Source organism: Peromyscus californicus, unplaced genomic scaffold, assembly GCF_007827085.1.
Source record: "Peromyscus californicus insignis strain IS unplaced genomic scaffold, ASM782708v3 Scaffold_4__1_contigs__length_199733344, whole genome shotgun sequence".
Taxonomy (NCBI): domain Eukaryota; kingdom Metazoa; phylum Chordata; class Mammalia; order Rodentia; family Cricetidae; genus Peromyscus; species Peromyscus californicus.
This window is the reverse complement of record NW_026294562.1, coordinates 183,000,252-183,144,430: the sequence shown is the minus strand read 5'-3', so window position 1 is coordinate 183,144,430 and position 144,179 is coordinate 183,000,252. Positions and strand designations below refer to the sequence as shown.

Genomic DNA, 144,179 nt, shown 5'->3' with positions numbered 1-144,179 from the left:
TATATGTGTGGTGATATATTGTGTACCCTAGTAAAATTTGCCTGAAGATCAGAGAACAGAACAAGCCACTAGATTAAACATAGAAGCCAGGCAGTGATGGCATACACCTTCAATCCCAGCACTTGAGAGTCACAGGCCTTTAATCCTAGCACTAGGAAGGAAGTGATATGGCTGGGCATAGAAAGTATATAAGGCATGAGGATATTGGAACTAAAGTTTTTTCATCTGAAAAGTCCCTTTTGGATGAGGACTCAGAGACAGTCAGAGGATTCATGAAGTTGGTGAGGTGAGATGTGGCAGTAGCTTGTTCCTTTGTCTCTCTGATTTATCAGCATTTATCCCAATATCTGGCTCTGGGTTTTTATTATAAGACCATTTTAGAATTCGAGCAACATGTATGTGGGTTGTCTGTGTGTGTGTGTGTGTGTGTGTGTGTGTGTGTGTGTGTGTGTGTGTAGACACATGTGCAAGGGTAGCCATGTAGTGGTCACTGGACAACTTGATGAAAAATACCTTGTAGGCACAGTCTTTAGTGGCTCTGGGGGATGAGCCACTAAAGGGTTTTCTGATGGTAGGGTCTACAAAGAGAGATGGGACCCAGCTAACCACTTGAAGGAATCAGTTCCCCCCTTAAACCATATGAGTCAAACTTTCCAACTGAAGTCCTCAGGTTTCAAACCTTCAGGTTGTTCTGAGATTTTCCTGTGACATTCAATGGCTCCTCAGTGTCTTAAATGATATTTCATTTCAGTGAAAGTCACCTGTCCACAGCCCAACTCAATGACACTGACTCTCAAAGCAAGTATCTGCTCCTATCTAGTTTTATTGGAGATGTGGTCTTACATGGTTTGCCCATGACTCCACTTTGTCAGCATCAGTCTAGATCAGTGTCGCCATGGTGCTTCTCCTGCACAGAAATGACCAGAGAGTGTGGCACTTCACACCTCAAGTGAGAACCAATTCACACCTTAAGTGAGAACCGAATCACACCCACTGAAACCATCCTGATGTGCGGTCACATTTGTAAGCATTATCTTGTAGACGTTATTTGTAATTCTCTTCACATTTCTTAAGTGAACTCTCATCTCTGGTTGAGGCCTGACAGGGAGGTTTTGTCTGCAAGATCCCACCATTTCTCCCTTACTTTTGATCTTTAGGGATCAACAGGATCTTTGTTCTGTGTTCTTCAGCTCCTGAGAACCACAGTCCCTGGGACAAACACACAAGACAGCTTCACTGTGATTATAAAATATTCGGTAATCATGGGTTGAATATGCTTTTGTACTATGAAGGTATTTTGGCTCACTATGTAATCTCAGCACTAGGGAGGCTGAGGCAAGAGGGTTGTCATAAAATCTATGGTGTAGCTCCAGGGCAAGCTGCCATAAGGAAGACCCAGTCTCACAGCTATTCTCCACAGATATTGAACACATTTTATCTCCACACAGATGTGGCAAATGGTTTATAGGTATTGTGACATAGTTTTCAGTTGGTAGACCTAAAATTTACTGCAGGAAAGTGAGGCAAATACTTGTTATAGAAAGAGATCATAGAAATGTCATCATGTTTACCCCTTACTATCTGCTATGGGCCTTCAGGGCAGCAGGCTCTGGATGGCAGGGGCATGTGAGGGAGGCCAGGGGTGGGGTCCGCTGTCCAGCCTCCCCAACCAACACTTCCACAGGGCTGCCTTTCACAGTCTCCCAGATACTACAATCCTGACTACAAAGCCTTAAAGACCCATTGAAACTCCCTTTTCGATTATTCTACTAACTCTTCTCTTTTATTTCAGAATCAATAGGATGCCCATCAGGGAAGGTTAAAAATTCATAGGGAAATATCCCTCTTAGGAGAAGGTTTCATTTGAAAGCCGAGTCATTAAAAGTTGGTCTGTTTGTCTGTTAGTGCATTCTGCTATGTTCATAAATGTCACTGAAATATGTTATGGAGACAAAGGTGGGTTAAACGTTTTATCTGTCACCCTTATTGCCTTTCAAGCAACACGGGACTAACTACTTTTGGCAGGACCTCAAAAAAGTACCTCTGAGACCTCTGGCCACTAGATTCGGGTTCACAAAAGTTTATATATCCTTTTGATATAGATATCATTAAAGATATTTTTTGCTGCTGTTCTGTCTTACTAAAAGTGTTTTGAGAGTTGGGGTCTCGCGCTCTCCTTCCCTAGATTCAAGCATGGTTTAAAGCCTCTCTCTGTCTTGTGTCAGACTGAGACTCCCGACGTAAAGACCAAAAATGGGGGCTGGAGAGATGGCTCAGCAGTTAGGAGCACTAGCTGTTCTTCAATTCCGAACACTGACATGGTGGCTCACAACCATCTGTAATGAGATCTGGTGCCCTCTTCTGGCCTGCAGGCATACATGGAGAAAACCATATAAATTATAATAAAAGACCATTTTATACATAATAAATAAATAAAATATATCTTTAAAAAAGAGCCAAAAATGGAACCGTCAAGAAATTAAACTTGGTTTGTATAAATATTCCACACCTCCAAATTTAAAACTTCATTTTATTAGATTTAGTTAAAAATCTATTAAATCTGTAAAAAGGGTATAAAGTTTGAACCTTAAGTTTTAAAGATCTAAGCAAACGTCTTAGAGTCTAAGAACGTATATTAAGACATATAAATTCAAGCTATAAAAGTCTGAAGATGTGAAAACTAAAATTGTGATAAAAGGGCAACTTAAGTATTTAAATATTTAAATATATAAATACAAGTTGTTAATTGCAAGTTATTAAGTTATATGAATACAAACTACAGAGGCCTAAAGACATCAATCCTGGATTGTGAGAATCTAAAAAAAACGCTGTTTATAAGGTACTTAGATGGATACAATGTATAAAGACATAAAAATGGCCTAAGGTGTAGAAAAATATTTCTGATTTCTCTTGCTGTGCTATTATTGTACTAAGACTCTAAAGTCCAGAGTTTTAACATTGTCAGCCGAGTTCTGATAAGCTGGTAGAGCACTGACTGTTTATTGTTAGTCAAAAGCTCAAGATTTTCAGTTTCCTTTAAGTGTTCTCTAAATATAGATTTAAAAGTACTTCTCATTGGACACAAAACTTCTCTGTCCAATCTATATTGGATTCTCTGGACATAGGAAAAAATGTTCATGCTTTTTCACCCAAAGCCATAGGCCCTGCTATGACCCCAAGTTGTAAATCTCTTCCAGCTGTTTTACTACGGCCCACTCACTGCCTTTTCTACAGTGTGGATTTCAATACAATGGCAATGCTGAGCCATTGAAAACGTTTATCTCTGTTGGCAAACTAAAATTCATATAACCTTCAAGAAATCAAAGTCATAAGGCTTGGACCCACCTGTCAACACATCAAACAAAAAGGGTTCTAAATGTAAGATTTTATCTTAAGCTCCTGAATTTTAATTTCTTACCAGCCTGTATCTCAACAGATTTCCATGTGGCTGACAATCACCACTCAAATACCACCTACAAATAACAAGCTACTAAGCTCTGGACTCTGACAAGCTGTGTTCAGTTCAGCTGAGAGCAGCTATGGAAGGCATCCTCCCTGTCCCTATAACAGCTGCTAGGTTGAGACAATAGAAAACTCCCTGACATAAGAGACAAAGTAGCTACCTGTAATGCCCATTGACATACAAAAACTTAATGTATCAATAGGTTGATTCATTAATTAAAATAGTTCTTAAATGAGAGTGCCTGCCCAGAAAACAGGAAACTTCCTGGAATTCTGGGAATTGTAGTTCTTCAAAGTTATCCCTGTCCATAGACCAGGTAATATCCTGGAATTCTGGGAACTGTAGTTCTTAAAAGATAGTGCCTTCCCAGAGATCAGGTAATTTCTTGGAATTCTACAAGTACTACATCTTAAAAGGTAACACCTGTCTTCGAGACTGTATCTGTTCCCTGAGACAGAGCCCGATAGCTCCTTATTGGACTAAGAGACAGAACCTGCCAGCACCTGATTGGACTAAGAGGTGAGTCTTTATCCTCATACATGAACACCTTAGCCTGCAGACTTTGGGCCCAGAGGCACAATCCTGTACCCCAACACCACCACCCATTGCAGTCCCAGTTTCAGGCCAGTTTGCAGATAGGTCAGACTACCACCATCACCCACCAGACCCTGTAATCCAAAAGCCTCACCTCCCCCAAATCCCACCCACCATCCAAGACTGCAACTGTTCCCTGAGACAGAGCCTGCCACACCAGATTGGACTAAGAGGTCCAATCTCTATCCTCATACCTGATCATCCCAGGCCCTAGGTTTTCGGCCCAAGGGGCACAACCTTGGGCCCCTAAACCACCACCCATTGCAGTCCAAGTTTCAGGCCAGTCAGCTGGCAGACCTACTGCAGACAGGTCGGACTACCACCATCCCCCACTGTGAAGGCCTAGACTTAACTTTACAGGCTCAGGAATATGCCATGATAACTGGAACGGATACAGAGCAGTATCCTCCTGCAGACATCCTGTCTGCTGTTTATAGAGCAAAGCCTAACAGGATCCAGATACTCCTGCATACAACCTGTCTGCTATTTATACAGGAAAGGAAAGCTTAACAAGATCCTGTCTGTGGTTTATGGCCCTTGGAGATATCAAGATAATCCTGCTGAGCAGTCCAGATAATCCTGTTCAGGGTGTTGTGGTTTCGCACTCAAAGTCTAGACCAATAGTTTCAAAAAATCACCTTGCCCTTTCTACCCAATCCCAAGTTGCCAATTCTCGGCTTGAAAGAAATTAAAGACTTCCTAGAGATCAATGAAAATAAATGTGCTGAAGTATGACCTGATGTTTCTCTGGATTTCCTCATTGTCTGTTGTCATGTCTCCATTTTCATTTCTGATTTTATTAATTTGGATTCTCTCTCTCTCTCTCTCTCTCTCTCTCTCTCTCTTGGGTTAATTTGGATAAGGGCTTATCTATCTTGTTGATTTTCTCAAAGAACCAACTCTTTGTTTCATTGATTCTTTGTATTGTTCTCTTTGTTTCTATTTTATTGATTTCAGCCCTCAATTTGATTATTTCCTGGCATCTGTTTCTCCTGGGTGACTTTGCTTCTTCTTTTTCTAGAGCTTTCAGGTGTGCTGTTAAGTCACTAGTGTGAGATTTCTCCATCTTCTTTATGTGGGCATTTAGTGCTATGAATTTTCCTCTTAGCACTGCTTTCATAGTGTCCTCTAAGTTTGGGTATGTTGTACATTCGTTTTCATTGAATTCTAGGAAATCTTTAATTTCTTTATTTCTTCCTTGACCCATTGGTGATTCAATTTGGCATTATTTAGTTTCCATGAGATTGTATGTTTCCTGTAATTTTTGTTGTTGTTGAAATCTAAATGTAAGCCATGGTGGTCTGATAAGATACAGGAGGTTATTTCAGTTATTTTTTTGTATCTGTATTCTTTATTCTGTATGTTTAGTGGTTTGATTATTATGTGGCAAGGGGACTTTTTTGGATCCAGTGTATTTGGTGTTCTGTAACCTTCTTGTATTTTTTATAGGCATTTCCCTCTTTAGGTTGTGTAGCTAGAGTTTTCCTGCCTGGCCCACGGTCAGGGCAAATCTCTCTCACCTGCCAGTCCCACAGCCGCTCAGACCCAACCAAGTAAACACAGAGACTTATATTGGTTACAAACTGTATGGCCGTGGCAGGCTTCTTGTTAACTGTTCTTATATCTTAAATTAAAACATTTCTATAAATCTATACCTTGCCACGTGGCTCGTGGCTTACAGGCATCTTCACATGCTGTTTATCATCGTGGCGGCTGGCAGTGTCTCTGACTCAGCCTTCCACTTCCCAGCTTTATTCTCCTCCTTGTCCCGCCTATACTTCCTACCTAGCCACTGGCCAATCAGTGATTTATTTATTGACCAATCAGCAACACACTTGACATACAGACCATCCCATAGCAAAGTTTTCTTCTATAATTTTGTTGAATATGTTTTCTGTGCCTTTGAGTTGGTATTCTTCTCCTTCTTCTATCCCTATTATTCTTAGGTTTGCTCCTTCATGGTGTCCCCAATTTCCTGGACATTTTGGGTCATAACTTTGTTGGCTATAGTGTTTTCTTTAACTGATGAATCTATTTCCTCTACTGTATCTTCAACACCAGATATCCTCTATTTAATCTCTTGCATTCTGTTGGTTATACTCTCATCTTTAGTTCATTTACTCAGATTTTCCACTTCCAGCATTCCCTCAGTTTGTGTCTTCTTTATTGTCTCCATTTCAGTTTTGAAATCTTGAGCTGTTTCCCTCACTTGTTTAATTGCTTTCTCTTGGCTTTCAAGGGGTTTACTGATTGCTTCCCAATTTTTGTTCTTTCAATGTCTGTGATGGATTGTGTTGGGATTTTAATGGCGATTGCATTTAATCCGTATATTGTTTTTGGTAGGATGGCCATTTTTATTATGTTAATCCTACCAATTCATGACCATGTGAGATATTTCCATCTTCTGATATCTTCTCCAATTTCTTTCTTCAAACACTTGAAGTTCTCCTCATACAGGTTTTTCACTTGCTTGGTTAGAACTGCAATAAGATATTTTATATTACTTGTGGCTGTTGTGAAGGGTGTTGTTTCCTTGCTTTTCTCTCAACCCATTTGTCATTTACATGTAGGAGGGCTACTGATTTTTGAAGTTAGTCTTGTATCCAGATAAGGTGTTTATCTGCCAGAAGAGTTCCCTTGTAGAACTTTTGAGGTTGCTTATGTATATAAGGATATATAAGTATAAATTGAGGTTCATATTTGTAATCAGAAAACTGGTCATTTTTTGAATATTTTCTCTTCTATCACTTTGATGATCTGAATAAATTTTGTCTAAAGCTGATTGGTTCTTGTTTTGCTACTTACTTTTCTTACATGATTTTATGAATTATAAATTTGTATTCTTATCCATTTAAGATATAGTAACTTTACTTAATGCTTATAGTGTTTTAACTGCCTGTATGTCTGGCTCCACATTTGTGCAATGCCAAAAAAGCCATGAGAGGGCATTCATTTTAGAGAACTGATGTTACAGATGGATGTTAAGGACCATGTGGATGCTGGATTTGAACATGAGTCCTCTGAACATCCGTCTCTCTAACCTCCAATTTGTATTTCTTAACACTTTTTATCATTGTGGTAAAATGTTGCATTCAAAAGATAAAAAAAAATGTGTTCCAATGTTCAATGTTCATATGTTTTTATGCCATACTGTGTTACAATTGGTGTCATGTTGACCAAGAAAGATACAGTTGTATCACTAATACACTTCCATCATGAGGTGAGGGAAAGTACATGAAGTCCAAAATAATAGTCTGAGTTGTCTATGCAGTGTTCTCCAGGACAAGCTCCTGTACTGTGATACCATACTCTCTCCTTTCATAGAGCGGTAAGACTCAAATCTTTCATTATGCTCAGACCTTGAGAAGTGTCACATAGAGGCAGGCCTTCTATGTGAGGGAGAATCAAGCTGGGTCGATATAGTGAATTCCAGGCCAGCCAGGACTATACAGTGAGGCCTCAAAAATGAATCTACTGTGCAAAACCTGAAAGAATATTTAAGAATGATATGATACATTCATAGGATTCTCAATATGCCACACATTCTTTTTGTGTGGTCTGAGTAGCAGCAAGTGGGAAATGAAGAAAAAGATCTACTGAATCCACATCTAAAGCATTATATGGTTCTACTTCCTCTCTAGGCTACATAGCCATTTCTATATCATTTGCTTTATTTTTCTATTGCTGTGATAAAAACGCCATGACCAATGCTATTGATAAAGAAAGAGTTAATTTGGCTCATGGTCTTAGAGGATTAGAGTGTGTAATGGCAGAGTAAAGGAGCAGCTGAGAACTCACATCTTGATCCACACCAAAATGTCAAAGTGATTCACACTTGGAATGGCGGAAGTCTTTTCCAACCACAAAGCCTACCTCAAATGACACAGTTCCACCAACATGTCGGGACCTCCTATACATTCCCTAACAATTCCACCTACTGTTGACCAAACTTTCAAGGAGATGAGCCTATGGCAGACATTCTCATTCAAACCAAAATGTACATAAAATGAATTTTCTTGAATCATGAGGAGATTGGGGAATTCTCAGATGTTGAGATTTCATAGGACCTCTCAGCTAAATAGTCTCAGCCATAGGGGTCAAATGAAAGCTATTTAAGTGCCGAATGGATGGATGCTCTAGTGATCCCATCACCAGATTCGAAGGCTTTGACTAAAACACTTCAAAATATCTTCTGTATTTACTTCTTCTCCCTCCCTGCCTAGGATGTGTCAAGGTCCTGACTTTACCTCACCTCACATCTCTTTCCATCTCCAGTCAAGGGCGTCCTTCCTCCTGACACCTGTGGCACAAGCAACTCCTGATGTCCTTCTGTCATTTATTTAACATGTCCATCTGGAGGGGTTCCCCAACTCTTTTACCAAATGTTCTCCATCAGCTTGAAGAAGACAGATACCCTCTGCCTCCAATGACATTTCTACTATGGCTCATACACCTTTGTAGAAACATAAAATATTCTCCCCAGAGGGAAAATATGAGAATGGGAGAGCACATATTGGTTATGCCATATTCAGTAGAAAGACACTAGAGAAAAATCAGCATTTAATATCCTGGCTACAAGCCAGGAATATCTTTGGGCCACCTGGAAACATTCTCCTCTCCAGATGTCACAGATGCCAAAAATGGTTGGGATTTCTGACCTAGGATCTATTTACAAATGATTTCATGTTTACTTCTTCAGTGGGAAAATATTAGAGTGACATAGAAGTTAATTAAAGGAAAAATCATTGTATCCAAGACAGTGGAATGTCTGTCCTGACTGTAGATTCAACATTCAGGTCACATGGGTCAGTCACCTTGTCAGGAGATTATGCCACAAAGAGGAAGGATCACCTCTAGGAAGGTGGGCTCACCATAAGGCATGCTAAAGAGAGGGTCAGAGAAATTATCCCTGTGCTGAAATACTCTACTTTTCCTCCCCAGATTCCCTATCTCTAGCAAGGCTCTTGCTGAGCATACCATGGTGCTCTGAATTATTCTTTCGGTCTCTGCTCTAAGCATGTTTACCCCACTGCTTAGCATTCTTTAGCCTATCACTATCACCAACATGGGGCTGTCTGCCACTGTGTGAACAATTCCAAGCTGGCTTAACTCAAGGTCATAGCTCTTTTCAATTCCCCTCCTTTGAGAAACTGCTGAGATTTACAGGCAATTTATAGATTGCCTATTCTGGTACGTTTTTCTTTTCAACTCGAATAAAATCATCTTTCAGCTTCCATTTGATTGCTTCTTAAAGGCTTTTATTAATGAAATTAAGAACCACAGAAATAAAATCCTAATTGCTTTTTTATACTGTGGTGCCAATAAAGAGATCACCTAAAATTCTGGTGATAATGGCATACATACAGTCTCATATCTCTCCCTACCCCAAGGGGAACAATACAAGAAGAACTGAGGATAGAAAAAAATAAAAAAAGAATGACAGACAGTCATCACATAAATTCACAATTATCTTAGCATATTTGTCCAGGCCCTTCTGGCTTTTAGAGTCTCCACTGAGAAAAAGGAGTAAATCTGGTAAGTCTGCCATTATATATTACTTGGTCTTTTTTTAAACCCAATCCCCAACTTGATCTTTTTACCTTGCAGCTTTTAACATTCTTTCTTTGTTCTGAACATTTAGTGTTTTGATGATCATGTACCAAAGGGACTTCCTTTTTTGGTTTAGTCCATTTGGTGTTCTGTATGCTCCCTGTACCTTGATATGCATGTTCTTCTTTAGGTTTGGGATATTTTCTTCTATGATTCTATTAAAAATATTTTCTGTGCCTTTGACCTGTGTTTCTTCCCCTTCTTCTATTCCTGTTATTTTTATATCTGGTCTTTTTGTAGTGTCCCAGATTTCCTGCAAACCTACTTCTATCTAAGACAATAAAACCTATGGCCTTATATTGGAGACTAAACAGTCATGTTATATAGGCCAATAACCTGGCCAAGGTATTATGCACCAAAAGCAAAGAAACAACTCTAGAAAGGTGGGCTGACCTTAAGCCATGCTGAAAAAGATATTTGGAAAAAATTTCACTTTGATGAAATGTTGTACTTTTCCTTCCCATATTCCCACACCCTAGGACAACTGTTACAGAGCACAGCTATGATGCTCTGAATTACCCTTCTTTCTTTCTCTGCTCTAAGCATGATTGACACAATGGTTTTTATTCTTTAGTATTTCTTCAAGTTCCACTCCCCAAAATGGGGCTGTCTGCCACTGTGTGACTCATCTCTTTTCTGGCTTACCTCAAGTTCATGGCTCTTTCCCAACACTTCTGAGGCCACATATGGGAAAATACAAGACTCCTAATGACATGTTGATGATCTTCCTGAAGGACTTCATGCCAGCATGATTTTGCAAGTATGAAACAGTACTGTACAATGAACCCCTCTGGAAATACATTCAACAAATCCCTTGATCTACCCTGGAGTGCACCTCTCCACCTCTGATGACAACACAGATTCAAAACTTAGATGCTCCCAAAGGAAACATTGGAAACTTTTTCTAACTTCTGACAGCTATTCCTTAGCATCCAACAAAGTCATAAACATCATTATAATTAACAAGCAGAAGGTAATAATTGTGATTTTCCTTGAGGACTAATTTTTTTCCTTCATTGGAAGTATCCCAAAGTCTCTACAAACACTGTCAAGACATCACAGATAACAAAGTAATGCACTCTCTGAGGGATCTTAGTCTAGATGAACAGTCCTTTTATGAGCACTGGTAATCTGTGTTCATTCAGTCATCTACACAATGCTCCACCGAGTTATTGAAGAGGTAAGCATTTTCTTGGATCTGTCTCAGGGACAAGAAGATCTTAAAATGGAGAAGTGAGAGCTGGGTTTCTTTAGTAAAGATTAAGAACTGGCTTTCATCTCTGTGCGCATCTCTAAAATTGCTGTGGCTGGACAGGTGGGATTCTTGTAACTGTAGATGTCTGCTTAACATTCTCTTCTCCCTACTGCAACTCTTCTGAAGTCAATATTAATGGTTAGAATACTTGCTTTTTTGTCTCTTCTTTACCTAATAATGTCAATGATTTCTTCATCCAAAGGAAATGTCTATTTCACAGCTTAGCACTTATCTGAAAATGACATTTAATGTGACATCTCTATATAGTATGGCTGATTTTTAGCTGATGGATGGAGACTGACTGTTCCTCTGGAAAACAGTGTATGAAGTAAGTTGCAGACTAAACAAGAGCTTTCAAAGACATGTTTCAAGGACATGAGTTTCAGTGCAAATGGCTTAAGTGTGATAGTGTATCAGCATATTTTGAGTGTGGCTAAGGGAAACTGGAGCTGACTCACCAGCATCTCCAGCATCTCCAGCTTCTGCTTCTTCATAAAAAAGTTAAGATACAGAAAATTAGGAATAAATGAAATTCTTTGGGCCCTGGGGATTTTTCTGTACATATGTGTATATTGAGTTCTTTATATTTTGGAAAACAGCCCACTGTCAGATGTGGGGTTGGTGAAGATCTTTTTCTATTCTGTAGAATGCTGTTTTGTTCTAATGACAGTGTCCTTTGCCTTACAGAAGCTTTTCAGTTTCGTGAGATTCCATTTATTAATTGTAGATCTTGGTGTCTGATTTATTGATGCTATATTCAGGAAATGGTCTCCTGTGCCAATGCATTCAAGGCTATTCCATACTTTCTTTTCTATCAGGTTCAGTGTAACTTGGTTTATGTTAAGGTCTTTGATCCACTGTCCCTGGGGCATGAACTAGCTATCTGGAGCCACCTGTGGTGGGATGCCTTGCTCCGACTTGATGCTTTGCGGGAGGGCCTTGGTCCTGAATCAACTGAATGTACCACCAGCCTTTTGGAGGAGTGGATGGGGGTGAGTTGTGGGGCTCCTTTGGGGGTAGCATGAGGAAAGTTAAGAGGGAATCTTTAGTTAGTATGTAAAATGAACAAAAAATTCTTCAACTAAAAAACTGATCATTAACTTACTTCAACTTGATTTTTGTATAGGGTGATAGATATGGATCTATTTGCAATCTTCTACATACTGACATTCATTTAAATGAGCACCATTTGTTGAAGATGCTTTCTTTTTGTCCATTGTATAATTTTGGCTTCTTTGTCAAAAATCAGGTGTCCATAGGTGCATGTATTTACATGATGAGTCTTTGGTTTCATTGATTGAACTTTTTATTTTTATGTGAATATCATGTGATTTTTATTGCTATATTCCTGTAGTAGAGCTTGAAATCAGGCATGATGATACCTCATTAAGTTCTTTTATTGTACACTATTGTTCTAACTTTCCTGCGTTTTTTGGTTTTCCATATGTAGTCGAGTATTGTTTGTTTGAGGTCTGTGAGGACTTGTGTAGGAATTTTAATGGAGACTCCATTGAATCTGTAGATAGCTTTTGGTATGATGGCCCTTCTTACTATGTTAATCTTACCAATCCATGAGCATGTGAGATATTTCTATCTTCTGATATCTTCTCCAATTTCTTTCTTCAAAACTTGAAGTTCTTGTCATATAGGTCTTTCACTTGCTTGGTTAGAGTTAAACCAAGTTATTTTATTATTTGTGACTATTTTGAAGGGTGTTGTTTCCTTGATTTCTTTCTTGGCATGTTTATTATTTTTATATAGGAGGGCTTCTGATTTATTTGAATTTATCTTGTATCCAGTCATTTCACTAAAGGTATTTATCTGCTAAAGGAGTTCTGTGATAGAACTTTTAGGACATATATGTGTAAATGGAGGTTCTGTATATAAGGACATATATGTGTAAATGGAGGTTCATATTTGTGATCAGAAAACTGGTTACTTTTTTGAAGTATTTTGTATTCTATCACTTTGATGATCTGTATAAAATTTTCTCAAAAGCTGACTGGTTCTTTTTTTGCTACTTACTTTACTTACATGATTTTATGAATTATAAATTTATATTCTTATTCTTTTAAAGATATAGTAATTTTACTTTATGCATCTAGTGTTTTAACTGCCTGTATATCTGGCACCACATTTGTGCAGTGCCACAAAAGCCATGAGAGGGCATTCAACTTGGGGAACTGATGTTACAGATGGATATCAACCACCAAATGTGTGCTGGATTTGAACATGAGTCTTGTGCAGATCCCTCTCTCCAACCTCCAGTTTGTAATTACTAACACATTCGGTCCCCAGGGCCCAAAGCATTTCATTTATTCATAATTTTCTGTATCTTAACTATTTTTATGAGGAAGCAGAAGCTGGAAATGTTGGAGATGCTGGTGAGTCAGCTCAAGCTTTTTTTCGCCACACTCAAAATATGTTGATACTCTATCACAGTCAAACCATTTGCACAGACAGATTCTTTTGAAACTCATGTCCTTGAAACATGTCTTTTAAAGCTCTTGTTTAGTTTGCAATCTGCTTCATACATTGTTTCCCAGAGGAACAGTCAGTCTCTATCCATCAACTAAAAAGCAGTCATCCTATATATGACATTACATGTCATTTTCAGATAAGTGCTAAGCTGTGAAACAGACATTTCCTTGGGATGAAGAAATCATTGTGCTAAGATGGAAGATGCTGTATTTAAAGGATGCAAAAATGTGTTCCTATGTTTGTTGTTCATATATTCATATGCCCTACTGTGTTATCGTGGGTGCCATGTTGACCAAGAAAAATACAGCTGTATCACCAATACACTTCCATCATAAGGTGAGGGAAAGTACATGAAGTACAAAATAATAGTCTGAGTTGTCTATGCCGTGTTTTCCAGGATAAGTTCTGGTACAGTGATACAATAGTGTCTCCCTTCATAGAAGATGTAAAGACTCAAATCATTCATTATGCTCAGACCATTGAGAAGTGTTTTCAAGACAGCAGTGTTCTTCCTGGTCATCACTCCAGTCTGCACAGAAGTCCTCTCCATGTCCTCTCAGAGTAAAGCTCTAAAAACCACTGAGGAATGGGCTCTCCAGATGTTTGTGCTTTTTGAAGTTGGGATTGGGACTGTGGCCAACATTTTTCTGTTTGTCCATAATTTCTCTCCCATCTTTACTGGCTCTCGACTGAGGCCCACACAGGTCATTGTCACCAACTTGGCTGTGACCAATGCCTTCCTTCTCCTCGTCACTGCATTTCCAAGCAACATCATGGTTTTTGTTCCCAGGAGTCCTCCAAGTAACCTCCGATGCAAAATTGTGTTCTTCATTCGCCTGGTGGCTCGAAGCACAAACATGTGCTCCACCTGTGCCCTGAGCATCCATCAGTTTGTTACTCTTGTTCCTGGTCACTGGGGTAGGCTTATGCTCCGAGGAAGAACCCCTGATGTCCTGAGTTATTCTTGTTACAGTTGTTGGTTGTTCAGTATCTTAAATAATATCTACATTCCAATCAAAGTCACTGGTCCACAGAGCACAGGCAATGACACTCACAATCAAAGCATGTTTCTCTGTTCCACGTCTGGTTTCAGTGTAGGCATCATCTTCTTGCATTTGGCCCATGATGCCACATTCATCAGCATCATGGTCTGGACCAGTGTCTCCATGGTGATTCTCCTCTATAGGCATCATCAGCGAACACAGCACATCATCACTCCCAATCAGAACCGCAGAGGCCATGCTGAGTCCAGAGCAGCCCAAACCGTCCTGATGGTGGTGGTCATATTTGTTGCCCTGTACCTCCTAAATTTTATTTGTATCATCTTTCACACTATTTTAACAGACTGGGGTCTCTTGTTGAGGCACGTAGGTGAAGCTTTGACTGCAGGCTTCCCCACACTTTCTCCCATCCTGTTGATCTTTAGGGATCCTAAGGATCCTTGTTCTGTGCTCTTCAACTGCTGAAAACCACAGTCAAAAGGCCTAACACATTCAACTGTTTACCAACATCCATAAAAACTCTATAGTAAATAATGGTTTGAAATATCCGTCTTTACAAAAGGGGCATTGTGACTCACTATAGGCATCCCAGCACTGGGGAAGTTAAGCCAGGAGAATTGCAGTGTAATTAATATATCTCAGAGCTATAAAATGAGATACTGGACAACCTCTGATCCAGAGCCGCAATCTCATAACTCTCTTACCACCTCCAACCATAAAGAAAGTAGAACATAGAAAAGAATGAACAGAAGAAAAAAATAAACTAATTCAAGGAAGGACTGATAGAAAGAGGAGCCAGGTATCACTTAACTTGACACTTACCTTATGTAGTCACTATGTTAGTCTTGATGTATTAGAAGATCCCACGTACCTCAATAGATCCATGTACTTGATAACCTTCCCGTTTCCAGTGGGACTGTGTACACATGACTAGTTTGTCATGTGAGGAGTTTATACCAATATCTTCTCATGTAAACAAGGCTAATAACCTTACGTATTGGCGTATTGTTGTCAATGGACAGATGCAAATTTCACAGTTGAAAACAGAGATTTGTGCTTGTCATAGACACATATAAGATAGCAGAACAATAAATATATGTCCTCCTACTCTTTGTGTCTTTTTTTCCATGTATTTATCTTAAATGTCGGCATGTTGGATAGGGAGAGTATGGTGCATTAAAAGGTTGCTTCTCACACATCCAGGCAAACATTCTTTCATTTTCCCTAAAGAAATGTGCTATGAGTATAAATATCAATAAATATGTGGAAGATTCATTTCTAGGATTCAGCCCATGAGTTTTTACATTTCATCACTGAAAATCAAAGCGAAGACCCTGGTTTCCTATTAAGTCTTACAGGACTTCATCTTACCCTGATTATTCTCTTTCTCCTGATAGTATATTCTATGGTTGATTTCATCACACTTTACCCTTTTAATATCATATTTTTCAGTTATTGGTGAGTCTTTTGGGAATTGAGGGTGACCCACAGAATAATCATATTATAATTAGATCAACTGTGGACCCCTTCATTAGATATTGAAGAATGATTTGATAAATCTATCTCACCTCTAGTATGCCATACTCTGCTGTAGGATTCTCTCAGCAGCAGCAACAATGATCAGACAAGAAAGAGTATAGCTCTATCCTACAATAAGGATTGTTCATAGTTGTCTCCCACCCATCTCTCTCTCTCTCTCTCTCTCTCTCTCTCTCTCTCTCTCTGTGTGTGTGTGTGTGTGTGTGTGTGTGTGTGTGTGTGTGTGTGTGTGTAATTTTCTTTTGATGAGGCATGAGAAATCTTAAACATTCTCACGTGTTGTGTCTAGCCTGTCATTCTGGATTCAACTCTATTTCTTCTGTCCAGCATACACCATGAGTTACTTCTATAATCACCTGGAAAAAGTCTTCATGTACAGTCTGCAATTTTACAAAGGATCTAAAGCCTTTGAGTAGACAGTCATGTTTTGTGTGAGCTCACTGAGGTTCTGGCTCTGGAGATGGTGCTTTCCCCTCACACTTCAGACATAATAAGCACAGTGGTTTTAATATGTCCTTCAAAATCCCCTCCCTGAGTAGGATGGCATTTAACTCTGTGACAAGCATCAATGTGAACAGCAAAACAGGCCAAAGGAAATGCGTTGTGTCCTTAAGAACAGTTGAAGGGCATACTGTTTCCAGCAGAGGGGGCTATTGTTCACCTCAAGATATAATGATGTCTGCAATAGAAACAGCTAATGGGCTGCTCATCCATCTAGAGGATTGAGTGGACCATCTGACCAAAAATCCTCAGCCATTAACTTAAGACGACATTTTATCAGGGCTTTCCTTTCCTTTTTTCTGTTGGGTGTTTCTTTTCTTTTCTTTTCTTTACGTGTACGCTTGTTTATATTTTGCTTTCTTCACTTAGTTCAAGACTTCTTTTATATTTTAATTGAAAATAAATTTTTACATGCAATATATTATGATCATGTTTTCCCCTCTCCCAACTCCTCCCCACCTACTGAAATTCACCCCCTTTCTCTCTCACATTAGAAAACACACATCAAAACACAAAAACAACAATATCAAAACAAAAATAGAATCAAACAAAAGGAGAAAAATTACCAAAACCACAAGGAACACAGATGCAGAGGCACACACTTTGCACACACAGAAATCTCTTGAGAACCAAATGAGAAACCTGTAGTTGGAAGTTTTCCTGTGTCCCGGCTGGCCAGGGGTCAGGACAAACTTCTCCCACTTATGTCCCCCAAATAAACACACAGAGGCTTATATTAATTATAACTGCTTGGCCATTAGCTTAGGCCTATTACTGACTAGCTCTTACACTTAAATTAACCTATAATTCTTATTTACGTTAAGTCATATGGCTTCGTGCCTTTTCTCAGTTCTGCCTTGTCATCTTGCTTCCTTTGTGTCTAACTGGCGACTCCTGACTCAGCCTTTTGCTTCCCAGAATTCTCCTCGTCTGCTTACCCCACCTATACTTCCTGTCTGGCTACTGGCCAATTAGTATTTTATTTATCAAGGTGTTGCAAATTTCAATTGATGTTATTTTGCTGTATTTCTGCTTCTTCTCTCCATGTGCTATTTGTACATTCAATGGAAACTGCAAGCATGCTTATGAGAGAATATTTCCTGGATGGAACAAGGCAGAAAATATTGCTAGCTGACTTTTGTTTTCATTAAGGACTGATGGGGAACATGGAAAGCTTAGCAATCTCACATTATGTGTAGTAGTAACATTAGTTTATTGCATTATGCTATGCATGCTGTTTGGATTAAATATTTTTTTAAATTAACTTGCTAATTGTATCAAGTGTTCATCCTGTGAAGGAAAGATAGGAAATGAAAAGGCAACAGGATGTAGGAAAAAGATAATGATGTAAAGGTGTTAGAAAGGAAATATTTTAGCAAAGAAGGATTTATGCATAAAGATTAAGATGGCAAATTGTTTCCCCAGCACCAGTTAGAAAGCTGGAAACCCTTGCCAAGTCTAAGTACAGTGTGAACTGAATGTGAAAGATGAGATGTCGATATGGCACCTGTGATCTTAACTTTCTAAACTCAAAATTTGACACACTGAAGTCATTGGAGTTCTCTGAAAGTAATGATTCATCCATGGTAAGTTTTTTGAGTTCTGCTTTAAAGGAACAAAATTTCCAATCAGTCAGTGTGTATTAAAAGGTGTTAGCTTCTCCCCCAACTCTATCTATATAAATACTACCCAGGAGTGAATGATATCAGACTTGGCTGGAGATATGGCTGAGCAGTTAAGAGAGTTGTTTTTGTTACAGAAGACCAAGGTTCAGTTCAAAGGACCTATGTGATGGCTCACATCCATCTGTGGTTCCAGTTCCAGAGATTCAATGTCCTCTTTTTGACACACAGGGTATTAGGCATGCAGTGGTGCACAGACATACATTCAAGCAAACATTTATACATATCAAATAAAAATAATATGAAAAATACCAGACTGATACAAGTGCCCTCCTGGGTTCTCAAAAAGGATATTGGCAAGCCTATACTGCTGTGGACAGTGAGATTAAGAAGGGGTGATCCTCCAAGGTCAACTAGCTCCTGGAGGAATATGGAGAATCTCATAAAATATCCTGTATCCTTGTTAAGTCACCCACCCCCTAATTCAGGGAGGCCATGGAGACTCTACTAGGTAGACTCTAACCAGTTTCCAGTCTACAAAGTTGACATTCAAGATAGAGAAGACTTTCCCTCCATGATCCCAAGCAAAGCCATGATCCAGCAAGGCCTTTGACACGTTCTCACCTAGATGGATTATCTTGTAGAAGAAAGGCTAAAAGAACTAGAGGTTCCTGCAAGACCAATTGATCCTGAGGAAAGTATCTTCAAGTAGTCTCAATCTTTAAGAAGTAAAGGGTTAACTTTAACCCTGATGTAGCTTAAACACCCAAGATGAAACTCTAACAAAAGCCTAAGCTATTTTTTCTTTAAACTCAAATAATTTAAACACAAATAATTTGATCTCATGGGTGATGTTGTTACCAGCAGAAAGCCTGCATGTGAACAACCAGCTTAAAATTCCAGTATGGACAGGGAAGGGAGAAGGGATGTCCCAACACAAGTTGAAGGTGGTGGGTGGATGGTAAGGATGTAGAGTCATTTTCTTTGTGATATAAGAGCTGGCCATCTCCCCATGCATGAAGCAAAACCCATAAACCTGTGGGCAGCAGTATTGGACTTATGGGGTAATTAAAATAAAAAATGACTTGAATTAAGAGATTAAATGCATTGGAAGGAGCAGAGAAATGCTGGGGAAGCTGTGGGGGTGTGTATGATGTAGGTTCAATAAAGTTTTCAACAAATACAAAACAAATCTCTTCCATTGCTCTCCAACTGTTTTGAGAAAGGGTCTTGCTGTGCCAGCAGTGGGCTGGGATTATAATTCTTGTTAATGAGAGGCTGGCTTCAGTGTGATGGCCTTTTATACTGCTTTTCCCATGCTAGTGTTACAGTCACATACCCTGCCTGATTCTCTATCTTTCTTAATATTACTAATTCTCTGTGAATTTCATTCAGTGTTTTTGATCATATTCAGCTTCCTCATCAAACTCTGCCCACATCCATCTCTGCCCTACCAATACAATTATAATTTTTCTTCTGTTCCCATCAACTCCATTTTATGTGGCATTCTTCTTCTGGACAGGACCTTCCCACAGTGTGTCTGACCTACTGGGTTCACATTATTAAAGAACCGAATCTCCCCCAGCAATTAGCAATTACAATACCTCCTTAGCTAGTGGTGGCACTTTGTGCCAGACATTGCCTCTTTATGCTGGGATATTATCCATGTCTACATTTTCACTTGCTTGGACAAGTACCATGACTAAAATAAACTCGGAAGGAAAGAGTTTACTTGGCTTTGGTTTACAGTCCATCATCAGGAAGCCAATGCAGGACCTCAGGGCAAGAACCTAGAGGCAGTGACAGAACAAGAGACCATGGAAGAAGGCTGTCTATGGATTTGTTCACCATGCCTTGCTCAGCCTGCCTTCCTATCTCACCTAGAGCACTTGCACAGGTATGGTACTACCCCTGGGGTCTAGTGTCTGCCATACCAATTATTGTTGAAGAAAATGCCCCCACAGATTTGCCTACAAGTGACCTGATTGAGGCCTTTTTTTCAACTGAGGTTCCTCTTCCCAGATAACTAGTTTCTGTCATGGTGATAAAAAAACTAACCAGGATGGTTGGGCTTCAGCTTGCGTGGCTCTTCCACATTCTGTCGTAATGAGTACTTGTGAGTACTGCCCTGTGTACTGCCCTGATATATCCCCTGTGGTTATTATCCATCAGCAATGGCTCTTAAAAATATCCCCATATTTCCTGATTCTTGAACCTTGGTAGAAGAGGTGTGATATGTACATCCAAGTCAGGTCTGAGCACTCCTGTCTCCTATTTTCTTCCCACAGACTAGTGTATAATTCCTGTCTTGGTTGATATATACTGCAGGAATCTTCTCTGATGATGACTGAGAGATACATTGATGTGTGAGTTTTAGCAATAGATCAATAAGAAATGTTTTAACACTATGTTCATTTAGCAGAATGTTAATATAAGTTTCTCTCTTGGGACCTATCTACCCACAGGTTCTTAGTCCTGTTAATAGTGCCAGGTATGGGTTCTATTGCATGGACTAGGACTGAGATCTAATTAGAAAGTGGTTGGTTACTCTCCAGACATTCATGCCACTATTGCACCAATGGGCATAGATCACAAGGTTAGTCATTGCTGTGGCTAGTAGGGTTCATAACTGGGTGGGGTTTCTGATTTCTTTTCTACTCCAGTACCATGCATAGTACCTTCCAACCCTATGAAAGTTAGATTGCTCAATGTGACTTGTTTATCCTGCTTTCTTGTAGCATCCCAGACATCTGTCTGGTATAAGAAACTTGCAGGTGAGCACTAGCTCCATTTCTCCATGTTCTGTGAGTCCATCTTCAAGCATCAAGTTTTGGAGACTTGCCCAAAGTATTGACAATAGTCTTCAGTGCTTGAAGGTCTATGGGAGTCAACTGGCAAACATTTGAAAATGAGGTGACCAATTCCTGGAACTGGGGGTTCTTGTTAACATGAGGTATCTAGTTGGAGTATTGCCCCCCTAATATAGTGTAACTCCCCAGACTCTGTGACAAGCAGAAATGTGAACAACAAAACAGACTAAGGTCAAAGGCATTGCATCCTTAAGAACAGCCAAGGGGTAAAGGTAGTTGTTGTTTAATCTCAAGATGTGAAGATGTCTCTAATGGAAACAGCTGATGTGATGCTAATTTATCCAGAGCATAGAGGGCACCATCTGTCTAAACACCCTCAGGCCTCACCTTAAAAGGACAACTTTAGCAGGGCTTTTTTTCTTTTTTTTTTGTTGTTGTTGGATGCTGAAAACATCAGTTGGATGATTTTTGCTGTCTTGCTGCTGCTTCTCTTCATCTGCCATTTATACTCAATGGAAACCATAAGTATGCCTATGGGGGATCATTTCCTGGACTGTACAAGGCAGAAAATAGTGTTGCCTGTCTTGTGTTTTCTGTGGGGTCTGCTGGGGAAAATATAAATCTCATAATTAAATAATATGTGTATTGGTAATCACATCATACTATGTATGTAGTTTGTATTCAACTTCCCGTTTGAACTGAATTTGTTAATGTTACTGTGTCTCTTGATATAAAGTAAGAAATACAAACAAAAGGAAATAAGGAATAGGAAAAAGGAAATCTTGAAAAGGTGTGAGAATGGAAATATTTTTTAATCAAAGAAGGATTTAAGTCCATTTTGGCTGGATGTTTTTCCAGAGTGCGAAGGAAAGCTGGCAACCCTTACCATGTTATTAAGGTCTGGGTATGTAAGAGGAATGTTAGAAATGAGATGTAGTCTCTCTCTCTCTCTCTCTCTCTCTCTCTCTCTCTCTCTCTCTCTCTCTCTCTCTCTCTCCCCCTCTGTCTGACCCATGCTTGGGAATCAAGATATAAGCTCTCAGCTCTCCCTACCGCCACTGTCTTTGATCCACTCTCATGGACTCGAACCGTCTGGAAACACGAGGGCAGTTATCCCCCTCCTTTTGTTAGGTTCTTTGGTCATTGTGTTTTGTCACAGCAATAGAGACCCTACCCAAGAAACATAATTTTGAATCTTTCTATTACACTGTGTGTATGTTGCACACATGTGCACATGTGTCATGGCTTGCATGCGGAGGATGTTAGAACAAATAAAGGGAGCCAGTTCTCCCCTTCAATCTCGTGAGTCCAAGTAATGATCTTAGGCTTCAGACCATATGGTTAGTTCTATTTTCAGACTTTAAGTTATTCCCCTATGTGTTTCCCTTGATTCTGATTGTGGCAGCTGAAGGACACTCTCCTTGACTAGGGAAAGCACTGCCTTTGACCTCACAAACCAGGTCAACAGAGTGGATGTTGCTTTGTCAGTAATTCACATGGCCTTTGAGCAGGGTAAATTAAGATAGATTGTGCTGGAATGCCAAGATATGTGTCTGTGATGTCACAGTGTCTGGTTAGACACTCTACAGGTCACAGCAGAAGTGCTGAGATGGGGAAATGGGTCAATGGTCTCTTTCTGCTGGATCACTTAGAGTCACAGTGAGTCTGGCAGTGGTATGGACATTGGAGATAACATAGGGAACTATGTCACCCATCTCTGACTTCAGTCTGCATGTCTCAGCAATAGTGTGAGATGGCATAAGTGGAATGTGTTACCCAGTGCTGGACACTGAGCTATAACTCTGACCAAACAGGCAGATGTGGCCATGGGTGCCTAAAGTGGCAAAACTATCTCTGAGGGTAATCTAGCACTCTCTTGATTGCATGAGATATTGATCCACAGGAGAGAATTCAAGTCCAATAATACCACACTTTGGTTTCCATCCTTAAACTCCTTTTATTAATAAAACTAAGAATCCCAAGAAAGGATTCACAATTTCCATTTTGTACTCTACCAAAGATAAAGAGATTATTCCAAATTCCAGTAACAATGTAATATATTCACAGATGAATACATAAATAAGTATATGTACTTTTAATAATAAAATGTTACTGAAAGTACACTGTAGGTTTCTGATCCTCTCCATCTTCATCTGTGGCTCCCATTGGCTTTTGGTGCACATACACTCATGATATGAGATAAAAGAGCTCCCCAAACCAAGCAAATCCCTCCAGGACACAGCTATTGAAGTTATAGATAGCCAGACCTGCTGGATTGCATGAAGGGACTGGTACTATGAAACAATAACTACTGGATCTCCATTACTTGGGGCACCAGCAGGATATCCAAGAGTTTTGGTGAGTGTACTGACTGGTTTTGTGTGTCAACTTAACACAAGCTGGAGTCATTAGAGAAAGGAGCCTCAGTTGAGGAAAGGCCTTGATAAGATCCAGCTGTGAGACATTTTCTCATTTAGTCATCAATGAGGGAGGGCCCAGCCCATGGTGGGTGGTATCATCCCTAGGCTGTTGGTTCTGGGTTCTATAAGAAAGTAGGCTGAGAAAGCCATGAAAGCAAGACAATAAGCAGCTCGCCCCCCTCCCATGGCTTCTGCATCAACTCCCATCTCCTGGATCCTGCCTTGAGTTCCTGTCTGATTTCCTTCAGTGATGAACAGCAATGCTGAAGTGTAAGCCAAATAAACTCTTTCCTCCCCAACTTGCCTTTTGGTCATGGTGTTTCATCACAGCAATAGAAACCCTGACTAAGACAGTGAAGGTCCAGGGATGAAGGTGTGCCAGAGTCCTTGAATCAGACCAATGACTCAATGCAATGAATATTTTGTGGGTAGGGCTGATTGGACAAAAGGGTATACTGCATGATGCATTACAGCTCCCAATGCCACCAGGAGGAAATGATGGAAAGACAGAGGAATAAGGTAGGTTTTTTGTTTGTTTTGTTTTTAATTAATTTGGGGGTATTCTTTTGGGGAAGAATGGTGCAGGGGTGAGGAGTAGATGTGGATGGCTGGGGTGTGTGGGAGAATAAGGTGCATGATGTGAAAGTCCCAAAGAATCAATAAAGAATTATGTTTTAAAAAGAAAGAAAATAAAACATATACAACCAATTGAATAAAAAAAGGACCAAAGTTCAGAGTCTCCCCTGAGACTCAAGGCAATCTCTTAACTGTAACCCACTGTAAAGTCAAAATAAAAAAGCAGATCACATACTTCCCACATACAATGCAAGGATATACATTACCAGTTCAAAGGGGAAGAAAGGGAGCATAGTGAGGAAATACTGGACTAAAGCAAGACTGAAAACCAGCTGAATAATCTCCAAACTGCATCTCCATGTCTGATATCAAAGCACTTTTTGGATCTCCAACTCCATTTGACTTGTTGATTGCAACACTTCACTTTGGGGCTGGTTCCATGTTTATTATTCGGCTTTATTTGGCAGGTATCCCATGATTCTGGCATCTTCAATATCTTGAATTCTCCAAGGTGATCCAGGCTTCACCTTCATACCTTCAGACATTGGCCTTGGAGGGCCTCCATACAGAGACACCCCAGACATCTTGGCCTCAGAGCCTTTCATTAGTCCTGGAGGTAGATTCTGTAACCCCTTACTTGTATCCTTGACTCTAAAGTCAAAACCACATGGCAGAAGCTGCCAAATTCTTCTGCTTGCTGGAGCTGAAACTTGCCCCCCTCCTTCAAATACAGTTCACAAGCTTTCTGTTTTCAGTTCACTGCCTAAACTTAGCTGTACTAGAACTTGCTCTGTAGACCTGGCTGGCCTTGAACTCAGATATCTGCCTGCCTCTGCCTCCTGAGTGCTGGGATTAAGGTGAGTGCCATCAAACCCAGCTCTAATCTTTTCTTTAATTCCTTTTCACAAGGTGGAAGCTTACCTGGGTGAAATCATGCCCTGAGGTCACTACTCCCTTGATTCCATTTAGCACCACAGTTTTCCTTGTACTCTTTATCTCTTTGAGCACCAGAATTGACTCCATTACAGTTCCTGGTGCTCCTTTCCTCCCTAAACCACACAGATTATACTTTTCCTTTCTCAGCTTGCTCATTTTCATTATATGTCTGCATAAGCATGGTCACTAATAACCAAGCAATACAGTCAATTTTAGGCTGCCTTAAATTCTCTGCCAAAGTTTTTAATCCATAACTCTTCAATTTAGCCTCACATAGACTTTTTTTGGACAATGGCAGAGAGCAGCCACATTCTCTGCTAAAATATAGAATAGTGTCTTGATCACATACTAGTATTCTTCTCCTCTGAAACCTCTTAAGCCAGGTTCCCATGGTTCAAATCATCATTAACTCAACAGTAATCCATGCTTCTACTAGTATGGCCTATTAAGGCACATTTAAAGCACTCAGCTACTTTCCTAATCCAAAGCCCCAAAGTCCACATTCCTCAAAACAAAAGCATAGTGTAGCTAGAGTTTTCCTGCCTGGCCCACAGTCAGGACAAATCTCTGTCACCCGCCAGTCCCACAGCCGCTCAGACCCAACCAAGTAAACACAGAGACTTATATTGCTTACAAACTGTATGGCCGTGGCAGGCTTCTTGCTAACTGTTCTTATATCTTAAATTAATCCATTTCTATAAATCTATACCTTGCCATGTGGTTCGTGGCTTACCGGCATCTTCACATGCTGCTTGTCATTGTGGCAGCTGGCAGTGTCTCCCCCCACCTTCCTGTTCTCTCAATTCTCCTCTCTGTTAGTCCCGCCTATACTTTGTGCCTGGCTACTGGCCAATCAGTGTTTTATTTATTGACCAACCAGAGCAACACATTTGACATACAGACCATCCCACAGCACTTCCCCTTCTCTTTTTTTTTAAAGGAAGGTTTTAACTTTTACACATCTCCAAAACCAACTTGGTATATTTGGGAATTTGGGCATAGCTTCTCTTATGACTTCCTGCTGGAGTGGGGCAATGTATCTTATGGGGACACAAAGAAAATTTTAGGATTATGGAGTAGTCCGTGAGGGTGTATTGTCTGAGCCAGTTGCCTTGAAATGGTTCTGGATGTTGAATCATCTGGGCCTTGATGTCATCGGAGACCTTTCAGGGAGTCTTGGCTGGTCAAACTTGATGTATCTTAATCTGGAACAAATCCATAGCCTCTTGCTTTCTGTAGAAACAAAAGCAGAGCCTCCTTTCCAAAGCAACATATCCTTACGTCCAAATTTTGAAGTCAAGGTACCTTTAAAATATACATATTGGTTTAACTCAACATCTTTTACGATCAAATGTTTTTCTGCAGTTAAAAATCCCAAAGACAACACAATCCAGATTCTCTGTGTAATATTCATCTTTATGTGGCTTATTTTTTATATTAATTTTACTGTCTCTGTAAAGACTTTATTTTTAAAAACTATGTATTTGTTTATATAACTGTATATATCACCCAGTCCCTGGATACCACGTTCTGTCTTAGGATTTCAATTGTTGTGAAGGGACACAATGACCACAGCAACACTCATTAAAGGAAAGCATTTAATTGGGTTTGATTACAGCTCAGAGGTTTAGTCCCTTGTCAACATGGCAGGGAGCATGGTAGCATGCAGGAAGACATGGAACTGGAGAAGGAGTTGAGAGTTCTACATCTGGATCCTCAGGTAGCAAGCAAAGAGAGAGACACGGGGCCTGGCTTGAGCAATTAGAACCCCAAAGCCCACCCCCAGTGACACACTATCTCCAACAAGGCCACACCTCCCAATAATGCCACTTCCTATGAACACCCATAGGTGCCATTTTCATTCAAACCCCCACAGCGGCATAGAGTTGAGTTTTGAAAAGCACTTGCTTATGTATGGCCTCTGTTTGCCAATCTCCCTTTCTATCCAGATGGAGGAAGGTTTCTTGTATTTGTCATTGAAAGTTACCAAGGAAAGCTGGCATCACTAAAATGAAGACCTGATACAGATGGGGGGATTTATCTTCTGGCATTTTTTTTTATTATTTACACTAGGAGAGAAAAGGGAACAAACATGATCAATGATACAGTCAGAAAAGGGCAGCAGATATTAAAGTACATGTACATAGCAATAGCCACTTCAGCCTGTGTATGGGTAAGGGGAGACAATGTAAATTGCAGGAATCCCAGGCAGATTTAATTTTCCATGATCTAACAGTAGATTCTATAGAAAATACCTTAAAACGAATTCATGGAGGGCTAGAGAGGTAGCTCCATGGCCAAGAGCATATATTAATCTTCCAGAGAACTTGAGTTTGTTTCCCAACACCAGTATCAGGTGACTCACAGCTGTCTGTAACTCCTGCTCCAAGGAATCAAACTCCATCTTCTGGCCTTCTTAGGAAATGCACTCATGTGTACACATCCATGCTCAGTCACACACATACACATGCAGAAAAGCTTGAGACATACACAACAAACTGATGAACTAGGTTCTTCATGACCTAAATTTTATCTATGAACTCTGGGGGTTTGATTATAAGCTTTGAAGACTGGCAAAGGTCATGTAGCAAGAAGTGTTAGAACCTGGTTAACACAGAAGCACCTATATCCCACATAACAATCACTCAGTGTTGATACCACCAATCTCCACCCCAGGACCCAAAGTACAGTATACAAAAGATGTGTCAGTTTCTTGGCAAATATTTGGAGCCATAAAATATCGACTCCATTTGAAAAAAATAGTTCCCCATCATGAAGAACAGTAGATCATTCAAGTACTTTACAGAGAGAGAGACCATTTGAATCACACACACACACACACACACACACACACACACACACACACACATACACACACATACACACACACATACACACACACATGCACACACATACACACACACACACACACACACACGCGCACACACACACACACACACACACGTATATAGCAGAGAAAAACTGTGGAGTGTCGAGTTTGTATCTGTTGCTCAAAATCTAGTAGGTCTTATAATAATAAACCTGGAGCCAGATATTGAGGTAAATGCTGAAAGATCAGAGAGACAAAGGGACAAGCCATTGCCACTCACCTTTCCAACTCCAAGAATTCTCTGTTTGAAAACCTCTGACTTCTCAGCCAAAAAAGTTCTCAAGCCAAAAGGCCTCTAGCCAAAAAAGGCTTCAGCCAAAGAGGGGCTTCTGCTGAAAAGGTTTCAGCTGAAAAGGCTGAGTTCCTGTCTCATCACGACTTATGTACCTTTCTCTGTCCAGCCATATTACTTCCTTCCTAGTGCTGGGTTTAAAGGCCCATGACTCCCAAGTGCTGGGATTAAAGGTGTGTGCCATCACTGCTTGGCTCTGTTTCTCTCCCATGCAGAGTCAATCTCATGTAGTTCAGGGTGGATTTGAACTCACAGAGATTCAGAAAGATCTCTGCCTCCCAAGTGCTAGGATTAAAGGTGTGTGCCACCACTGCCTGGCATCTATGTTTAATCTAGTGGCTTGTTCTGTTCTCTGATCTTCAGGCAAATTTTATTAGGGTACAACAAAATATCACCACAGTATCATATGAATCATTTGGGTTTTCAGTGTTAATTTAAGCACAGGGCATGAAAACAGTTGTATATGAGACTTAACATATCCTTTCATAGGGCCTCTCACTTAGCCATCTGCTCCAGAACATCCATAAAGATCCATGGACAAGGCCAGTAGACAAGATATCAGAGACATTATCACTCCTTCTTTGTCTTTCCATATTATCTTTTCCCAGTTCTTTCAAAATCATGGTTAAATGGTGATGGCACCAGGAGTTTCTGTCTTCGAGAGTTGGGGGATTAAACAAATAACTCTGGCAGCTTAAAACCACTAATATTCACTGTGCTTCTCATGTCACAGATGCAGTGATAAAAGTATCTACTAGGTTAATCTATCCAGAAAAAGACAGCTGACTAAAAGCATATAGCAACCTGGTTAGAATTGAAGGACTCCACACTGTGTCAGTCAAATCAACACCGAACAGATTCACGGGGTAGCTCCATTTACTTAATATGATCAGTTGGAGAGATGAAGGACAGATTCCTGCATCCATGTACGAGGCTGTTTGAATTTGCTGGCATGGTTATGACTGGAATATAGGAGCATAGAGGAGAGCTTTATGTAGTGGGTTATATTTCTATACAGTGATGGTAATGGGATATACAAGTTAACAGGTAGTAGTGGAACATGATATAGAATACACTGATTTGATTGAAGTAAATTAAACAAATTACACTTTGTTTATTTATTGTGTGTGGTCATGTGTGTACTCACATGTGTGGAGGCAGGAGTATAGCTTGCCGGTGTTAGCTCTTCCCTTCCACCATGTAAGTCCTGGGATTGAACTCAGGTTGTCAGTCTTGACGGCAAGCGCCTTAACTCACTGAGCTGTCTTGTTTGCTTTTATTATGGTCACCATCATGATCAATACAAGATACTGCAGTTTTGTCAATTTTAATATTGGTACAGGACTGTGGGAAGGTATACTAAGCCTCCACATTAATTTTTGTAATTAACTGTGAGTCTGTACCTCAACACAAAATATACAGACTGTTGTTTCCTATTCTATTACTTCAAACTCCTTCACTCTAACAGCTTTTTACTAGGATTTTTTTTTCCAAGTTTGGAAATGAGGTCAAATGGGTGAAATAAATTCCTCAGTTTGGGCCTGGAGAGATGGCTCAGCAGTTAAGAGTCCTTGGCAATCTTGCAGGGGACCAGAGATTGATGCCAAAGTACTGTATATGGGGGATTATATCTGCTTGTAATTTACAGCCCTAGGGGTCCGATATCCCCTTCTGTCCTTTGTGGGCTGTTGGAGCCAGTTGGGGAGTTGACTCGGGTAGTTGAGGGAAAAACAGAGGCAGAATAATAGACAGAAAAAGAAAATCAGTGCCAGGAGGGCTTCTGGTCAATACCAAGCACACCCTGAGTTTATTTCACAGCCAGCTTATACACAAAATAAAAGACTAAAGTAGAACAAAGCACAGCACAGACAGTCTAGCCTGTCCTTGAATCAAGGAACAGGCAGTTTCGTTATCTCAAACACGTGCCACTTGCTAACATCAGCAGCCTGCCTAGAATTGAGCATTTGCTAAATAATTAATTCTTTCTCACAAGATAAGCAGGACTTTCTTGCAGCCACTGTACTTTCCATAGGATCCTGATTAGAGCTTTCTCACAGCTTCTGAAGAGACTAGAGCAAGCAAGCTTTGAACTCTTTGGGGTCAGAATGGACTTCAGATTCAAACTGAGTACTGTGAGAAACTGTCACTGTGGGCTCCCACAATACCCCCTTTTATATTTTTTTAAGACTCCACCAAGTCTCTCAGATGACTGTGCCTGTCCTAGGTTGTTCCTTACTGCACTCTAGTCTTACCTGTCATGGGAGCATGAATTCCATCATTCATGTCCTGTCTTAGGTTGAAAGGAGGCAAAGAAAACTTACCCATCTTTGGCTACCAGCCTCTGGTATCGTAAGTTAGAGGAGTGTGTGGAGTATTACTCTGTGAGGTTCTGAGCCCAATTTACATAGTGAGTTCACAATCAGCTTGAAAACTATAGGCAAACAGATTATGCCTAGTAGAACACATGCTCCAATAACTACAATGCTACTTAAGAGTGGAGTAAATAATGACAATAGTGGAATAGCCATTTTAATTGTTCCAAAATTTCTTTAGCTGATATAGCCATATCAAAATCCAATTTAGCCTTTTTTCATTTCTGTTATCTCTTGATGTAATTTAGTCAAATCTAAAGATTCACTAGAATCATGCCAAATTCTTTTAACATGTGCCTTAACTCTTTCCCATCCAACAGTACTCTCATTATATAAAGAAGATGTAACACAAATCCATGCATAATTGCATGACATTTTAAATGTACCCTAGTTTTCAGGCTTTGGAGCTCATCTCCCCATAATTGAACCACCTCATACAAGGCATCCAATTTATGTTCTATTTTCACACCTATATCTTCCTGTGTTTCCAATGTCATAAAAAACTTCTTAGATAATTGATTAACAAACCCCGCTGTCTGAATGGACTGAGACAAAGCCACTGAAGCAACTGTAGTAGTTGCAAGCATGGTAACAAGAGCTGCAATTCCTGCTATAATTAATCCAACAACATGCTCTTATCTACCTAAAGCTTTCTTGATCTCTTCAATCACTTGCAACCCTTTATCATCAAATCATGGATCATTTCCACACACCGGCAACATTACAAAACAAGGTTGTTTTAGCACTATTACATGGGTATGATTGTTCACTTGAGAAATACAATTAGTCAAAATGCAATTAAACACAGAACCATTCATAAAAATATTTACCTCTTCAACTAAAAGAACATAGGGCAATTTAACACAAGCTAAAATAGTCCCAATCAAACAGACAGATTTTGAAGAACTAGAATTCCTGCCATTGTCCCCATGGCAGCAGCAAGTTTCCAAACATAAGTTTGTGGAAATCCCATGCTGGAATACCAAATTCTAGCTGACAGTCCTTGGTCCCAAGATTCAGCTATAGACACAGGATAAGAGTCACTATAATCATCTTGATTTCCAGACCAGTCAAGAATATATTGTTATGCCCCTGTGATGTTGTACTTTAAAGGAACAATATCAGTACACCCTCTCTATAACAAAGTTCTGGCAGACACTTGCAATTCTTTTGTGTGTGGAGGAAATCATTGAAGAGGTAAAGTATTACTTACCCAATTACCTTTGGTAAGCAACAACTTTGTATCATTGGTACACTGTTTATCATGTCCCTTTATTTGTTTTGAAAACACTCCAAGACATCCCTCCAAAGTAATATTTTTTGCAAAACATACAGGAATTCCTTTACCATATCTAAAAAAATAAGAAAAATTGCTAGTAATTGGTAATTCTTAAGAGGCAGATAAATTTAATAGCCAGGGATCATTGACTGCAACCACAATCTCCTTTCCTTCTCAAATCACAGGATGTAACACAGGTGGATGAGGATCATAGGCCCACTAAGTCTCACTCTGGCACCTCTGGATGGCCATTAGCAACATCAGGACAACATTCCACTGTTCCACACATTAGGCAGCCAACGAGCTTCATTTTCTTCCTGAAAAAAAAAAAAAACCTCACAAATGTGCCCTCATTCCCATATTAAAACAGGAATGGGACCCTTCCATAAACCAGTAGATGGATCTTTCCATTTGACTTGAGCAAATTTTGTGGTGGTGCCTTCATGCCAAAGTAAATCAACTGTAATTTTTTTCAGCAGCATCCACATTTAAAAAGTTTAAAACAAATAAGGCATGATTCAGTGCATTATATGGTGACTGAGGGTATAACTCCCCCTTTTTTAATTTTTGAAGTTGCATCGTGAGACTGCCATGGGCTCACTCAACAATACCTTGTCTTTGAGGATTACAAGGAATACCTGTTTTATGCTCAATTTATTGCCATTGAGAACAAAATTGATTTTAAAAAAAAGCTTTACTAATATATCCAGATCCTTTATCAATTTTAATAAATTTTGGTATCCCCATACAGGAGAAACATTTCAGGCAATGAGGAATTACATGTTTGGTGGCTTCACCAGAATGAGCACTGGCCATCAAAAATCCTGAATAAGTACCAATTGTCAAGTACATATATTTACATAGGCTGTTTTTCCATCAGATGAGCCATCAGTAAAAACTAAGTCAACTTCCTTTATTAGAGTTTGCATTACTACTTTAGGAAAAATAAAAGAACGCATCTGAACAAATTGTAATAATTGATCAGCAGGAAATGATTGTCAATTTGATCTCAAAATTAAGATTCATTAATCAACTTGCTGTTTAGTAAGTGGAACATTTATTACATTTGTTTCCTTTCCAAACTACCTTCTAGATTCAAGCCTATTCCAATTTACTGTGGCTGGTGCTTATGGTGGCTATCACCTGACAAAACTGTTAAGGTCCATCATTGCAATTGGACTCTCTATGGAACGCTAGCTCTGTCATACATTTATTGTCTCAGCTGTTTTCTATGATCCTTTCATATCTTTAAAACCATTATCATCTGGGTGACTCTTAAATGACAAAGTTTAGCTGCCAGAGCATGGTGTATTTTTGTGTATAAAAGCATTGAGGTGCAGCTTTAATATTTTATAAAATAAACATTGTTTTTAAATCCTTTTATAAACCTTGTTTTTATGACATGAATTATCATATAGAAATCTATCCCAATTCAAAGTACTTGAGGCTTGTTGCCTCCTTTGTGGCTGCATTCCTGCTGAGCTACTCCTGGCCTGGCTCCAGATAGTAGCACCTAACCCTAATCCATCCTTTGTTTAACTAATACCTTTTGTTTCTCTTACTGCCCTATGTGAATCTTGTCTGAGAGTCTCCCAAGGATCAAAGGCATATGCAAAACTTGGTTCAGGAAACCCAGAAAACCATGGTACCTGAGAAATCAAGGAATTTGCATTTGGCATTGTATCTTTGGGAGTTCCTTTCAGGTTGCTTTGAACATATGGAAATTAACTGACTAAACTGTAAATAGAGAGAAAATAAAAATGCCCTTGGCAAAGGGAAAGTGCCTTAGTCCTTAAAGACTGGACACCCTGCAGCTGAGAAAAGCTAAATTCATTCTTAAGATGCCTCTGAGTCTTCTTCCCACAGATTCGAGAGAACCCACACACCATGGTGCAACACTCCTTAGTCTAAAAGGAGATACAGTGAACAGAGCACTTATTAGGATTAAGAGAGGTATTCTTTAACCTTACTTAAAGATTGCTGCCACTCACATGGCTGCCCACTTCATGATGAGGTCACCAGCCAAGATGGAGGAGGGCTGTGTGGTTGCTGTTTAAAATTAAACAATAGTTACATGCACACACACACATAGTTGGATCCAACTTTTATACATACCCATACAGAGTTAAAGCTAGCTTATATGCACATATATAGAGTTAAATCTAAGTCACATACATGTCCACATACCTACACATGTATATATTTCCATTTGAATAATAAACATTTTGTGATGAAGAATCATTAGCTATTTTTTAAATGGAAGAAAACCAACCAGAATCAACTTAATATGGTTAAATCCCGAATATATCTTACAGTTTTCCTTCAAATTCAGCATAGTTCATATCAGGTATAACATTTCAAACAAGAACAGAATAAATATGAATATATATATACATATATATATCACATATATATCACAACAAAAAACTTTTATTTGCATCAATATATAAAAACCTGTATCAGTGTGAAACACTTGAGATTAGTAAATTTTCTACTCTTAACCAATAATAATTTGTAATCAATTCTCTTAAAAGCTGACAAGTATTTGTAACCCACTGAACTCAAGTGACCAAAATCCATATTTTTTTTCTTTTCCTGAGGAAGCAAAAGCATAAGTTTTCCCAAACATAATGTATCTTTGGCTTCTATTCTAAAGTCAAAGCTTTTCAAACTATGCAGGCTGGTAATTCAACATACTTCTCTTCAAGCAGTATCAGGCTAGAGAAGGGTTAAGGTGGGAAGCTGCTGGCCAGCAGAAGAGACCTTGATGTTATCACAGTGAAGAAGAACTTGACTTAGGAAGTAAGAGAGGAGGAGCGGTAGGTACAGAGTGTGTCCTTGGTTGCCAGTGTTCCTGGCACTTCACCTGTAGCTCCCATCTCTGTCCTTTCTGCACCAAGAGCATGCACCCCCCACCCTCTGTGAGAGCCATTCAGCTGGCTGCAGGCCTCTCCTGCAGGCCAAGACCAGCCTTGCCCGTGCTGTGGGCCTGAAAGTAAGAGAGTTGCAGAGGGAGGTGGCCCCTGCTGTGCCTCTCTCTTCTTCTCTTCCAGGAAAATGAGGGAGGTTAGGAGACAGAAACAAATAACAATAACACAGACAACCAGGTACCAGTACATCAGCACTGAGAGGACAGCCCCACTCGTGGCTAGTGAGCTCATCTCAGTTCAGTCAGGGAGACCCAGTCCCCTTAAACACATGGAACAGAACAGTAGCGTAGTAACCGTCAGAACACAGACCAAGGCAGAGAGTGCTCGCATTGACATTTGCTGGCTGGCTGTGAACAGATCTGAAAGTGACACACCTAACTAACAACTTGCAGTCATGACCCACTCAATCTCTCCAGAGGAACCACTCGTAGTCAGGAGGGGAGGAGAGAGGGAGAATCTTCATCATGGTACTTAGCAGCCTTTTCCTCTAATTCCGCCTCACCACCAGGATCTAACTGGTCATTATCATCAGATAACTTTGTAAAAGCATCCACCACATAGAGTGGTCCCTCTGGCAGAACACAAGATTTAGTTTCAGTTTTACTTGATTTGGTGAATGCTCTCTGCCTTTCAGGATGGAAGTCTAAACTATCCTGAATAAGTGTCCAGAGACTAAAGTAGAACAAAGCACAGCACAGTCTAGCCTGTCCTTGAATCAAGGAACAGGCAGTTTCATTATCTCAAACACGTGCCACTTGCTAACATCAGCAGCCTGCCTAGAATTGGGCATTTGCTAGATAATTAATTCTTTTTCACAAGCTAAGCAGGTCGTTCTCACAGCCCCTGTACTTTTCCCAGGAGCCTGAGCAGAGCTTTCTCACAGCTTCTGAAGAGACGAGAACAAGCAAGCTTTGAACCCTTTTTGGTTAGAATGGACTTCAGATTCAAACTGAGTCCCTGTGGGAAACTATGGGTCTCCACAGTGGGTACCGCCTACAAATACCCATAAAGTAAAAATTCACTGCAGTTAGTAGCACAAGTAAGATTTTGAATTTCATCATACTGACAGTTGTAACCACACCAGGTCAATTAACTTCAGGGCTCTGCTGACTTTGGTCATTCACAGGCAGTAGAAAATTTTAGATGGATGCTTGATTTTAATATTCTGAGAAAATAATCTTGTGACTGTTGAGGCCACTGATAGATGCAGAGTGACAGCTTAACCTCCTCACTGCTCTGACACCTCCTGTCTCTTTATGATTGGCAGGTGTCTTTGATAGCTGGAAGAACCATTTCGCCATGGCCCAGAGTGAAGCCCTTGACAAGGTCTATCAGGAGAAGACGTTGAGTTTAGATCCAGGTCTCTTCCCCTGGTCCTGAGACTTTAAACCTCTTAAGGTTCCTGAGCATGAGCTGCTTTTGCCTTTTTCCTCTTTACTCCTTCTGTGACAAGCAGTTTGCCTCACTCAATAGAGCAAAAAGTGATATTTTTCCAGTGCTCAACTCTCACCTGAGTCCAAGGCCAAGACAGCAAGGCATATACCTCATAACTAAAATGGAATGACATGCAATATATATAGCATTAATAGAAATTTCACCTTTGGAATCTTTAGTGATAACAATACATTCTATTTTGTTCAAAGGGGTACATACAGAGGGATTCTTTACTCATCTCCTGTCTAATGTGTTGAGTTAGAAGGAGCAGACCTTATAACCCATTAAGTTGATGTTTAAGGAACATGGGTTTAGTCAGTTTTAGACCAACCTTCAGCAGAGCACAATTATATGCAAGACAACCGAAGGTCGTAGATAACTCAGCCACTGAGTCCAACAGATCCTGACCAGAAATCATTTCACATCGACAAAATGATTATAACTTAACTCTTAACATTAAAATCAGTGAGCACCATGCCTGACTAAAAAAAAGATGTTCAGTTCATATTTGTGGAATAGAATATTTTTAATGGTATTACTCAAGCTGTCTTCTGGGTTTGGTATTTTTAATGACTGGTTTTCAATGGTTGAAGAGCACAGAACAAGGATCCTTAGGATCTCTCAAGATCAACAGGAAGGGAGAAATAGTGGGGTAGCTAACAGCCAAAACTTCACCTATGTGCCTCAACCAAAGACGAGAGTCCATTAAAAATGTCTGACAGACGATAGAAATAAAATTTAGGAGGTACAGGGCAACAAATGTGACCACCACCATCAAGATGGTGTGGGCTGCTCTGGTCTCAGCATGGCCTCTGTGGTTCTGATTGGGAGTGAGGATGTGCTGTGTTCGCTGGCGATGTCTATGGAGGAGAATCACCATGGAGACACTGGTCCAGGCCATGATGCTGATGAATGTAGCATCATGGGCAAAACGCAAGAAGACAATGCCTACACTGAAACCAGATGTGGAACAGAGCAACTTGCTTTTAGAAATAGTGTCATTGCTTGTGTTCTGTGGGCCAGTGACTTTCATTGGAATGTAGACATTATTTAAGATGCCGAGCAACCAACAACTGTAACAAGAATAACTCACCAAATTTGGGACCCTTCCTCTAAGCATGACCCAACCCCAGTTACCAGGAAGAAGGGTGACACACTGATAGGTACTCAGGACACAGGTGGAGCACAAGTTTATGCTTCGAGACACCAGGCGAATGAAGTGTTCGAGTTTACACTTGAGGTCGGTCAGAGGACTCCTCGGAGCAAAAACCATCACATCGTTTGGAAACCCAGCGACGAGAAGAATCAAGGTGTTGGCCACAGCCATGTGACTGAGAATCGCCTCTGTGGGCTTCAGCCGAATGCCAGTCAAGACTGGAGAGAAATTACGGACAAGCAGAAAGATGTTGGCCACAGTCCCAGCCCCAACCTGGCACAGCAAGACGATCTGAAGAGCCACTTCCTCAGTGGTTTTCAAGGCTGTCTTATGAGCAGACATGGAGGGCGTGGTCACTGGACGATGGAGTGGTGATCGGGTGGGCCAGTGCTGTCCTCAAGGCTTTGCTCTATTCTCCAAGCTTACCAATTGACTTGGGGTGGTTTGTTCTCCTGAGAAGGAAGACACTACTATATCATACTACAGGAGCTTTGCCTAGAAGACAAAGCATGGACATTAACTCAGAATAAAATTTTGTGCTGATTGAATTCCTCCTGCCTGGAAATGAAACTTGTGTGGATCCTGCAAGTCTATCATTATTGGTCAAAACACAATGACACACATTTCAACATTCTATGGGCTTTGTATATGAATACAGGAAAGTGGCTGGTGTGAGCACACAGTTCCTCATCACTATTCAATACAACTTCCTTACGTTATAGTAATGTGTTAAAAATAAAGGTTTATAGGCTACCAATAAAGTTGTATAGCTAAATTAAGTAGTGAGAAATCAACCTGTTGGCTTTTGAGAAAAATTTATACTACTCATTCACATAACAGAATGCCAATTATTTCTGACAAAGCCACTATTGTTCTGATCACACAGGTTTATCTGTGTATCCTCTATACAAAAAAAAATCCCCATTTGCCAATGAGTCACATTTATTCACAATTTTAACTATCTTAGTTGTCATTCTAAGCAGTCAGGTCCCAGAAACTGTACCATCTCCAGCTCCCCTCAGTTACATTTAAAATCATTACACAATCACAATTATACCCTTTGCAAGCCAATGCCTGGTCTGCGTCTCACTGGGTTGTATGTTTTCCATAGGAACACTTAGCCTCCAGGCATCAGCTAAAACCCACCATCCCACATACAGATGTCACACCGAGTGCTGTTTTCAGGTGAATGCTAATCCGTGCAACAGACATTTCTTTGAGATGAAAACAAAACATTGGCCTATGTTAATTAAACTGCAGACTTCCGCAAGAAACAATGAGTCATGTTGGCTTCAGAAGAGAATGAACAGTGAAAAAGGAAGAAGGGAATTTTAAGAAGTCTATGGTTGAAAGAACCCCACCTTCTGAGCCACAGCAAGGATGAGGATGCTCACAGGATGAAGGCCAGCTCCTGAGCACAGTTCCTGTTGAAGCATACCTCAGAGGGCCTCGCCCACTGAAGACCTCCTCTGTGTAGCTCTTGGCCTGAGAAAGAACGCAAGGAACTTAACTGTTCCTTATTTTCCAGGCAAAGCCGTGAAGGGGACCCAGAAGAGTCTAGGTTTCCAGTGCTCATAAAATAACAGCGTACCTGGATGTGACATCCCTCAGAGAGCTCATTACTGTGTCATCTGTGGTATCTGTGAGATTGTCTGCATGGAAACTTTGGGATACCTCCAATGAAGGAAAACTCATTTATCCCCAGAGCAAATCTCCTTTTTTACCTTCTGGTGATTAATGATGATGTCTAGGAGTTTATTAGATCTTAATGTGTAGATGGGCAGAAATTAGAAAAAGTTTTTCATGTTTACTTTGGGAGAATCTAAGTTCTGAATTGATCTTGTAGTCAGGTGTGAATTGCTGTACTCAAGGGTAGTTCAAGGAATTCGTTATGTGTATTTCCAGGGAGTACTTTCCTCCATATTATTTCACTCTTGCAAGATCATGCTGACACCAAGTCTTTCCAGAAAGTCATCAACATGTTGTTTGGAGTCTGTTATTCTTCAGGAAGTTATTTCATTCCATATTTTCCCACATGTGTCCTAGGACATTTAAGTCTGACAGATTTATTAACTGAAGTCATTGTTTTCCTCCCGAGTCCTGGGGTTACTCCAATTGTTTTCATGTAGCTCATGACTTGTTTTCTGAGACACTCATGAATCCTGGCTGGAGACCTAATAGACTGCGTTAGTATCTGGACAATCTGCTGTGGAAAGAAGCAATCCTGGACATACAGGCAAAAAAATATGGATTGAGGAATCACTAAGAAGTAAATGTATCCAACTACATTCATTGTTGCTCTAGGTTTAATAGAAAACTAGAGACTTAGTTTTGATTTTCAAGTGGTGTAAAGTAAAAACTCCTGTGATAAATCCAAGAATTGAATCTTCTAAACCTTTATTAATATTCAGACCTGCAGCAAGATTGTCTCAGGCACAGTCAAGGAACATTTACTTGGATGTGTAAGAAGCAAACTATCATTGCACATATTTTTCCTAGGGAACACACCAGCATTTAGGAGATATATATATATATATATATATATATATATATATATATATATATATATATATATGTGTGTGTGTGTGTGTGTGTGTGTGTGTGTGTGTGTGTGTATGTGTGTGTGTGTGTGTGTGTGTGTGTGTGTGTGTGTGTGTGTGTGTATGACACAAAAGGGAGAATAATATGTCCTTTATTGCTCTGGTATCTTATGCTGGTCTAGGAAAAGCACATATACCTCTGTTTTCAACTGTAAAATTTGTGTTGGCCAATTGACAATTACACATGGGATATTAGCCTCACAAATTCATATCTAGATATGTGGGGATTTTTTGAATACCAGCAAATATATTATAGAATTTTTCCTTGTCTTGTGGGAAATCCTGTTCATTTGAATATGAACATTCATAATAAAAGATGCTATGAATCCATTGGTATTGTTGTTTTACAGCTGAATGCACTTAGGTTCAAAGAAATGAAGACACCTGAGCACATTCACATAGCTAAGAAATGACAGAGACTAGATTCTGTGTCTCCACAATGCTACACTACTGTTACTGCATCAGTTAGTATTTGCTTTAAAATATTTTCTGTTATCTTTTTTTAATGTTTTTAAATTCTTCTTTTATATATTACATCCCAAATGCAGTTTATTCTCCAGGGAGGGAGGGGAAACTAGATGTGTGTTTTTCATGTGGAATAACCTTAAAAGTCAGGAATTTAATAAGGATCGTGGGACAATGAAGGGATAGGAGATAGAATATAGTGATATAAAGGATTAAAGAAGAGTAATGGTACATGAAGAGTTAAATCTGGGCATGTGTAGGAGGGAAACATAGAGGAGGGAATATAGATATGGATAACTAACCCTAAGTGTCTTTTGAAAAACAGTACAGAAACATACTAGTATAGGAGCATCCTATAATCTGTACACATGCATATTTCAGAAGAGTTTTTTTTTGTTGTTGTTGTTTTTTTTTTTTTGGTTTTTCGAGACAGGGTTTCTCTGTGTAGCTTTGCGCCTCTCCTGGAACTCACTTGGTAGCCCAGGCTGGCCTCGAACTCACAGAGATCCGCCTGGCTCTGCCTCCCGAGTGCTGGGATTAAAGGCGTTCAGAAGAGTTTTAATGAAGTTACACTACACTAGGTAGACAGTAGCCCAAATAGAAATCTCATGCTGAATAATGTAAATCCCAATGCCAGGATTGGTTTATTTTTTTTCAGTTGCTTGCTAATCAACTCCCATAGGCCCCCAAGTATAATAGGCCATTACCAATACTGCTGGCATCTCTCCAAAACTTGGTGGTTGAAGACATCACATACTGGACTCAAAGAACATGGAGAAATCAAACTGGCACTTACCTTGAAGATTTGTATACCTCCCATGTGTCCATAGATGGTATGAGAAAGGAGGCTGACAAAGTCATGTGGCACATCCAGATTTCATAGTCTTGGAAGGTGATATACAAAGTCCTTGAGGAGAAAGAAAAGCTGCCAGAAATCCCATTCTATTGTGAACCTTGCAAGCTACAACGAAGTCTGGCATAATGAGACTTGCGCAACAGTGGCATGAATGCCATGGGAGAAACCAACCACTTTCCCTATTCGATCTGAGTCCCAGTCAATGAGCTAGAACTCATAAGTGACACTGTTTACAAGACTAAGAACATGTGGGTTGATGGTTAAAAGAACTCAACACTCATGTTCTGCTTAATGGACAGAGCAATGAAACATTTCCTAATGACTTATTGCTAGACCTGTAGATCAATATGTATCTCAGCCCTCATCAAAGAAGCTTCTTGGAGTAGATGTCAATTAACACCGGGGTTGTCAACTGGTTAGTATGCAGAGAATATGAAACTGGCTTGCTCAGTCAGATGTACATATCATTCCATTTCCCACCAAGGCTTCAAAGTCTTCATGAAGTAAGGAGTGAGCAGAATTTTAGGGCCAGAGGTAGCTGATAACGTCAAGGGAATGGTGTTTTCTGGACACAACAGGGGCAGTTACAGATATTAACCCACAGGGATTGTAACAGAATGGACAATTAGTTTTAGTCAACAGGACAGAAGAATCTAGAGTTTTCTGGAAAGACAACCTCAACTGGGAAAATGCCTTTATCAGATTGTCTGTAGTCAAGTCTGTGGGGCATTTTCTTGACAATAATAACTTGGTAAGGTGTTGGGAGCCATGAGACCTAGTTTCAGACCAGTATAAGAGTGCTTGTCCAATGGGTCTCCAGATGAGGCAAAAGTCCACAGAGACAGTCTCACTTGGCAAGGACCAGTGGACTTTGGGACAGCACAGGATACTGCTGGGCCCATGCAGCCTGCACGCTCTCTTCTCCCTTGTAATATTGATGATTCTCTTGGAGGTTTTAGTGTCACTTTGTCAATCATGTACGGGACAGATGTGATCATTCCTGGAAATCCCATTTTTCTAAAATATTTTCCCCTAAAATTCTTTGGGAGCTAATACTTCTCAGGTTTCTTGTCTGGGGATGTCAGCTGTCACTCAGACCCCAGCTGTTCTGATTCAATGCTGATAGGATAGGAGGCAGATCCTCCCTATTTCTTTAAACATGTTTTGAACAGGATTGTTGTTCTTGAAAATGTGTGCCTATGTCAATCACCTTTAGTTTTGTAAAGACAGGATGTACTTGGCTTGATATGAGCCAAGCTAACAAAATGATAAGTGTTGTTTTTGGTTTAAAGATGATTTGATGCAAAGTTGGGAAAAATATATTTGACATATTTTTTTTTGCTGGAAGTTAACAATGGAGGATGGGAAAAACTTGTTTGCTAGTGTGAAAAAACACGCTTGTTTTTGATGTACAAATAAAGATGACTGGAGCTATTTGGGGACGGCCACTTGTATGAAACTCATTTGGCAGTTGGAGAATTCCTTTCTTTCTGCTGATACCCATTCCCTGTCTCAGGACCTGAACCAGGCTGCAGCTGGAATGTGGCAGTAAGGCATTCCAACTTTCTTTCCCACTCTAGAGAAATGTCCAGCCATCTTAACTTTTACAAAGAAGTCCTTTTTTGTTAAAACTATTTCCATTCTTATACTTATTTAACATATTTATTTTCCCACTTCTTGTTTCTTTTTCATTTTCTTTCCTTTCTTCATATATTTAGACTCAGTAACATTAATAAAATTAAAGAAAATGTAGCATAATGTGTGTGTGTATGTGTGTGTGTGTGTGTGTGTGTGTGTGTGTGTGTGTGTGTGTGTGTGTGTTAGAGTCAGTGTCATTGAGTTGGGCTGTGGACAGGTGACTTTCATTGGAATGAATATCATTTAAGACACTGAGGAACCATCAAGTGTCAGAGCAAAAACTCAGAACAACCACAAGGTCTGAAACCTGAGGATTTCAATTAGATCATTTGACTTATATGGTTTAAGGGGGGAACTGATTCCCTTTAAGTGTTTATCTGGGCCCCATCTCTGTGTCTCGAGACCCCACCCACTAAACCTGCCAAACTGCAGCTCCTCCAAGGGAGCTACTCAGGACATCACCTACAGGATATTTTTCATCAAGTTGCAAATGAACACAAACACACATACACACACAGTCAATAAATAAAGTACTAAAGATTTGAAAGGTGGAGAGAGAGTCTGAAGAATATTTCTTTAGGTGGTAAGACTGGTTGAAGATAACGGAGGAAAAATTAGACTGTAGGACACAATCATCAAAGTTAACCAACAGTGTGGACATCAGACATATTTGTCTTCTAAAATCTCCAGAAAATATACTAATGATCATTTGAAACCAGTTCTCACAAAATGTGTGTGAGGCTGGGAAATGTATCATAACTTCAACAGCAGCTGCAAAGGAGGATGTGGTGTCTAAAGCAATCCTGGGGGGATTGACTCAGTTTGAGAAGGTCTCCCTCACAGATCGTGAGAGGAAGAAGAAGAGAGTGGGAACCACAGATGAAGACAGAGAAGCAAATGAATCTGCAGGATGCTTTCAGTAATATTGATTTTTAAAATTACATTAACGTGTGTATTCAAGTGTTTATACATACCTTTATACTGGGGTTTGTGTGGTTTCTTTATCATCACAAGTTTCTAAAAGGGAATTGGAGGTTCTTATTGGAGTTCTTAATGTTGTTTAAAAAAGGATTTAAAAATGCATCAAAAAGATGAAGGATGAGCTGATTAGAGTTGAAAGGAAAGGGCACACTGTACATCTCAGAGGCTTCTCACAGGAGGGTAATGAACATGTCATGGAGAAGAGCCATGAACTCCAGTTAAGCCAGCATGGATTTCAGCCACAAAATGGAAGACAAGTGCCTGGTGAGGTGTGGGGTGTGGGAAAAGACTAAAGAATGCCAATCTTAGGGCAAGATTGCTTAGAGCACAGATAGAAAAGTAATTCAGAACAGCTTGGCTATGCTCTTGTAAAAAGCCTGTGCTAGACATGGGAATCTGGAAAAGTAGAGGATTTCATCATAAGGATAATTTGGGGTGGGATTGTTTTGAGAAAGGGTTTCTCTGTGTAGTTTTGTTGCCTGTTCTGGAACTCACTCTGTAGACCAGACTGGGCTCAAACTCAGAGAGATCCACCTGGCTCTGCATCCTGAGTGCTAGGATTAAAGGTGTGCACCACCACCCCGACAGGTGATAATTTTTCTAACCTCTCTTTAGCATGGCTTAAGGTAAGCCCAACTTCCTAGGGTGGCCCTTCCTTCTTGAGGCAGAATACCTCAAGAAGGTGATGGACCCAGGTAACTGGAACGCTGAGTCAACAATCAGGCCAGAGATTCTACTCACTAGCCCAGACCAGGTTTACCTTAATGGACTTCACTGTTACTCGAAAATCCTCCCCTCTGAGGTGGAAACTCAAGATCATTGAGGAACCAGATCAGGAATCAGAGATCTCAGCCATTTCTGGCATCTCTGATACCTGGAGAGGGTGATGGTGCTCAGAGGTCCACAGACACTCCTGGTTTTTGCCAAGAAAGAAACTGGTTATTTTCCTTTTCCATCTCATTAGTCTAAACTGCACAGTCAATATGTGTCCCCCTGTTCTTATCTTCTCCATATGAAAAGATGTGAATTGGTTCTCATTTGAGGTGTGAATTGCCACACTGTCTGGCAGATTAGATTTAGATATCAGAGGTTTGAATGAGATTGACCCCTGTAGACTCATGTGTTTGAATTCTTGTTCCTCAGGTAGTGGAACCCTTTGAGAAGGTAGAAGAGATGTGGTCTTGTTGGAAGAGGTGTGCAACTGCATTGGGATTTGAGAAGCACCATGGTGACACTGGTCTACACCATGATGTATACAAAGAAGAGTCATGGGCAAACCATGAAAGACCATGCCTACTCTGAAATTAACTCCCCAACTTCAATATGTTCTTTGGGAGAAGACTCCTATTGTTCCTTATAACTGATGTGGGACATTGGTTATGAGAGAAGGGGGATCCCTCAGAGAGAACTGTCTAATAAATCACAGAAGGACACTGAGGTTCCATTTGGTTACAGGGAGAGGGAGGGAAAAGATCCTTGACTGGAGCCTGGGAGAAGGATGTGAGAGTGAAGTAAAAGCAGGAGTTATTGGAGTGGAGCATCCTAGGCAGGGAACTAGGGGAAACCAACATCACAGGTGTGGTGGTATTTTACTTGTACTGAAATGTGATTTTAATTGTATGTTAATAAATAAAGTTGCCTGGGGGTCAGAGCTATTAGAGCCATAGCAAGTGCGTGGCGGCGGTGGCGGCGGCGGCGCACGCCTTTAAGGACCTGGAGGGCAGTACATACAGGCAGTGACGAGGCAGTCACGTGTTTGGGTTTACAACCAATGAGAAGGCAGAACAGCTAGACTATATAAAGACATACACATAGGAAGTAGGTCCCTTTCGGAGAGCTCTCTTGACTGAAGAGGATCGCTGAAGCAGGAAGGGTGAGGCTCTTAGCTCTGACCTCTTGGCTTTCTTCTCTGAATTGGCTCTGTGTTTTTTATTTAATAAGATGGTTGGTTACATCTACACACAGGTTTTCAGCATCCTCATCAAAGCCTTTGTATTTGTGATGGGATCACAAGACCATCCATTATTCCCCTCAATCATTTTCCTTTCACCTTAGTGGCTGGACTCATCATCTGAGAATTGCTCAATTTCTTCATGTTGTAGAAAGATTAGATTTAGATATTGGAGGTTTGAATGAGATTGACCCCTGTAGACTCATGTGTTTGAATTCTTGTTCCTCAGGTAGTGGAACCCTTTGAGAAGGTAGAAAAGATGTGGCCTTGTTGGAAGGGGTGTGCCACTGCATTGGGATTTGAGGATTCACAAGACTCACAACATTTGGAACACAGAGCTCTACATGGATGCTTCCATCAAACATTCTTCTCGGGGCTCAGGAAACACTACAGAAGAGGCAGAAAGAGTGTAAGAGTCAGAGGGGACAGAGGACACCAGGAGAACAAGGCACACTGAATTAACTGAGCAAGGTGCATGTGAGCTCACAGAGACAGAAGCAGCAAGAACAGTGCCTGCAGGAGTCTGCATCAAGTCAGAGGGGACAGAGGACACCAGGAGAACAAGGCACACTGAATTAACTGAGCAAGGTGCATGTGAGCTCATAGAGACTGAAGAAGCAAGCACAGGGCCTGCAGGAGTCTGTGCCATATCCTCTGCACATACATTACTGCCTTTAGCTTAGTATTTCTGTGGGACTCCTGAGTGTGGGAATGAGTGGGTTTCTGATTCCTGTGCCTGATCTTGGGGCTCTTTTCTTTCTGTGGGGATGCCCTATCCAGTCACAATATGATTGGTTTTGTTTTCTCTTATATATTATGTTTTGCCACAATTGGTTTTCATCTTTAAAAAGACCATTTTTTTCTTATAAGAGACAGAAAGAGTGCATGGGGGGCTGGGGACTGGGTTAAAAAGAAGGAGAGGAAACTGTCATCAGAATATATTGTTTACGAATAGAATCTACTTTCAACCAAAGGAAACAAATGAAGACAATTATATTTTGTTTTGTATGTATGAATGTTTACGTGGATATTTGTATGTGTACCACACGCATCCTGATAACCTGAGTGGTCAGAAGAGGGTATTGAATCCCCTGGAACCTGAACCACAGATATTGTGAACTGATCCAGGCTCCTCTATAAGGGGAACAAGAACTCTTAACTGCTCAGTCATCTCTCCAAGGCTGGTATTAATAACCACTGGGTAATATTTAGACAGAGCTGGAAAGTAAAATCTAATAGAGCCTAATCATTTACATACATACCGAATGGACAAATATTTTGTTCTTTTAAGGCAGTACTTGAAAAACTTACCAAGGAAAGTCCAATACTTGGAGAGAATCCCATTTTTACTCAATGTATTGAACTTTGACCTTACAAAGATACAATCACAGATGACATATCAACATCCCACCTTTCACTTCCATTCATAACTTACTCAGACCTTCATAACTTGGTCAGGCTTGCACACTGTCTTCCTGATGCTGGGAAATCATCAGCCATATTAACCTTTATACACATTTTTTGCTACAAATATTTTCATTTTCATACCTTTTCAACAATATCCTTTCCTGTGTCCTGTTTCCTTTTTGTTTTTTTTTCTTTCATTGTATGATGAAACAGAGCAAAATAGTGAATTAAGTTAAAAAGAAAGTTGGCTCCAAACTTGATGTGCAACATCATAGCAATACATTAATATCTCCAGTATTCCTAGTGTTCAGATATGAAGCATTGTATATTCCCCTGCAAACACCATATACAACAGGTCACTCAACAATATTTTCTGCATTGTACAGTCCAGGAAATGTTCTCACATCTGCATGCTTGTGGTCTCCTTTCAGAAAAAATAGCAGACAGATCAAAGCAAAATATCAGCCAACTGAAGTTGACCATATCTAACAGAAAAACAAGGAAAAGCCCTGATAAAATGTCATCTTGAGGCAATGGCTGAATAGTTTTAAATAGATGTCCCCCTCTATCCTGTAGGTGGATGAGAAGCCCATTAACTGTTTCTATTGTAGACATCATTATATCTAGAGATAGACAATAGCCCTCTCTTCTTGAAACAGTTTTCCACCCAGTTGTTATGAAGGGCATGATGTCTTTCCCCTTGGCCTGTTTTGCTGTTTACATTGGTGTTTGTCACAGAATCAGAGCCCATCCTCACTCTGGGAGGGAATGTTAGAGGACTGTTGAAACCAAGTGTTTGTGCCTCAGCTGAGTAGACCTAACCCCATCTCCAGAGCCTGCTTCTCAGTGAGCTCACTGAGCACCTGAGAGTATACACACAAAAGACTTTAGATCTTCTGTAATATTGCAGACTGATGATGATGACTCTTTCTAGATGACCAGTGATTATAGAAGGAACCAGCTGTGTGTGATGTACATGTGTATTATTCTGGACAGAAGATTTACATTCTGAGAATGGCAGACTGGACCCTGCTGTGGGATGTTCTGTATGGCAAATGTGTTGCTGATTAGTCAATAAATAAAACACTGATTGGCCATTGGCTAGGCAGGAAGTGTAGGCGGGACAAGGAGGAGAATAAAGCTGGGAAGTGGAAGGCTGAGTCAGAGAGACACTGCCAGCCGCCACGATGACTAGCAACATGTGAAGATGCCGGTAAGCCACGAGCCATGTGGCAAGGTATAGATTTATAGAAATGGATTAATTTAAGCTGTAAGAACAGTTAGCAAGAAGCCTGCCATGGCCATACAGTTTGTAACCAATATAAGTCTCTGTGTTTACTTGGTCGGGTCTGAGCAGCTGTGGGACTGGCAGGTGAGAGAGATTTGTCCTGACTGTGGGCCAGGCAGGAAAACTCTAGCTACAGGACCCTATACGCCTGAGAATATCTAATTTCCTCATGCTTCATCAAAAGTAAGTTTACAAACACACACACACACACACACACACACACACACCCCTATATATAATCACTATGTAGCCAACAAATGAATTGACACCCTGCAGTGCATATTACCTTCAGATTTGGACTTTGGTACGGAAATGTGCTCTTCCTTGTCTGTTCATGGTTGCTGCTGCTGAGAGAATCCTACAGCAGTGTATGGCATATTGGAGGGGAGATAGATTTATCGTATCATCTTATATATTCTGTGAAGTGCTCCACAGTTATCCTAAACAGAAGATGAGTATTTTGTGGCCTAACCTCTATTCCTAAGCAAATAATCACCATTATTAAAAACCAAAATATTAGAAATTATAAACTGTGCCTATTATGGGCAACAGAGTATACCATCAGGACAAAAGTAAAAGAAACAGGGAAAAAACAAATGAGTCTATTAGGAAACTAGGAGTTTTGTTTTGAATTTCAATGATGAAAGCAAAATCTCATGGGATGAATCCTAGAAATGAAGCTTCTAGAGTTTTAGGATATTTGTCCATCCAGCAAAATTTCTTTAGGGAGAGACAAAGAATGTTGACCTGGATATGTGAGTAGCAATCTATCATTGCACAATATTTTCCCTATCCAACATGCCAGCATTTAAGATAAACATAAGTGCAAAAGGACACAAAAAGGAGCAGGGAATATTTATCTTGTTTGGGTGACTTATGTGGGTCTAGACTCTAGGGCAAGCACACATCTCCATTTTCAACTGTAAAATTCATGTCTGCCAATTAAAAATTATATGCCAATACATATGGATTATTAGCCTAATCTATATGAGATAACATTTCCATAAACTGTCCAAACAACAAATATAAACATCTTTGGACAAATGACTGGTAAAGAAAAATGAGCAAGAATATGAATATAGAGGCTGGAGAGATGGCTTAGAGGTTAAGAGCACTGATTGCTCTTTCAGAAGTCCGGAGTTCAATTCCCAGCAATCACATGGTGGCTCACAACCATCTATAATGAGGTCTGGTGCCCTCTTCTGGTGAGCAGACATACATGCAAATGGGATACTGCACACACAAGTAAAGAAATTTTTTTAAAAAAAGATGTGGATATATAGGATGCAGTATGGATAACATGTGATCTAATACAGTATATGAAGATATTGATTTCCTAAGGCTGTTGTGAATTATTTATATGATGACAGAGTTTTTTTTCATTTTACTTTCTCTCATTTATTTGTTATCTTCTTTCTTAGGGTGCATATAGGGAGCTGTGAGACTGGGTCTCCTTATCACAAGTTGGCCTGATCTCACTGTACAGCCTGACATGCCATTGATTACATTGCAATCCTCCTGGCTCAGTCTCTCCAGTGCTGGGATAAGTTCAGTGAGTCAACATGTCTGGTTTATGAGGAAGAATTTTCAAACAACTTTTACTTTATAGAGTGTATACAGTTGTTAGTAAAGCTGTCTTCTATGTTTGTCATGTTGACTGTGGTTTTCAGCATTTGAAGAGCATAGACCAGGGATCCTTAGGATCCCTAAAGATCAAAAGGAAGGGAGAAATAATGGGGAAGCCTGCAGTCAAAACTTCACCTATGTGCCTCAACCAGATGCAAGAGTCCATTAAAAAAGTGTGAAAGATTACACAAATAAAATTTAGGAGGTACAAGCCAACAAATGTGACCACCACCATCAGGAGGGTGTGGGCTGCTCTGGTCTCAGCATGGCCTCTGTGGTTCTGATTGGGAATGAGGATGTGCTGTGTTCGCTGGTGATGTCTATAGAGGAGAATCACCATGGAGACACTGGTCCAGACCATGATGCTGATGAATGTGGCATCATGGGCAAAACGTAAGATGGCCATGCCTACAGTGAATCCAGATGTGGAGCAGACCCACTTGCTTATATTGTTAGTGTCATTGCCTGTGCTCTGTGGACCACTGACTTTGATTGGAATGTAGACATTATTTAAGACACTGAACAACCAACAACAGTAACAGGAATACCTCAGGACATTAGGGGCTCTTCCTCAGAGCATCAGCCTACCCCAGTGACCAGGAACAAGAGTGACAAATTGATGGATGCTCAAGACACAGATGGAGCACATGTTTGTGCTTCGAGCCACCATGCGAATGAAGAACTCAATTTTGCATTTCAGGTTAGTTGGAGGACTCCTTGGAACAAAAACTTATCATCATGTTTGGAAATGCAGTAATGAGGAGAAGGAAGACATTGGCCACAGCCAAGTTGGTGACAATGACCTGTGTGTACCTCAGTGGAGAGCCAGTAAAGATGGGAGAGAAACTGTGGAAAAACAGAAGAGTGTTGGCCAGAGTCCCAATCCCAACCTGGGAAAGCAGGAGCATCTGGAGAGCCAATTCCTCAGTGGTTTTGAGAGCTTTACTCTGAGAGGACATGGACATGACTTCTGTGCAGACTGTAGTGATGACCAGGAGGAACACTGCTGTCTTCAATACACTTCTCAATATTTGAGCATAATGAATGATTTGAGTCTATACTTCTTCTATATAGGGAGACACTATTGTATCACAGACCAGAAGCTTGTCCAGGAGATCACTGCATAGACAACTCAGACTATTATTTTGTACTTCATGTACTTTCCCTCACCTCATGATAGAAAGGTATTAGTGATACAACTGTATCATTCTTGGTCAACATGACATCTATTGTAACACAGTATGGCATAAAAACACATGAACTCTGAACACTGGAACACATTTTTTTATCTTTCAAATGAAACATCTTCCCTCAATGATAAAATTTGTTAAGAAATGTAAATTGGAGGTTGGAGAGACAGATGTTCAGAAGATTCATGCTCAAATCCAGCACCAACATGATCATTCACATCTATCTGTAACATCAGTTCTCCAAATTGAATGTTCTCTCATGGCTTTTGTGGCACTGCACAAATATGGTGCCAGACATACAGGCAACTAAAACTCTATATACATAAAGTAAAATTACTATATCTTAAAAAGGATAAATTTATAAATTTATAATTCATAAAATCATGCAAGTAAATTAAGTAGCAAAAAACAATCAGCTTTTGAGATGATTTTATACAGATCATCAATGTGATAGAATACAAAATATTTCAATAAAGTAACCAGTTCTCTGATCTCAAATATGAATCTCAATTTATATAAATATATCCTTATAAACATAAGCAACTGCAAAATTTCTATGAGGAAACTCCTTCAGAGGGCAAATACCTTATATGAGGAGATTGGATACAAGACTAACTCAAAAAATCAGTAGCCCTCCTATATACAAATGACAAATGAGAAAGAAATCAAGGAAACAACACCCTTCACAATAGCCACAAATAATATAAAATGTCTTGGTGTAGCTCTAACCAAGCAAGTGAAAGACCTATATGACAAGAACTTCAAGTGTTTGAAGAAAGAAATTGGAGAAGATATCAGAAGATAGAAAGATCTCACATGCTCATGGATTGGTAGGATTAACATAGTAAAAGGCCTTCCTACCAAAACCAATCTGCAGATTCAATGCAATCTCCATTAAAATTCCAACACAAATACTCAACTGCATATGGAAAAACCAGAAAATCCAAGATATCTAAAAGAATCCTGTACAATGAAAGAACTTCAATAGGTATAAAGATTCCAGAGCTGAAGGTGTACTACAGAATAATAGTAATAAAAACCACATGTTACTGGATAAAAACAGAAAGATATGGAATCAAAGACCCATACAGAAGTCCATACACTTGTAGACACCTAACATTTGACAAAGAAGTCAAATTACACAGTGGAAAAATGAAACATCTTCAAAACTGATGCTGATCCAACTGGATGTAGGCATGTAGAAGATTGCAAATAGATCCATATCTATCACCCTGTACAAAACTCAAGTCCAAGTGGATCAAAGACCTCAACATAAATCCAGCCACACTGAATCTGATAGAAGAGAAAGTTGGGAACAGCCTTGAACAGATTGGCACAGGAGACCACTTCCAGAATATAATACCAATAGTGCAGACACTAAGATAAGCAATTAATAAATGGGACCCCATGAAACTGAAAAGCTTCTGTAAGGCAAAGGACTCTGAAACTAGTACAAAACATCAGCCTTCAGAATGGGAAAGATCCTCACCAACCCCACAACTCACAGATAGCTGATTTCTAAAATATATAAAGAACTCAATTTCCACATATATATGGAAAAATCCCCTGGGACAAAAGTATTTCATTTATTCATAATTTTGTGTGTCTTACCTATTTTAATGATGAAGCAGAAACTGGAGATGCAGCTGGGCCATCGTCAGCTTCCCTCAGGCACACTCAAAATGTGGTGATACACCATCACAGTTAAACCTTTTGCAAAGACCAATTCTTTTGAAACTCTTGTCTTTGAATCATGGCTTTGAAAGCTCTTATTTAATCTGCAGCTGACTTCATATAATATTTTCCAGAGGAACAGTCAGTCTCCATCCATCAGCTAAAAACCAGCCATCAAAACTTGATCTAGATATCAAGTTCAAAGTCATTTTCAACTAAGTGTTAAGCTGTGAAACAGACATTTCCTTGGGATGAAGAAATCATTAACATCATTAGGTAAAAAAGATAAAAAAAGCAACTATCCTAACCATTAATGTTGACTTCAGAAGGGTTATAGTAGGGAAAAGTGAATGATAAGCAAAAATCTACAGTTGCAAGAATCCCACCCGTCCAGCCACAGCAAGGATAGAGATGGTCACAGAGATGAAGGCCAGCTCCTGAACACTTACTAAAGAAAAAAGGATCTTATTTATTCTCCATTTTAAGATCTTCTCTTCTCTGAGACAGTTCCAAGAAATGCTTACCTCTCCAGTATTTTCCGTGGTTCATTGTGCAGATGACTGAATGAACAAAGGGTACCAGTGCTCATAAAAAGGATTGTTTACTAGACTAACATCCTCAGAGAGTGCATTACTTTGTCATCTGTGATGTCAGTGAAAGTGTTTGCATGGAGACTACCTCCAATGAAGGAAAAAACCATTGGTCCTCAGGGCAAATCACAGTTTTTACCTTGTTAATGATGATGTTTTTTACTTTGTTGGATGTTAAGGAAGAGCTGTCAGAAGTTAGAAAAAGTTTCCCATGTATCCTTTGAGAGCATCTAAGTTTTGAATTCGTGTTGTCATCAGGTGTGGAGAGGTGCACTCCAGTGTAGATCAAGGGATTTGTTGAATGTATTCCCAGTGGAGTATATGGTACAGTACAGATTCACACGTTCAAAAACTGCTGGGATGAAGTCCTTCAAGAAGACCATTAAAATTTAATCAGGTGAACCAACAAGTGTTGGGAAAGAGCCATGAACTTGAGGTAAGCCAGAACAGAGATGAGTCACACAGTGGCAGACAGCCCCATAGTGGGGAGTGGGGCTTGAAGAAATACTAAAGAATAAAAACCATTATGGCAATCATGCTTAGAGCAGAGAAAGAAGGAAGGGTAATTCAGAGCAGTATGGCTGTGTTCTGTAAGAGCCTTGCTGGGATGTGGGAATATAGGAAAGAAAAGTAAAATAATCTATCAAAGTTAAATTTTTTTTACAAATCTCTTCTTCAGCAAGGCTAAAGGCACACCCATCTTTTAGGGGTGGTCTTTCCTCTTGGGGCATAATCTCCTGGCCAGGTGATTGGCCCATGTGATGTGAATATTGAATCTCTAGTCAATCCAGACATTCTATTGTGTTGGATACAATAAGTTTTTCTTTAATTAACTTCTCTGTCACTCTAATTTTTTGTACAACAATTATTCCTGGTCAATATTCCAGGAATTATGAAACATCTAACTAGACCAAAGATACAAAGTAAAAGACAATGACTTGTGTGGGGGTCCTCTCCCTCTGGACCTGTTGGCCACCAGATCGAGAAGGGAAAGGGGCAGATGGGGAAACAGAAATCTTTGGTGACCCATGAGCAGGAATGCAGATAGCTCTTTAGGATACAGATTTCAGTGAATAAGTTCAATTTTATTCCAGAGTATAAGGAATGTATAGAATTGGGAGCTTAGGGACAAACCCTAATTTGCATTAAATGGCACACCCCTATCACAAGGCTTAGTATGTGGCAGTAGGGTCCTATAGCAGAGCTCCTAGTACAAGTCTTCTTAGTGGGGATCTGTGCCAAGGACTATTTTAAAGATGAATCAGGCATTTGGTTTCAGAGACAGCTTTTGGATTAGGTCTGTTTTCCAGGCCTCAGGACATTCTACAAATAAGGTTAGGTAGAAAGCAAGAAGTTCTGCTAGAGGGAGGTGGTTCCATTTTGCCCAACTTATAGAAAAAGCTGCTAGGCTTATGGCAGTCTGCGACCTTGACCAGTCAGCTATGACTTCCAACATCTTCCTGTTTTTTAGTTATTAATGAAGAGGCATTGGCGTCCAACGTGGTGGCAAGAGTTTCCACCTAAAAACTGCTAAAAACTGAAAAAAAAAAAGATTCTAAAACGGAGCTAAAAACAGCTTCCTAATTGTCTCTCTCAAATGAGCGGCAGCTGCCCGTTTGAGCTACTGGTGGGTTCCTAGCGTGCGTGCATGCTCGACCTACAGTATGGTGGGAATGAGGCCTCTGCAAGTGGCACATTAAGCTGTGTGGTGGATTTAGCCTTTGCTAGTACAAAACAAAACAAAAAAAAACCAGGTTTCTGGGCTACATGCTGCTTTGATAGAAGCATAGACCCACTATTTCTGAGAGTTGATGGCTCCCAGAGCTGGCGGAAAACGTATCACCACCATGTTGGGAAGCTGAAGTGGGTGGAGCCAGCAGCGCCAGTGCCGTTTCAGGCTTAGAAGGCTGCAGTTCAAAGCAATAGGTTCAAGCTAATATAAAAAAATAAACCACGTAAAGATGGCTACCACACAGAGAATCTGGATTATGTTCTCTTTGATATTCGTAACTAAAGAAAAACATTTGATTACAAAAGCTATTGAGTTATGCCAAAATGTATATTTTAAAGCTACCTTGACTTCAAAATTTGGATGTAAGGATATGTTGCTTTGGAAAGGAGGCTCTGCTTTTGTTTCCACAGAAAGCCAGAGGCTATGGATTTGTTCCAGATTAAGACACATCAGGTTTGACCAGCCAAGACCACCTGAAAGGTCTCCGATGACACCATGGCCCAGATGATCCAACATCCAGAACTGTTTCAAGGCAACTGGCTCAGACGATACACCCTCATGGACTACTCCATAATCCTAAAATATTCTTTGTGTCCCCATAAGATACAGCGCCCCCCTCCAGCAGGAAGTAGTAAGAGAAGCTATGCCCAAATTCCCAAATATACCAAGCTGACTTTGGAGATATGTAAAGGTTAAAACCTTCCTTTTTAAGAAAAGAAAAGGGGAAGTGCTGTGGGATGGTCTGTATGTCAAATGTGTTGCTGATTGGTCAATGAATAAATCACTGATTGGTCAGTGGCCAGGCAGGAAGTATAGGCGGGACTAACAGAGAGGAGAATTGAGAGAACAGGAAGCTCGGGAGGGAGACACTGCCAGCCGCCATCAGGACAAGGAAGATGTAAAGTACTGGTAAGCCACAAGCCACGTGGCAAGGTATAGATTAATGGAAATGGATTAATTTAAGCTGTAAGAACAGTTAGCAAGAAGCCTGCCACGGCCATACAGTTTGTAACCAATATAAGTCTCTGTGTTTATTTGGTTGGGTCTGAATGGCTGTGGGACTGGCGGGTGTCAGAGATTTGTCTTGACTGTGGGCCAGGCAGGAAAACTCTAGCTACAAGGCATCACTGTAAACCTTGAGGAATCTGTCGCCTGTGTCAGAAGAGTCCAGGGTCTGGTAGTGAAACATGACCTGACTGTGGTGATTTTAGCAATGGTACCAAAGTCAATAAATAAGGCAGGGGGCAAGCATCCAAATAAAACAGTATAATCAGAGGACTGACAGAGGGTGGGAGCCAAGAAAATAAGGGGGTATGGAACTAGCATATTTGCTCTATGGCTGGAATTTTTAGAGCAGGTCTTTGTGGAGTATTTTGAGGGTGGTATCATTAATTTTAACAACATCCAATTTGTTTACATAGAAGCCACATTCTTCCCCGAATACCAAGCAAGTCTCCCCATGTTCAGCAGTTATTATGTCTAGTGTTTTTCTATTATTACCCCGGCAGGACGGTTCATCTGTCTTTGGCATGACTGGAGGCTCTCAGTTGTAGATGTCATTGGCTGATTAAGTCTGTGTCTGAAGTCTCCTGCCAGAGGATGTGTCTGGGTGATGGCAGTTGTTGTAGCCCCGGAAGATCCAAGGGAGATGACAAGTCCTATTTCTACCAGTACAGGAAGGACTGTCTCTCATCTTTGGTTAACAGCAGTGTTTCTTCCTCCTCCTCAGATAGATATTCCTGTGGAATAACCACAACAGGGCCACAATACCGTGACTTGGGTGTGTCTATTCAGAATGTCTTACTGAATCTATATTATACACACCCTATGGCTCTACCAGCATTTCTCTGTTCCTTCCAATACATTTTATCTCTTTATTCAAGTCTTCTTTTATTTTAATTACTCCAAAAGTCCAATAGTGCTACCCAGAGGTTTATGGATTTGGGGTCATGCACTATGGCATGGGGACACTGCCAGGTCTTATCTCACAAAGAAAAATGACTCTACATCCCCACCATCTTCTTAAACTTGTGTTGGGACATCCCTTCTCCCTTGTCTGTCCATGCTGGAATTTTGAGCTGGTTGGTCACTCTTGGGGGTTTTTCCGCTGGTAACAACAGTACCTGTGAGTTGACGATTCTGTAAGACACTCCCATAGATAGTGTTGCCTCTATTGCCCCAGTGGTCACATCTTGAGAGGTCATCAAAATTATAGCAAGCAGAGTCCAGTACTTGGTGAGACAATCCATAAGGACTTCTTCAAACTTATGTTCTTCAGACAGCCTGGGGTAGTAACTAGAAGAGAGTGAAGTCAGCATCTGGAATATGGTTCTTGATCTTCTTCAGAAATCCACATTTCTTGGAGCCTCCCAGGAACTCTCACTGATTCAGTGGCAGGTCATAGGTCTGTGACCCATTTTCCTATGTTATCACTCCCCTCCAAAGTCCTGCTGCAATCTCTCAGGGTATCTATAGGTTGTCATATGACCGATACATAAATTTCCACTTTAGTGTTTACTGTCTAGTTTACCAAGATAAGAGGCCATGTGAATTACTGTTCTTAGTACCAACCAATCTGTGACCTTTACCGTGAGGTCAAAGACTGTGAACTCCCTAGCCAAGTGGAATTTCCTCAGCTATCACAATTCACTCAGTGGAGATTCATAGGGGAAATTTCTTTAAAAGATGAAAATAGAACTACTGTGTGGTCTGAAAACTGACAGCCTAAGTTATATTCTCAGATTTACTTTGTACAAGCAGAAATTGACCACACAAGTTGTCCGCTGACATTCACACCTATACCATTTCACATGTGCACATGTGTACATACAATAATCCATGTCACATAAAATTTCAAAACCCTGTGTCTAAGGGTATCAGTGCTGTGACAAGACACCATGACCAAGGATCCCAATTAAAGGGAGTGGCTAACTGAGCTAATGAATTCAGAGTGTTTGAGACCATGATGGTAGAATAGAGGAATGATGGCAGGAAAAGCTGAGAGTTCACATCTTGATACTCAAGAAGTGGGAAGAAAATGAACTTGGGATGGTGAGAGGCATTTAAAGTTTAAAGAAACTTTATACTTTAACCTTGGCCCCGGTGATAAACCTCCACCAAAAAGAACACACATCTTAATCCTTTCCAAATCGCAACCACCTGGAAAGCTAGTATTAAAATGGAGGAGCCTTATGGTGCACCTTATCCAAACCACAACAGCATGGAAGTGAGACAGTGAGAAAGTACATCTGTTCCCTGAGACAGAGCCTGCCAGCACCCAACTGGACTAAGAGGCCCACTAGCGCCATTTGGACTAAGAGCTGCTCCCTGAGACAAAGAGTCCATCAGCGTCTACTAGACCAAGAGCTCCCACTGGATCAAGAGTATCAATCAGACCAAGTGAGACTCCCCTCAGACACAGACACCGCTTGCACCAAGTGGAGAAAGAGATGTGTAGACACCAGTGCAAAAATACAGTCAACAACATAAAAACCAATATGGCTCCATCAGAACCTACAACAGCAAGACCTGAACCTCCCAACACAGAAGAAACAGAAGATATCTATTGGTGAAATTATTTAGGCAACTCCACGTAGTTAAAAGGGAGGTTTATTTTGTGGGGTAACTCACAAGTGGAGGGATAGGTAACAGGGTCTGGGAAAGGTGTAGCGCAGTCTGGCGGTGTTCTCTGGAGAACTCTGCTTGGACTACCTCCAGTGTCCAGGGACAAGGAACCAAGAAGGCTGGCACATCTGGATCTCAGGTCTTCAGGGTCCTCTCTCAGCCCCGTCTTGTAGGTGTGACAGTTACTGAAGCCTCAATGGGGGTTGAAATTTCTAGATCAAAGCTGGAATGGCTACAAACTACAGATATCTACCATAAAAATGACTTAAGAAGATATTAGAGATCTTAAAAGAGGAAATGAAAAATTCCCTTAAAGAAATTCAGGAAAAGTCAAACAAAAAATGGGAAGCAATCAGTAAACCCCTTGAAAACCAAGAGAAAGCAATTAAACAAGTGAGGGAAATAGCTCAAGATCTCAAAACTGAAATGGAGACAATAAAGAAGACACAAACTGAGGGAATGCTGGAAGTGGAAAATCTGAGTAAATGAACAGAAACTAAAGATGCAAGTATAACCAACAGAATGCAAGAGATTAAATAGCGGATCTCTGGTGTTGAAGATACAGTAGAGGAAATAGATTCATGAGTTAAAGAAAACACTATAGCCAACAAAGTCATGACCCATAATGTCCAGGAAATTGGGGACACCATGAAGGAGCAAACCTAAGAATAATAGGGATAGAAGAAGGAGAAGAATACCAACTCAGAAAATATATTCAACAAAATTATAGAAGAAAACTTTTCCAACCTAAAGAAGGAAATGCCTATAAAAATACAAGGTTACAGAACACCAAATAGACTGGATTCAAAAAAGTCCCCTCACCACATAATAATCAAACCACTAAACATACAGAATAAAGAAAAAATATTAAGAGCTGCAAAGGAAAAAGCTAAGTAACATATAAAGGCAGACCCATAAGAATAACACCTGACTTCTCAATGGAGACTCTAAAAGCCAGAAGGTTCTGGACAGACGTCATACAGATACTAACAGACCATGGATGCCAACCTAGACTATTATACCTAGCAAAACACTCTATCAACATAGACAAAGTAAACAAAGTATTCCATGATAAAACCAGATTTAAACAATATCTCTCCACAAATCCAGCCCTACAGAAATCACTTGAAGGAAAAATCCAACCTAAGGAAGTTAGGTACACCCATGAAGACACAGGCAATAGATAGTCCCACACCAACAAATACACAAAGAAGGGAAACATATAACACTACCACCAAAAAAAAAATAGGAATTAACAATCACTGGTCATTAATATTCATCAATATCAATGGTCTCAAATCACCTATAAAAAGACACAGGCTAACAGAATGGATACAAAAACAAGATTCATCCTGTATCTGCTGCATACAAGAAACACACCTCAACTTCAAAGACAGACACTACCTCAGAATAAAAGGCTGGGAATAGACTTTCCAATCGCATGGATTTAAGAAGCAAGTTGATGTAGCTATCCTAATATCTAATAAAATAGACTTCAAACTAAAATCAATCGAAACAGATCGGGAAGGACATTAGATATTATCACAGTGAAAATCTGACAAGATGAAGTCTCAATTCTGAATATTTATGCCCCAAATAAAAGGGCACCTACATTTGTGAAAGAAACATTACTAAAGCTTAAATAGCACATCAAACTCCATACACTAGTAGTGGGAGACTTCAACACCCAACTCTCACCAATGGACAGGTGTGCCAGACAGAAACTTAACAGAGAAATAAGGGAACTAACAGACATTATGACTACAAAGGACTTACTAGATATCTACAGAATATTCCACCCTAACACAAAAGAATATACCTTCTTTTCAGCACCCTATGGAACCTTCTCCAAAATCGACCACATGCATGGTCACAAAGCAAATGTCAACAGATACAAAAAAAAAACCTAAAATAACCTCCTGTATCATGTCGGATCACCATGGCTTAAAGTTAGATTTCAACAACAACAAAAATTACATGAAGCCTACAATCTCATGGAAACTAAATAATGCCAAATTAAATCACCAATGGGTCAAGGAAGAAATAAAGAAATTAAAGATTTCCTAGAATTCAATGAAAATGAATGTACAACATACCCAAACTTATGGGACACCATGAAAGCAGTGCTAAGAGGAAAATTCATAGCTCTAAATGCCCACATAAAGAAGTTGGAGAAATCTCACACTAGTGATTTAACAGCACAACTGAAAGCTCTAGAAAAAGAAGAAGCAAACTCACCCAGGAGAAACAGGGGCCAGGAAATAATCAAATTGAGGGCTGAAATCAATAAAATAGAAACAAAGAGAACAATACAAAGAATCAATGAAACAAAGAGTTGGTTCTTTGAGAAAATCAACAAGATAGATAAGCCCTTATCCAAATTAACCCAAGAGAGAGAAGAGAGAGAGAGAGAGAGAGAGAGAGAGAGAGAGAGAGAGAGAGAGAGAGAGAGAATCCAAATTAATAAAATCAGAAATGAAAATGGAGACATAACAACAGACAATGAGGAAATCCAGAGAATCATCAGGTCATACTTCAGCACATTTATTTTCATTGATCTCTAGGAAGTCTTTAATTTCTTTCAAGCCGAGAATTGGCAGCTTGGGATTGGGTAGAAAGGGCAAGGTGATTTTTTGAAACTATTGGTCTAGACTTTGAGTGCGAAACCACAACCCCCTGAACAGGATTATCTGGACTGCTCAGCAGGATTATCTTGATATCTCCAAGGGCCATAAACCACAGACAGGATCTTGTTAAGCTTTCCTTTCCTGTATAAATAGCAGACAGGTTGTATGCAGGAGTATCTGGATCCTGTTAGGCTTTGCTGTATAAACAGCAAACAGGATGTCTGCAGGAGGATACTGCTCTGTATCCGTTCCAGTTATCATGGCATATTCCTGAGCCTGTAAAGTTAAGTCTAGGCCTTCCCAGTGGGGGATGGTGGTAGTCTGACCTTTCTGCAGACTGGCCTGAAACTGGGACTGCAATGGGTGGTGGTGTTGGGGTACAGGGTTGTGCCTCTGGGCCCAAAGTCTGGGGGCTAAGGTGTTCAGGTATGAGGATAAAGACTCACCTCTTAGTCCAATCAGGTACTGGCAGGCTCTGTCGCTTAGTCCAATAAGGAGCTATCGGGCTCTGTCTCAGGGAACAGTTACAGTCTCGAAGACAGGTGTTACCTTTTAAGATGTAGTACTTGTAGAATTCCAAGAAATTACCTGATCTCTGGGAAGGCACTATCTTTTAAGAACTACAGTTCCCAGAATTCCAGGATATTACCTGGTCTATGGACAGGGATAATTTTGAAGAACTATAATTCCCAGAATTCCAGGAAGTTTCCTGTTTTCTGGGCAGGCACTCTCATTTAAGAACTATTTTAATTAATGAATCAACCTATTGATACATTAAGTTTTTTTATGTCAATGGGCATTACAGGTAGCTACTTTGTCTCTTATGTCAGGGAGGTTTCTATTGTCTCAACCTAGCAGCTGTTAGAGGGACAGGGAGGATGCCTTCCATAGCTGCTCTCAGCTGAACTGAACACAGCTTGTCAGAGTCCAGAGCTTAGTAGTTTGTTATTTGTAGGTGGTATTTGAGTGGTGATTGTCAGCCACATGGAAATCTGTTGAGATACAGGCTGGTAAGAAATTAAAATTCAGGAGCTTAAGGTAAAATCTTACATTTAGAACCCTTATTGCTTGATGTGTTGACAGGTAGGTCCAAGCCTTACGACTTTGATTTCTTGAAGGTTATATGAATTTTAGTTTGCCAACAGCGATAAACGTTTTCGATGGCTCAGCATTGCCATTGTATTGAAATCCACACTGTAGAAAAGGCAGTGAGTGGGCCGTAGTAAAACAGCTGGAAGAGATTTACAACTTGGGGTCATAGCAGGGGCTATGGCTTTGGGTGAAAAAGCATGAACATTTTTTCCTATGTCCAGAGAATCCAATATAGATTGGACAGAGAAGTCTTGAATCCAATGAGAAGTACTTTTAAATCTATATTTAGAGAACGCTTAAAGGAAACTGAAAATCTTGAGCTTTTGACTAACAATAAATAGTCAGTGCTCTACCAGCTTATCAGAACTTGGCTGACAATGTTAAAACTCTGGACTTTAGAGTCTTAGTACAATAATAGCATAGCAAGAGAAATCGGAAACATTTTTATACACCTTAGGCCATTTTTATGTCTTTATACATTGTATCCATCTAAGTACCTTATAAATAGCAGTTTTTTTTTGTTTTTTTTTTAGATTCTCACAATCCAGGATTGATGTCTTTAGGCCTCTGTAGTTTGTATTCATATAACTTAATAACTTGCAATTAACAACTTGTATTTACATATTTAAATATTTAAATACTTAAGTTGCCCTTTTATCACAATTTTAGTTTTCACATCTTCAGACTTTTATAGCTTGAATTTATATGTCTTAATATACCTTCTTAGACTCTAAGACATTTGCTTAGATCTTTAAAACTTAAGGTTCAAACTTTATACCCTTTTTACAGATTTAATAGATTTTTAACCAAATCTAATAAAATGAAGTTTTAAAATTGGAGGTGTGGAATATTTATGTAAACCAAGTTTAATGTCTTGACAGTTCCATTTTTTGGTCTTTTTTAAAGATATATTTTATTTATTTATTATGTATAAAGTGGTCTTTTATTATAATTTATACGGTTTTCTCCATGTACACCTGCAGGCCAGAAGAGGGCACCAGATCTCATTACAGATGGTTGTGAGCCACCATGTAGGTATTGGGAATTGAACTCATGCTCTCGGGAAGAACAGCTAGTGCTCCTAACTGCTGAGCCATCTCTCCAGTCCCCATTTTTGGTCTTTACATCTGGAGTCTTAGTCTGACACAAGACAGAGAGAGGCTTTAAACCATGCTTGAATCTAGGGAAGGAGAACGTGAGACCCCAACTCTAGAAACACTTTTAGTAAGACAGAACAGCAGTATAAAATATCTTTAATGATATCTATATCAAAAGGATATATAAACTTTTGTGAACCCGATTCTAGTGGACAGGGTCTCAGAGGTATTTTTTGAGGTCCACCCAAAAGTAGTTAGCCCCGTGGTGACTTGAAAGGCAATAAGGGTGACAGATAAAATGTTTAACCCATCTTTGTCTCCATAACATATTTCAGTGACATTTATGAACATATCAGAATGCACTAACAGACAAATAGACCAACTTTTAATGACTCGGCTTTCAAATGAAACCTTCTCCTAAGAGGGATATTTCCCTATGAATTTTTAACCTTCCCTGATGGGCATCCTATTGATTCTGAAATAAAAGAGAAGAGTTAGTAGAATAATAGAAAAGGGAGTTTCAATGGGTCTTTAAGGCTTTGTAGTCAGGATTGTAGTATCTGGGAGACTGTGAAAGGCAGCACTGTGGAAGTGTTGGTTGGGGAGGCTGGACAGCGGACCCCACCCCTGGCCTCCCTCACATGCCCCTGCCATCCAGAGCCTGCTGCCCTGAAGGCCCATAGCAGCTAGCAAGGGGTAAAACTTGATAACATTTCAATATCTGTCTATAACAAATATTTACCTCACTTTCCTGTAGTAAAATTTAGGTCTACTTGTTGAAAACTATGTCACAATACCTATAAATCATCTCCCACATTTATATGGAGATAAAATGTGTTCAAACCCAGTGGAGAATAGCTGTGAGACTGAGTCTCCCTTAAGACAGCTTGACCTGGAGCTACACAATAGATTTTATGGCCATCCTCTTGCCTCAGCCTCCCTAGTGCTGAGATTACATAGTGAGCTAAAATGACTTCACAGTCCAAAACATTTTCAACCCATGATTACCGAATATTTTATGATCACAGTGAAGCTGTCTTGTGTGTTTGTTACTTGGACTGTGGTTCTCAGGAGCTGAAGAGCACAGAACAAGGATCCTCTTGATCCCTAAAGATCAAAAGTAAGGGAGAAATGGTGGGGATCTTGCAGACAAAACCTCCCTGTCAGGCCTCAACCAGAGATGAGAGTTCACTTAAGAAACGTGAAGAGAATTACAAATACCGTCTGCAAGATAAAGCTTACAAATGTGACCGAACATCAGGATGGTTTCAGTGGGTGTGATTTGGTTCTCACTTGATGTGTGAATGTGCCACACTCTCTGGCCACTTCTGTGCAGGACAAGCATCATGGGGACACTGGTCTAGACTGATGCTGACAAAGGGGAGTCACGGACAAACCATGAAAGACTACGTCTCCGCTGAAACTAGAGTGGAGCTGATGCTTGCTTTTAGAGTCAATGTCATTGAGTTGGGCTGTGGATGAGTGACTTTCCTTGGAATGAAATATTATTTAAGACACTGAGGAGCCATTGAGTTTCACAGGAAAATCTCAGAACAACCTGAAGGTTTAAAACCTCAAGACTTTGGTTGGACAATTTGAATTATATGGTTTAAGGGGTGGGGGGACTGATTCCTTCAGGTGTTTTGTTTGGCACCACTAGTCTAGTCTCCCTCTGTAGACCCTGCCCTCAGAAATCCCTCCAAACCGTGCCTCATCCCCAGTAGCCACTAAAGACAGTGCCTACAAGGTATTTTTCATCAAGTTGTCCAGTGAACACTACGTGGCTACCCTTGCACATGTGTCTGCACACACACACACACACACACACACACACACACACACACACACACACACACACACACAGAATCCCATGTACATGTTGCTCTAATTCTAAAATGGTCTTATAATAAAAACCCAGAGCCAGATATTGGGATAAATGCTGATAGATCAGAGAGACAAAGGAACAAGCTACTGCCACATCTCACCTTACCAACTTCATGAATCCTCTGAGTGTCTCTGAGTCCTCAGCCAAAAGGGACTTTTCAGATTAAAAGACTTTAGTTCCTATTTCCTCATGCCTTATATACTTTCTATGCCCAGCCATATCACTTCCTTCCTAGTGCTGGGATTAAAGGCCTGTGACTCTCAAGTGCTGGGATTGAAGGTGTGTGCCATCACTGCCTGGCTTCTATGTTTAATCCAGTGGCTTGTTCTGTTCTCTGATCTTCAGGCAAATTTTACTAGGGTACACAATATATCAGCACACATGCACACACAGTCAATAAATAAAGTACTAAAGATTTGAAAGGCATGAGCAGTAGAGAGTCTGAAGAATATTTCTTTAGGTGGTAAGACTGGTTGATGATAATGAAGGAAAAATTAGACTGTAGGACACAATCATCAAAGTTGACCAAGATGGTGGCCATCAGGCATGTTTGTCTTCTAAAATCTCCAAAGGATATACTAATGATTATTTGAAAACAGTTTTCACAAATAGTGTAGGATGCTGGGACATCTGAACCATAACTTCAATAGCAGCTCCAAAGCAGGATGTGTTGTCTACAGTAATCTTGGGGGGATTGAATCAGTTTGGTGACGTCTCCCTCACACATCATGAGAGGACATGCAACAGCAGAGAGTGGGAACCACAGATGAAGAGGGAGAAGCAAAGGAGTCTGCAGGATGCTTTCAGTAATATTTTATTCTTAAAATTACATTTACTTATTTAATGTGTATATTTGGGTGGTTTCTTTAACATCCCTAGTTTATAAAAGGGAATTGGAGGTTCCTTTTGGAGTTCTTAGTTTTGTTAACAAAAAGATTTAAAAATACATCAAATAGAGGCTGAAGGATGAGTTGATTCAAGTTGAAAAGTAAAGTCACGCTGTAAATCTCAGAGGCTTCTCACAGGAGGGCAATAGACATGTCATGGAGAAGAGCCATGAACTCCAGTTAAGCCAGCATGGAATTCAGTCACACAATGGAAGACAGCCGCCTAGTCGGGGTTGAGTGGGTGGGGAAAGACAATCTCAGGGCAAGATTGCTTAGAGCAGAGATAGGGAGAAAAGTGATTCAGAAGAGCTTGGCTGTGCTCTTATAAAAGCCTGTGCTGGGCAGGGAATCTGGAAAAGTGGAGGATTTCATCAGGGGGATAATTTTTCCAACTTCTCTTCAGTATGGCTTAAGGTGAGCCCAACTTTGTAAGGTGGCCCTTACTTCTTGAGTCAGAATACCTCAGGAAGGTGATGGACCCGTGTAATTTTAATGTTGAATTAGGCCAGAGATTCTATTTGCTAGCCTTGACCAGGTATACTCTTAATAGACTTCACTGTTACTAGAATATCTTCCCCTCTGAAGGGGAAACCCAAAATCAATGAGGAAACAGACATCTCAGCCATTTCTGGCATCTCTGATATCTGAAGAGGGTGATGGTGCTCAGAGGTCCACAGACACTCCTGGTTTCAGCCAAGAAAGAAACTGGTTATTTTCCTTTTCCATCTCATTAGTCTAAACTGCATAGTCAATATGTGTCCCCCTGTTCTTATCTTACTGCTCTGAATAGGTATGAATTGGTTCTCATTTGAGTTGTGAATTGCCACACTGTCTGGCAGTGTCTGTGCTGGAGAAGCACTATGGTGACACTGGTCTACACCATGACATCTACAAAGAGGAGTCATGGGCAAACCGTGAAAGACCATGCCTATTCTGAAGTTAGCGCCCCAACTTCAATATGTTCTTGGGGAGAAGGCTCCTATTGTTCCTTATAACTGATGTGGGACATTGGTTATGAGAGAAGCGGAACCTCTCAGAGAGAACTGTCTAATAAATCACAGAAAGACACTCAAGTGTCATTTGTGTTACAGGGAGAGGGAGGGAAAAGGTCCTTGACTGGAGCCTGGGAGGAGGATGTGAGAGTGAAGTAAAAGCAGGAGTTATTGGAGTGGAACATCCTAGGCAGGGAACTAGGGGAAACCAACATCACAGGTTTTCAGCATCCTCATCAAAGCCTTTGTATTTGTGATGGGATCACAAGACCATCCATTACCCTCCTCAATCATTTTCCTTTCACCTCAGTGGCTGGACTCATCATCTGAGAATTGCTTGATTTTTTCATGTTGCAGAAAGATTAGATTTAGATATTGGAGGTTTAAATGAGATCATCCCGTGTAGACTCATGTGTTTGAATTCTTATTCCCCAGTTAGTGGAACCCTTTGAGAAGGTAGAAGAGGTGTGGCCTCGTTGGAAGGGGTGTGCCACTGCATTGGGATTTGAGGATTCACAAGGCTCACAACATTTGGAACACAGAGCTCTACATGAGATATCCCCATCAAAACCCTCCTCTCGGAGCTCAGGAAACAATACAGAAGAGGAGGCAGAAAAGTGTAAGAGTCAGAGGGGACAGAGGACACCAGGAGAACAAGGCACACTGAATTAACTGAGCAAGGTGCATGTGAGCTCACAGAGACAGAAGCAGCAAGCACAGGGCCTGCAGGAGTCTGCACCATGTCCTCTGCACATACATTTCTGCCTTCAGCTTAGTATTTCTATGGGACTCCTGAGTATGGGAATGAGTGGGTCTCTGATTCCTGTGCCTGATCTTGGCTATCTTTTCTCTCTTTGGGGATGCCTTAAACAGTCACAATATGATTGGTTTTGATTTCTCTTAGTATATTATGTTTTGTCACAATTGGTTGTCATCTCTAAAAAGACCATTATTTTCTTGTGAAAGACAGAAACAGTGTATCCAGAGGGGGGGTACTGGGTTAAATAAAAAGAGGGGAAACTGACATCAGAATATATTGTATGAGAACAGAGTCTATTTTCAATAAAAGGAAACAAATGAAAGCAGTTATATTTTATTTTGTATGTATGAATATTTACTTAGATATTTGTGTGTACCACATGCATCCCGTACTCTGAGTGGTCAGAAGAGGGCATTGAATCCCCTGGAACCTGAACCACAGATGTCTGTGAGCCCCATGTAGGTGCTGTGGACCAACTTTGGGTCCTCTACAAGAAGAACAAGCACTATTAACCCCTCAGTCATCTCTCCAAGGCTGGTATTAATAACCACTAGGTAATATTTAGACAGAGCTGGAAAATAAAACCTAATAAAGCCCAATCCATTCAAATACATACCAAATGGACAAATATTTTGTTCTTTTTTTTTTTTTTTTGGTTTTTCGAGACAGGGTTTCTCTGTGTAGCTTTGCGCCTGTCCTGGAACTCACTTGGTAGCCCAGGCTGGCCTCGAACTCACAGAGATCCGCCTGGCTCTGCCTCCCGAGTGCTGGGATTAAAGGCGTGCGCCACCACCGCCCGGCAATATTTTGTTCTTTTAAGGCAGTACTTGAAAGACTTACCAAGGAAAGACCAATACTTGGAGAGAATCCCATTTTAATTCAATGTATTGAACTTTGACCTTACAAAGATATGATCCCAGATGACATATCAACATCTCACCTTTCACTTCCATTCATAACTTACTCAAATATTCATAACTTGGTCAGGCTTGTCCACTGTCTTCCTGATGCTGGGAAATCATCAGCCATATTAACCTTATACACATTTTTTGCTACAAATATTTTCATTTTCACACCTTTTCAACAATATCTTTTCCTGTGTCCTGTTTCCTTTTTGTTTTTTTCCTTTCATCATATGATGAAAAAAGCAAAATAGTGAATTAAGTTAAAAGGAAAGTTGGCTCCAAACTATATGTGTAATATCATAGCAATAAATTAATATCTCCAGTATACACAGTGTTCAGATATGAAGCAAACACCATATACAACAGGTCCCTCAACAATATTTTCTGCATTGTACAATCCAGGAAATGTTCTCACATCTGCATGCTTGTGGTCTCCTTTGAGGAATAATAGCAGATAGATCAAAGCAAAATATCAACCAATTGAAGTTGACAACATCCAACAGAAAAACAATGAAAAGCTCTGATAAAAACGTCATCTTGAGGCAATGGCTGAGGTGTTTTATATAGATGTTCCCCTCTATCCTTAGGTGGATGAGCAGCCCCCATTAACCCTTTCTCTTGTAGACATTATTATATCTAGAGACAGACAATAGACCCCTCTCCTTGAAATACTTTTCCCCTCAGTTGTTATGAAGGGCATGATGCCATTCTTCTTGGCCTGTTTTGCTGTTCACATTGGTGCTTGTCCCAGAGTCAGAGCTTTTCCTGACTCAGGGAGGGATGTTATAGGACTGTTGAAACCAAGTGTTTGTGCCTCAACTTAGTAGACCAAACCCCATCTCCTGAGCCTGCTTCTCAGTGAGCTCACAGAGCACCTGGCAGTGCACACACAAAAGTCTTTAGATCCTCCATGAAGTGGAAGGCTTCAAATGATGACTCTTTCTAGATGACCAGTGACTATATAAGGAACCAGCTGTGTGTGCTGTACATGTGTATTATTCTGGACAGAAGATTTACATTCTGAGAATGATAGGTTAAAACCTACACACCTGAGAATATCTAATTTCCTCATGCTTCATCTAAAGTAAGTTTACACACACACACACACACACACACACACACACACACACACACACACACACACACACCCCTATATATAATCACTATGTAGACAACAAATGAATCAACACCCCACAGTGCATATTACCCTCAGATTTGGACTTTGGTATGGAGATGTACTCTTCCTTGTCTGTTCATTGTTGCTGCTACTGAGTGAATCCTAGAGCAGTATGTGGCATATTGGAGGGGAGATAGATTTATCGTATCATCTTATATATTCTGTGATGCATTTCACAATTGTTCTAACCAGATATGATTATTTTGTGGTTCACCCTTTATTCCTAAATAAATACCCACCATTAACTAAAAACTGTAATATTAAAAATTATAATCTCTGCCCATATCGGGCAAGAGAGTATACCATAGGAGACAGGCAAAATAAAGAGAAAAAAAAGCAAATGAGTCTATCCAGCAATGAAGAGCTTTGTTTTAATTTTCAATGATGAAAAGTAAAATCTCATGTGATGAATGCCAGAAATGAAGCTTCTAGGGTTTTATGGATATTTGTCCATCTAGAAAATTTCCTTTAGTGAGAGATAAAGATTGTTTACCTGGATATGTGAGTAACAGTCTATCTTTGCACATTTTTCCTACCCAACATGCCAGCATTTAAGATAAACATATGTGCAATAAAGACACAAAAAAGATGCATGGCATATTAATATTGTTTGGGTGCCTCATATGGGTCTAAGTCCTAGACTCTAGGACAAGCACACATTGCTATTTTCAACTGTAAAATTCATGTCTGCCAATTAAAAATTATATGCCAATACATATGGGTTATTAGCATCATCTATATGAGATAACATTTCTATAAACTTTTCAAACAGCAAATATAAATATGATTTGACATACGGCTGGGAAAGGAAAATGAACAAGAATATGGATATAGGGGTTGGAGAGATGGTTTAGAGGTTAAGAGCACTAACTGAAATTTCAGAGGTCCTGAGTTCAATTCCCAGCAACTACATGGTGGCTCACAATAATCTATAATGAGGTCTGGTGCCTTGTTCTGGTGAGCAGACATACATGCAAATGCAATACTGTGCACATAATAAGTAAAGAATTTTTTTAAAAAAGAAAGAAGATATGGATGCACAGTATGCATACAATATGAGTTCTAATACAATATATGAACACATTAATATCCTAGGACTGTTGTGAATATTTATAGGATGACTGGTGTACTTTTTCATTCTGCTCTCTCTCATTTATTAACTTATTTTCTTTCTCGCTTAGGGTGCAGATACAGTATTGTGAGATTGGGTTTCCTTATCACAAGTTGGTCTGGCTCTCACTCTACAGCCTGATATGCCATTGACTACATTGCAATCCTCCTGTCTCAGTCTCCACAGTGCTGGGACAAGTTTAGTGAGTCAACATGTTTGGTTCATGAGGAAAGATTTTCAAACAAATTTTACCTAATAGAGTGTGCTAGTAAAGCTGTCTTCTACATTTGTCATGTTGACTGTGGTTTTCAGCATTTGAAGAGCACAGAACAAGGATCCTTAGGATCCCTAAAGATCAATAGGAAGGGAGAAATAGTGGGGAAGCCTGCAATGAAAACTTCATTTACACACCTCAACCAGAGACGAGAGTCCACAAAAGAACCATGAAACAAACTGCAAATACAGTCTAGAACATAAAGGCTTACAAAGGTGACCACCAGCATCAGGATGGTATGGGCTGCTCTGGTCTCAGCATGGCCTCTGTGGTTCTGATTGACAGTGAGGATGTGCTGTGTTCGCTGGTGATGTCTATGGAGGAGAAGCACCGTGGAGACACTGGTCCAGACCATGATGCTGATGAATGTGGCATCATGGGCAAAACGCAAGATGACCATGCCTACAGTGAATCCAGATGTGGTACAGACCCACTTGCTTATATTGTTAGTGTCATTGCCTGTGCTCTGTGGACCAGTGACTTTCATTGGAATGTAGACATTATTTAAGACACTGAACAACCAACAACTGTAACAAGAATAACTCACGACATTAGGGGTTCTTCCTCGAGGCATCAGCCTACCCCAATGACCAGGAACAAGAGTGAGAAACTGATGGATGCTTAGGAAACAGGTGGTGCACATGTTTGTGCTTCGAACCACCAGGCGAATGAAGAACTCAATTTTGCATTTCAGGTTAGTTGGAGGATTCCTTGGAACAAAAACCATCACCTTGTTTGGAAATGCAGTGACAATGAGAATGAACACATTGGCCACAGCCAAGTTGGTGACAATGACCTGTGTGGGCCTCAGTCGAGAGCCAATAAAGATGGGAGAGAAATTGTGGAAAAACAGAAAAATGTTGACCAGAATCCCAAAACTAACCTGGAAAAGCAGGAGAGTCTGGAGAGCCAATTCCTCGGTGGTTTTTAGTTCTTTACTCTGAGAGGACATGGAGACGACTTTTGTGCAGAATGGAGTGATGACCAGGAGGAGCACTGCTCTCTTCAAAACACTTCTCAATCGTCTGAGCAGAATGAATGATTTGAGTTTTTACTTCTTCTATGGAGGGAGACACTACTGAATCTATGCATGGGAGCTTATCCTGGAAAACACTGCATAGACAACTCAGACTATTATTTTGTACTTCATGTACTTTCCCTCACCTCATGATGGAAAGGTATTAGTGATACAGCTGTATCTTTCTTGGTCAACATCACACCCATTGTAAAACATTATGGCACATAAACATATGAACAGTGAACAGAGAAACACATTTTTTTTAATCTTTCAAAAGAAACATCTTCCCTCAATGATAAAATGTGTTAAGAAATACCAATTGGAGGTTGGAGAGATGGCTCTTCACAAGACTCATGTTCAAATCCAGCACCCACATGGATGTTAATATCCATCTGTAACATCAGTTCCCCAAATTGAATGCCTTTCAATGGTTTTTATGGCACTTCACAAATGTGGTCCCAGACATACAGGCAGTTAAAACACTGGATGTGTAAAGTAAAATTACTACATCTTTAAAATGACAAGAATACAAATTTATAATTCAGAAAACCATGTAAGTAAATTAAGTTGCAAAAAAAGAACCCATCAGCTTTTGAGAAAATTGTATACAGATCATCAAAGTGATAGAATACAAAATATTTCAAAAAAGTAACCAGTTTTCTTATCACAAATATGAACCTCAATTTATACATGTATATCCTTATATACATAAGCAACCACAAAAGTTTTACAAGGGAACACCTTTGGCAAATAAACACCTTACGTGAAGTGACTGGATACAAACTAACTCAAAAAAATCAGTAGCCCTCCTATACACAAATGATAATTGGGTTGAGAAAGAAATCAAGAAAACCACACCCTTCAAAATAGACACAAATAATATAACATATCTTGGTGTAACTCTAACCAAGCAAGTGAAAGACGTGTATGACAAGAACTTCAAGTGTTTGAAGAAGAGTATTGGAGTAGATATCAGAAGATGGAAATATCTAACATGCTCATGCATTGGTAGAATTAACTTAGTAAATATGGCCCTCAAACCAAAAGCAATATACAGATTCAATGTAGTCTCCATTAAAATTCTAACAGAGTCCTTTACAAACCTTGAAAGAACAATACTCAACCACATATGGAAAACCAAAAAACCAGGATAACTAAAAGAATCATGTACAATAAAAGAACTTCCAGAGGTATCACCATCCCAGATTTCAAGCTGTACTACTTAACAATAGTAATAAAACCTATATGTTATTGGAAAAAACAGAAAGGCTGATCAATGAAATCGAAGACCCATACATAATTCCACACACTTAAGGACATCTGATTTTTGACAAAGAAGCAAAAATTATACAATGGAAAAAAGGAAGTATCTTCAACAAATGCTTATCTAACTGGATGTCCACATGTAGAAGATTGCAAATAGATCCAAATCTATCACCATGTACAAAACTCAAGTCCAAGTGGTTCAAAGACCTCAACATAAATCCAGCTACACTGAACCTGATAGAAGAGAAAGTGGGGAGTAGCCTTGAACAATTGACACAGGAGACCACTGCTGTGGATGATTGACTTATAAATAAAAAAACACTTATTGGCCAGTAGCCAGGCAGGAAGTATAGACAGGACTAGCGGAGAGGAAAATTGAGAGATCAGGAAGGCGGAGTGGAGGAGATGCCAGCCTGCTGTCCAGGGAACATCATGTAAAGGCAGCAGGTAAAGCCATGGAACACGTGGTAACATATAGATGAACAGAAAAGGGCTGAGTAAAAGAGTAAGAGCTAGACAATGGTAGGCCTGAGCTAATGGCTGGGCTGTTTAAATAATATAAGCATCTGTATGACTGCTGGGGCTTGGCAAGACCCAGAGAGAAAAACTGTAGCTACGGACCATTTCATGAATATAACACCAATTGTGCAGGTACTAAGACTGACAATTAATAAACGGAACCTCATGAAACTGAAAAGGTTCTCTAAGGCAAAGGACACAGTCAATAGGACAAAACAGCAGCCTACAGAATGGGAAAGTTCTTTGCAAATCTCACATATCACAGAGGGCTGATTTTCAAAATATATGGAGAACTCAATTTACACACATGTATGGAAAAATCCCCAGGTACCAAAGTAGTTCATATATTCATAATTTTGTGTATCTTACCTATTTTAATGAGGAAGCAGAATCTAAAGATGCACCTGAGCCATGACCAGCTTCCCTTATGCACAATCAAGATGTGGTGATACACCATTACAGTTAAATCATTTGCACAGACCAATTATTTTGAAACTTTTGTCTTTGAAAGCTCTTATTTAGTTTGCAGCTTACCTCGTATATTGTTTTCCAGAGTAAGAGTCAGTCTCCATTCATCAGTTAAAAATCAGCCATTCCATTCATAGATGTCAAGTTCAATGTCATTTTCAACTAAGTGTTAAGCTGTGAAATGGAAGAAGAAATCATTGATATCATTAGGTAAAGAAGAGATGAAAAATGCAACAATCCTAACCATTAATGTTGACTTCAGAAGAGCTGCAGTAGGGAGAAGAGAATGTTCAGCAGAAATCTACAGTTGCAGGAATCCCACCTTCCTAACCACAGGAAGGATAGAGATGCTCACAGAGATGAAGGCCAGCTCCTGAACACTTACTGAAGAAACAAAGATCTTATTTATTCTCCATTTTAAGATCTTCTCATCCCTGAGACAGGTACAAGGAAAGGCTTACTTCTCCAATATTTTCCATGGAACATAGTGCAGGTGCCTGAATGAACACAGATTACCAGTGCTCATAAAAGGACTGTTTACTAGACTAACATCCCTCAGAGAGTGCATTACTTTGTCATGTGAAGTGTCAGTGACAGTATTTGAATGGAGACTATCTACAATGAAGGAAAAAGAAACACTGGTCCTCAGGGCAAATCACAATTTTTACCTTGTTAATGATAATGCTTATGACTTTGTTGGATTCTAAGGAGTAGCTCTCAGAAGTTAGAAAATGTTTTCCATGTTTCCTTTGGGAGCATCTAAGTTTTCAATCAGGTATGGAGAGTGCACTCCAGTGTAGATCAAGGGATTTGTTGAACATATCTCCAATGGGGCATATGGTACAGCACAGTTTCACACTTTGAAAATCACGCCATCATGAAGTCCTTCAAGAAGACCATCAAAATTGAATCAGGAGTCTGGTATTTTTCCATCTGTGAACCAACAAGTGTTGGGAAAGAGCCATGAACTTGAGATAAGCCAGAACAGAGAAAAGTCACATAGTGGCAGACAGCCCCATGGTGGGGAGTGGGGCTTGAAGTAATACTAAAGAATAAAAACCATTGTGGCAATCATACTTAGAGCAGAGAAAGAAGGAAGGGTAATTCAGAGCAGCATGGCTCTGTTCTGTAAGAACCTTGCTAGGGTGTGGGAATACAGGAAGGAAAAGTACAATATTTCATCAAAGTAAAATTTTTTTTGCAAATCTCTTCTTCAGCACAGCTTAAGGTGAGCCCATCTTTAAGGGTGGTCATTCCTCTTGGGGCATAATCTCCTGGCAAGGTGATTGGCCCATGTGATATGAATGTTGAATCTCCAGTCAGGCCAGATTCCACTGTGTTGGATACAATGAGTTTTTCTTTAATTAACTTCTATGTCACTCTAATTTTTTGTACAACAATTATCCCTGGTCTATATTCCAGGAATTATGAAATATCTAACTAGATTGAAGATACAAAGTAAATGACAATGACATTTGTGGGGGTCCTCTCCCTCTGGGCCTGTTGGCCACCAGATCGAGAGGGGAAAGAGGCAGATGGCACAACCCCAGCAGGACAATTCATCTGTCTTTGGAGTGACTGGAGGCTCTCAGTTGTAGATGTCATTGTCTGATCAAGTCTGTGTCTGAAGTCTCCAGCCAGACGATGAGTCTGGTTGATGGCAGTTGCTATAGCCTCGGAAGATCCAAGGTAGATGACAAGTCTTATTCTTGAGAGTATAGGAAGGAATATCTCTCGTATTTGGTTAACAGCTGTGTTCCTTCCTCATCCTCAGATAGATATTCCTGTGGAATAACCACAATAGGGGTGCAAAACCCTCTCGGGTGGTGTCTATTTGGGATATTTTACAGAAACTACGTCATACATACCATAAGGCTTTGTCTGCATTTCTATGTTCCTGCCAATACATTTCATCTCTTTACTCGAGTCTTCTTTTACTGTAATTACTCCAAAAGTCCAATAATGCTGCCCACATATTTATGGATTTTGGGTCATGCACTATGGCATGCGGATACTGTGAGGTCTTATCTCACAGAGAAAAGTGACTCTATGTTCCCACCATCTATCCACCCACCACCTTCAACTTGTGTTGGGACATCCCTTCTCCCTTGCCTGTCCATGCTGGAATTTTAAGCTGGTTGCTCACTCAAGGGCTTTCCACCAGTATCAATAATACCTGTGAGTGGATGATTCTGTAAGACACCCCCATAGATAGTGTTGCCTCTATTGTCCCAGTGGTCACATCTTGAAGGGTCGTCAAAATTATAGCAAAAAGGGTCTGGCACTTGGTAAGACAATCCATAAGGACTTCTTCAAGCTGATGTTCAGACATTCTGCGGTAGTAACTGGAACAGAATGAAGTCATGCATCTGGGACATGGTTCTTGATCTTCATAAATCCATATTTCTTTGAGCCTCCCAGGAACTCTCACTGATTCAGTGGAATGTCATAGGTATGTGACCCATTTTCCTATGTTACCACTCCCTCCAAAGTCCTGCTGCAATCTGTCAGGGTATCTATGGGTTGTCATATGACAGACACATGTACTTCCACTCTAGTGTTTACTGTCTAGTTTACCAAGATCAGAGGCCATGTGAATTACTGTTCTTAGTACCAACCAATCTGTGACCTTTACCATGAGGTCAAAGACTGTGCACTCCCTAGCCAAGTGAAATTTCCTCAGCTATCACAATTCATATCAGTGGAGATCCATAGGGGAAATTTCTTTAAAAGGTGAAAAAAGAACTACTGTGTGGTCTGAAAACTAACAGCCTAAGTTATATCCTCAGATTTACATTGTACAAGGAGAAATTGACCACTCAAGTTGTCTTCTGACATTCACACCTACATCTGACGTGTACATACAATAGTCCATGTGGGGCTTTAGTGATAGGCTAAAGAATGCCAGGCAGTGGGGTAAACATGCTTAGAGCAGAGATAGAAAGAATAATTCAGAGCACCGTGGTGTGCACAGCAAGAGCCTTGCTAGAGGGAGGGAATCTGGGGAGGAAAAGTAGAGTATTTCAGCACAGGGATAATTTATCTGACCCTCTCTTTAGCATGCCTTAAGGTGATCCCACCTTCCTAGGGGTGGTCCTTCCTCTTTGGGGCATAATCTCCTGACAAGGTGATTGACCCATGTGACCTGAATGTTGAATCTACAGTCAGGACAGACATTCCACTGTCTTAGGTAAATATTTTCCTTTATTTAACTTCTGTGTCACTCTAATACTTTCCCACTGAAGAAGTAAACATGAAATCATTTAGAAACAGATCCTACATCAGAAATCCAAACCATTTTTGGCATCTATGACATCTGGAGAGGAGAATGTTTCCTGGTGTCCCAAAGACATTCCTGGCTTCTAGCCAGGATATGAAATGTTGTTTTTTCTTTAGTGTCTTTTTACTGAAAATGGCATAACCAACATGTCCCTTCCCTCATCCCCATCTTTCCCTCTGGAGAGTATATTTCATGTTTCTACGAAGGTGTATGAGCCATAGTAGATATGCCATTGGGGGCAGAATGTATCTGTCTTCTTAAAGCTGAATATTTGGTAAGAGAGTTGGGGAACCCCTCCAGATGGACATGTTGAATAAATTGCAGAAGGACATCAGTAGTTGAAATTTTACCACAGGTGTCAGGAGGAAGGACATGCTTGACTGGAGATGGAAAGAGATGTGAGGTGAGGTAAAGTCAGGACCTTGACACATCCTAGGCAGGGAGGGAGGAGAAGTAAATACAGAAGATATTTTGAAGTGTTTTAGTCAAAGCCTTCGAATCTGGTGATGGGATCACTAGAGCATCCATCCAGTCAGCTCTTAAATAGTTTTCATTTGACCCCTATGTCTGAATATTTAGCTGAGAGGTCCTATGACCTCTCAACATCTGAGAATTCCCCAATTTCCTCATGATTCAAGAAAATTCATTTTATGTACATTTTGGTTTGAATGAGAATGTCTGCCATAGGCTCATCTCCTTGAAAGTTTGGTCCACAGTAGGTGAAATTGTTAGGGAATGTATAGGAGGTCCCGACATGTTGGTGGAGCTGTGTCATTTGAGGTACGTTTGTGGTTTCAACAGACTTCTGCCATTCCAAGTGTGAATCACTTTGACATTGTGGTGTGGATGAAGATGTGAGTTCTCAGCTGCTCCTTTACTCTGCCATCACACACTCCAGTCCTTTAAGACCATGAGCCAAATTAACTCTTTATTTATAAATAGCATTGATCATGGCATTTTTACCACAGCAATAGAAAAGCAATGAAAATGACATATAAATGACCATGTAGCCTAGAGAGGAAGTAGAACCATATAACGCTTTAGATGTGGATTCAGAAGATCTTTTTCTTCAATTCGCACTTGCTGCTACTCAGACCACACAAAAAGATGTGTGGCATATTGAGAATCCTATGAATGTATCATATCATTCTTAAATATTCTTTCAGGTTTTGCACAGTAGATTCATTTTTGAGGCTTCACTGTATATTCCGGGCTGGCCTGGAATTCACTGTATCGACCCAGCTGGATTTTCCCTCACATAGAAGGTCTGCCTCCGCCTTCTGAATGCTGTGATTAAAGCCTTTGCCACTGCACCCATCTGTTCCATAGTTATTTTAACTACAATGTCAGTCTTGGTCAGATCACAGTAAATAGCTAATAAGCTCCCTATTAATTCAAACTAAAATCTTAAAAGTCTAACAAAATACAATCAGGAAAAACACAGACTAAGTAGGAAAGAGAAATAAGTCAAATAGAGAACTAGGGCCACAGTTTTATTTTAATGCTGAAAACTAAAATTTCTCATGAAAAGTCAAAGAAACGAAACTTCTATACTTTATTAGTATTCACACCTGCATTAGAAATTACTTTAGTCAAAGTTCAAATTTTTTTAGGTTCTTGTGGGGAAACACATAGTTGCATTTTCTGGTTAATGGATGTTGTGGGAGGGCCCAGTTGAGTGTGTGGTGCCACCCCTTGCATCAAGGGTGCTGTAAGAAAGCAGGCTGCACAGTTGATGGAGAGCAGGTCAGAGAGATCCTCTTGAGTGCTGGAACTGATTTAGGTTAAGTCCACCACATCTGGCCCATTACATGTAGTTTTCAGCTCAGTAGAAACCAATGAAATAAAAGGTTCTATGAGATAAAATGCAAGCATCAGTATGTTCTGGTTAAACTCTAAAGACTTCTAAGAAGCAGAAATCCTAATTTTTGATGTTGGATCCAGAAGTCTTGGTCAAGTGCAGAGGGATGTGTGAATTCTATTTTTTAAAAAAGCCCACAATGACAAGAATTCCACCTGCTCAGCCAAGCAAGATGGAGAGTCTCCTGATGGGTGAAGGATTTTCCCTGAACTCAGTCACTGCAGAAACACAGCTCTGACCTCCCCTGTCAAGAGAGACCCTTGTGTCTATTTTCTTGAAAAATAATTCAACAAAGTATCACCTTTCACATACAATCTACAGAGCTCTGTGCAGGAAGTTTTCCATACAGGTGAGTCCAGGATGCCAGTGTTCATAAAGGGCAGGTATCTGGCCTTGGTATCCCTCAGAAAGACCATTACAATGTCACCTTTTAGGGACAGCATCTGCATGGTTAGAGTTTGGGTTGCCTCGAAGGAGGAACAGGTTTCTCCCCATAGCAATCACCACAAACATCTTCTGGTGGTTACTAAGGAACAGCTGGGCAGAAGTTATAAAAGGTTTGCATGTTTCATTTTTAATAATGTATGTTTGCAATTGATGTTGATATTAGTTACAGAAATGTGTGCTTGGGGATGGATCAAGGGATATATTTATGGTATTACCTGTGGGGTGGTGTACATTGCACAGTGTAAGTGAATTGGTTGCAACAACTCTTGGTTTGGTCCTAGATTTTGGCACCAAAACATGAGTTTTTCAACTCTGGGGAAACATGTCCTGACTACCTGGGGAGTCAGGCAATATGTTGAGCTGCTTAGGAAAGCTCTGATGGCTGGAACTCTAAGGAGACAGTTTGGCCCTGGAGGGCGAAGTGTCCCAGACACCTTGAGCTGCTCAGAACAACAGCTCTACCCTGAAGGTATCTCAGACACCTGGAGCTGTTTAGCACAGCCCTGACATCTGGAACTGCAAAGAAGCAGCCCAACCCTGGAAGGGAAATTTTTCTGACTTCTCTGGAAAGTCAGACCTGGAACTGCTTCTGCAGGGAAGGGTATCCTGACTTTTCGGGAAAATCAAGGTATACCTGGTGTGATGGGGGATGGTCTCCCCACAGGATATAGCAATCCTGCTCCTCTCCTGGAGAGCCACTACAGCTGAGCTTTGCTCAACCCCTGCTTAAGGAGGCTTCCTAGCAGAGTTCTGCTTCCCCGGCCTAAGATGTTGCTTCTTTTGCTTTACTCATCAAAAGGGGAAACCACTGCAGAAATGTAGTAATCTCCTCTGGCTCTGGAGAAAAGAGTTACTTTTCAGCTCTCTCTTCTCTGTCCCGTGAGGGACGTTGCAGCAAGGATCTTCTCTATGACAGTGAATGAAGATCTTCACACCTAAAACTCTTCTGAGAAAGAAAATATTTGAGTAGGAGGAGTCCGAGAGAGTAGCTGCCTCTATCAGGGTGGAGAGAACAACCTTTTTTCTAACTGACCAGGTAGGGCAGTTTACACGGGAAGTACTGGGCATGGAGTCAACCAGGGTTTGACTTGGGGCCCAGGGTTCTGCTGTCCTGTTCTGTGATTGGTTGGTTTCACAAGCCTGTTGGCCAAGGGCAGAGATGGCTATGATCTGAATGAGCCAAACTGTGTTTCTTTCTGCCCTGATCTGAGCCATCTCTCCCTAGTTCTGGTTCAGGGTTGGGTTCTTTAGCCAGCCCCTTTTCCCCACACACAGTACTGTTTCAATCCTCCAATACCATGCTGCATCAAGTCATTTCATAAGGACCATCATTGTGTGAGCTTGAATCTAGTATATGCTATGAAGATCCAACATTCTTCTACATGTGGCCTGGGACGGTTTACTCTGTCAGTATAGACCCACAGGAACACATGTTTCCTCCAGCAGATTCTGTGAGCTATTTCAGTGTTCACTTGTCTGTATGTGGATCCCAGGCTTGTTTTCTGAGATACCCATGGATCCTCTGACACTACAGAGGCCTAATATATTGTCACTGTGCAGAGAATCTGCTGTATAAGTAAGTAATCCTGGGGAAACTGGCAAGGATATGGATTGGGCAATCATAACAAATATAGAGAACAGGGTATGGGTGTGTGTGTATGTGTGTGTGTGTGTGTGTGTGTGTGTGTGTGTGTGTGTGTGTGTGTGCAGTTCTAGCATGTGAAAAGCAAGGGAAAGAGGAATCACATCCTAAGGCTCGCCTTTCCTTTATAATTTCAAATTCAATTCCAGTGATACTGGACATGGCGCCTGATCCCCTTGGCCATATCTAGATTCTGGATATACCTCAGGGACTGTCAACTGACTCAGTGTGAAGTCAGAGAACCGTATTACATCACTCACCTCCACAGTTCTGCTGGGACCCTTGAGGACACAGGCCAGGCACATGGTCACAGATCCATGACTCTCCACACCAAAACTGGCCTCCCAGGTCTAAATGGAATCCATGGATCTCATATCTGAGGTCAGAAGCAGTACTAAATGTTAATTCTAGCACTGTGCAATCTGCTGACACTTTTGTGAGTCTGGAGCTGTGCCCTTAAAAGCAAATCTGGGGTCACGTTAGATACCTCATCCAGGAAGCAGTCTAAATCTGTGGGGGTTTTTCAAGCAGCTGAAAATAGATCTACCACATGACCCTGCTACATCATTCTTGGGCATAGGCCCAAAACCCTATATCCTGTTACAGAGACATTTACACCCATGCTTATCCCCACTCTGTTCACAATATCTAGGAAGTGGAACCAGCCTACTTGTCATGATGAGCGGATAATGGAAATGTGGTGCATTTACACAGAGGAATCATAGTCACTGAAAAAGAGAACATGGAATTATGAAACTTCCAGGGAAATGAAGGAAACTAGAGAATATTATGTTAAGTTATGTAAGCAAGGCTCAGGATAAATGGAGCTTCCTTGCTTTCATATGCATATCCTAGCTTCTAATTTTTATGTGAGTTTATTTTTGTGTGGTGAGTATGCCTCACTGCCAGGAAACTAGAAAGGAGCCCAGCAAAGGAGGGATTGGGAGAGTAAAAGGAAAATGGTGGGAAGGATAATAAAAAGTGTGACAGTGTGATATTAAAGTGCAAAGGGGGATCACTGGGAGGGGAAAGTGAAGCAGGGATGAAGGGCAGGGAGGTGGGGAGATGTGGGTGGGTCAACCAAGACTGTTTGAAAATGCCATAAGGAAGTGGCTGCTTTGTACAATAGCTTCAAAAGCCAAGAGTTGAACAAACTTGTCAGAATCACTATTCATCATGCAAACACAGTTTTCAGAATGAGAACCATCTAACTCCAACCAGAATGGCCCTTAGCAAAAGAATAGAGAAGAGTACCACAGAGCACAGGCTGCTCTTGCAGTGGACCTGGGTTTGACGCCCAGTACCTATGTTAGGAAGCTGGCTCTCAAAGAACTGTTGCCCTCCTCTGGCCACAGTGGGCACTACACTCACATGTACACATAAAATATATTAATAATAGTAGTCATTGGATCAGATATATAGAATACACACAGGTGTATTAACAGATACATACTGATGGGGAAACAGGGTTTGTAAAGCAGTATATTGTAGGAGCAGGAGAATAGAAAATTCAGTGTAGAAGAGAGTTACAGAAGAGGCACTGTCCATGGGAGGCTGTTTGGTATCAAGTGGGAGGTGCTAGAAAATTGATAAGGGGATTTCTGAGAAGGCTCCGTGGGTTGAGACACTTGCTGTGGATGATCTGAGTTCAATCCCTGGGACCCACATAGTGGACAGAGAGAACTGACTCCTGAAAGTTGTCCTCTGACCTCCACACATGGGCCATGCCGTGTGCGCACATTCATACACACACAGACACACACACACACAGCAAATAAAATGTAATAAGAAAAGCTTAAACATTCTTTTATAAAGTTTTTTTATTGTTTTTTTTTTTTTTTTGATTTTTCGAGACAGGGTTTCTCTGTGTAGCTTTGCGCCTTTTCCTGGAACTCACTTGGTAGTCCAGGCTGGCCTCAAACTCACAGAGATCCGCCTGGCTCTGCCTCCCGAGTGCTGGGATTAAAGGTGTTTATTGTTTTTATTTCATATGCGTTTACATGCAGTGTCCTGAGAGGCCAGAAGAGGGCATCAGATGCCCTGGGACTGGAGTTACAGATGATTGTGAACCACTATGAGTTTGCTGGGAATCAAACCAGGGTATTGTGCAAGACCTGCAAGTGCTCTTAACCACTGAGCCATCTCTCCAGCCCCAAAAGACAGTTGAGAGACAGTAGCTGGGCAATATATACACTGATGTAACTGGCACTGGTAAGTCAATCAATGAGACCAAATCAGCACATCATACCATGGAGGTTCAAAATCTAATTATGAGTAACCATATTAATTTGTGGAAGAAAATAGAGAAGAATAATTAAATTTCAGAGTAGGAAAGATCATCATAAATGATAAGATTATTCCAATCTATCACATTACATTTTAAAACAATTCTACCCTCTAGATACCACAGACAATATATAGAAAAACCCAATTTTTGGAAAGATTTAGGTACCACATATTAGGCAAATAATTTTTATTTATATACACCACTCATATACAGTCAAGCTCATAAATGTTTTTATATATCTATAAATTATATGTAATTATTTTATGTTTTATAAATTAAATTTAAGTATACTCAATTTAAATATACCTAAATTTATTTTGTCTTTTACTGAATCTAATATTATGTGTGTTTATTCATATATTATGTATATACTTTATGTACATTTATTTATATATTTATGTATATACTGATGTACAGTCAAGTTAAATCTCCATATTTAGGAGACAGAAACACATGCTAACTCCCCCCATTGTTATAACCATCATCATCCTTTCCATTCCTGTCATGAGGAAGGATTTTCAAACAACTTTTACTTAATAGAGTGTGTACGGCTGCCAGTAAAGCTGTCTTCTACGTTTGTCATGTTGACTGTGGTTTGCAGCAGTTGGAGAACACAGAACAGAAATCCTTAGGATCCCTAAAGATCAACAGGAAGGGGGAAATAGTGGGGAATCCTGCAGTCAAAGCTTTACCTACATGCCTCAACCAGATACGAGAGTCTACAAAAGAAACCTAAAACAAACTGCAAATACAGTCTAGAACATAAAATCTTACAAAGTTGACCACCAGCATGAGGATGGTGTGGGCTTCTCTGGTCTCAGCATGGCCTCTAAGATCCTGATTGGAAGTGGGGATGTGCTGTGTTCAATGGTGATGTCTATGGAGGAGAAGCACCATGGAGACACTGGTCCAGACCATGATGCTGATGAATGTGGCATCATGGGAAAAACGCAAGATGACAATGCCTACACTGAATCCAGATGTGGAGCAGACCCACTTGCTTATATTGTTAGTGTCATTGCCTGTGCTCTGTGGACCACTGACTTTGATTGGAATGTAGATGTTATTTAAGATACTGAACAACCAACAACTGTAACAAGAATAACTCAGGATATTAGGGGCTCTTCCTCGGAGCCTCAGCCTACCCCAGTGACCAGGAACAAGAGTGACAAACTGATGGATGCTCAGGACACAGGTGGAGCACATGTTTGTGCTTTGAGCAACCAGACGAATGAAGAACACAATTTTGCATTGCAGGTTAGTTGGAGGATTCCTAGGAGCAAAAACTATCACATTGCTTAGAAACGCAGTGACGAGAATGAACACATTGGCCACAGCCAAGTTGGTGACAATGACCTGTGTGGACCTCAATCGAGAGCCAGTAAAGATGGGAGAGAAATTGTGGACAAACAGAAGAATGTTGGCCACAGTCCCAATCCCAACTTGGAAAAGCAGGAGCATCTGGAGAGCCAATTCCTCAGTGGTTTTTGGAGCTTTATCTGAGAAGTCATGGAGAGGTCTTCTGTGCAGAATGGAGTGATGACCAGGAGGAACACTGCTCTCTTCAAAACACTTCTCAATGTCTGAGCATAATGAATGATTTGAGTCTTTACTCCTATGATACGATTGTATCACAGTATAGGAGCTTGGTCTGGAGATCACTGCACAGACAACTCAGACTATTATTTTGTACTTCATGAACTTTCCCTCACCTCATGATGGAAGTGTATTAGTGATACAGCTGTATCTTTCTTGGTCAACATGACACCCATTGTAACACAGTATGGCATAAAAACATGTGAACACTGAACACTGGAACAATTTTTTTATCTTTTGAAAGCAACATTTCCCCTCAATGATAAAAAGTGTTAAGAAATACACATTGGAGGTTGGAGAGACAGCTGTTCAGAAGATTCATGTTCAAATCCAGCACCCACATGGTCATTCACATCCATCTGTAACATCAGTTCCCCAAAATGAATGCCCTCTCATGGCATTTCTGGCACTGCACAAATGTGGTGCCAGACATACAGGCAGTTAAAACACTATAAGCATAAAGTAAAATTACTATATCTTAAAAAGGATAAGAATACAATTTATAATTCATAAAATCATGTAAGAAAAGTAAGTAGCAAAACAAGAACCAATCAACTTTTGAGGAAATTTTATACAGATCATTAAAGTGATAGAAAATAATTTAAAAAGTAACCAGCTTTCTGATCACAAATATGAACCTCAGTTTATACATATACAATCTTATATACATAAACAACCACAAAGGTTCTACAAGGCAACTCCTTCAGCAGATAAATATCTTCTGAGAAGTGAATGGCTACAAGACTAACTCAAAAAATCAGTAGCCCTCCTATATACAAATGATAAATGGGTAGAGAAAGAAATCAAGGAAACAACACCCTTCACAAGAGCCACAAAAAATATAAAGTATCTTTGTGTAACTCTAACCAAGCAAGTGAAAGACCTGTATGAGTATAACCTCAAGTGTTTGATGAAAGATATTGCTGAAGATATCAGAAGATGGAAAGATCTCACATGCTCATGGATTGGTAGGATTAACATAGTAAAAATGACCCTCCTACCAAAAGCAATATACAAATTCAATGCAATCGCCATTAAAATCCCAACACATTCCATCACAGATCTCAAAAGAACAATACTCAACTACATACAGAAAAGCATAAAAACCCAGGATAGCTAAAGAATCATGTACAATAAAAGAACTTCCAGATGTATCACCATCCCAGATTTCAATCTGTATCAAGGAACAATAGTAATAAAAACCACATGGTATTGGCATAAAAACCAGAAAGTTTGACCAATGGAATCAAGGACCCATATATAAATCCATATACCTATGGACACCTGATTTTGACACAAAGCCAAAATTATACAATGAAAAATACAGAGCGTCTTCAACAAATAGTGCTGGTATAACTGGATGTTGGCATGTAGAAGATTGTAAATAGATCCATATCTATAGCCACGTACAAAACTCAAGTCCAAGTAGATCAAGGACTTTAATATAAACCCAGCTACACTGAAATTGAACAGCCTTGAACGAATTGGTCCAGGAGACCACTTCCTGAACAGAGCACCAATAGTGCAGGCTCTAAGATGAATAATTAATAAATGGAACATCATGAAACTGAAAAGCTCCTGTAAGGTAAGGGCACTGTCAATAGGACAAAACAACATCCTTCAGAATGAGAAAGGTCTTCTCCAACCCCACATCTCACAGAGGAATGATTTTCAAAATATTTATAGAACTTAATTTACAAATATATATGGGGAAAAATCCCCAAGTACCAAAGCATTTCATTTATTCATAATTTCCTTTATCCTAACTATTTTTTAATAGAAGAATGAGTTTATTTAGGGGCTATGGTTTCAGAAGGGTTTAGAGGGCATCCTCATAGCAGGGAGGGTTGTAGCAGGCTTTCTTGGATCACCAGCCCCCAAATCATGACATAGAGATTTATTATTAGTGATCAATGTTCAGCCTTATCTTATGCTTGCCACACTAGCCCTTATAACTTACTTTAACCTGTTTCTCTTCATCTACATTTTGCCTCATGACTTTTTACCTTTCTTTCATGCTGAATGTCCTAATCCCTGTCTGTCTGTCTGGTGACTGCCTGACTGGCCCCAGGTGTCTCCCTCACTCTCCTCCTCATTCTCTCTTCTTTCCCCTCCTTCTCTCATCCTACTTTGTCTCTCTTCCTGCCAGTTACGCCTATCCCACCTCTGCCTAGATACTGGCCATTCTGTTTTTTATTAGACCAATCAGCTGTCTTAGGCAGGCAAGCAACACATCTTTACACCATTAAATAAATGCAGCATAAACAAATGTATCACATCTTTACATCATTAAACAAATGCAACATAAATAAATGTAATACAGCTTTACACAGTTAAGTTACACAACAGGACAGCAGCAGGCAAGCATGGTCATGGAGTAGCTGAGAGGTCACATCTTGATAAATAACTTTCAGGCAAAGAAAGCTAATTGGGAGTGATGTGGGCTTTTGAAACCTCAAAACTCACCCCTTGTGACGCACTTCCTTCAGCAAAGCCATAGCTCTTAATCTTTCCTGAAGAGTTCCATCTACTGGGGAGCAAAATTTTAATCTATGGGGACATCCCTCATTCAAACCACCTCATATTATATATATATATATATATATATATATATATATATATATATATATATATATATATATATATATATGTTACTAATGTATTAAAGGAAAAATCTGTAACTATGCAGATAAAACAGTAAAGCACATTAATGTATTTCAAAGCACTTAACTATTTTCTTGTGTACTTCCATAGCATACATAGCTTATTGATACATTTATTTGATTAGATGAGAGATTCAGTGTTACACAGTTGTAAATTCCCAATGTATGGAGTAGATATAAATTTCAGCATTTAAGTATAGATAGTATAGATAGGAAAACAAACTGATTTTTCTATAAATGGGATGCATGATTATGGAGTTCAGAACTCCTGAACTGGGAACTCTCTTTCCTTGTTTTTCACGTGTCGGGCCTGGTTTTTCATGCCTGTAGTTACTCACAAGGGAAGCAGAGACAAAAGGGTTACAAATTAAAGGCCATACTCATTTATCTATTAAGTCCAAGAACAATCTGAGTAATTAAAAGAGTATGTTTAAAACATTTTTAAGTTATATCTAATTAGAGTGGACACTTTTCATATGGGAGCGCTGCTTAGTGGACAGATCCTCATTGCTTTCCTCATTTTCAGTGTCAGTTTTAGCATTCATGTCTGGACAACCCACCACTTCCTCAGTATAAGAACTTAAAGACTCCTAGTAAAAAGAATGCTTTCAGGTTTGTTTTTTTTTATTTTGCAATACAATTCAGTTCTACATATCAGCCACGGATTCCCTTGTTCTCCCCCCTCCCGTCCCCCTCACCTTCCCCCCAGCCCCCCCCATTCCCATCTCCTCCAGGGCAAAGCCTTCCCCACAGACTGAGATCAACCTGGTAGACTCAGTCCAGTTATATCCTAACTATTTTAATGTTGAAGCAGACACTGGAGATGTAACTGAGCCATCATCAGCTTCCCTCAGCCACACTCAATCAAAATGTGTTAATACATCATCACAGTTACACTTCTTGCACAGGAAAATTCTTTTAAAACTCATGTCTTTGAATCAGGTCTTTGAAAACTTTTGTTGAGTCCACAACTTATTTTGTATATCGTTTTCCAGAAGAACTGTCAGTCTCCACCCATCAGCTAAAAATCAGCCATCCCATATAGAGATGTCACGTTAAATGTCGTTTTCAACTAAGTGCTAATCTGTGAAATAGACATTTCCTTGGCATGAAGAAATCACTGACATCATTAGGTAAATGAGAGACAAAAGAGCAACTATCCGAACCATTAAGAGTTTCAGTAGGGAGAAGAGAATGTTAGGGAAATATCTACAGTTGTGAGAATCCCACCTGTCCAGCCACAGCAAGGATGGAGATGCTCACAAGGATGTTGGCCAGCTCCTGATTGCTTAATGGGTAAACAGAGCTCTGACTTCTCCATTTGAAAATCTTCTCTATATCTATTTCCCCAAGACAGGTATAAGGAAAGGCTTACATCTTCAATATTTTCCGTGGAGCATTGTGCAGATGACTGAGTGAACACAGAGTACCAGTTCATAAAAGTATAGCTCATAATAAAGACTATTTTTCTAGACTTACAAACCTCAGAGAATGTATTACTTTGTCATCTGTGGTGTCAGTGACAGTGTTTGCATGGAGATTTTGGGAAACCTCCAATGAAGGAAAAAATATTGGTCCTGAGGGCAAATCACAATTTTACCTTGCTAATGATAATGTTTTTTGACTTTGTTGGATGCTAAGGAATAGCTGTCAGAAGTTAGAAAAAGTTTCCAATGTTTCCTTTGGGAGCATCTAAGTTTTCAATTTGTGTTGTCATCAGGTGTGGAAAGGTGCACTCCAGGGTAGATCAAGGGTTTTGTTGAATGTATTTCTGATGGGGCATATTATACAGTACTGTTTCACACTTTCAAAATCATACTGGCATGAAGTCCTTCAGGAAGATCATCAACATGTCATCAGCAGTCTGGTATTTTTCCTTCTGTGAACCAACAAGTGTTGGGAAAGAGCCATGAACTTGAGATAAGCCAGAACAGAGATGAGTCACACAGTGGCAGACAGCCTCACGGTGGGGAGTGGGACTTCAAGAAATACTGAAGAATAAAAATCATTATGGCAATCATGCTTAGATCAGAGAAAAAAAGGAAAGGCAATTCAGAGCAGCATGGCTGTAATCTGTAAGAGCCTTGTTAGGGTGTGGGAATATGGGAAGGAAAATACAATATTTCATCAAAGTGAAATTTTTCTTACAAACCTCTTCTTCAGCATGGCTTACGGTGAGCCAACCTTCCTAGGAGTGGTCCTTCCTTCTTAGGGCATATAATCTGCTGGCCAGGTGTTTGACACATGTGATGTGAATGTTGACTCTCCAGTCAGGCCAGACATTCCACTGTCTTGAATAGAATGAGTTTTCCTTTAATGAACTTCTATGTCACTCTAATATTTATTGTACAATGATTATCTTTAGTCAATATTCCAGGAATTAGGAAAGGTATGACTAGACCAAAGATACAAAGTAAAAGACAATGACATTCATGGGAGTCCATCCCCTCTAAGCCTGTTGGCTACCAGATTGGGGGGGAGAAGCAGATGGGGAGACCGAGCTTTAGTGGCCCATGAGCATGAACAGAGACACCCCTGTGAGACAGATTTTGGCGAATCAGCTATTTTTTGTTACAGAGTATAAGAAATGTCCAAGATTGGAGAGTTTGGGGACAAAACCTAGTTTTCATTAAGTGGCACACTTCTATCACAAGTCTTAGCATGTGGCAGTAGGGTTCTGCAGAGCCCTATAGCAGAGCCTATAGCATACATCTTCTAGCAGGAATCTGTGCCAAGGGTCAAGCTAAAGATGAATCAGCCATCTGGTTTTAGAGATAGCTTTTAGATCAGGTCAGTCCTCCAGGCCCAGGGACATTCTCCAGGTAAGGGTAAGTAGAGAGCAGCAAGCTCTCCAAGAGGGAGAGAGCTCCATTTTACCAAGTTTATGGGAAAAGCTGCTATACTTATGGCAGACTGGGACATCGACTAGCCAGCAATGGCTTCCAGCATCTCTCTCCCTTTATATTTTTTAATGGAGAGGTGTCATTATAAACCTTGAGGAACCTTTCATCTGTGTTAGAAAGGTCCAGGGTCTGGTTGTGAATCATGACCTGATTGTTGGTCATTTTAGCAATGGTGGTGATCTGTCAGCAGAGGAAATGAATAACGCTGGGGGTAAGCATCCAAATAAAACAGCATAATCAGAGATCTGATAGAAGGTAGGAGCTGAGAAAATGAGGGGGTATGGAACCAGCTAACTTGCTCCAAGGATGGAAATTTGAGAGCAGGTCTAGTGGAGTATTTTGAGGGTGGTAACATTAGTTTTAACATCTGATTTGTTTACATAGAAGCCACAATCTTCCCCCAATACCAAGCAAGTCTCCCCACGTTCCGCAGTTATTATGTCTAGTGTTCTTCTATTATGGAGCACAATCCTGGCAGGACAGTTCATCTGTCTTAAGAGTGACTGGAGGCTCTCAGCTGTAGATGTCTTTGTATGATCAAGTCTGTGTCTGAATCTCCAGTCAGAGGATGTGTCTGAATGATGGCAGTTGTTGTTGCCCCATAAGATCCAAGGGAGATGACAAGTCCTGTTTCTACCAGCAAAGGAAGGACTGTCTCTCATCTTTGATTAACAACAGTGTTGCTTCTTCCTGCTCATATAGATAGACCTATGGAACAACCACAACAGGGGTAGAAAACCCTGGCAGGGGGTGTCTATGCAGGGGCTTATCATTCGCTGATACCAAAGAAGAGAAAGAGCAATGCATGTCCGCCTGGAAGGAATGATGTTAGTGAGACATTGGTCCTGGGATAAAGAAGAGTGTATTTACCAGCACAGCTGTCAGCAGACGTCTATTTCTGAATGCATAAAAGAAGCAGTTAGAGGCATTGGGGTGGGTAGTGAAAGGGAAAAGTTAACAACATATTGAAGAGATGTGACCAGAGTGGCCTGGGCATTTCTTCTTAGTTGTGTCTCCTGTTGAAGATATATTCATGGGTTAATATGGACTGGGAGACCCACACCAGCTGTTGAGAAATAAGAATATCAGCAGAGGGATGTGCAACAAAACCGGTGGGATATAGTTTTCCCTCGACTCCTGTTCTTTGCATTTCATTCAAGGGGTCATCATAGTAATGGTGAGATGGTTATTTAGATTGTAAAACAGGACCAGCATCCTTGGTTGCTATCATTCATGGATCCAATTTCATGATGTTTTGTCCTCATAGGTTTCCTGAAGGGGGAAAAAATCAGTGGTGAGTATTGAGTTGAGAATTAGGGTGTTGAGCAGAGGCAGTTCATGCCTGTGGTAGAACAAAGACTGTCATTAAAATAGCAGAGAAGGAGGGTTTGAGGGGGCATATGGCATGGGCAGTCGCCACCAGATCAGGAGATTTTGTTGCTCTGGAATGGGTGGAATTTATCCATCTCCTCTGTTCCTGACCAGTCATTGAGTGGCAAGCCATCTTTTTGGTTGGCAGGGTGATGTTGGACATTTCTGGCTGGGACCTGAATAGGACTTGGCTGATTCTTTCTGTGGAAAAAAAAGACAAGCAAAGGAACCTCCTCCCGCTATGAGGAGGGGGTCAGGTTCCTTCCATATTCCATAGATGGGATAATGCCATCTTATCAAGATTGGAGTGTGTTTGTAGATTTTGTAGAAGTAGACTATTTTTAGAGTGGCTATTGTCATTGCCGATTGCATTGTTAGAGGTATAGATGGTCTTTTTTGTCTTTATGTTGACCATTGTTAGTTTTTCAAAATTTTAAATTTAGGACAGAGTATGTAAGACATACCCTGTAACAGGTAAAGACTGAGGAACAGTGGAAAGTCCTGGCAGCCAGGTCCAGGTGTGATGTGGTAAATAGGCACCTCAACCTCTTGTCCTAGGTTTGAAATAGATATATATTAGGGACAGAAAGTAAAGTTAAAAATTAGCTTTTATTAAATTTAAATATTGAATAAAATGGAATCTAGTTAGAGCTGCCATTTGGAAACTTGTTAGTTGATACCTTCAATACATATGTTTTCAGATTTCTGTGAACAAATCCCATTGTTACCGTAACCTTTTACATATAAGGCTATGTTGTGACACTTTAAGAAGCACAATACCCAGAGTCCTGGTCCTTGGGCAGGTGTTACCTTTTAAGAACTAGAACTTGCAGAATTCTAGGAAATTACCTCATCTCTGGGAAGGCACTATCTTCTAAGAACAACAATTCCCAGAAATTCCAGGATATTGCTTGGTCTCTGGACAGGGATTATCTTTGAAGAACTGCAATTCCCAGAATTCCAGGAAGTTTCCTGCTTTCTGGGCAGGCACTCTCTTTTAAGAACTATTTTAATTAAGAAATCAACCTATTGATGAATTTAGTTTATTTTTGTATGTCAATTGGCAATACAGGTAACTACATTGTCTCTTATGTCAGGAAGTTTCCTTTTGTCTCAACCTATCTAGCAGCTATTATAGGGACAGGGAGAATGCCTTCCATAGCTGCTCTCAACTGAACTGAGGCATAGCTTGTCAGAGTCCAGAGCTTAGTAGCGTGTTATTTATAGGTGATTTTTGAATGGCAATTGTCAGCCACGTGGAAATCTGTTGAGGTATAGGATGGTAAGAAATTAAAATTCAGGAGCTTAAGATAAAATCTTATATTTGGAACCCTTTTTGTTTGATGAGTTGACAGATGGGTCCAAGCTTTGATTTCTTGACGCTTATATGAATTTTATTTTACCAAAGGAGATAAACATTTTCCATGTCTCAGCATTATCATTGTATTGAATCACACAGTAGAAAAGGAAGTTAGTGGGCGTCAGTAAAAATGATGCAAGAGATTTACATCTTGGTGTGATAGCAAGGGCTATGGCTTTGGCGAAAAGCATGAACATTGTTTCCTATGTCCAGAGAATTCAAAATAGATTGGACAGAGAAGTCTTGAGTCCAATGAGAAGTACTTTTAAATCTATATTTAGAGAACACTTAAAGGAAACTGAAAATCTTGAGCTTTTGATAAACAATAAATAGTCAGTACTCTACCAGCTTATCAGAACTCTGCTGACAATGTTAAAACTCTGGACTTTAGAGTTTCAGTATAATAATAGCATAGTAAGGGAGAGAAATTGGAACCATTTTTATACACCTTAGGCCATTTTTATGCCTTTATAAATTGTATCCAAGTATCTTAAAAACATCTTTTTTTAACATCCTCACAATCCAGGTCTTAATGTCTTTAGGCATTGTTGTTTGTATTCACATACATTAATAACTTGCAAATAACAACTTATATCTATATATTTAAATACTTAAGTTACCCTTTTATCACAAGTTAAACTTTCACATCTTCAGACATTTATAGCTTGCATTTATACATCTTAATACACCTTCTTAGACCCTAAGACATTTGCTTAGATCTTTAAAACTTAAGGTTCAAATTTTAAACCCTATTTATACATTTAATAGATTTTTAACCAAATCTAAAAAAATGAACTTATAAATTTGGAGGTGTTGAATATTTATATAAACCTAGTTTAATTTTTTGACTGTGCCATTTTTAGTCTTTTTTAAATATATATTTTATTTATATTTATTATATAAAATAAATATATTTTTATATTTATTATAGATAAAGTGGTCTTTTATTGTAATTTATACAGTATTCTGCCTGCAGGCCAAAAAAGGGCACTAGATCACATTGCAGATGGTTGTGAGCCACCATGTAGGTCTTGGGAATTGAACTCAGGTTCTTGGGAAGAAGAGCTAGTGCTCCTAACTGCTGAGCCATCTCTCCAGTGCCCATTTTTAGTCTTTATGTTAGGAGGCTCAGTCTGACACAAGACAGAGAGAGGCTTTAAACCATGGTTGAATCTAGGAAGGGGAAAGCGAGACCCCAACTCTAGAAAGAGCCTTTTAATAAGATGGAACAGAGGCAAAAATTACCGTTATTGATATCTATATCAAAAGAATATATAAACTTTTGTGAACCCGAATCTAGTGGCCAGAGATCTCAGAGGTGTTTTTTTGAGGTCCGACCAAAAGTAGTTAGCCCTATGATGACTTGAAAGGCAATAAGGGTGACAGAAATAAAATACTTAACCCACCTTTGTCTCCATAACATATTTCAATGACATTTATGAACATAGCAGAATGAACTAACAGACAAACAGACCAACGTTTAACGACACAGCTTTCAAATGAAACCTTCTCCTGAGAGGGATATTTCCCTATGAATTTTTAACCTTCCCTGATGGGCATCCTATTGATTCTGAAATAAAAGAGAAGAGTTAGTAGAATAATAGAAAAGGGAGTTTCAATGGGTCTTTAAGGCTTTTTAGTCAGGATTGTAGTATCTGGGAGACTGTGAAAGGCAGCGCTGTGGAAGTGTTGGTTGGGGGAGACTGGACAGCGGACCCCAACCCTGGCCTCCCTCACATGCTCCTGCCATCCAGAGCCTGCTGCCCTGAAGGCCCCTAGCAGATAGCAAGGGGTAAAATATGATGACATTTTGATGATATCTTTCTATAGCAAGTATTTATCTCACTTTCCTGTAGTGAACTTTAGGTCAACTCATTGAAAACTATGTCACAACACCTATAAATCATCTGCCACATCTATCTGGAGATAAAATGTGTTCATAACCTGTGGAGAATTGCTGTGAGACTGAATCTTCCTTATAACAGCTTGACCTGGAGCTAAACCATAGATTTTATGGCCATCCTCTTGCCTCAGCCTCCCTACTGCTGAGATTACATAGTGAGCCAAAATGACTTCACAATCCAAAACATTTTCAACCCATGATTACCAAATATTTTATGATCACAGTGAAGCTGACCTACTCTGGTGATGGGATGGCCAAACACCCTAATTATTGTGCTAGAAACCTCATCCAACTACTGAGGGATCTGGATGCAGAGATCCATGACTAGGCCCTGGGTGGATCTTTGGGAGTCCAATTAGCGAGGATGAGGAGGGTTTATATGAGCGAGAATTGTTGAGACCAAGGTTGGATAAAGCACAGGGACAAATAGCCAAACAAACGGAAACACATGAACTATGAACCAATGGCTGAGGGGTCCCCACTGGATCAGGCCCTCCAAATGGGTGAGACAGTTGATTGGCTTGATCTGTTTGGGAGGCATCCAGGCAGTGGGACCGGGTCCTGTGCTCATTGCATGAGTTGGCTGTTTGAAACCTGGGGCCTATGCAGGATTGTTTGGCTCGGCCTGGGAGGAGGGGACTAGACCTGCCTGGACTGAGTCTACCAGGTTGACCTCAGTCTGTGGGGAAGGCTTTGCCCTGGAGGAGATGGGAATGGAGGGGTTGGGGGGAAGGTGAGGGGGACAGGACGGGGGAGAAAAAGGAAATCCGTGGCTGATATGTAGAACTGAATTGTATTGCAAAATAAATTTAAAAAATTCATTTCTAAAAAAAAAAAAACATTTTCAACCCATGATTACCGAATATTTTATGATCACAGTGAAGCTGTCTTGTGTGTTTGTCCCAGGGACTGTGGTTCTCAGGGGGTGAAGAGCACAGAACAAGGATCCTCTTGATCCCTAAAGATCAAAAGTAAGGGAGAAATGGTGGGGATCTTGCAGACAAAACCTCCCTGTCAGGCCTCAACCAGAGATGAGAGTTCACTTAAGAAATGTGAAGAGAATTACAAATACCGTCTGCAAGATAACGCTTACAAATGTGACCGCACATCAGGATAGTTTCAGTCAGTGTGATTTGGTTCTCACTTAAGGTGTGAATTTGTTCTGACTTGAGGTGTGAATATGCTGCACTCTCTGGCCATTTCTGTGCAGGAGAAGCATCCTGGTGACACTGGTCTGGACTGATGCTGACAAAGTAGCGTCATGGGCAAACCATGTAAGATTACGTCCCCACTGAAACTAGAGGGGAGCAGACACTTGCTTTAGAGTCAGTATTATTGAGTTAGGCTGTACACAGGTGATGTTCATTGGCGTGAAGATGTCATTTAAGATACCGAGGAACCATTGAGTGTCACAGGAAAAATTCAGAACAACCATAAGTTCTGAAACCTGAGGACCTCATGTTACATCATTTGACTTATATGATTTAAGGGGGGAACTGATTCCTTCAAGCTGCCCAGTGACCCCTACATGGGTGTCCTGGCACTTATGTCTGTACACACAGACACACACACACACACACAAACACAAACACACAAACACACACAGAAACACATACAGAAACACACAAATATACACTCAATCAATAAATAAAATACTAAAGATTTGAAAGACATGAGCTGGAGAGACAGTCTGAAGAATATTTCTTTAGGTTGTAAGACTGTTTAAAGACAATGAAGGAAAAATTAGACTGTAGGACATAATCAGCAAAGTTGACCAAGATGGTGGATATCAGGCTTATTTTTCTTCTAAAATCTCCAGGGAATATAATAATAATCATTTGAAAACAGTCCTCACAACATGTGTGTGGGGATGGGACATCTGAACCATAATTTCAATAGCAATTCCAAAGCAGGATGTGCTGTCTACATTAATCCTGGGGGGACTGACTCAGTTTGTGGAGGTCTCCCTCACAGATCATCAGAGGACATGTAGCAGAAGAGAGTGGGAACCACAGATGAAGACAGAGAAGCAAAGCAATCTGCAGGATGCTTTCAGTAACATTTTATCTTTAAAATTTCATGTACTTATTTAACGTGTGTATTCAAGTGTTTATACATAACATTATACTGGAATTTTGGGTCGGGATTTTTTTAATCATCACCAGTTTACAAAAGGGAATTTGAGATTCCTTTTTGGGGTTCTTAGTGTCATTATCAAAGGAATTTCAAAATGAATCAAATAGAAGCAGAAGGATGAGTTAGGTTGAAATATAAAATCATGCCGTAATTCTCAGAGGCTTCTCACAAGAGGGAAATGAATATGTCATGGAAAGAAACCATGAACTCCAGTTAAGCCAGCATGGAATTCAGCCACACAATGGAAGACATCCGCCTGGTGGGGTGTGGCATGTGGGAAAAGACTAAAGAATGCCAATCTTAGGGCAAGATTGCTTAGAGCAGAAAAGTGACTAAGAACAGCTTGGCTATTCTCTTGTGCTAGGCATGGGAATCTGGAAAAGTAGAGTATTTCATCATGGGGATAATTTTTCTAACCTGTCTTTAGCATGGCTTAAAGTGAGTCCAACATCCTAAGGTGACCCTTCCTTCTTGAGGCATAATACCTCAGCAAGGTGATAGAACCATGTAACTTGAATGGGGAGTCTACCATCAGGCCAGAGATTCTACTCATTAGCCTAGACCAGGTTTACCCTTAATGGACTTCACTGTTACACAAATATCCTCTCTTCTGAAGTGCAAACCCAAAATCATTGAGGAACCAGATCAGGGATCAGAGATCTCAGCCATTTCTGGCATCTCTGATATCTGGAAAGAGTGATGGTGCTCAGAGGTCCACAGACACTCCTGGTTTTAACCAAGAAAGAAACTGGTTATTTTCCTTTGCTGGGTCATTAGTATGAACTGCAGAGTCAATAGGTGTCCCCTTTTCTTATCTTCCTCCTCTGAATAGGTAACCTCAACTTCAATATGTTTGTGAGGAGAAGGCTCCTATTGTTCCTTATAACTGAAGTGGGACATTGGGTATGAGAGAAAGGGAACCCCCAGAAAGATCTGTCTAATAAATCACAGAAGGACACTGAAGTTCCATTTGTGTTACAGGTAGAGGGGGGGAAAGATCCTTGACTGGAGCCTGGGAGGAGATATAAGAATGAAGTAAAAGCAGGAGTTATTAGAGTGGAACGTCCTAGGCAAGGAACTAGGAGAAGCAAATGTCAGAGTTTTTCAGCATCCTCATCAAAGTCTTTGTATTTGTGATGAGATCACAAGACCATCCATTACACTGCTCAATCAATTTCCTTTGACCTCAGTAGCTGGACTCAACATGTGAGAATTGCTCGATTTCTTCATGTTGTAGAAAGATTAGATTTAGATATTGGAGGTTTGAAGGAGATTGGCCCCTGTAGAGTCATATGTTTGAATTCTTGTTCCCAAGTTAGTGGAACACTTTGAGAAGGTAGAAGAGGTGTGGACTCATTAGAAGAGGTGTGTCACTCTGTTGGGATTTGAGGATTCACAAGACTCACAACATTTGGAATGCAAAGCTCTACATGGGATGTCTCCATCAAATTCCTCCTCTTGGAACTCAGGGAAGACTATAGAATAGGAGGCAGAAAGAATGTAAGAGTCAGAGGGGATGGAGGAAACCAGGAGATCAAGGCACACTGATTTAACTGAGCAAGGTGCATACAAGCTCATAGAGACTGAAGAAGCAAGCACAGGGCCTGCAGGAGTCTGCCCCATATCCTCTGAATATACATTACTGCCTATAGCTTAGTATTTCTGTGGGACTCCTGAGTGTGGGAATGAGTGAGGCTCTGATTCCTGTGCCTGTACTTGGGGATCTTTTCTTTCTGTGGGGATGCCTTGTCCAGTCACAATATGATGATTTTTTTTGTTTTCTCCTAGTATATTATGTTTTGTCACATTTGGTTGTTATCTCTAAGAATACCATTGTTTTCTATGAGAGACAGAAAGAGTGCATGCAGAGGAGGGGCTGGGTTAAATAGAAGGAGGGGAAACTGTCATCAGAATATATTGTATGAGAACAAAGTCCACTTTCAATCAAAGGAAACAAATGAAAACAATTAAGTTTTATTTTGTATGTATGAATGTTTGCATGAAAAATGTATATGCACTACACATGCCTGGTACCCTGAGTGGTCAGAAGAGAAGAGAGCATTGGATCCCCTGAAACCTGAACCACAGATGGCTGTCAGCCATATGTAGGTGCTGTGAAGCGATCTTGGGTCCTTTGTAAAACAAACAAGCACTCTTAACTGCTCAGTCACCTCTCCTAGGATAGTATTAATAACCACTGAGTAAAATTTAGACAGAAATGGAAAATAAAGCCTAGTAAACTCTAATACATTTAAATACATACCGAATGGACAAATATTTTGTTCTTTTAAGGCAGTACTTGTAAAACTTACCAAGGAGAGACCAATGCTTGGAGAGAATCCCATTTTAATTCAATGTATTGAACTTAGAACTTACCAAGATATGATCACAGATGACATGTCGATATCTCACCTTTCACTTCTATTTATATCTTACTCAGACCTTCATAACTTGGTCAGGCTTGCACACTTTCTTCTGATGCTCAGGAATTATCCAGCCATATTAATCTTAATACACATTTTTTGTGCTACAAGTATTTTCATTCTCACACCTTTTCAACAATATCTTTTCCTGTTTCCTGTTTCCTTTTTTCCCTTTCACCTTATGATAAAACAGAGCAAAATAGTAAAATAAATTAAAAAGAATGTTGACTCCAAACTACATGTGTATGATAATAGCAATAAATTAGTATCTCCAGTATACATAGTGTTAAATTATGAAGCTCTGTATATTCCTCTGCAGACACCATATACAGCAGGTCACTCAACAATATTTTCTGCATTGTACAGTAGAGAAAATGTTCTCATGTACACATGCATGTGGTCTCCATTGATGATAAACAGTAGATGGGTCAAGACAAAATATCAACCAATTGAAGTTGACAACATCGAACAGAAAAACAAGGAAAAGCCCTGATAAAATGTCATCTTGAAGCAATGGCTAAGGAGCTTTAGACATATGTCCCCTCTATCCTGTAGGTGGATGAGCAGCCCATTAACTGTTTCTATTGTAGACATCATTATAGCTAGAGATGGACAATAGCCCCCTCTCCTTGAAACATGTTTCCCCTCAGTTGTAATGAAGTGCATGACGTCTTTCCTCTTGGCCTGTTTTACTGTTCACATTGGTGCTTTTCACAGAATCAGAGCCCATCCTGACTCAGGGAAGGGATATAGAGGACTGTTGAAACCAAGTGTTTGTGCCTCAACTGAGTAGACAAAACCCCATCTCCAGAGCCTGCTTCTCAGTGAGCTCACAGAGCTGCTGGCAGTGCACACACAAAAGACTTTAGATCCCCTTTAATATTGCAGACTGAAAATGATGACTCTTTGTAGATGACCAGTGATTATAGAAGGAACCAGCTGTATGTGCTGGACACATGTGTTCTGGACAGAAGTTTCATGTCCTGAGAATGACAGGCTGGATCCTATGCATCTGAAAATCTCCTAATTTCCTCATGCATTATCAAAAGTAAATTTACACACACACACGCACACACACACACACACACACACACACACACACACACTATATATATATATATATATATATATATATATATAATCACTGTGCAGCCAACAGATGAGTCAATACCATACACTGAATATTACCTTCATATTTGGACCTTGGTATGGAGATGTACTCTTCCTTGTCTGTCCATGGTTGCTGGTACTGATAGAATCCTACAGCAGTGTATAGCATATTGCAGGTGAGATAGATTTACTATATTATTCTTGTAAGTTCTGTGAAGGGTTCCACAGTTATTCTAACAAGAAAATGAGTATTTTATGGCTCACCCCCAATCCTAAACAAATATCCACCATTAAATAAAAACCAAAATATTAAAAATTATATACTGTACCCATAACAGGCAACAGATTATACCATCAGGAGAAAGGCAAAAGAAACACGAAAAAACAAATGAGTCTATTAGGAAACTAGGAGCTTAGTTTTGAATTTCAATGATGATAAGGAAAATCTCACGCAGTGAATCACAGAAATGAAGCTTCTGCTACTTTATGGATATTTGTCCATCCAGCAAAATTTCTATAGAGAGAGACAAAGAATGTTGACCTGGACATGTGAGTAGCAATCTATCATTGCACAATGTTTTCCCTATCCACATGCCAGCCTTTGAGATAATCATGTGTGCAAAAAAGACACAAAGAGGAGCAGAGCATGTTAATACTGCTTGGGGGCTTTCTGTGGGTCTAGGCTCTAGGAGAAGACACATCTCCATTTTCAACTGTAAAGTGCATGTCTGCCAATTAAAAATTGCATGCCAATACATATGGGTTATTAGCCTCATCTATGTGAGATAACATTTCCACAAACTGTTCAAACAACAAATATAAAGATGTTTAGACATTTGACTGGTAAGGGAAAATGAACAAGAATAAGAATATAGAGGCTCATGAAATGGCTTAGAGGTAAAGAGCACTGACTGTTCTTTCAGAGATCCTAATTTCAATTCCCAGACACCACACAATGGCTCACAATTATCTATAATGAGATCTGGTGCTCTCTTCTTGCATGCAGGCATACATCATGTGGAACACTTTCTGCAACATAAATAAAGATAATTTTTAGGCCAGCTCTCATTGGACCAAGAGGTGAGTGACTATTCTCAAACCCAGAAGGTTCTGCCCCTAGGCTCTGGGACACAGCCAGTCCCCGGCAAACCCCACCTAACACTGCCTCAGTTGCTGGCCAGCAGGGAAAACACTTGCAGGAAGGCCCCCACTCAAACCCCCCCATTGGACCCTGCAATCCACAAGTTCCACACCCTGCCCCAATACCCATCTGCCTGTGACCCCAGTAATTTCCTGAGGTTTGGAAACCAAACTGCCAGCTCTCATTGGACCAAGAGTAACTTCCTGAGACAGGGAATCTACCAGTCCTCATTAGACCATGAGTGGCTTTCTAAGACATATAATCTGCGCCCTGTCATTGGACCAAGAAAGGCTTCCTGAGACACAGAATCTGTTAACTCTGACTGGACCAAGAGCCCCTATACAACCAAGAGTGGCTCCGTGAGTCACAGAATCAACTAGCTTGGGTTGGGCCAATAGCAGCTTCCTGAGATACAGAATCTACCAGCTCCAATTAGACCAAGAGTCAAGATTGGACCGAGAGGGGCCCACTGAAAAAATGAACACAACAAGCCCAGACTGTACCAATAGCAGCTCATTCAGACACAGGCACCTCTTGCACCTAGTAGAAGAGGAGGTAGGCAGAAGTCAAGGCAAAAATACGTATAACAATATAAAGCAATGTGTCATCACCAAACCTAGCCCTCCTGCAACAGCAAGACCTGAACATCAAAATGTAGAAGAGGCAGAAGAAAGTGACCATAAAAACAGCTTCATTAAGAATGAAGAGGCCTTTCAAGAAAAAATGATAAATTCAATTAAAGAAATTGAGGAAAAGGCAAACAAAAAATTGGAAGAATTCAATAAAGAAATTGAGGAAAAGATAAATAAAAATTTGCAAGGTATCAATAAATCGCTTAAAGAAAGACAAGAAAACCAGGAAAAAGCAATTAAATATATGAGGGAAACAGTTCAAGACTAGAAAACTGAAAGAGAAACAATAAAGAAGACACAAACAGGAAATGCTGGAAATAGAAAATCTGAGTAAACAAACAGGAAACACAGACGCAAGCATAACCAACAGAATTCAAGAAATGGAAGAGAGAATCTCTGGTGTAGAGGATACAATAGAGGAAATATTTTGTTAGTCAAAGAAAATAGCAAGCCAAAAAAGTCATAACACAAAATGTCCAGGAAATCTGGGACACCATGAAAAGGCTAAACCTAAGAATAATAGGGATAGAGGAAAGAAAAGAATACCAACTCAAAGGCACAGAAAATACCTTCAACAAGATCATAGAAGAAAACCTTTCCAACTTAAAGTAGTAAATACCTATGAAGATGCAAGAAGCCTATAGAATACCAAAAGAGACTAGACCCCCCCCTGAAAAAAGTGCCCTGATCACATAATAATTAAACAACTAAACCTACATAATAAAGAAAGAATATTAACAGCAGCAAAAGAAAAAGGCCAAGTGACTTATAAATGGAGACATCAGAATAACACCCGGCTTCTCAATGGAGACTTTGAAAGCCAGAAGGACCTGGACAGTAATGCAGACACTAAGAGACCATGGGTGCCAGCCTAGACTTATATAACCAGCAAAACTTTCAATCACCATAGATGAAATGAACAAGACTTTCCAAGACAAAACCAGATTTAAACAACACCTATCCACAAATCTAGCCCTACAGAAAGCACTAGAAGAAAAAATCCAACATAAAGAAGTCAGATACACCCAGGAAAACACAGGCAATAGATAATCCCACAGTAGTAAACCCCAAAGAAAAGAAGTATACACATACTACCACCAAAAGATAACAGGAATTAACAATCACTGGTCACTAATATCTCTTAATATCAATGGACTTAATTCACCTATTAAAAAACACAGGCTTACAGAATGGATACAAAAGCAGGACCCATCTTTCTGCTGAATACAAGAAACATACCTCAAATTCAAAGATAGACACTTCCTCAGATTAAAAGGCTGGGAAAAGTCTTTCCAATCAAATGGTCTTAAGAAGCAAGCTGGTGTAGCCATCCTAATAACCAGCAAAACAGACTTCAAACTAAAATCAATCAAAAGAGATCAAGAAGGGCATTACATACTCATCAAAGGAATGATCCACGAAGATGAAGTTTCAATTCTGAACATTTATGCCACAAACACAAGGGTAAAAGAAACATTACTAAAGCTCAAATCACACACACAAACCCCACACATTAATAGTGGGAGACTTCAAAACCCCACTCTCACCACTGGACAGATCTGCAAAATCAAAACTTAACAGAGAAATAAGGGACTTAACTGATGTTATGACTCAAATGGAAATAGAAACAGGCATTAAATGTCTCCCAACCAAGAGAAGCCTAGGACCTGTTGGTTTCAATGCAGAATTCTACAAGCTCTTCAAAGAAGAGTTTTTTTTAATTTATTTTAATTTATTTTGCAATACAATTCAGTTCTACATATCAGCCACGGATTCCCTTGTTCTCCCCCCTCCCGTCCCCCTCACCTCCCCCCCCCATTCCCATCTCCTCCAGGGCAAAGCCTTCCCCACAGACTGAGGTCAACCTGGTAGACTCAGTCCAGGTAGGTCTAGTCCCCTCCTCTCAGGCCGAGCCAAACAATCCCGCATAGGCCCCAGGTTTCAAACAGCCAACTCATGCAATGAGCACAGGACCCGGTCCCACTGCCTGGATGCCTCCCAAACAGATCAAACCAATCAACTGTCTCACCCATTTGGAGGGCCTGATCCAGTGGGGACCCCTCAGCCATTGGTTCATAGTTCATATGTTTCCATTCATTTGGCTATTTGTCCCTGTGCTTTATCCAACCTTGGTCTCAACAATTCTCGCTCATATAAACCCTCCTCATTCTCGCTAATTGGACTCCCAGAGATCCACCCAGGGCCTAGTCATGGATCTCTGCATCCAGATCCATCAGTAGTTGGATGAGGTTTCTAGCACAACAATTAGGGTGTTTGGCCATCCCATCACCAGAGTAGGTCAGTTCGGGCTGTCTCTCGACCATTGCCAGCAGTCTGTTGTGTGGGTATCTTTGTGGATTTCTGTGGGCCTCTCTAGCACTTTGCTTCTTCCTATTCTCATGTGGTCTTCATTTACCATGGTCTCCTATTCCTTGTTCTCCCTCTCTGTTGTTGATCCAGCTGGGATCTCCCGCTCCCCCAAGCTCTCTTTCCCTCAACCCTCGCCTTTCATTACCCCCAATCATGACCAGGCTGTTCATGTAGATCTCATTCCATTTCTCTGTCATTAGGCGATCCCTGTGTCTTTCTTGGGGTCCTGTTTTCCAGGTAGCCTCCCTGGTGATGTGAGTAGCAGACAAGTCATCCTTGTTTCATGTCTAGTATCCTGCTATGAGTGAGTACATACCATGTTTGTCTTTCTGAGTCTGCGTTACCTCACTCAGGATGATTTTTTCTAGATCCATCCATTTGTCTGCAAACCTCATGATGCCAAAGAAGAGTTAATACCAATACTCTTCAAATTGTTCCACACATTAGAAACAAAAGGAACATTACCAAACTCCTTTTATGAGGCTACATTTACTCTGCTACCCAAGCCAAACAAAGATGCAACAAAGAAAGAGAATTACAGACCAATCTCTCTCATGAACATTGATGCAAAAATACTCAATAAAATATTGGCAAACAGACTCCAAGAACACATCAAAACAATTATCCACCATCATCAAGTGGGTTTCATCCAAGAAATGCAAAGTTGGTTCAACACACGAAATTCTGACAATGTAATACACCATATAAACAAACTGAAAGAAAAAACCACATGATCATTTCATTAGATGCTGAAAAGACCTTTGACAAAATCAAACACCCCTTCATGATGAAGATCTCAGAGAGATCAGGAATACAAGGAACATACCTAAACATAATAAAGGCAATTACAGCAAGCCAACATCCACAACCAAATTAAATGGAAAGAAACTCAAAGCAATTCCACTAAAATCAGAAACAAGACACGGCTGTCCACTCTCCCCATATTTATTCAATATTGTACTCGAAGTTCTACCTAAAGCAACAGGACAAGGAAAGGAGATCAAAGGGATAGAAATTGGAAAGGAAGAAGTGAAATTTTCACTATTTGCAGACGACATGATAGTATACATAAGTGACCCCAAAAAGTCGATCAAGGATCTCTTACACCTGATAAACACATTCAGTAATGTGGCAGGATACAAGATTAACTCAAAAAATCAGAAGTCCTCCTATATACAAATGACAAACAGGCTGAGAAAGAAATCAGAGATACATCACCCTTTACAACAGTCACAAATAATATAAAATACCTTGGAATAACTCTAACTAAGCAAGTGAAGGACCTGTATGAAAAGAACTTTAAGTTCCTGAAGAAAGAAATTAAAGAATATCTCAGAAAATGGAAAGATATCCCATGCTCATGGATAGGTAGGATTAACATAGTAAAAATGGCAATCTTACTAAAAGCAATCTACAGATTCAAAGCAATCCCCATCAAAATCCCAACACAATTCTTCACAAACCAGCAAAGAACAATACTCAACTTCTATGGAAAAACAAAAAACCCAGGACAGCTAAAAGAATCCTGCACAATAAAGCAACCTGTGAAGACAACACAATCCCTGACTTCAATCTCTACTATAGAGCTACAGTAATAAAAACAGCTTGGTACTGGCATAAACACCAATGGAATTGAACCCAAGAACCTGATATTAATCCACACATGTATGAAACTTCATTTTTGACAAAGAAGCCAAAATTTACAAAGAAGGGAAAAAAATCTTCAAAATGGTGCTGGCATAACTGGATGTCAACATGTAGAAGATTGCAAATAGATCCATATCTATCACCATGCACAAAGCTTAAGTCCAAGTGGATCAAAGACCTCAACATAAATCCAGTTACTTTGAACCTGATAGAAGAGAAAGTAGAAACTAGACTTGAACGCATTGGTACTGGAGAACACTTCTTAAATATAACACCAGTAGCACAGACACTGAGAGCAACAATTAATATATGGGACCTCCTGAAACTGAGACGCTTTTCTAGGTCAAAGGACATGGTCATTAAGAAAAAATGACAGCCTACAGAATGGGAAAAGATCTTCACCAACTCCACATCTGACAGAGGACTGATCTCCAAAACATATAAAGAACTCAAGAAACTAGACATCAAAATCCTGAACAATCTAATTAAAAAATGGGGTACAGATTTAAACAGAATTCTCAACAAAAGACTCTCATATAGCTGAAAGACATTTAAGGAATTGTTCAACATCCTTAGTAATCAGGAAATGCAAATTAAAACAACTCTGAGATACCATCTTAGACTTGTCAGAATGGCTAAGTTCAAAAACAACAAAGACAGCTTATGTTGGAGAGGATGGGGAGCAAGGAGAAAACTCCTACACTACACTCTTGGTGGGAATGCAAACTTCTACAGACATTTTGGAAATCACTATGATGGGTTCTCAGGAAATTGGGAATCCATCTTCCTCAAGACCCAGCTATGCCACTGTTGGGCATAAAACCAAGGAACGTTCAATCATACCACAGGGATACATGCTCAACTATGTTCATAGCAGCACTGTTTGTAATAGCCAGAACCTGGAAACAACCTAGATGCCCCTCAACTGAAGAATGGATGAAGAAAATGTGGTACATATACACAATGGAGTACCACTGACATCATGAGGTCTGCAGGCAAACGGATGGAACTAGAAGAAAATCATCCTGAGTGAGGTAACCAGATTCAGAAAGACAAACATGGTATGTACTCACTCATCAGTGGATACTAGATGTAAAGCAAAGGATAACCAGACTGCAACCCACAGCTCCAGGGAGACTAGCTAGTAAGGAGGACCTTCGGAAAGACACAGGGATCATCATCCAGTGATGGAGAAAATGATGAAATCTACATGAACAAACTGGAGGTAAGGAAGGTAATGGAGGGCAAGGGAAGAGGGAATAAGAGCTTAGGGGAGTGGGAGGTTCCTGCTGGATCAGGAACAGAGTGGGAGAACAAGGAAAGTGACACCGTGATAAATGAAGATATCATGGGAATAGGAAGAAGCAGAGTGCTAGGGAGGTCCCAGGAATCCACAAAGATGACTCCAACATAGACTACTGGATATGGTCATGAGAGTGTTGGATCTGACCTACTCTGGTGATCAAATGGCTGAATACCCTAACTGACATCACAGAACCCTCATCCAGTGACTGTTGCAGGGAGACGCAGAGATTCACAGCCAGGTCCAAGGCAAAGCTCCAGGAGTCCAATCGACAAGAAAGAGAGAGGAGGGATTCTATGAGCAAGAATATTGAGACCACTATTGGAAAAAGTACAGTGACAACTAGTCAAGCTAGTGGAGACGCATGAACTGTGGACCAACAGCTGAGAAGCCCCCATGGTACTAGACAAGGTCCTCTGGATATGCAAGACAGTTGTTTAGCTTGAACTGTTTGGGGGGCCCCAGGCAGTGAGACTGGGATCTGTCCCTACTGCATGAGATGGCTTTTTAGAGCCTAGTGCCTATGGTGAGATGCTTTGCACAGCCTTGGTGCAGAGAGGAGGGGCTTGGACCTGCCTTGGCTGAGTGTGACAAGCTCTGCTTACTCCCCATGGGAAACCTTGCCTTGGAGAAGCGGGGGAACGGGAGTGGGAGGAGGAGAGTGCTAGGGAGTGGAAGGAGGAAGGACAGGGGAATCTGTGATTGACAAGTAGAATGAATAGAAAAATATCTTAATAAAAAAAGAAATATTTTTGAAAAGAAAAAGGATATGGATATATAGGATGCTGTATGAATTGAATGTGCTCTAATACAATATATGAACACATTGATTTCCTAAGGATGGGGTGAATAATTATAGGATGACTGGTGTTTTTCTTTTCATTCTGCTTTCTCTCATTTGTTTATTTCTCTTCTTTCTTTCTTTCTTAGGGTGCAGATACAGAGTTGTGAGTCTGGGTCTCCTTGTCACAATTTGGCCTGGATCTCACTCTGCAGGCTGGCATGCCATTGGTTACATTGCAATCCTCCTGGCTCAGTCTCCCCAGTGCTGGGATAAGTTCAGTGAATCAACATGTCTGGTTTATGAGGAAGGATTTTCAAACAACTTTTACTTAATAGAGTGTATATGGTTGTTAGTAAAGCTGTCTTCTATGTTTGTCATGGTGACTGTGGTTTTCAGCAGTTGAAGAGCACAGGCCAGGGATCCTTGGGATCCCTAAAGATCAACAGGAAGGGGGAAATAGTGGGGAAGCCTGCCGTCAAAGCTTCACCTACATGCCTCAACCAGATGCGAGAGTCCATTAAAAAAGTGTGTAAGATTACACAAATAAAATTTAGGAGGTACAAACCAACAAATGTGACCACCACCATGAGGATGGTGTGGGCTGCTCTGCTCTCAGGATGACCTCTGTGGTTCTGATTGGCAGCGAGGATGTGCTGTGTTCGCTGGTGATGTCTATGGAGAAGAATCACAATGGAGACATTGGTCCACACCATGATGCTGATGAATATGGCATCATGGGAAAAGCGCAAGATGACAATGCCTGCACTGAATCCAGATGTGGAGCAGACCCACTTGCTTTGATTGTGAGTGTCATTGTCTGTGCTCTGTGGACCACTGATTTTCATTGGAATGTAGACATTATTTAAGACACTAAACCACCAACAACTATAACAAGAATAACTCAGGGCATTAGGAGCAAATCCTCGAGGCATCAGCCTACCCCAATGACCAGGAACAAGAGTGACAAACTGATGGATGCTCAGGACACAGGTGGAGCACATGTTTGTGCTTCGAGCCACCATGCGAATGAAGTACCCAATTTTGCATTGCAGGTTAGTTTGAGGATTCCTTGGAACAAAAACCATCACGTTGTCTGGAAATGCAGTGACAAGGAGAATGAACACATTGGCCACAGCCAAGTTGGTGACAATGACCTGTGTGGGCCTCTGTCGAGAGCCAGTAAAGATGGGAGAGAAATTGTGGAAAAACAGAAGAATGTTGGCAAGTGTCCCACACCCAATCTCGAAAAGCAGGAGTGTCTGGAGAGTCAATTCCTCAGTGGCTTTCAGAGTTTTATTCTGAGAGGACATGGAGACAACCTCTGTCCAGGCTGGAGTGATGACCAGGAGGAACACTGCTGTCTTCAAAACACTTCTCAATTTCTGAGCATTAGAATGATTTATGTCTTACTTCTTCTATGAAGGGAGACACTATGGTATCACAGTATAGGAGCTTGTCCTGGAGAACACTGCATAGACAACTCAGACTATTATTTTGTACGCCATGTACTTTCCCTCACCTCATGATGCAAGTGTATTAGTGATACAACTGTATCATTCTTGGTCCACACGCCACCCATTGTCACACATTATGGCATATAAACATATGAACAGTGAACATGGGAACACATTATTTTGTCTTTCAAATGCAACATCTTCCCTCAATGATAAAATGTCTTAAGAAATACAAATTGGAGGTTGGAGAGATGGCTCTTCACATGACTCTTGTTCTAATCCAGCACTCACATGGTCGTTCACATCACCTGTCACATCAGTTGCCCAAGTTGAACGCCCTCTCATGGTTTTTGTGGCACTGCACAAATGTGGTGCCAGACATACAGGCAGTTAAAACACTAGATGCATAAAGTAAAATTACTGTATCTTTAAAATGACAAGAATTTAAACTTGTAATTCACAAAATCATGTAGGTAAAGTAAGTGGCCAAAAAAGAACCTATCAGCTTTTGTAAAAATTTTATATAAATCATCAAAGTGATAGAATTCAAAATATTTTTAAAAAGTAACCAGTTTTCTGATCACAAATATGAACCTCAATTTATACATATACATATACATATCCTTATGTACATAAGCAACCACAAAAGTTCTATGAGGTAACTCCTTCGGCAGATAAACATCTTATGTGAAGTGACTGCATACAGGACTAACTCAAAAAAATAAGTAGCCCTCCTATATACAAATGATAACTGGGTTGAGAAAGAAATCAAAAAAACAATACCCTTCAAAATAGCCACAAAGAATATAAAATATCTTGGTGTAACTCTAAACAAGCAAGTGAAAGACCTATTGGACAAGAACATCAAGTGTTTGAAGAAGAATATTGAAGAAGATATCAGAAGGTGGAAATATCTAACATGCTCATATATTTGTAAAATTAACATAGTAAAAATGTCCATCCTACCAAAAGCAATGTAAAGATTCAATGCAATCTCCATTAAAATCCAAACACAATCCTTTACAGACCTCGAAAGAACAATACTCAACTACATATGAAAAATAAAAAAACTCAGATAGCTAAAAGAATCATGTACAAAAGAACTTCTAGAGGTATCACCATCCCAGATTTCAAGCTGTGCTAATAAACAATAGTAATAAAGCCCACATGTTATTGACATAAAAAAAGAAAAGTTGATCAATGGAATCAAAGACCCATGCATAAAACAATACATGTATGGACACCTGATTTTTGACAAGGAAGCAAAAATTATACAATGGAAAATAGGAAGTATCTTCAAAAAATGGGGCTGATCTAACTGAATATCATCTGCATGTAGAAGATTACACATAGATCCATATCCATCACCATGTACAAAACTCAAGTCCACGTGGATCAAAGAACTCAACATAAATCCAGCTACACTGCACCTGATAGAAGAGAAAGTGGGGAACAGCCTTGAACAATTGGCACAGGAGACCATTTCCTGAATAGAACACCAATAGTGCAGACACTAAGATCAACAACTAATAAATGGGACCCCATGAAACTGAAAAGCTTCTGTGAGGCAAAGGACACTGTCAATAGGACAAAACATCAGCCTTCAGAATGGGAAAGATCATCTCCAATGACACATCTCACAGAGGGCTGATTTCCAAAATATAAAAAGAACTCAATTTACACATACATATGGAAAAATCACCAGGTACCAAAGTATTACATTTATTCGTAATTTTGTGTATCTTCCCTCTTTTAATGAGGAAGCAGAAACTGGAGAGAAACTAAGCCATCATCAGCTTCCCTCAGCCACACTCAAAATGTGGTGATACACGATCACAGTTAAACCATTTGCCCAGACAAATTCTTTGGAAACTCCTGTCTTTGAATCATGTCTTTGAAAGCTCTTATTTAATCTGCAGCTTACTTCATATATTGTTTTCCAGAGGAACAGTCAGTCTCCATCCATCAGTTAAAATTAACCATCCCATATATGGATGCCAATTCAATGTTACTTTCAATTGAGTGTTAAGCTGTGAAACAGACTTTTCCTTGGGATGAAGAAATCATTGACATCATTAGGTAAAAAAGAGACAAACTATCCTAACCATTAATGTTGACTTCAAAAAGTTGCAATAAGGAGAAGAGAATGTTAAGCAGACATCTACAGGTGCAATAATCCCACCTGTCCAGGCACAGCAAGGATAGAGGTGCTCACAGAGATGAAGACTACCTCCTAAAAACTTACTGAAGAAATAAAGCTCTTACTTATTCTCCATTTTAAGACCTTCTCTTCCCTGAGACAGGTACAAGGAAAAACTTACCTCTCCAATATTTTCCATGGAACATAGTGCATGTGCCTGAATGAACACAGATTACCAGTGCTCATAAAAGGACTGTTTATTAGACTAACTTCCCTCAGAGAGTGCATTATCTTGTCACGTGTGGTGTCAATGACAGTGTTTGCATGGAGACTTTGGGATACCTTTAATGAAGGAAAAAAAAAACCATTGGTCCTCAGGACAAATCACAATTTTTACCTTGTTAATGATAATGTTTTTTACTTTGTTGGATGTTAAGGAATAGCTGTCAGAAGTTAGAAAAAGTTTCCCATGTATCCTTTGGGAGCATCTAAGTTTTCAAATTGTGCTGTCATCAGGGGTGCAGAGGAGCACTTCAGCGTAGGTGAATGGATTTGTTTAGTGTATTTCCAAGGGGGCTTATTGTACAGTAGTTACACACTTTCAAAATCATACTGGCATGAAATCCTTGAGGAAGACCATCAACATGTCATCAGGAGTCTGGTATTTTTCCATCTGTGAACCAAGTATTGGGAAAGAGCCATGAACTCGAGGTAAGCCAGAACAGAGATGAGTCACACAGTGGCAGACAGGCCCATGGTGGGGAGTGGGGCTTGAAGAAATACTGAAGAATAAAAACCATTGTGGCGTTCATGCTTAGATCAGAGAATGAGGGAAGGGTAATTCAGAGCAGCATGGCTGTGTTCTGTATGAGCCTTGCTAGGGTGTTGGAATATGGGAAGAAAAATTACAATAGTTCATCAAAGTGAATTTTTTTTTAAAAAAAAATCTCTACTTCAATACGGCTTCAGGTGATCCCATCTTTTAGGAATGGTTCTTCCTCTTGGGGCATAATCTCCTGGCCAGGTGATTGGCCCATGTGATGTGAAGGTTGAATCTCCATTTAGGCCAGACATTCTGCTGTGTTGGATACAATGAATTTTTCTTTAATTAACTTCTATGTCACTCTAATATTTTGTACAACAATTATCCCTGGTCAATATTCCAGGAATTATGAAACATCTAACTAGACCAAAGATAAAAAGTAAAAGACAATGACTTGTGTGGGGGTCCTCTCCCTCTGGGCCTGTTGGCCAACAGATCAAGAGGGGAAAGGAGCAGATGGGGAAACAGAAATCTTTGGTGACCCATGAGCAGGAATGCAGATAGCTCTTTAGGATACAGATTTCAGTGAATAAGTTCAATTTTATTCCAGAGTATAAGGAATGTAGCAGGGAGCTTAGGAACAAACCCTACTTTGCATTAAGTGGCACGCCCTATCACAAGGCTTAGTATGTGGCAGTAGGGTCCTATAGCAGAGCTCCTAGTACAAGTCTTCTTAGTGGGGATCTGTGCCAAGGACTATGTTAAAGAAGAACCAGGCATTTGGTTTCAGAGGCAGCTTTTGGATTAGGTCAGTTTTCCAGGCCTGGGGACATTCTCCAGATAAAGCTAGGTAGAGAGCAGGAAGTTCTGCTAGAGGGAGGTGGTTCTATTTTGCTCAGCTTGTAGATAAAGGTGCTAGGCTCATGGCAGGCTGTGACCTTGACCAGTCAACTACGATTTCCAACATCTTCCTGGTTTTAGTTATTAATGAAGAGGCATCACTGTAAACCTTGGGGAACCTGTCTCCTGTGTCAGAAGAATCCAGGGTCTGGTAGTTTACCATGACCTGATTGTTGGTAATTTTAGCAATGGTGGTGATCTGTCACCAGACTCAATAAATAAAGCAGGGGGCAAGCATCCAAATAAAACAGTATAATCAGAGGACTGATAGAGGGTGGGAGCCAAGAAAATGAGCAGGAATGGAACCAGCTAATTTGCTCTATGGCTGGAATTTTTAGAGCAGGTCTAGTAGAGTATTTTGAGGGTGTTGTCATTAGTTTTAACAACATCTGATTTTTTAACATAGAAGCCACATTCTTCCCCAAATACCAAGCAACTCTCCCCATGTTCAGCAGTTTTATGTCTAGTGTTCTTCTATAATTACCCCGGCAGGATGGTTCATCTGTCTTTGGAGTGACTGGAAGCTCTCAGTTGTAGATGTCGTTGTCTGATCAAGTCTGTGTCTGAAGTCTCCAGGCAGAGGATGTGTCTGGGTGATGGCAGTTGTTGTAGCCCCAGAAGATCCAAGGGAGATGATAAGTTCTATTCCTACCAGCACAGGAAGAAATATCTCTCCTTTTTTCGTTAACAGCTGTGTTCCTTCTTCCTCCTCAGATAGATATTCCTGTGGAATAACCACAAAAGGGGTACAAAACCCTGTCAGGGGGTGTCTATTCAGGATGTTTTACTGAAAATACATCAAACACATCATAAGACTTTGCCAGCAATTCTATGTTCCTTCCAATACATGTCATCTCTTTATTCAAGTCTTCTTTTGTTGTAATTACTCCCAAACTCCAATAGTGCTGCCCACAGGTTTATGGATTTTGGGTCATGCACTATGGCATGGAGACACTGCCAGGTCTTATCTCACAAAGAAAAGTGACTCTACATCCCCACCATCCAACCACCCACCACCTTCAACATGTGTTGGGACATCCCATCTCCCTTACCTGTCCATGCTGGAATTTTAAGCTGGTTGGTCACTCGAGGGCTTTCTGCTGGTAACAACAGTACCTGTGAGTTGACGATTCTGTAAGACACCCCCATAGATAGTGTTGCCTCTATTGCCCCAGTGGACACATCTTGACAGGCTGTTCAAAATTATAGCAAGCAGGGTCAGGCACTTGGTGAGACAATCCATAAAGACTTCTTCAAACTGATGTTCTTCAGACATCTTGGAGTAGTAACTGGAACAGAGTGAAGTCACACATCTGGGACAGGATCTCCTTCATACATTGATTTTCTTGGAGCCTCCCAGTGACTCTCACTGTTTCAGTGGAAGGTCATAGGTCTGTGACCCATTTTCCTATGTTATCACTCCCCTCCAAAGTCCTGCTGCAATCTCTCAGGGTATCTATAGATTGTCATATGACCGATACATAAATTTCCACTTTAGTGTTTACTGTCTAGTTTACCAAGATCAGAGGCTATGTGAATTACTGTTTGTAGTACCAACCAATCTATGACCTTTACTGTGAGGTTAAAGACTGTGCACTCCCTAGCCAAGTGGAATTTCTTCAGCTATCACAATTCACATCAGTGGAGATCCATAGGGGAAATTTCTTTAAAACGTGAAAATAGAACTACTGTGTGGTCTGAAAACTGACAGCCTAAGTTATATTCTCAGATTTACATTGTACAAGGAGACATTGACCACTCAAGTTGTCCTCTGACATTCACAACATGTGCACATGTGTACCTACAATAATCCATGTCATATAAAATTTCAAATCCCTGTGTCTAAGGGTCTCAGTTCTGTGACAAGACACCATGACCAAGGATCCCAATTAAAGGAAGTGGCTAACTGGACTAATATATTCAGAGTGTTTGGGACCATGATGGTAGAATAGAGGAATGATGGCAGGAAAAGCTGCGAGTTTACATCTTGATACTCAAGAAGTGGGAAGAAAGTGAACTTGGGATGGTGAGAGGCATTTAAAGTTTAAAGAAACTTTATACTTTAACCTTGGCGCCGGTGATAAACCAAAAAGGACACACATCTTAATCCTTTCCAAACCGCAACCACTTGGAAAGCTAGTATTAAAATGGAGGAGACTTATATGGAACACCTTATCCAAAGCACAACAGCATGAAAGTGAGATAGTGAGAGTCCACAAAGATGCTCTGCAGGCAGAGAGAGTGGTTGATGACAAAGGAGGAAAATTAGACTCTAGGAAACCATCACCAGAAGATTCAAGATGGTGGTTGTCAGGCATGCACTGACTTCTAGAAGCTCCAGGGAAAAAACTGGGGACCACTGGTGAACAGATCTCAGAATATGTGCTAGATTGTGTGTGTGTGTGTGTGTGTGTGTGTGTGTGTGTGTGTGTGTGTGTGTGTGTGTAACATTTCAGTAGCAAAGCATATTGGGAAGGTCCCAAAACAGAATTGGATGTCCACAGCATGTCTCAGGGATTGGCATAGTTTGGCACACTCTGTGATTCAAGATCTTAATGGTTGTGCAAAAGAAGAAAATCATTTGAGTTTAAAAGAAAAATAGCTTATTCTTTTGTTACCATTTCTTTTTGGGCATTGAAGCTAGACCAGGGCTAAAGTTAACCCTTCACTTCTTGAAGATCAAGACTACTTGAAGATATTTTCCTCAGGGATCGTTTGGTTTTGCAGGAACCTCTATTTCTTTTAGCCTTTCTTCTACAAGCTGACCCATCTAGGTGAGAATGTGTCAAAGGCTTTTCTGGATCGTGGCTTTACTTGGGATCAAGGAGGGAAAGTCTCCTCTATCTTGCGTGTCATCCTTGTAGACTGGACACTGGTTAGAGTCTACCTAGGAGGGTATCCATGGCCTCCCTGCTTAAGGCGGTAGGTGACTTAACAAGGCTACAGAATATTTTATGAGATGCTCCATGTTCCTCCAGGAGTTGGTTGACCTTGGAGGATCACCCCTCTTAACCCTTCTGTCCACAGCAGTATAGGCTTGCCAGTATCCTTATTGAGAACCCAGGAGAGCACTTATATCAGTTTGGTATTTGTTAAATTATTGTTATTTTACATTTATGAATGTTTGCTTGAGTGTATGACTGTGCACCACATGCATGCCTGGTACTGTGAGTGACCTAAAGAAGACATTGAATCTCTGGAACTGGAACCACAGATGGCTGTGAGCCATCACATAGGTCCTCTGAACTGAACCTTGGTCTTCTGTAAGAAAAACAACTCTCTTAACTGCTCAACCATATCTCCAGCCAAGTCTGGTATTGTTCTCTCTTACATAATATTTGTATAGAGCTGAGGTAGAAGATAACACTTTTTAATAAACACTGACTGGATGGCCATATTGTTCCTTTAAAGCAGAACTTGAAAAACTTTCCCAGGGTGGATCATTACTTTCAGAGAACTCCAATGACTTCAGAGTGTTGAATTTTGAGCTTAGAAAGTCAGGATCACAGTTACCATATCTACATCTCATCTTTGACATTCAATTCACGCCATACTTAGGCTTGGTAAGGATTTCCAGTTTTCTAACTGATGCTGGGGAAATAATCTGCCATCTTAATCTTTATACACAAATCCATCTTTGCTAAAAAATAGCCTTTCTTACACCTTTCCATCGTTATCTTTTTCTTATGTCCAGTTTCCTTTTCATTAAATCTCCTTCCTTCACATGATGAAACATGATAAAATTATCAAGTTAAATAAAAAAAGAAAGTTTAATCCAAAACAACATGCATAGCATAATGAAATAAATTAACATTACTAGAATGAATAAAGTAAAATTGCAAAGCTTTAGATGTTCCCAGCAGACCTGTATGACAACAATGTCAGGCAGCAATATTTTCTGCCTTGTATAGTCCAGGAAATATTCTCACATAGGCATAGGAACTCATGATGGATCCTGCACAGAAGACGTGAGTTGAGTCCAGATGACAGGCTGGACACAAATCACATGAGAATCACTAAGATTTCTTATGCTTCAAAAAAGAAGATTTACACACACACACACACACACACACACACACACACACACACACACACACACACACACACACGGAGGGAGAAGGGAGGGAGAGAGAGAGAGAGAGAGAGAGAGAGAGAGAGAGAGAGAGAGAGCGCTATCCATAATCCTTATGTATCCAACAGAAGAATTGACACCATACAGTGCATATTATCACCAGGGTTTAGATTTTAGGGTGGAGATGTCTCTTTTTTGTCTGTTCATGGTCGCTGCTGCTGAGAGAATCCTATAGCAGTGTATAGTATATTGGAGGTGAGATAGATTTATCAATCATTCTTTTTTTAATTATTTGCAGTTTATTTTATTTCAGGTTTGACATTCTCACTGTATTTTTTCTTTGTTTTCTTGTTTTTTAAATAAATTTTTATTCATTTTTATACCAATCACAGATCCCACTTTTCCCTCCTCCCAGCCCTCCAGCCTTCCCTCACCCACGCACCACCCATTCCCTCTTACAAAAAGGTAAGGCCTCCCATGGGGAGTCAGCAGAGCTAGGTCCATTTAGTAGGGGCAGGTCAAAGCCCCTCCCCCTGCCTCAAGGCTCTATTACATCATTCTTAAATATACAGTGAATATATTGCTCTAACTAGAAGAAAGTTGGTCTAACTAGAAAATGGTTATTCTGTGGGTCACCCTCAATTCCCAAAAGACTCACCAATAATTCAAAACTGTAACATTAAGAAGGGTAAAGCGTGCTGAAATCAGATCACAGAATACACTATCAGGAGAGAATAATCAGAGGAAGATGAAGTCCTATAAGACTTCATAGGAAACAAGGCTCTTCATTTTGACTTTCAGTGATGAAGTGTAAAAACTCATGTCATAAATCCCAGAAACGAAGTTTCCATGTCTTTATTGATATTTATCCCCACAGGAACATTTCCTTAGGGAAAATTAAAGAAGGTTTACCTGGATGTGTGAGAAGCAAGCTTTCAATGCACAATAGTTTCCCTATTTAACATGGTGGCATTTCAGATAAATACATGGGAAACAAAGACTCAAAAGACTAGGAGGACACATATTTATTGTTCAGGTACCTTATATGTGTCCAGGATAAGCACAAATCTCTGTTTTCAACTTTAAAATTTACATCTGTCCATTGACAACAATATGCCAATACATAAGGTTATTAGCTTTGTTTATCTGAGATAACATTTGTATAAACTCTTCACATGACAAGCTAGATATGTGGAACTGCGGCTCTGTATCAGAGGTTGTCCAGTATCTCACTCCATAGCTCTGGGATATACCATTAATTACACTGCATTTCTCCTGGATTAACTTTCCCAGTGCTGGGATGCCTGTAGTGAGTCACAATATCCCTTTTGTAAAGACAGACTTTTCAAACCATTATTTACTATAGAGTGTTTATAACTGTTGGTAAAGCTGTTTTCTGTGTTTGGCCTTTTGACTGGTTTTCAGCAGTTGAAGAGCACACAGCAAGGATCCTTAGGATTCCTAAAGATCAACAGGATGGGAGAAAGTGTGGGGAAGCCTGCAGTCAAAGCTTCACCTACGTGCCTCAACAAGAGACCCCAGTCTGTTAAAACAGTGTGAAAGATGATACAAATAAAATTTAGGAGGTACAGGGCAACAAATGTGACCACCACTATCAGGACAGTTTGGGCTGCTCTGGACTCATCATGGCCTCTGTGGTTCTGAGTGGGAGTGATGATGTGCTGTGTTCTCTGGTGATGTCTATGGAGTAGAAGCACCATGGAGACACTGGTCCAGACCATGATGCTGATGAATGTGGCATCATGGGCCAAATGCAAGAAGACAATGCCTACACTGAATCCAGATGTGGAACAGAGAAACATGCTTTGATTGTTAGTGTCATTGCCTGTGTTCTGTGGACCAGTGACTTTGATTGGAATGTAGACATTATTTAAGATACTGAAAAACCAACAACTGTAACAAGAATAACTCAGGACATCAGGGGTTCTTCCTAGGAGCATCAGTCTACCCCAGTGACCAAGAACAAGAGTAACAAACTGATGGATGCTCAGGACACAGGTGGAGCACATGTTTGTGCTTCAAGCCACCAGGCTAATGAAGAACACAATTTTGCATCGCAGGTTACTTGGAGGACTCCTGGGAACAAAAACCATAATGTTGCTTAGAAATGCAGTGATGAGGAGAAGGAAGGCATTGGTCACAGCCAAGTTGGTGACAATGACCTGTGTGGGCCTCTGTCGAGAGCCAGTACAAATGGGAGAGATATTGTGGACAAACAGAAGAATGTTGGCCACAGTCCCAATCCCCACTTGGAAAAGCACAAACATCTGGAGAGTCAATTCCTCAGTGGTTTTTAGAGCTTTACTCTGAGAGGACATGGAGAGGATGTCTGTGCAGACCGGAGTGATGACCAGGAGGAACACTGCTGCCTTCAAAACACTTCTCAATGGTCTGAGCTTAAAGAATGATTTGAGTGTTTAATTCTTCTATGAAGGAAGACACTATGGTATCACAGTTCAGAATCTTGTCCTGGAGAACACTGCATAGACAACTCTGACTATTATTTTGTACTTCATGTACTTTCCCTCACCTCATGATGGAAAGTTATTAGTGATACAGCTGTATCTTTCTTGGTCATCATGACACCCATGATAACAGAGTATGGCTTATGATCATATGAATAGTGAACATAGGAACACAGTTTTCCATCCTTTCAATGCGGCAACTTCCTTCCTAGCACAATGATTTCTTCATCCCAAGGAAATATCTGTTTCATAGCTTAGCACTTATCTAAAATTACATTTAATCTGACATCTCTATATAGGATGACTGATTTTTAGCTGATGGATAGAAACTGACTGTTCCTCTGGAAGACAGTGTATGAAGTATGTTGCAGACTAAACAAGAGCTTTCAAAGACATGTTTCAAGTACATGAGTTTCAAAAGAATCTGTCTGTGCAAATGGTTTAACTGTGATGGTGTATCAACATATTTTGAGTGTGGCTAAGGAAGGTGGAGCTGACTCACCAGCATCTCTACATCTCCAGCTTCTGCTTCCTTATAAAAATAGTTAAAATACAAAAATTGATGAATAAATGAAATGCTTTGGTCCCTGGAGACCAAATGTTTTAGTAACTACAAATTGGAGGTTGGAGAGATGGCGGTTTAGAAGACTCAAGTTCAAATCCAGCACCCACATGGTCATTAACATCCATCTGTAACTTCAGTTCCCCAAGTTGAATGCCCGCTCAAGGCTTTTGTGGCACTGCACAAATGTGGTGCCAGACATACAGGCAGTTATAACACTAGATGCATAAAGTAAAATTACTATATCTTTAAAAGAATAAGAATATAAATTTATAATTCATAAAATCATGTAAGTAGGGCTGGAGAGATGGCTCAGAGGTTAAGAGCACTGAATGCCCTTCCAGAGGTCCCGAGTTCAATTCCCAGCACCCACATGGTGGCTCACAACCATCTGCAATGAGATCTGGCACCCTCTTCTGTATACATAATAAATAAATAAATCTTTAAAAAGTTTGTGATTTAAAAAAATCATGTAAGTAAAGTAAGTAGCAAATAAAGAACCAATCAGCTTTTGAGAAAATTTTATACAGATCATCAAAGTGATAAAATACAAAATATTTCAAAAAAGTAACCAGTTTTCTGAATAACAAATATGAACCTCCATTTACACATATATGTCCTTATATACAATAGCAGCCCTAAAATTTCTATCACAGAACTCCTTCAGCAGATAAACATCTTTAGTGAAATGACTGGATACAAGATAAATTCGAATAAATCAGAAGCCCTCCTATATAAAAATGATAAACATGCTAAGAAAGAAATCAAGGAAACAATACCCTTCAAAATAGTCACAAATAATAAAAGAACTTGGTGTAACTCTAACCAAACAAGTGTAAGACCTATATGACAAGAACTTCAAGTTTTTGAAGAAAGAAATTGGAGAAGATATCAGAAGATAGAAAGATCTCACATGCTCATGGATTGGTAAGGTTAACATAGTAAGAAGGGCCACCAAAAGCTATCTGCAGAGTCAATGGAATCTCCATTAAAATTCCTATACAATTCCTTACAGATCTCAAGTGAACAATACTTGACTACATATAGAAAACCAAAAAACCCAAGAAAGCTAGAACAATAGTGTACAATAAAAGAACTTCATGAGGTATCATCATACCTGATTTCAAGCTCTACTACAGGAATATAACAATAAAAATCACATGATATTGACATAAAAATAAAAAGTTCAATCAATGAAATCAAAGACTCATCATGTAAATACATGCACCTATGGACACCTGATTTTTGATACAGAAGCCAAAATTATACAGTGGAAAAAAGAAAGCATCTTCAACAAATGGTGCTCATGTAAATGGATGTGAGTACGAAAAAGATTACAAATAGATCCATGTCTATCATCCTATACAAAAATCAAGTTCAAGTAAAAGATGTGGTTTTTTAATTAAAGAAATTTTTTTATTCATGTTACATTCTAACCACAGATTCCCCTCTCATCTCTCTTCCTGCTCCCTCCAGGAATACCCTGCAACCCACCCTCCATCCACTCTCCCAAAAGCCTGGTACATTCAGCTGAGACAGGACCAAGGCCCTCCCGCACTGCATCAAGGCTGAGCAAGGCATCCCACCACAGGGACTGGGCTCCAGATAGCTAGCTCATGCCCCAGGGACAGTGTATCAAAGACCTTAACATAAACCAAGTTACACTGAACCTCATAGAAAAGAAAGTATGGAATAGCCTTGAACGCATTGGCACAGGAGACTAATTCCTGAATAGAGCATCAATAAATCAGACCAAGATCTACAATTAATAAATGGAACCTCATGAAACTGAGAAGCTTCTGTAAGGCAAAGGACACTGTCAATAGAGCAAAACAGCAGCCTACAGAACGGAAAAAGATATTCACCAACCCCACATCTGACAGTGGGCTGATTTATAAAATATAAAGAACTCAATTTCCACATTTATATGGAAAAATCTCCAGGGACCAAAGCATTTCATTTATTCATAATTTTCTGTATATTAACTTTTGTGAGGAAGCACATGCTGGAGATGCTGGTGAGTCAGCTCCACCTTCCCTTAGTCACACTCAAAATATGTTGATACACCATCACAGTTAAACCATTTGCACAGATTCTTTTGAAACTCATGTGCTTGAAACATGTCTTTGAAAGCTCTTATTTGGTCTGCAACATACTTCATACACTGTCTTCCAGAGGAACAGTCAGTCTCTATCCTTCAGCTAAAAATCAGTCATCCTATATAGAGATGTCAGATTAAATGTAATTTTAGATAAGTGCTAAGCTATGAAACAGATGTTTCCTTGGGATGAAGAAATCATTGACATCATTAGGTAAAGAAGAGACAAAAAAGCAACTATCCCAACCATTAATGTTGACTTCAGAATAGTTGCAATAGGGAGAAGAGAATGTTAAGCAGACATCTACAGTTACAAGAAACCCACCTGTCCAGCCCCAGCAATTTTGGAGATGGTTGCAGAGATGAAAAACAGCTCCTAAGTCTTTACTGAAGAAACACAGCTCTGACTTCTCCATTTGAAGGTCCTCTCTTCCCTGAGACAGATCCAAGGAAATGCTTACCTCTCCAATAACTCGGTGGAGCATTCTGCAGATGACGGAATGAACTCAGATTACCAGTGCTCATAAAAGGACTGTTTGTCTAGACTAACAACCCTCAGAGAGTGCATTACTTTGTTATCTGTGATGTCAGTGACAGTGTTTGCATCGAGACTTTGGGATACCTCCAATGAAGGAAAAAAAAACATTGGTCCTCAAGGAAAATTACAATTATTACCTTCTGTTTGTTAATTATAATGATAATGTTTATGACTTTGTTGGATGCTAAGGAATAGCTGTCAGAAGTTAGAAAAAGTTTCCTATGTATCCTTGTCTGTATGTGGCTCTGGCTTGTTTTCTTAGATACCCATGGATCCTCTGACACTACAGAGGCCTAATATATTGCCACTGTGCAGAGAATCTGCTGTATAAGTAAGTAATCCTGGGAAAAATGGAAAGGATATGCATTAGGCAATCATAACAAATATAGAGAACCAGGTATGGGTGTGTGTCTGCAGTTCTAGCATGTAAAAAGCAAGGGAAATAGGAATCACATCCTAAGGCTCGCCTTTCCTTTATAATTTCAAATTCAATTCCAGTGATACTGAACATGGCTTCTGATCCCCTTGGCCATATCTAGATTCTGAATATGCCTCAGGGACTGTCACCTGACTCAGTGTGATGTCAGAGAACTATATCATATCACTCACCTCCACAGTTCTGCCGGGACCCTTGGGGACACCAGCCAGGCACTGTGAGGTCACAGATCCATGACTCTCCACTTCACAACTGGCCTCCCAGGTCTGAATAGAATCCATGGATCTCATACCTGAGGTCAGAAGCAGTACTAAAGGTTGATTCTAGCACTGTGCAATCTGCTGACACTTTTGTGAGTCAAGAGCTGTGCCCTTAGCAGCAAGTCTGGGGTCACTTAAGATACCTCATCTAGGAAGAAGTCTAAAACTGTGGGAATTTTTCAAGCAGCTGAAAATAGATCTACCACATGACCCAGCTACATCATTCTTGGGCATAGGCCCAAAACCCTATATCCTCTTACAGAGACATTTACACCCATGCTTATCCCTACTCTGTTCACAATAGCTAGAGAGTGGAACCAGCCTACATGTCATTCAACTGATGAGCCGATAATGGAAATGTGGTGCATTTACACAAAGGAATCATAGTCACTCAAAAAGAGAACATGAAATTATGATACTTCCAGGGAAATGAAGGAAACTAGAGAAAATTATGTAAAGTTAGGTAAGCAAAGCTCAGGATAAATGGAGCTTCCTTGCTTTCATATGCATATCCTAGCTTCTAATTTTTACGTGAGTTTATTTTTGTGTGGGTGAGTATGCCTCACTGCCAGGAAACTAGAAAGGAGCCCAGCAAAGGTGAGGAATTGGAGAGTAAAAGGAAAATGGTGGGAAGGATAATAAAAAGTGTGACAGTATGATATTAAAGTGCAAAGGGGGAATCACTGGGAGGGAAAGTGAAGCAGGGATGAAGGGCAGGGAGGTGGGGAGATGCAGGGAGGGTCAACCAAGACTATCTGAAAATGCCATAAGGAAGTGGCTGCTTTGTACACTAACTTCAAAAGCCAAGAGTTGAACAAACTTGTCAGAATCACTATTCATCATGCAAACACAGTTTTCAGAATGAGAACCATCTAACTCCAACCAGAATGGCTCTTAGCAAAAGAATAGAGAAGAGTACCACAGAGCACAGGCTGCTCTTGCAGTGGACCTGGGTTTGACGCCCAGTACCTATGTTAGGGAGCTGACTCTGAAAGAACTGTCGCCCTCCTCTGGACACAGTGGGCACTACACTCACATGTACACATAAAATATATTAATAATAGTAGTCATTGGATCAGATGTATAGAATACACACAGGTGTATTGACAGATACATACTGATGGGGAAACAGTGTTTGTAAAGCAGTATATTGTAGGAGCAGGAGAATAGAAAATTCAGTGTAGAAGAGAGTTACAGAAGAGGCACAGTCCATGGGAAGCTGTTTGGTATCAAGTGGGTAGTGCTAGAAAACTGATAAGGGGATTTCTGAGAGGGCTCCGTGGGTTGAGGCACTTGCTGTGGATGATCTGAGTTCAATCCCTGGGACCCACATAGTGGACAGAAAAAACTGACTCCTGAAAGTTGTCCTCTGACCTCCACACATGGGCCATGGTGTGTGTGCACATTCATACACACACACAAAAATAAATAAATAAATAAATAAATAAAATGTAATAAGAAAAGCTGTTTTAAAAGATTTTTTTTATTGTTTTTATTTCATGTGTGTTTACATGCAGTGTCCTGAGAGGCCAGAAGAGGGCATCAGAAGCCCTGGGACAGGAGTTACAGATGATTGTGAGCCACTATGAGGGTGCTGGGAATCAAACCTGGGTTCTTTGCAAGAGCAGCAAGTGCTTTTATTCACTGAGCCATCTCTCCAACCCCACAAGACAGTTTAGAAAGAGAGAGCAATATATACATTGATGTAATTGGTACTGGTAAGTCAATCAATGAGACCAAATCAGCACATCATATCATGGAGGTTCAAAATTTAAATATGAGTAACTGTATTAATTTATGGAAGAAAATAGAGAATAATATTAAATTTCAAGGTTGTAAATATCATCATAAAGGATAAGATTAATCTAATATATTACATGAAGTTTTAAGACAACTCTACCATGTAGATAACATAGACAATATGTAGAAAAACCCAATTCTTGGAAAGATTTGAGTCTCCACATAATTTGTATTTATATATACACTCTAATACACCAAACATGTGTAGTCAACCTCAAATATGTTTTTATATATTTATAAATGGAATATAATTATATTATGTTTAAATAAAATTAATTTAAACATATTCCATAAACAGACCTAAATTTATTTTGCCTTTTACTGAATCTAATATTATGTATGTTTATTCATATATTATGTATATACTTTCTGTACATTTATTTATATATTGATGTATATACTGATGTACAGTCAAGTTAAATCTTCATATTGAGGAGACAGAAACACATGCTAATTCCCCCTATTATCATAACCACCATCATCCTTTCCATTCCTGTCATCTTCATCATCATCCTCTCCATCTCCATCCTCTTCATCAACACCATCATATTCATTAAAATATCCATTTCCCACAGGAGGAAGTTCAGCTATTGCAGGTAGCCACAGAGATCACCTCAAGGGAGGACCCAAGAAGTGAACCACCCTTCATCTCTTCAGAATCCCCCAGCACCCATCAGACACATTAATTCATTACTAACTATAACTATTTATTTATCTACAATTGTGTGGGTGTGGGTGCTTATGCCGTGTCACATATGTGGAGGACAGAGGACAGCGAGGGACGTGGCTCTCTCTGTCCACCTTTATGACAGGTCTGGGGATTCAACTCAACCTGTAAGTTTTGCACAGTGGTTGCTCTACCCACTGAACCATCTCACCAGACATTAAGAGAAGAAAGAAAGAAAGAAAGAAAGAAAAAAAGAAAGAAAGAAAGAAAGAAAGAAGGAAGGAAGGAAGGAAGGAAGGAAGAAAGGAAGGAAGGAAGACAGGGAGGGAGGGAGGAAGGGGCTAGTGAGATGACTCATTGGGTGAAGGCACTTGCCCCCAGATGACAACCTGAGCTCAATCCCTGGGACCCACCAGGAAGGAGTAAACTGCCTCTTGCAAGTGTCCTCTGACCTGCACATGTGCACTGTGGCATGTGCATGCCTCCCAATAAATGCAATACAATACTTTTAAAAGGCATCAAGACACGGGTTTTTTTCTGTTTTTTTGTTTGTTTGTTAGCTTGTTTCTGGAGCTGAGGACCGAACCCAGGGCCTTATGTTTGCTAGGCAAGCGCTCTACCACTGAGCCAAATCCCCAACCCCAAGACACGGTTTTGTAATGTGTTATCTGTGACAGAGCTAAGGACCACTTAGACAGCCAAGGTCAGGGAGCAGCTCAGAGTTTCAAGGGAGGAGTAAGGAGTTTGATGGTGAAAGAGATCTTGGTGGGAAAGGGTTCAGGACTCTCCAAGCCCCATTTCCCTAGGTAAAACTGAGTCACACCTGACCCAACACAAGACCTTCTAACCCTAACAGTGTTCAGGTTTTCTGTAGAGCAGTCATTCTCAACCTGTGGGTCATGGCCCCTTTGAGAACCAAATGACCCCTCACAGAGACCTAAGATCTTAGAAAACCTAGATATTTACATTGTGATCCATAATAGTAGCAAAATTACAGTTATGAAGTAACCACGAAAATAATTTAATGTTGGGGTTCACCACAACATAAGGAACTATATTAAAGGGTTAGGAAGGTGAGAACCACTGCTGTAGGCATTGGAGGGAAATAGTTAAAATTTGTGCTGACCAGGCAGCAGTCTTCTGGACTCTAGCCTTCACTCTGACGCCTTCAAGTGCTTTGAAAACCAGGGGTAGTAATGTTACCGCTAACATAGACCAGTCTGGTAGTGCGGTACCTTCATGAGAAGGACTTGACTCACATCATCAGCTTCCATCTGATACTAGAGTTGCAAGAGGAATGTGGGGTGCTGGTAGACACCCAACGGTGACAGCTTCTGTGTTTTATAAATGTAACCAGTCATTCTAGAACCGTCATCCACTTGCTCACATACAATTCTAAGATCCTGCTGTGAAAATTCAGACCCATAAAGTGCTTTGCCTTGGAGAATCACCAAGTAAAGGAAGCCAGATATTCTGATTATATGCAGAATGGAGCCCGTGACTAGTCCCTCTCATCGGGAACAGACGGCTGTTCAGAGAAGTCCAAGGATTATACTAATGACACTGTGTGATAGTGTAATAATGATAATCATATTGCTAGCATCCTAAGAATTTCCAGCTGGCAGCCTGATGGTGATCATTTACACCTGGGGCCTAAGAGCACAGGCGAAACATTTTTACAAAGCCTGCAGCCAATGACAGAGCCATAGCAGCCAATGAAAGGGAGAGAGTCTACTGCCAATCAAAAGGCTAGCATGGCTTCTTATTCTTCGTTTTTCACAGTGGTCTTTGATAAGTGCCAGCCCGTAGGACCCTCTCCAGACTGGGTAAGGAACTCACTCCCTCTAGTGAAATGTCTTTACTCTCCTTCTGTTTTTTTTCCACTCAATGCTTTCCTGATGGTCGACAGAACCATGAGTTTCTTTGACCCTCATTCAGTATTGACTCTGATCTCTCTCGTGGCTTATGTAAGTCCATTCAATCAATTGCACCATCATTGTGTTGTTTCTCAGTGGTTCTCTTGTTTCTCTAGAGGAATGGCCAGAAGTGGGGCCTCCAGATCTGATTGTTGTTACAAGGAGGAATTCTAATGAAAAGCATGTGGGTTTACAGAGATTAGATTGTGCACCCAACATTTCTTCCCTTTAAACGTCCGGGTTTCCCTTGGGCTAGTGAGATAACTCAGCTAGTAAAGGTGCCTGCTACCGAGCCTGACCACCTGAGGTCTATCTCTGGGACCCGGCTGGTGGAAGGAGAGACGAGACTCCCACAAATTGTTCTCTGATCTTCACATACATACAGTGTATGTGTGTTCCCAACCCCCAAATAAAAATCTAATAGGCTGGGCATGGTGGCACACACCTTTAGTCTCAGTACTCAGGCAGAGGCAGGCAGACAGACCTCTCTGAGTTTGAAGCCAGCTTGGTCTACAATGGGAGCTCAAGCCAGCTAGGGCTACACAATGAGACCCTGCGTAAAAATAAATGTAGAAAAATTAAACTATGTTTTCCAACTCTAAATTGGGTGAAAGAAAAGAATTCTTCCAAAAGGAGTCAGGGCTCATTGTATGAAATTAATTACAGCTGAGAATGTAGCTTAGTTGGTGCTCACCTGGCAGGCATGAAGTCTGGGGTTCCTTCCTCAGCATTGTATCAAACCAGCAATGTTGTGACCCCAGCACTTGGGAGGTGGATACTGGAGGGTCAGAAGCTTACGGCTATCCTCAGATCCATGGTGAGTCTTTGGCCTGTCTGGGTTCCAAGAGACCATGTCTTAAAAATATTAATCAAAGGCATAGAGATTTGGAAGCTGTGGATATTGGAGAAATCAGGGTGAAAGGACCGACCACTGAAACTCAAAGTTCTGTTTCTCACACTCGGTGGCTGTGCCTGTTCTGATTGTGAGATGGATGGAACCTGGACAGAGAAATGAAAGCATGCGGTTACATAGGAAGAAAGTGAATTAAGTATGAAGCCTGTTGCTATGGTGATTTGGTTGGGTAGCTTTGAGGTAAACGTTTGGTACCCAGAAGCTCTTGGAAATCCTAGCTTCATGTTAAGTGATAGGGAAATCATTTTATCATCAACCTTTCTCTCTGTAATCACAAGGATAGTGATAATAGGTGGAGTGAGCCAGGTGTGACCTCTATGAGAAGTGAGGCAGATGTTGGCAGGAGCACTGAGGTCTATGGCATGAAATGATAATGAGCTAGAGCATAAAGTCAGTGTGATGGGTCCTACAGTGTTGTGAGCATCTGTGAGAATCCTTTTGTGAGCCTAAAGTCAGCGTAATGGGTCCATACAGTGTTAAGAGCATCAGTGAGAACTCTTGAGTGATCCTAAAGTCAGCGTGGTGGGTCCTACAGTGTTGTGAGCATCTGTGAGAATCCTCTTGTGAGCCTAAAGTCATCATGATGAGTCCATACAGTTTCAAGAGCTTCCATGAGGATTCTAGGATGTACTGTGAGGGGTAAAGCTGATTAAGCAGTCAAGCATTTGAGACATCTGTGGGAGATCCTGAACCTTCATGAAAGATCTCAAGCCCAACAGGAAAAGATGATTAGAGAGATCTGGGGCATGTGAGGTTTTTAAAAACTTGTGGTGAAATGTACTGGCATGACACCCACTGCTTTAGGAATGTGAAATCATTAGGATTTGTGAAACCATTGAACAATGGTTTCATTATGTGAAATCGTTAGGAATGTGAAACCATTGTTCAAATTTCTTAACATACTTGCTTTGCTGGGTACCCATCACTACCATCCATCTCCAGAAACTGGTCACTGTTCTAGATAGAAACTATTTCCACTAAACAGCTTGCCTTTCTCCTTCTCTTCCTCCACTCCACAGACTCTACCTCCCAGACCTAAGAACTGGATCAAAGTACTTCAAATGAGTGGAATACGGTATCTTGTCAGTGGATGATTTTCATTGGCCATCATCTTTATAGGTCCGTCCATGCTATAGAATATGCCAACATTTCCTTCCCTGTGGTGGCCAATAATACCCATGTGTTGGGATAGACTATGCCTATTTATTGATCCTCTGATAGGTATTTAGCCACTCCCAGATCTTAGCTTATAGTGAACAGTGCTATTGTGAGTGTTGGGGTACAATGAAAAGTTGTACTCAGCAAGTGAGCTTGTGCAGTCTGCATTCTGCTACCAGGGATTGTGAGATGCACAAAGATGATGGTATAGCACATTTAGGACTCCCTCGTTGTCTCTGTCAGGAGTGTGAGGTCCTTTTGTGTAACAGGTAAGAGTCCCTTTTGGGTCCCAGTCAACTTTTTTTTTTTGGTTTTTCGAGACAGGGTTTCTCTGTGTAGCTTTGCGCCTCTCCTGGAACTCACTTGGTAGCCCAGGCTGGCCTCGAACTCACAGAGATCCGCCTGGCTCTGCCTCCCGAGTGCTGGGATTAAAGGCGTGCGCCACCACCACCCGGCCCCAGTCAACTTTTAATATCTGGTTTATTGAATGGCACAAATTCATCGAACCATTATTTGACTATCCTCATATTTGTGGGTATTTAAGTTTGCATCTTTTAAAACATTATTTACAACTCTGTAATGTTCATTTATTCAGTTGTACATCTGTGAGCATTCATGCAGTTGTTTCTTGGGAATGGATTCTAGGTGCAGAAATCGTGGGAGAAAGGCAGGTTTCCCTTACTGTTTTTGGAGGGAGCCTGCCAGATTTCCACCCAAAACTCTGTCCACACATTTATCTTTATTCAGCCTGCATTGCACACCTATCAAGTTGTGGGTTCTATATGTTTTATATACTGTATTTATATACCATACCTATAGAAATGGAAAATGAGCTCCTTTCAGTATTTTGCTGGTGTGTAACAACTTTCAGTTTCTCTCCTGTATATATTCATTTCTAAGTAAATTCGGATTTTCTTTTGAGTGATACTAAAATGTATGCTTAAATTTTAACTACTTGGGAAACAGGGATAGTGAATCTTTGTGAGTTTGAGGCCAGCCTGCTTCACATAGTAAGCTCCAGACCAGCCAGGGCTACATAGTGAGACCCTGACAAAAACTTAGATGTGGCTTCTTAGGATTTTTGTCTTCATTTAGTAACGTTTTAATTGCATTTTTTAAAGGAGACCATGGTTTCTGATTCAGATAAGTAATGTTTGAAACACCTTTTTCTGATGGCTTTGATACTTGCCCTTCTAATGGATGAGAGAGGGCATTCATTTAAAGTTTTGGTAATTAGTGATGTGGAACACCTTTGCATGATTTTATTGGCCAGATGTTCACCTATTCTGAATCAAAGTGCTTCTCTTTGTTGCTGAATTTTGGGAGTTTCTGATATTCAAGATGGTATTTCTTTATAATGTATATGACTGTAGCTAGCTCCTCTTTAAGGGGTAATCAATCAGAAAAGGCAAATGCCATGTGAGTCCACTTCTAAGAGGCTCTTAAATTAATCAAAGTCCTAAAGGCAGGGAATTGATGTCATAGGAGCAGAGAGAAGAATGGTTAGTGCTCTGGGGAGAGGAAAGAAGGGATAGAGAAAGGCTGCCCAATAAGCATTAGGTTAGGTTATAAGAAAAATGAGTTATAATAATGAAAATGTGGTGTACACAAACAATGGAATGTTATTTAGTTACAATGAAAGAAGAAATCATGAAATTTGTAGGAAAATGGATAGACATGGAAAGCATAATACTGAGATGACCCAAACTTAAACAAAAACAGCATGTTTTCCCTCATGAGGGTCCTCCCCTATAATAATCTAAGAGCAGGGTTTTGCTTCTGGGGCTGAAGATCAGGCTCAGCAGTTAAGAGCATTTGCTGCTCTTTCAAAGGACCTGGGTTTTGTTCCCAATAACCACATGGTGGCACAAAACCATCTGTAACTCTAATCCCAGGGGCTTCAATGCCCTCTTCTGGCCTCTGGGGACACCAGGAGCACACGTGGTTACATAAACATGCATATGGGCAAACCATTCATACACACAAATTAAAAAAAAAACTTTTGCACTGGGCAGTGGTGGTACACTCTTTTAATCCCAGCACTCAGAAGGCAGAGGCAGGCAAATCTTTGTGAGTTTGAGGCCAGCCTGGTCTACAAAGCGAGCTTCACAATAGGCTCCAAAGCTACACAGAGAAACTCTGTCTCGGAAAAAAAACTAGTAATAATAATAATAATAATAATAATAAAATAGTCCCTCTGGATATGGAAGACGGTTGTTTGGCTTGAACTGTTTGGGGGGCACCCAGGCAGGGGGATCGGGATCTGTCCCTGGTCTATGGGCAGGCTTCTGGAATCCGGTGCCTGTGGCGTGACACCTTGCACAGCCTTGGTGTAGTGAGAAGGGGCTTGGACCTGCCTAGGCTCAGTGTGCTGGGCTCTGCTGACTCCCCATGGAAGACCTCTATTTGGGGGATGTGGGGATGCAGGGTGACTTGGGAAAGAGGGCTGGGAGTGGGAAGGAGGAAGGAGGAATCTGTGGATAGTATGTGGACTGAGTAGAAAATTTCTTAATAAAGAAAAATAAAAAAAACAAAAAATAAATAATAATAAATAAACTTTCGCATCTGCAGAAGGGTACATAGCCATGCCAAATCAAGTAGGCAAGTACACCCTGTGGGGTTCCACTGGGTTTTTATTCCTAAAAGGAAGGTCATGTGCCTCACTCGGGGGCCAGTGATGGCCTCACATGACTTGCTGATTTAGAGCAGAGCATTGGGGAGCAGAATGAAATTTTGAGCACCCTGTGTGACCTTGATCATGTATTTTGATTTCAACAAGTGCAGATGGTGGAGGAACTGGGATTCCTCCCAAACAGCATCTTTAAATTTTTCTTTAAATGAAGTTTTGTCGTATGCGACCCTCTGATACAAAACACACGGTATTTCTTTTTCATTCCCCATGGATATGTGTAAACAGGTGTTAAGTGTGGCTACAGTCCTCAGATAGAAGACCAAGCGTGTAATAGGAGTTGTTGATCGAGGATGGAACATAGACATAAGGACACAGGAGTCATGAAAAAGGGTATAAAGTCGACAATACCCCATATTCTCAGTCACTCTCACATCCAAGAACTAACCAGACCTGACCCTGCTTAGCTTCCGAGATCAGATAAGACCAGGTGCATTATGAGTGGTACAGCCATAGATGAAGATTTCTTATTTCAAATTTCTCTTTATTTACTTTTACTGTATGAAGTTTTTGCCTTGCATGTATGTCTGTTAGCTATGTGTGTGCCTAGTCCTTGTTGAGGGCAGAAGAGGGTATCAAGTCCCCTGGAACAGGAGTTACAGGCAGATGTTAGTCACTGTATGGGTACTGGGATTTGAACCTGGGCCCTCTGTAAGAGCAACTAGTGCTCTTAAACGCTGAGCCATTTCTTCAGCCCCAGGATTTTTTTCTTGTTTAAATTTTTCCCCCTCAGGCCTGGAGAGATGACTCAGTGGTTAAGAGCACTCGCTGCTCTTCCAAAAGACCCAGGTTCAATTCCCTGCACCCACACGGCAGCTCACAGCTGTCTGCAAGTCCTGTTCCAGGGGATCCAACATCCTCACACAGACATACATGCAGGCAAAACACCAATGTATGTAAAATAAAAATAAATCATTAAAAGAGTTTTTCTAACATATGTAAAGTCCTGTGAGGCAGTCATTGTGAAGGCTGTGTTCCTTTTAATGCCATTGATCATTAGTGTGATAGGAATTAGACATGGCTAGACACTGAATACATTGGTTGCACTGATCCACTTAGAAAGGGACTTTTAAAAAAGCACTCTGTGGGGAAGGATTTTATGACATAAAAATTTCCCCCTTTATACTCCATTTAAAACTATATCAAGTTGGGGGCTGGAGAGATGGGTCAGTGGTTAAGAGCACTGGCTGTTCTTCCAGAGGACCTGAGTTCATCACCCAGCACCCACATGGTAGCTCAGAATTGCCTGTAACTCCAGTTCCAGGGGATCTAACACTCTCACAAAGACATACATGCAGGTAAAGCACCAATGCACACAAAATAAAATAAAACAATAAATCATTAAAACTATATTAAGTCACTCTATTGTAGTATTACTTCATATGTGAGTTGTGTTGCTGTGCAGAAAGTGTTTTATTTAAAGAAAAGTTAGAATAACAAATTTAAGATACCTAAAGGGTCTGGTGTTCTAGTCTGTAGTTGGGTGACTATAGACAGCAATAATGTGAAAATGTTTCAAAATATTGGAAGGATTTTTGATAATTTCAGTACAAAGAAATGTTTGAAAAGATGGGTGTGTTTCTGGGATGAAAACATCACCCAGCATAGAAATGTATTGAAACTTTGCAAAGTTGCCTGTTGATGAGTGTGATTTCAAAGCATCGATGAAAAATAGAAAATCCTTTCCCACATAGTCAAATTGTATTCATCAACGTGTTGTTTGTAGGAAACTAGATGCAACTAGGGATTGATCATAAGCATATTGGGTCAGACCAAGAAAATGCAGCATGTTTTCTCTAACATGTGGACCATGGGGTTTTTTATATAGACATTTTAAATTATATTTATACAAATGTATGTATATTTTTCAGTCAGTGACAAATAAGTTGTTTTTATTACAGATTTTCAAATTTTTTAAGAAATTTTTTATTCATTTTACACACCGACCACACATTTCCCCTCTCATTCCTCCTCCCGCTCCCTCCCAGACTTACCCTCCACTTACCCACCTCCATCTCCTCCTCCTAAAGGGTAGGGGCTCCCAAAGGGAGTCAGCAAAGCCTGGTACATTCAGTTGAGGCAGGACCTAGCCCCTCCCCCCTGTATCAAGGCTGAGCAGGGCGTCCCACCATAGGTAATGGGCTCCAAAAAGGCAGCTCATGCACCAGGGAAAGATCCTGACCCCACTGCCAGAGACCCATCTAACAGATCAACCTACACAAATGTCTCCTACATGCAGAAGGCTTAGTCCAGTCCCATGCAGGCTCCACAGCTGTGGGTCTAAAGTTTGTGAATTTTTACGAGCTTGGCTCAGTTGTCCCTGTAGATTTCCCCATCGTGATCGTGACTCACACCCCTTACTCATAGAATCCCTCTTCCCTCTCTTCTACTGGACTCCTGGAGCTCCGCCTGGTGATTGACTCTGGATCTCAGCATCTGCTTCCATCAGTTACTGGATGAAGGCTCTAGCTTCTCTGGAGCTGTATGCTGTGGCCTGGTTATCCTTTGCTTTATATCTAGCATCCACTTATGAGTGAGTACATACCATATTTGTCGTTCTGTGTCTGGGTTACCTCACTCAGGATGATATTTTCTAGTTCCATCCATTTGCCTGAAAATTTTATGACATCATTGATTTTTACAGCTGTATAATACTCTGTTGTGTAAATGTACTACATTTTCTTTATCCATTCTTCAGTTGAGGGCCATCTAGGTTGTGTCCAGATTTAGCTATTATGAATAATGATGCTATGAACATAGTTGAGCATCCCTTGGGTATATGCCCAAGAGTGGTATCATTGGGTCTTGAGGTAGGTTGATTCCCAATTTTCTGAGAAGTTGTCATACTGATTTCCAAAGTGGCTGTACAAGTTTGCACTCCCACCAACAGTGGAGGAGTGTTCTGCTTGCTTCACATCCTCTCCAACATAAGCTGTCTTCAGTGTTTTTGATCTTAGCCATTCTGACGGGTGTCAGATGGTATCTCAAAGTCATTTTGATTTGCATTTCCCTGATGTCTAAGGATGTTCAGCAATGTTTAGCCACCTGTTGAGAATTCTCTATTTAGATATGTAGCCCATTTTTTAACTGGATTGTTTGGTATTTTGCTGTCTAGTTTCTTGAGTTCTTTATATATTTTGGAGATCAACCCTCTATCAGATGTGGGGTTGGTGAAGTTATTTTCCCATTCTGTAGGCTGTCATTTTGTCTTATTGACCATGTCCTTTGTCTTACAGAAGCTTCTCAGTTTTAGGAGGTCTGATTTATTAATTGCTGCTCTCAGTATCTGTGCTACTGATGTTATATTTAAGGAGTGGTCTCCTGTGCCAATATGTTCAAGACTGCCTCCCACTTTCTCTTCTATCAAGTTCAGTGTAGCTGGATTTATGTTGAGGTCTTTGATCCACTTGGACTTGAGTTTTGGGCATGGTGATAGATATGGATCTATTGGATCTATTTGCAATCTTCTGCATGTTGGCATCCAGTTATGCCAACACCATTTGTTGACGATGCTTTCTCTTTTTCCATTGTATAGTTTTGGCTTCTTTGTCAAAAAATCAGGTGTTTATGGCTGTGTGGATTAATGTTAGGGTTTTCAATTTGATTCCACTGGTCCACAACTTAGGTTTTATGCCAATATCAAGCTGTTTTTATTACTATAGCTCTATAGTAGAGTTTGAAGTCAGGGATGGTGGTGCCTCCAGAAGTTGCTTTATTTTACAAGATTGTTTTAGCTATCCTGGGTTTTTTGTTTTTCCCTCTGAAGTTGAGTATTGTTCTATAGAGGTCTATGAAGAATTGTATTGGGATTTTGATGGGAATTGCATTGAATCTGTAGATTGCTTTTGGTAAGATTTCTATTTTTATTATGTTGGTCCTTCTATCCATGAGCATGAGACATTTCTGATATCTTCAATTTCTTTCTTCAAAGACTTAAAGTTCTTGTCATACAGGTCTCTCACTTGTTCAGTTAGAGTTACCCCAAGGTATTTTATATTATTTCCATGAGTTTTTTATAGATATTTAAAATCCTATATATTTTATGTGTATATTATGATATATTTATATAGAAAATATTATATATATTTATGACATAATTTATCTATATATGATGTAAAAGCAGAAGCAAATTGTCTAGGGAATATAAGAGACTAACAGTAGAGAGGAAAGAGAAAAAGAGGGTAGAGCAATGTGGAACAGGTTAAAGTACATTACATGCTAACTGAAAACATTCCCATGAAACCCATTATTACATGCAAGAATGTGTACCAGTTTTACCTTTTCATTTTTCTTTATTAAGAAATTTTCTGCTCAATATACATACCACCCACAGATCCCACCTTCTCCCTCCTCCCACTGCCCAGTCCTCTCTCCCAAGCCACCCCACATCCCTACATCTCCCAAATCAAGGTCTCCCATGGGGAGTCAGCAGAGCCCGGGACACTGAGCCTAGGCAGGTCCAAGCCCCTTCCCACTGCACAAGGTTGTGCAAGGCATCACACCACAGGCACTGGATTCCCAAAAACCTACCCATGCACCAGGGACGGATCCCTATCACCCCGCCTGGGTGCCTGCCAAACAATTTAAGCCAAACAACTGTCTTCCATATCCAGAGCGCCTAGTTCAGTCCCATGGGGGCTTCACAGCCACTAGTCTACAGTTCATGGGCTTCCACTAGTGGGGCCAGTTATCTCTGCACATCTTCCCATCATGATCTCGATGTCCCCGCATGCAGAATCCCTGCTGTCATTCATCGATTGGATTCCCAGAGCTCAGCCTGGGGCCTGGCCATGGATCTCTGCATCTGCCACCATCAGTCCCTGGACAAAGGCTCTATGATGACAGTTAGGGTATTCACTAGACCAGTCACCAGAGTAGACCAGTCCAGGCACCCTCTGGACCACTGCCAGCAGACCAAGGTGGGGTCATCCTTGTGGATTCCTGAGAGGCTCCCCAGCACCCTGCCTCTTCCTATTCCCATGATGTCCTCATCTATCATTGTATCTTCCTCCCTGCCCTCCCACTCTGTCCTTGTTTCAGCTTGACCCTCCCATTTCCCTATGTTCTCATCCTCAACTCCTTGCCCTTCACCACCACCCCACACCCAGTCTGCTCATGTAGGTCTCATCCACTTCTCTTTTTCAGGGTCATCCATGTATCCCTCCTGGGGTCTTTCTCTGTTAGCTTGCCTCTCTGGAGCTGTGGGTTACAGTCTGGCCATCCATTCCCTCACATCTAGTATCCACTTATGAGTGAGTACATACTATGTTTGTCTTTCTGAGTCTGGGTTACCTCACTCGGGATGATTTTTCTAGTTCCATCCATTTGCCTGCAAATTTCATGATATCATTGATTTTTACTGCTGAGTAGTACTCCATTGTGTATATGTGCCACATTTTCTTTATCCATTCTTCAGTTGAGGGGCATCTAGGTTGTTTCCAGGTTCTTGCTATTATGAATAATGCTGATATGAACAAGGTTGAGTGTGTGTACTTGTGGTATGATTGAGCATTCCTAGGGTATATGCCCAAGAGTGGTATAGCTGGGTCTTGAGGAAGACTTATTCCCAGTTTTCTGAGAAACCACCATACTGATTTCCAGAGTGGGTGTACAAGTTTGCATTCCCACCAGCAGTGGAGGAGTGTTCCCCTTGCTCCACATCCTCTCCAATGGAAGCTGTCCTCAGTGTTTTTTATCTTAGCCATCCTGACAGGTGTAAGATGGTATCTCAGTGTGGTTTTGATTTGCATTTCCCTGGTGACTAAGGATGTTGAACAATTCCTTAATTGTCTTTCAGCCATTTGAGATTCTTCTGTTGAATTCTGTGTTTAGCTCTTCAGCCCATTTTTTAATTGGATTGTTCAGTATTTTGATGTCTAGTTTCTTGAGTTCTTTATATACTTTGGAGATCAGTCCTCTTTCAGATGTGGGGTTGGTAAAGGTCTTTTCCCATTCTGTAGGCTGTTGTTTTGTGTTATTGACCATGTCCTTTGCTCTACAAAAGCTTCTCAGTTTCAGGAGGTCCCATTTATTAATTGTCGCTCTCAGTGTCTGTGCTATTGGTGTTATATTTAGGAAGCGGTCTGCTGTACTTATGCGTTCAAGACTACTTCCTACTTTCTCTTCTATCAAGTTCAGTGTAACTGGATTTATGTTGAGGTCCTTGATCCACTTGGACTAGAGTTTTGTGCATGGTGACAGATATGGATCTATTTGCAATCTTCTGTGTGTTGACATACAATTATGCCAGCATCATTGGTTGAAGATGCTTTCTTTATTCCATGATACAGTTTTGTCTTCTTTGTCGAAAATCATATGTTCATAGGTATGTAGATTAATGTCATGGTCTTCAGTTTGATTCCATTGGTCCACTTGTTGGTTTTTATGCCAGTACCAAGCTGTTTTTATTACTATAGCTCTATAGTAGAGCTTGAGGTCAAGGATCATGATGCCTCCAGAGGTTGCTTTATTATACAGGATTCTTTTAGCTATTCTAGGTTTTTTGTTTTTCTATATAAAATTAAGTATTCTTTCCAAGTCTGTGAAGAATTGTGTTGGGATTTTGATGGAGATTGTATTGAATCTGTAGATTGCTTTTGGTAAGATTGCCATTTTTACTGTGTTGGTTCTATCTATCCATGAGCATGGGAGATCTTTCCATTTTCTGAGATCTTCAATTTCTTTCTTCAGAGACTTAAAGGTCTTATCATACAGGTCTTTCACTTGCTTAGTTAAAGTTACCCCAAGGTATTTTATATTATTTGTGGCTATTGTAAAGAGTGATGTTTCTCTTATTTCTTTCTCAGCCCATTTATCATTTGTATATATGAGGGCTACTGATTTTTTTAGTTAATCTTGTATCCTGCCACCTTACTGAAGGAGTTTATCAGCTGTAGGGATTCCCTGGTAGAATTTTGGGGTCACTTATGTATACTATCATGTTGTCTGCAAAGAGTGAAAGTTTGACTTCTTCCTTTCCAATTTGTATCCCCCTGATCTCCTTTTGTTGTCTTATTGCTCTGGCTAGAACTTCAAGTTCTATATTGAATAAGTATGGGGAAAGCGGACAGCCTTGCCTTATTCCTGATTTTAGTTTTGAGTTTCTCTCCATTTAACTTGATGTTGGCTGTTGGCTTGCTGTAAATTGCCTTTATTATGTTTAGGTATGTTCCTTGTATTCCTGATCTCTCTAGAACCTTTATCATGAAGGGGTGTTGGATTTTGTCACAGGCTTTTTCAGCATCCAATGAGATGATCATGTGTTTTTTTTTCTTTCAGTTTGTTTATATGGTGTATTACATTGTCAGGTTTTCATATGTTGAACCAACCTTGCATCTCTGGGATGAAGCCTACTTTGTCATGGTGGATAATTTTTTTGATGTGTTCCTGAATTTGAGTAGCCAGTATTTTATTGAGTATTTTTGTATCAATGTTCATGAGGGAGATTGGTCTGTAATTCTTTCTTTGTTGCATCTTTGTGTGGTTTGGGTATCAGAGTAACTGTAGCCTCATAAAAAGAATTTGTTAATGTTCCTTCTTTTTCTATTGTGTAGAACAATTTGAAGAGTATTGGTATTAGCTCTTCTTTGAAAATCTGGTATAATTCTGCACTGAAACCGTAAGATCCTGGGCTTTTTTTTGGTTGTGAGACTTTTAATGACCATTTCTATTTCCTTAGGGGTTGTTAGACTATTTAAATAGTTTATCTGGTCTTGATTTAACTTTGGTATGTGGTACCTATTCAGAAAATCATTCATTTCTTTCAGATTTTCCAGTTTTGTGGAGTACAGGTTTTTGAAGTATGACCTGTTGATTCTCTGGATTTCCTTGTTGTCTGTTATGTCTCCCTTTTCATTTCTGATTTTGTTAATTTGGATGCGCTCTCTCTGCTTTTTGGTTAATTTGGATAAGAGTTTGCCTATCTTGTTTTTTGTCAAAGAACCAACTCTTTGTTTCATTGATTCTTTGTATTGTTCTTTGTTATTTCCTGGCATCTGTTTCTCCTGGGTGAGTTTGCTTCTTCTTTTTCTAAAGCTTTCAGTTGTGCTGTTAAGTCACTAGTGTGAGATTTCTCCAACTTCTTTATGTGGGCATTTAGAGCTATGAATTTTCCACTTAGCACTGCTTTCATAGTGTCCCATAAGTTTGGGTATGTTGTACTTTCATTTTCATTGAATTCTAGGAAATCTTTAATTTCTTTCTTTATTTCTTCCTTGACCCATTGGTGATTCAATTGGGCATTATTCAGTTTCTATGAGATTGTAGTCTCTCTGTAATTTTTGTTGTTGTTCAAGTCTAACTTTAAGCCATGGTGGTCTGATAAGATACAGGAGGTTATTTCAATATTTTTGTGTCTGTTGAGGTTTGCTCTGTGACCAAGCATGGGGTCGATTTTGGAGAAGGTTCCATGGGGTGCTGAAAAGAAGGTATATTCTTTTGTGTTAGGGTGAAATATTCTGTAGATATCTATTAAGTCTATTTGAGTCATAGAGTCTGTTAGTTCCCTTATTTCTCTGTTGAGTTTCTGTCTGGCAGACCTGTCCATTGGTGAGAGTGGGTTGTTGAAGTCTCCCACTACTAGTGTATGGGGTTTGGTTGCTATTTAAGCTTTAGTAATGTTTCTTTTACAAATGTAGGTGCCCTTTTATTTGGGGCATAAATATTCAGAATTGAGAATTCATCTTGTCAGTTTTTCCCTGTGATAAATATGTAATGTCCTTCCCGATCTTTCAATTGAATTTCATTTGAAGTCTATTTTATTAGATATTAGTATAGCTACAACAACTTGCTTCTTAAATCCATTTGATTGGAAAGTCTTTTCCCAGTCTTTTATTCTGAGGTAGTGTTTTTCTTTGAAGTTGAGATGTGTTTCTTGTATGCAGCAAATGGATGGATCTTTTTTTCGTATCCTGTTAGCCTGTGTCTTTTTACAGGTGAATTTAGACCATTGATATTGATGGATATTAATGACCAGTTATTGTTAATTCCTGTTATTTTTGGGTGGTAGTGTTGTGTGTTTCCCTTCTTTGGTATTTGTTGTTGTGCGACTATCTCTTGCCTGTGTTTCCATGGGTGTATCTAACTTCCCTAGGTTGGATTTTTCCTTCAAGTGCTTTCTGTAGGGCTGGGTTTGTGGAGAGATATTGTTTAAGTCTGGTTTTATCATGGAATATTTTGTTTACTCCGTCTATGTTGATTGAGAGTTTTGCTGGGTATAATAGTCTGGGTTAGCATCCATGGTCTCTTAGTGTCTGTATATTGTCTGCCCAGGACCTCCTGGCTTTTAGAGTCTCCATTGAGAAGTCAGGTGTTATTCTTATGGGTCTGCCTTTATATGTTACTTGACATTTTTTCCTTTGCAGCTCTTAATATTTTTTCTTTATTCTGTATGTTTAGTGGTTTGATTATTATGTGGCGAGGGGCCTTTTTTTGATCCAGTCTATTTGGTGTTCTGTATTCTTCTTGTATCTTTATAGGCATTTCCTTCTTTAGGTTGGGAAAGTTTTCTTCTATGATTTTGTTGAATATATTTTCTGTGCCTTTGAGTTGGTATTCTTCTCCTTCTATCCCTACTATTTTTAGGTTTGGTCTTTTCATGGTGTCCCCA

The 144,179-nt window shown here is 40.2% G+C and overlaps 4 protein-coding genes and 3 pseudogenes across 4 annotated transcripts; 1 reads left to right on the top strand and 6 right to left on the bottom strand.

The window, feature by feature from the left end:
- Positions 1-13,912: 13,912 nt before the first annotated feature.
- Positions 13,913-14,869, top strand: LOC128125716 (vomeronasal type-1 receptor 4-like). The gene has a single exon (XM_052763362.1). The coding sequence runs from the start codon at positions 13,952-13,954 to the stop codon at positions 14,867-14,869; it is 918 nt and encodes a 305-aa protein (XP_052619322.1). The 5' UTR covers positions 13,913-13,951.
- A 21,716-nt stretch (positions 14,870-36,585) lies between these two features.
- Positions 36,586-37,503, bottom strand: LOC128125628 (vomeronasal type-1 receptor 4-like). Its single transcript, XM_052763227.1, has one exon. The coding sequence runs from the start codon at positions 37,501-37,503 to the stop codon at positions 36,586-36,588; it is 918 nt and encodes a 305-aa protein (XP_052619187.1).
- Positions 37,504-50,013: 12,510 nt separating this feature from the next.
- On the bottom strand, positions 50,014-50,962 carry LOC128125634 (vomeronasal type-1 receptor 4-like; annotated as a pseudogene).
- A 20,662-nt stretch (positions 50,963-71,624) lies between these two features.
- Positions 71,625-72,581, bottom strand: LOC128125591 (vomeronasal type-1 receptor 4-like). Its single transcript, XM_052763174.1, has one exon. It carries the CDS (start codon positions 72,540-72,542, stop codon positions 71,625-71,627), a length of 918 nt encoding a protein of 305 aa, XP_052619134.1. The 5' UTR covers positions 72,543-72,581.
- Positions 72,582-85,110: 12,529 nt separating this feature from the next.
- LOC128124161 (vomeronasal type-1 receptor 4-like) lies at positions 85,111-86,095 on the bottom strand (annotated as a pseudogene).
- A 24,017-nt stretch (positions 86,096-110,112) lies between these two features.
- LOC128125650 (vomeronasal type-1 receptor 4-like) lies at positions 110,113-111,060 on the bottom strand. The gene has a single exon (XM_052763256.1). The coding sequence runs from the start codon at positions 111,028-111,030 to the stop codon at positions 110,113-110,115; it is 918 nt and encodes a 305-aa protein (XP_052619216.1). The 5' UTR covers positions 111,031-111,060.
- Positions 111,061-120,470: 9,410 nt separating this feature from the next.
- On the bottom strand, positions 120,471-121,427 carry LOC128094053 (vomeronasal type-1 receptor 4-like; annotated as a pseudogene).
- Between the last annotated feature and the right edge of the window lie 22,752 nt (positions 121,428-144,179).

What these genes read in the sequence shown, in the direction of transcription:
- LOC128125716 (XM_052763362.1), top strand. Translation starts at nt 13,952, where the DNA reads ATGTCCTCTCAGAGTAAAGCTCTAAAAACCACTGAGGAATGGGCTCTC.
- LOC128125628 (XM_052763227.1), bottom strand. Translation starts at nt 37,503, where the DNA reads ATGTCTGCTCATAAGACAGCCTTGAAAACCACTGAGGAAGTGGCTCTT.
- LOC128125591 (XM_052763174.1), bottom strand. Translation starts at nt 72,542, where the DNA reads ATGTCCTCTCAGAGTAAAGAACTAAAAACCACCGAGGAATTGGCTCTC.
- LOC128125650 (XM_052763256.1), bottom strand. Translation starts at nt 111,030, where the DNA reads ATGTCCTCTCAGAATAAAACTCTGAAAGCCACTGAGGAATTGACTCTC.